Source organism: Rattus rattus, chromosome 7, assembly GCF_011064425.1.
Source record: "Rattus rattus isolate New Zealand chromosome 7, Rrattus_CSIRO_v1, whole genome shotgun sequence".
NCBI lineage: Eukaryota > Metazoa > Chordata > Mammalia > Rodentia > Muridae > Rattus > Rattus rattus.
The window spans coordinates 130,489,167-130,610,551 of record NC_046160.1 but is presented as its reverse complement, the minus strand read 5'-3'; the positions used below and the strand labels follow the sequence as shown (position 1 = coordinate 130,610,551).

At 53.3% G+C, this 121,385-nt stretch overlaps 4 protein-coding genes across 6 annotated transcripts; 3 read left to right on the top strand and 1 right to left on the bottom strand.

The window, feature by feature from the left end:
* Positions 1-5,614: 5,614 nt before the first annotated feature.
* Positions 5,615-49,118, top strand: Brf1 (BRF1 RNA polymerase III transcription initiation factor subunit). The gene is made up of 18 exons (XM_032908552.1): positions 5,615-6,084; positions 11,911-11,991; positions 16,925-17,098; positions 22,317-22,348; positions 25,669-25,741; positions 32,396-32,545; positions 33,794-33,887; positions 35,550-35,676; positions 36,262-36,301; positions 36,388-36,480; positions 39,882-40,145; positions 41,424-41,485; positions 42,104-42,185; positions 42,263-42,318; positions 43,082-43,338; positions 47,623-47,674; positions 48,109-48,280; positions 48,805-49,118. The coding sequence occupies exons 1-18, from the start codon at positions 5,901-5,903 to the stop codon at positions 48,840-48,842; spliced, it is 2,031 nt and encodes a 676-aa protein (XP_032764443.1). The 5' UTR covers positions 5,615-5,900; the 3' UTR covers positions 48,843-49,118.
* Positions 26,493-29,159, bottom strand: Btbd6 (BTB domain containing 6). 3 transcript variants are annotated; one of them, XM_032908550.1, is made up of 5 exons: positions 29,105-29,159; positions 28,635-28,941; positions 28,468-28,558; positions 28,246-28,364; positions 26,493-28,097 (listed from the first exon to the last, which is right to left on the bottom strand). In XM_032908550.1, the coding sequence occupies exons 2-5, from the start codon at positions 28,856-28,858 to the stop codon at positions 27,065-27,067; spliced, it is 1,467 nt and encodes a 488-aa protein (XP_032764441.1). In that variant the 5' UTR covers positions 28,859-28,941; positions 29,105-29,159; the 3' UTR covers positions 26,493-27,064. The 3 variants fall into 3 exon arrangements, with proteins under 3 accessions (XP_032764441.1, XP_032764440.1, XP_032764442.1); XM_032908549.1 differs by lacking the exon at positions 29,105-29,159 and having other exon boundaries at positions 28,635-29,093; XM_032908551.1 differs by lacking the exons at positions 28,468-28,558; positions 29,105-29,159 and having other exon boundaries at positions 28,635-28,700.
* Positions 49,119-68,656: 19,538 nt separating the features above from the next.
* Nudt14 (nudix hydrolase 14) lies at positions 68,657-76,994 on the top strand. Its single transcript, XM_032908548.1, is given in 6 exon segments — positions 68,657-68,793; positions 71,487-71,530; positions 71,952-72,016; positions 72,228-72,465; positions 76,674-76,711; positions 76,714-76,994. Coding segments are annotated over 6 exon segments (666 nt in total). The 5' UTR covers positions 68,657-68,712; the 3' UTR covers positions 76,914-76,994.
* A 4,925-nt stretch (positions 76,995-81,919) lies between these two features.
* Jag2 (jagged canonical Notch ligand 2) lies at positions 81,920-104,119 on the top strand. Its single transcript, XM_032908547.1, has 26 exons — positions 81,920-82,002; positions 82,187-82,537; positions 89,437-89,494; positions 90,971-91,222; positions 91,320-91,380; positions 94,607-94,737; positions 94,819-94,938; positions 95,094-95,207; positions 95,446-95,559; positions 95,710-95,823; positions 95,916-95,962; positions 96,075-96,248; positions 96,970-97,120; positions 97,202-97,354; positions 97,431-97,544; positions 97,750-97,863; positions 97,963-98,076; positions 98,187-98,303; positions 98,728-98,755; positions 98,834-98,919; positions 99,415-99,528; positions 99,619-99,734; positions 100,118-100,366; positions 100,919-101,050; positions 102,172-102,328; positions 102,487-104,119. The coding sequence occupies exons 1-26, from the start codon at positions 81,937-81,939 to the stop codon at positions 102,981-102,983; spliced, it is 3,744 nt and encodes a 1,247-aa protein (XP_032764438.1). The 5' UTR covers positions 81,920-81,936; the 3' UTR covers positions 102,984-104,119.
* The last annotated feature ends 17,266 nt before the right edge of the window (positions 104,120-121,385 follow it).

Genomic DNA, 121,385 nt, shown 5'->3' with positions numbered 1-121,385 from the left:
TGTGGAGTTGTGGTGGCACACGCCTTTAATCCCAGCATTCCAGAGGCAGAGGCATTCAGATCTCTGTGAGTCTGGGGCCTGCCTGGTCTATAGAGCAAGTTCCAAGACAGCCAGAAAAATAAAAATATGTCTCATGTCAGATAAGTCAAGATAGACTGTGGCTGACTAGCTGACAGGGGTGAGCCAGGTACCCTGGAAAAGCAAGCAAAGGGCAGCCTCAGCACTTCCTCCCTACCAGCTAAGCACCGGCATTACGGAAATAGACATTCATCCCTGGGAAACCGTACATGTCTGTAGGACTGTGAAAAAAATACAAGTGTCAAGAACAAAATCAGCTTTCGTTGTCTTTGTAAACCAAGAGGCCCCTTTCAATTGCCCGTTTGATACAGGCAGATGCTATCCCCACGACCTGAATTTGCTCAGAGGCGGGCGCCCCCTCCTGGGCTACTCTGCTCAAGAGTGTGGGCTCCCTCACCCTGCATGTTAGGGTGGCAGCGCTGCCCTCTTCTGGTTGGCAGCTATGTTGGGCGTTTGCATTTGGTCTGTGGCATTGCAGGGGTGTGTGTGTGTGTGTGTGTGGTATTTCAAAGGGAGAGCTTGTGGAGGGTATGTCTGATAACTGGGAAATGATGGATCAGCCACGACATAGTTACTCACTGGACATGCAAAGGAGAGGAGCTCTCAGTGTTGTTCTCCAGGAGCATCCATGATACGAAAAGCCAGGAGCTAAAGCTGGCGAGCAGCCTGGGCAGAGGCCCACCAGGCATCATTTTTAAGATTTATTTATTTATTATATAAGTACACTGTAGCTGTCTACACCAGAAGAGGGCATCGGATCCCATTACAGATGGTTGGGAGCCACCATGTGGTTGCTGGGATTTGAACTCAGGACCTCTGGAAGAGCAGTCAGTGCTCTTAACCGCTGAGCCATCTCTCCAACCCCAACCAGGCATCATCTTGTTATCTTATTATATGTCTTTTTTTTTTTTTTGAGACAGGGTTTCTGTATGTATTCCTGGCTGTTCTGGAAGTCACTGTGTATGTAGACTAGTCTAGCCTCGAACCCACAGAGATCAAACCCAACCCAAGTGCTGGGATGAGAGGTCTGAGACACCATGTTAGCTTACTGATCACGGTTAGCATAGGCTTAAGAATCAGAGGGAATGGGCTGGAGGGATGGCTGCTCTTCCAGAGGTCCTGAGTTCAATTCCCAGCAACCCCATGGTGGCTCACAACCATCTGTAATGGGATCTGATGCCCTCTTCCGGCTGTGTCTGAAAACAGCTATTTATATACATAAAATAAATAAATAAATCTTTTTCAGAAAAAAAAGAGTCAGAGGGAAGGCCAGACGTGGTGGTACACACCTTTAATTCTAACATTCAGGGGAGCCAGGGGCAGGCAGATCTCTGGGAGTTCAAGGCCAGCCTGGTCAAAAAAAAACAAAACAAAACAAAACAGAATCAGAGGAACCTTTGGGTTTACGTTGTAATGCTGCACGATCCTCTGTGTTGATCACAATAGAAATAATGATGCTATGAGCAAGTGCATAGGTAAAATATGCGAAAATACCAGGGTCTTAATACCATACAGGGGGCAGCCAATGGCAGTCATAAAGGACACAATAGCACTGACAACACATAGGTATTCAATCCTGTTTCCTCAGAGTAAGTGAAAGAATAGCTTTTCTGTGGGGTTATTGTACTTTTCCAAAGTTTTATTGTTAACGAAAATGATCTCCCCATTCTGAAAGCAACGATTTAATGGTTCCTGAAACAGGGTCATAAGTACCGTAGGTCTCAAACTCTGTATGTAGTGGAGGCAGGCTTTAAGCCCATGATCCTCTCAGTTGCTGGGATTACAGTTCTGAGCCAGTATCTCTGCTTGATACTCTTACACTGAGCACTGGGATTTAACAGAAATTGGGGACTTTCAGATTATCACAGGCCAGATGGAGTGGACTTTCAATGCCAGGCTGTAACCTGGAGCAAGCAGAAATGTGGGAGAGGCTCTGGAGTAAAAGAGAATCCAAGCCTTTAAAAGGGGGGGGGTGCGGGGAGCTTGGAAGAGCCGCCAGCCACAGAGGCAAAGGTGGGCAAGAGCCACTGGGAAGAGCTATTTGGCAGGGGTATGGTAAACTGGGGAGGGACAGGTGAGAGCGGTAAAAAACCAGTTCAGGTTTGGAAACTGAGAGACACCAAGTGAAAAAGACGGAAGGAACACAAAACGCGGCCAACAAAGTCGTCTGTGCATTTGGGATGCAGGAAAAGTCATTTTAATTATGCTGTCGCCGGGACGCCTGAGGCACACCATGTATAGTCTTCCCCAGCTCACTCTGACAGGTTACTGTAGTAGCAGGGCATGTACTGGAGACACCTGAGGGGCAGGCAGCTTCCCTCTCTCACTGAAAACCTCAGGGAAGGGCTCAGGTGCGGTCACCCAGGGTGACCACTCCATCTACAGGAACCTGGTGTTTCTGTCTGATTTAAATCCCGAAGTCGGCTGGATGTTTGAAGAAGAGGCTCACCTGGTGCGTCGATGGCCACAGAATCACTGGGGCACCAAGCACATCACCTCGGGCTGATTTGTCAATGCTCACTGGGCTCCTGGAAGACCTGAGCTTTCCACTGTGGATTGCCCCCGCCCCTGTTCATGTTCAAAGAGGTGGCCTTGGACTGGAGAGATGGCTCAGCGGTTAAGAGCACTGACTGCTCTTTCAGAGGTCCTGACTTCAATTCCCAGCAACCACATGGCGGCTCATGACCATCTGTAATGGGATCTGATGCCCTCTTCTGGTGTGTCTGAGGACAGCTACAGTGGAGTCATATAAATAAATCTTAAAAAAAAATAAAAGGAGGACTCTTTCTCTCTCCTATAAAGAGGTGGCCTTTAAAGAGGTGGTTATGGTAGCATGGAGTCATTAGGAAAGGCACTAAATCTTCTATACTATGGTTGTGTCCTTAAAAGAACCAGAGATGACGACGCACACAGAGTACCCTTTGAGGCAGAAGGCATGGGGCCTCAAGAGCAACGACCTTGCTCACACCTTGACTCCCAGCCTTTAGATCACAAAAGAACTTTTTCTATAAGGTTTATTTCATGTATACTGTATTCTGCCTGCACATACACCCGCACGCCAGAAGAGGGCACCAGATCTCACTATAGATGCTTGTAGCTGGAAATTGAACTCAAGACCTGTGGAAAAACGGCCGCGCTCTTAACCCCTAAGCCATCTCTCTTATCCCAAGAAGCAGGAAATTTTAAGCCACCGAGTCTGGGGCACTTTGCTTTGGTAGCCCTAGCAAACAAATATACTCTGTACAAATTGTATTGGGACAGAAGAATTGGATTTAAGGAAACGTGTATGCTGGACTGCTTTGTGGGAAGGGCTTGACTACGCCACACAAACTTGGAGATAGAAGGGTCGGAGGACAGAGTGTGGGGTGGGGGTGGGTAAAGCAGTGTATAGGTCCCCAAGGCAGAATCTGTGCGGGGGCGGGGAGAAGGGGTTTCACAGAAGCACTCTCTCCCTTTGTCGTATGTCTGATACTCCGTAATGAAGCACTTGGGGGTACTTCCTGCTGAGGTACAGCAACCCCAGCTCTGAGCTGTTTCCTCCCTGCACGGCAGCATTCGAGAGTCACACACTCACTTTCTCACGTTTATTCCCTGTGCAGCAAGATAGCTGTGCTCTTTAAGACCCAGACAGGGTGAGCCTTATAAATGCCAAGATAAAGGGGTTGGGAAGCATCCCCCAGCCCCTCCAAAGAAGGTAGTGCTCAACCTGGTTCTTGTGTAGGGGCTGAAGGACTGGCACTGCTCCCTTCTTAGCCTTTGCCTTATTGGAATGTATGTTGGGCTCACTGAGAAAAGACAAGGCTCAGGGGCATCTGTGCCCTACATCTGTGAGGAGGACTGGAGGACCCTAGTCCTCCACCTTGGGATTCCTGCCTGTGGTTATCTCCTAAAGAGGCCAACTGTATGGGGGGCCAGGTGCTCCTGTGGGTGCCTCTCTCTGGCCTTCTGGAGTATTGCTTTGTCTGTGTTTGTCTTCCCCGAGACAGGGTCTCTCTGCTTTTTAATATTTAATGTATATGAGTACACTGCAGCTGTCCTCATGCACACCAGAAGAGGGCATCGGATCCCATTACAGATGGTTGTGAGCCACCATGTGGGAACTGAACTCAGGAATCTCTGGAAGAGTAGTCAGGGCTTAACTCAGCTCTTAACCGCTGAGCCATGTCTGAAGCATTCAGTGAGGAGCTCGTTTGGGATCCCTGTGGTGGCTCCAGAGCACAGGAACTGTGCAGCACTCCAGAGTCTTTCAAATCCTTCATATGCCATTTTGACTTTATTTATTATTAAGATTTATTGTGTGTGTGATGTTGAAAGGTAAAGGATAACTTTGTAATTTGAGAGTAAATTCTCTCAGTCCACCTTTGCCTGAGTTCTTGGGATCGAGCTCAAGACAGATTTGTCTGGCATGGGCATTTACTTGCCAAGCAATCTCGCTAACCCTTCCTTTTCTATGTTTTGAGGAGATCTCTTCCACGTTCTGTGTTCGTTTGTTTGTGATAGGGTTATCCCTGTGTTTAACAGAGCCCTGGATGCCCTTTGTAGGTTAGGCTGGCCTCAAACTCACAAGAGATCCACCTGCTCCTGCCTCTTGAGTGTTGGGACGAAAGCTGTGCACCAACACAATTGGCTTTTTCCAAGTTTTTTTTTTTTTTTTAAAGCATGTTGATATTTCACTTGGGATTACACTGGTTTTGCAAGCTGATCAGAATTTTGCGTATTTACAATGCTTCCTCTTACTCGAGAAAGGATGCTTTCTAATTCAGTTTGAGCTCCTGTGGCATCCTGCAGTCTAATTTTGGAGTTTCTTACCTGCAGTAGTGCGCAAGATTGGCTAAACTTCGCAAGGACTGACGGGTATGGCTAAGAATGAGAGCCGTGCCTGCAGATGCAGGGGGTTCTGTGTATGCTCCACTTTACCCAGAGCTCTCCACCATGAAATAGGGAGTCCTGCTGAGAACCCAGCGTTGAGAGGGACCAAGTGTTCATCCCGGGCGGAGGGCACGGGGATGGCTGCAGCGGAATCTGGAAGAACATCCCAGGTCCCTCTCAAACCTCGGCCAGGCGGGCAGTCCTTGATCCTGCGCCAGGCGTGCTTTCTCCCCAGGTTCCTCCCACTACGTCCAGCCTCCAGGCCTCTACCAAAGCCTATTGTGCCAATCAATGCAGGCTTCACAGTAACCCTGGGCCCGGCCTTGGTCGCACTCAAGTTACCGCCCACAAGCACATCCCACTACTTTTGTTTCTAGATTCCTCTCACAGACAATCGGCTCTCCTTATGCTCTGCGCACCGCTTGTTTCTCCGCCTCGGCCCCGCCTCCAGGCTCCTCCCATACCTCTTGGGACTCTTCCCCGGCTCCGCCCATCGGCCAAGCCCTGCCCCTCCCCAGGCTCCTCCCACGGCCCCGTTCTCTTCCCAGGCTCCTCCCACGGCTCTGGTCCCGTCCCGGGCTGCGCTCCTTGCCTCGCCCCGCCCTTCTCGCCCGCCCGCAAGCCCCGCCCCGTTCCTGGCGTGTGGCCCGCGAGGCCTACGGGCTCCTGGTTTGGAGCTTCGCTTCCGGCCGCCCGGAAGGTCGGCGGTTCGGTCCCAGCGTCCCAGTGATTCTGGAGTTCCTTTATTGGTCCCGCGGGCGCGGCCGTTGGAGGCAGCGCGGTCCGCACGCGCGTGGCGAATCTGCCGCTACGAATCGGCGGGCGTGGCGCCGGCGGCCTCGCGAGAGTGCGGCACAGACGGAGGCGGTGCGACGGGCCTTGCGGGCTGAGGGCCGCGGGCGGAGAGCGGGTTGGTGAGCGGCAGGGGGCCGGTGGGGCCCCGCGGCTCCAACATGACGGGCCGCGTCTGCCGCGGTTGCGGCGGCACGGACATCGAGTTGGATGCGGCGCGCGGCGACGCGGTGTGCACGGGCTGCGGTTCGGTGCTCGAGGACAACATCATCGTGTCCGAGGTGCAGTTCGTGGAGAACAGCGGCGGCGGCTCGTCGGCAGTCGGCCAGTTCGTGTCGCTGGACGGTGTGTTCTGCAGCTCGGGGGAGGGGGACGGGCAGGTCTGAGTGTGCAAGATGGGTAGGAAGTCGAAGCTAGCGGGGAAACGGAAGCAGATCGCCCTGCGACGGACCGTGGGTAGTCGGACAGGGAAACTGAGGCAGGGCCCGGCCGCGAATTTGCAGCCAGGTCCCCTCCGTGTCCTGTACGCTGACATGAGCTTCGCGATCCGCCGGGTCCAAGCGTCGCGGTCTGGTCCAACGGAGGTCGTCCGGCTGGGTCCTGAAATCTGGCAGGCACAGCTTTCAAGCTCGCGCCTGATGCAGGTTCCGTTTATCCGGTTGGTCACTCTGACAGGTGTCATTTGCCCTAAGGGCTAGAAGAAGGGTTTGTTTCCTAACGGTTGAGTGTCGAGTCTTTAGTGAGTTATACTTCCAAGTCTTTCTTTGTATATATGATTCACGAAACAAAAGTTACTCATTTGAGCGAAGGTTTTACATTTTGAAGCATTCCAGTTTGTCGCCTTTTCTTTCTTGAGTGTTTCTTTTGTCAGTAATCTAAAATGTCTTCGTTTGAATTACCACATTTGTCTTCTAAAAGTTAACGTTTACCCTTTTATGTAGTTTTGTTTTTATTTTCTGAGTAATGGAGATCTAACCCAGGGGACTCTGGCACACTAAAGAGTTCCCAAATCCGTATGCCGATGGAAGCCTAGTCCTTCCGTATTTTGAGTTGAGCCTGTGGGAAGTGCGATGTGCAGGTTTAGGCTCCTTTCTTGCCCGTGGAGGTACCATTTTCCCACACAATTTGCTGAAAGGATTCTTTTTTTTTTTTTTTTTTTTTTTTGGCGTGGAGTTACCATTGTTCCTCAGCAGAGATCCTTGTGTGCCCCGCCCCCTGTGCGAGTCTGCTCCCTGGTTCTGTCTTGCATTCATCCTTACCTTTTGTTTACATTTAATGTTTCGAGATCAGACTTGTGAGCCAACCAGCCTTTGCCTTCCTTTTTAGAATTGTCTGTAATTTCTTTCCCTTGGGTTGTAGAGTAACTGCATTTGCATATTTGTATTGTGTGTGTGGCTCTGGAGCAGGTTTTGCTCACACTGAGCAAGTGCTCTCTCTGCCAGTGAGCTAAATGCCTGGCTCTTTACATTTTAATTTGAGTTAGGGTTTTTGACAAGTTGTCCAGGCTGACTTTGAACTTAGTAACCCAGGCAAGCATTGAACTTGAAGTCCTTCTGCCTCGGCCTCCTAAGTAGTTCCATTATGAGCCTGTACTACCAAACCCAACTTTTGTTTGTTTGTTTGTTTGCTTGCTTGCTTTTGAGACAATGGGTTTTGTTTGTTTGTTTGTTTGTTTTTGTTTTTGTTTTTTGAGATAAGGTGTCCCTGTGTAAATTGGCTGGCCTTGAACTTTTAGCAGTTTCCCCTGCCTCGGTCTCCTAAGTGCTGGGATTACAAGCATGCACCACCATGCCCTGTGTGTGTGTGTGTGTGTGTGTGTGTGTGTGTGTGTGTGTGTGTGTGTGTACATGGATGCACATGTGTGTAGGCATACATGTATGTATGTGTGGGCACATGGTAAGGAGACCCAAAGTAGTTGGCATCAGGTACCCTCCTTGATAATCTACACTTCACCAAGTCAGGGTCTCTTGCTGAACTTGGAGCTCCTGATTCCTGGCCACTCTAGCTAGCCAGTTTGCCCAAGGGATTCCCACTTCAGCCTCCCAATTGCTGTGGTTATGTGGCTAACACACCTGACCTGCTTTTCTGTGGGTTCTGGGAATCTGAGCTTTAGTCATGCCTCCACAGCAAACATTTAACCCAGGGGACCGTCCACCTTCCCAGCCCGTGTGGCAGGCTCTTGAATCTGCTGTGGGTTCCAGAAGTAAGCTTATCTGGGGTATTGTCCTTCGGACATGCTTGTGGGTTTTCATCTCTGTTTACATGGGGTGTTGGTCTGTAACCCAACATCTGTCAGCCTTGGATGTCGAGGTAACGCACTCCTGAAACAAGTGAGCCATGTCCCCTGCCCACCCCAGCCCCCTGACTTTCTGGAAGGGACTATGTACAAACAATGCACGCTGCTCTTTCTCTTTCCTAGTTTCACTGTGTAACCTAAGCTGGCCTTAAACACATGATGCTCTGACTTCAGTCTTCTTCCCAGCAGGAGTGTAGGTGTGTGCCTGCCACTTCTTCCTTAAATATTAGGTAGACACCTCTAGCGCAGCCAGCTGGACTTAGGTTTTCTTTTCCCGCCTCTGTCATAGTAATGGCTGTAGTTACATTTCAGATAGTTTCTGACTTGTTCTTGGAATGGGTCATCTAGTTGTGGGACTCATGTGTTAAGCAAATTGTCTGCAGCTGAGCTTTACCCCTATGTTCTATATGTCTGCAAGGGACTGTAGTGAAGTCCCTTTTCTCTTTGGATGTTGGTGTCTTGTGTTTTTGCCTTTCAGGCTGCTTCACCAGTTTTGTTGATATTTCCAAAAATTTGACTTTGGGTTGACTTTTCCCTTCTGCATTTCTGTTCCTGTGGTGTGTTTCACATGTCACGTAAATTCTTATTCTCTGTAGGTGACTTCCCAAGGGTGTTTGCAGGACTGCTATGACGGTGGTTCTACCACACATTGTCATAACCTCCTAAAGAGTTGCCAAGATGCCGATGCCTGCCGGAGTGATTAGAGCAGTAACAGCAGGTCATTGCTGGGGCAGATGTCTAGGGCTTTCCATGGGAAGCCTTTTCCTAGGTGCACCCAGGGCTTGGCGACAGTGCACTGTGCTCACTGTGCCCTCCTAACGTCAGGGAGAACAGTGTGAGCCATGGTGGAGTGAGGCCTCACCATGTATCCTGGGAACTCATGCTCAGAGGCACTGAGCAGAAGCTCAGATGGCATCACTCCAGAGAGAAGCACTCCAGCAACCAGCCCTCGGTGCCCTGGGGAATACATCGTGAAGCCATGAATTGTTAACCTCGGTAGAAAGCATGGGTTATACAGGAGGGAGGTGTCAGTTGCTTTGAACAGCCATCTCTCAGAAGGTGGCTACCTGCCTACCCTCCACTGCAGTCAGCATGTCCACATGGACTGGAGACAGATGGTTTGTCCCAAGACTGTCATAGGTCTTCTCGTCCTTCCTCCAGCTTCACTGTAAGGCTCTGTTTTCTTGTTAGTGCTGTCTTTTTTCCAAGGTGTCTTTGCTTATAGCAACCTAAGCTGGACACTTAACAGTACTCTAGAGTATGTGCCTAATACACCAAGGTGAGTGATGGGGGTCCTGTGGCAGAGCTTCCTGGCTATGGAAACTTACAACCTTATACCTGTGATCAGTCAGGTTTTAGAGGTCTTTTCAAGTAGTTTGTGCCAAGGGAAGTAGCGGGCATGAGGACCCCAGGCTTAGATTCCAAATGCAAGGCAAGGTAGCTGGGGAAGTGGGATCTGAGCCCCACCATGAGAGTCTGGGCTTTCCTTCTGAACACGGATGGCAGGGACAGAGCAGAGTCCCCCGCAGTGCACTCTCCACCACAGCACGTGCCATTGTTCTGAGGCCTCCCTCCCTTTGTCAGTGCATGGTGACCTCTGTGCCTCTGCATCCTTCTCAAGACTACCCTTAAAACTACTCTTAAAATGCTTCTCAAGACTTGGAACTACGCTGAGAATTGCAGAGAGAGAGCAAACACCATGCAACTTGTGGCACCTGCCTTCTCAGTGTTCATTCTCAATCCTGGGAGCAGCAAACCTCATTGATAGGTTGGGAACCTCCCTGAGGTTCCAATAATCAGAATTGCTTATGGTTTTGATGGTGGAATCCAGGGCCTGCTGGGTAGGTACTCCTAGCCTGCTTGATCAGAACCTAAATTTTTTATTACATTTATTTATATGTGTATGTACATGCCATTCTGCACGTATAGAATTCAGAGGACAACTTTTGGAAGTTGGTTCTCTCCTTCCACCATGTAGGTTCTTGGGGATCAAACTCAGGTGGTCAGGCTTCATAGCAAGTTTCTTTAGCTATTAAGCCATCTCACCTGCTCTAGAATTTTTCTTTTAAGGATGGGTGTTGCTATCTAGCCCAGGCTGGCCTTAGAATCTCTAGCCTTCTATGTCAAACCAACACAGTTATAAAGACTATCTATTCTGGATACTCTGTGAGAAAAATGAAGGACAGTGCTCTGGGGAGGCCTTTCTGGGCACTCAGGTCTCTTGGCCCTCTTAGGTCTGGTTCAGCAAGTGAGTGAGGGTGGCATTACCTGTCCCAAAGCATTTTTAGTCCATTTATACTCTGCTGTCTTGGGCTCGTCTCCCCTGCCCTTTGCTAACTCAGGCTCTGCCCCAAGTGGCCTGTGCTTGTATAATCCTTCTCCATTGTCCTTGAGGGGGTGGACTCTTCAAAGCCCTTCTGCGCTATACTTCCAGCTTGTGTTTTTTTTGTTATAGAAACTTGTAGAAAATACCAAATGTCTTCTGGGCATGGTGGCACACATCTGTAATCCCAGCACTTGGAAGGCAAAGTTGTAAGTCAGCTGGTGATACATAGTAAAACCTTATCTGGAAGGAATGGAAGAAAAGCAAAATGCCCACTGTTTTTACAAGCAGAGCACATCTTTGAAGTTTGAAGGTCTAGGTGAATCTGAGATTGGCAGTCCTATCTAGAGGTCGTATTTGGCCTTTCTTCTTTCACACTTGAGGGATGCCTGAGTAAGCTAGCACCTTAACCTGGCGTGACATTTGTTGATTAAGCACTTTGTTTGTACAGGGGTGGCAGGAGCAGAGTCAGAAGGCAGCTCCCAGGGCTCATGCAGGTGGAACTGTCCAAGCAAAAGTGCGGGGCTCCCAGCATGGGAAGTGGGCTGTGTCTGTGGATGTGGCAGTGATTGGTGACTTTGCAGTGTGCTCTGTGGATGGACCTGGAGCGGAGGAGTGCAAAGGTGGCAGCCAGGTTTCAACGGAAGAGGAAGTCTTCGCTCTTGGGGGTTGGGGTAGGAGTAAGAGAGTGAGACAAAGTCCTGCTCTGTCTCACATTGGCTTGCAGCTCCTGATCATGTCCACCTAGCTACAGACCTGCTCCACTGCGCTCAGCATGGCTGATGCCACATGGTTTTTAATGTAGTGGATTCATATGTCTTTAAGATCTTACTTTTCTTATTCTAAATTATGTGTGCATCTGTGTGTGGCCATGTGCACATTAGTACATGTGCCACAGTGGCCAGAGGTGTCGGCTGTCCTTCCACCTGGACTCAAGTGGCTGAGGACTATCTGACTGGGACCAACCTTGGGTCCTCTTTAAGAGCCATACCTTCTCTTAACTGTTGACACATCTCTCCAGATGCTATGGTTGACTTGTACTAAAAGCACAGATCTACTTCAATTAGAGCAGCAGGATAACTTGTCCATTTTTTATTACATTTATTTATGGGGTGGGGTGAGGGTCCTGGTGCATGTGTGGAGTTGACAGTTGTAGAATCAGTTCGTCCCTTCTGTATGGGTCCCAGTCATCAGGCACGAAGACAAGAGCTCCTAGGTACTCACTCATTTCATCAGCCCCTATTGTTTATTTATTTATTTATTTATTTATTTTGGTTCTTTTTTTGGAGCTGAGGACCGAACCCAGGGCCTTGCGCTTCCTAGGCAAGCGCTCTACCACTGAGCTAAATCCCCAACCCCTATTGTTTATTTTTTAAAGGTTTGGGATACCTCTGGTCATGGCCACATCTGTTGGCTAGGCAGAGCAAAGTTAGCTGCTACTTAGCTGCTACTCTTCCCCGTGGGAATGCTGGGTCCAGCTTTGCTCAGTCAGTGGAAGGGGCTGTGGGCTTCTCTCCAGCCTCTGGCTAACCTCTCTTTTTTATATTTCCAGGTGCGGGGAAAACCCCAACCCTAGGCGGCGGCTTTCATGTGAACTTGGGAAAGGAATCAAGAGCACAGACCCTACAGAATGGTATTCTCTACTTCATCCTTGCTGACCATGGGGTGGGACAGGATGCTGGGGTGGGGTAAGAGCCGACCAGTCCTCACTTGCTACCTCTGCTTTGCAAAACCCATGGCCCTGCCCTGTGTCTTACCTTGTGACCTGTACTTTTTGCCACCCTTACAACCGAGGGCCAGTAGGACTCTGGGAGGAATGGATCCTGAATGTGCCCCTTCTTCCAGCCATCCTACAGATCCTGGTAGGGTCCCTTAGTGAAGGGCCCTCAGACGGTGCCAGCCGATAGCTCCTCATTCCTGCTGTCTTGGAAATAGGCATAGAACCAGCAAGCGTGACATGCAAAAGTGACATTGGCATTTCGTTGTTTTACAAAAGCATCAGAGTAGAGAATATCTGTTCTGATCCTTTGTTTGTTCTTAACTAGGTCATGTGCCTTTACTGAACTGAAAAGGTTCCATATGTATTTTATACAAGGGGGTTTTGTTGTGGTTGTTTTTGTTTGTTTTGTTTCTGCTTCCCAAGTTTTGAGATTAAGGGTGTACACCAACACACCTCATTTTAGCTATAAGTTTTTAAGAGTGTGTATATATATGTATACACACACACACATATATATACATACACATATACATGTATATATACCACACACATATACAGATAAAATGTATACATATTATACACACACATTTATTTATATGTGTGTATGTGCTTACCATGCCACATTTGTGGACAACTTGCAGGAGATGGTTCTCTCCTTCCTCTGTGTGAGTTCTGGGGATTGAACTTGGAATTTGTCTTGGCAGTAAGTGTCTTTAACCACTGAGCTATCTTGCCACCCTCTGAATTTTTTTTAACCAGATATATGATACAGAAAAAATTTTCCTGTTTCATGAGCTGACCTTTAACTATTTTCTCATGACTTGATGTTATAAAATAGAAAAAAATTATTCTAGAATGTATATGGGTGTTTTATCTACATGTATGTATGTGTACCGTGCATGTGTCTAGTGTTGGGAGCATGAACAGAGGGTTTCAGATCTAGAACTGGCATTACAGATGGTTGTGGGCTGCCATGTAGGCACTAGATAGGAACTGAACCTAGGTCCTCTGCGAGAGCACTAAGCAGCTACACCATCGCTCCAGCGCCATGGTGCTGTTGTTTGAGGCACATTTTTTCATTCAGACAGTGCCTAGCTTATCTTATGCTTTATCTGGTCAGTCACTGATGCTCAAGGGGCTGGAGGGATAAAGTGCCCGCTGTGTATACGACTGAGTTAGGGTCCCCAGTTGAGATTGTAAAAGGCTGAGCATGGGGCCGTGAACCTGTTGTAACCCTAGCACTGGAGAGGCAGAGACACAGATTCTAGGACCTCAGTGCATAACCACTCTGACAAAGATTGGAATATCCAGGATTAGTGAGATACTGTCTCAGAAAGATAAAGTGCAGATCAATAGAGGTCACCAGTTTCTATCTAATACTGCCTCCACAGGTGTGATCATAGATGTGCATGGGCATGCACCACACACACACACACACACACACACACACCCTCCCACCCCACCCCCCATGCACCACACACACACACACACACACACCATCACACACATACACCACACACAACACACACACACACACACACACACCACACACACACACATGTACCCACACACCCTGCTCCCCAAATACCCTGCTCCCCAAATTGTTGCTTATATCTTCTGATCTTCTGTTCTCTGGGGTTGATCATCTGAGTTTCCTGTTAAAGAATTATCACTCTCTGGGTTCGGTCCCCAGCTCCGGGGGAAAAAAAAAAAGAATTATCACTCTCCCTCCCTCCCTTCCTCCCTCCCTCCCTCCGTGTGTGTGTGTGTGTGTGTGTGTGTGTGTATACATATATATGTGTGTGCGTGTGTATGTATGTATATGTATATACTGTAGCTGTCTTCAGACACACCAGAAGAGAGCATCAGATCCATTACAGATGGCTGTGAGCCACCATGTGGTTGCTGGGATTTGAACTCAGGACCTCTGGAAGAGCAGTCAGTGCTCTTAACCACTGAGCCATCTCTCCAGCTCCCCAGCTTCATCTCATGTACATTTCCAGTGTTTGTGTGGACAAGATTGGATTTTCCCAGTTGGCACCCTCCCTTGTTGAGAATCATTTCCAGACCCTCTGTTCTGTTCTGCTGGTCTGTGTATGCTGTGCTTTTGTTTGATTCCTAGCCATGTGGTAAGTTTGAGATTAGGAAGTGTGTATCCTTTCTTAGAATTCTTTCTTTGGAGTGCTGTGCTGAATCTTCTACATCTTCCGACTTGATCTGTGTTGCTTGCTTCCATTTTTTGAGCAGTCTTGCTTTGTGTAGTCCAGGCTAGCCTAAAGCTCACGATCCCCTTTGCCTTACCCAATGCTGGGCTTACAAGGCCTACATCACCATATTCCATAATTTCAGTATGAACTTAGAGTCTGTTTGTCTCCAATTTCTGCCAGGCGATCAGCTGGGATTTTTGAGGGGATTGTCGTAACCTGTAGCTCATTGTGGGGTTATGGTTACTTGAATGCACCGAGTCTTCTGGGGTTATTTTTTCATTGATTTGAGTCTTTAGAGTTTCATTTTGGAGTTATTTTGTTAATTTTTCTAAGGGAAACCTGCCCAGATTCTGGTTAGGATTACATTGAATCTGTAGATCAAATTATAGGAACTTAATATGTTGACCTAAAAACTGTGAACTTGTATTGAGTTTCTTATTGTAGCAACCACACATGCTATGAGCAGACGTTACTGGTCCTCGTTTCCCACTGTTCTTTGCACTTATTCTCAAAGCTGGGCTTCATCTTTGGTCATATGTTCCTAGGCTCCCAGAATTGCTGAGACTGGGGAAGCTTGGTTCATTGCTCACCTGTGTGAAAGGATCAGTGTTTGCTCTTAGGAATGCTGTCATTAAGTGTGTCACTTGCTGCTTAGTACCAACTACAGTGATCATATGGATTCTGTTTGTGGGATGCTGGCAAACCCTAGCCTGGGGGTAGGGCTTTAGAATTGGTCTAGCCTTGAGCAGGGGACCCTAAAGAAGACCCTATCTTGCCTTAATTATGGAATTTTCCAAACACTAATTGGTCACAGGTTCCAGCTCAGTGTAGTCTGCTATCTGCAGGTTGTTGGTGTCAGTTTCTGGGCCCAGAGCTGCCTTTGCTGCCTCTGGTGTGTTACTGTGCTGATGAGAAAGAGGGGGTTGGGGATTTAGCTCAGTGGTAGAGGGCTTGCCTAGGAAGCGCAAGGCCCTGGGTTCGGTCCCCAGCTCCGAAAAAAAGAACCAAAAAAAAAAAAAAAAAAGAAAGAGGAGCTGAGTCTTGTGCAGTTGGTCAGGCATGCCGATCATGCCCTGAAACGTGTCATTGTTACTGTTGGCCATGAGTAGTGTGCTAGCCTTCAGTTCTTATCAGAGAATCAGAGAAACCAGTATTTAACATTTATGGATGAGGTGGAGGTTGCCTACAGTGTCAGAGGAGTGCATTGAGGTCCTGAAGATGCTAGTAGGACTAGACATGTTTGTGACAGTCCTTACCATCTACATGTCCTATGCATGTCCTAGGGTATATCTCGTATCTCTCAATCTCTGGTGCCTACCCATTGGTCTGCCCTGAGAGTTGGTATCAGCAGCTCTCTCTTAGATCTACACCGCTGGGCTTTGGGGTGGCTGCTCTGTATTTGCACATGTAGGCAGAGACCTGGAGTCTCCCAGTGACTACAGACACAGCCTCCTGGCAGCAGGAGCTTCCGCAGTCCCTAGAAGGCCTGGGACTCTCAGATCCCCTGGTGGTGTGTGCTTGACTTTGCCATTGCTGCTCCTTCTGCAGGTGTGCAGGAACAGTTCGTTACACTGTCCACTTGTCTAGCCAAGAAGCTGGCTCTTGAGGGAAGCTTGGCTAGGGGTTATCCAGGCCTGGACTAGGTAGAGAAGCCTTTCTGTAAAGTATGAGTCTTGTGCTGTGGGAGACCCATTCCTGCCAGACACCCCAGGCCTCAGAATCTCTAGAAGAGCCGCCACCACTGTGGATTGCTCTAAGCCAAAATGCAGTGATTCAGGAACAGGGTTTTATGGTGTAAGAAACCAGGAAACTAAGATTTTGGCATTCATAATGAAAATTGATTGGAATGTACAGACTAAATTAAAAGCTTAGGGTAAAGATAATCTATCACTTCTGTCTATTTGTCTGTCTGATTTTTGGATTACTGAGTATTAAACCTAATACCCCATTATGTTCTTTTTTTTTTTTTTTTGGAGCTGGGGACTGAACCCAGGGCCTTGTGCTTCCTAGGCAAGCGCTCTACCACTGAGCTAAATCCCCAACCCCTTACCTCGTATGTTCTAAGCAAGTCCTCTACCATTGAGCTCCATCTCCAAACTTCATTTTACTTAAAAAAAGATCCTTACTTTATATGTGTAATTTTTTTTTTTTTTTTTTTTTTTTTTTTTTTTTTTTGCTTCTGTGTATGTCTGTGTACTGTGTGGGTGCTGGAAATCGAATCCAAGTTGTAGGGAAGAACAGCCAGTACTCTTAGCCTCTGAGACATCTCTCTGGTCCCTAGTTTGACTTTTTAAACTCAACAAGTTTTCCAGGCTGGCTTTGAACTCATTCTGTAGCCCAGGGTTTGTTCCTTTGAAACAGAGTCGCTAAGTAACACTGGTTGTCCTAGAACTCACTTGCAGACCAAGCTGACTTGCACTCACAGAGATCTGCCTGCCTCTGCTGGGTTTAAGGCATTTGTCATGCCTGGCCCAGGCTAGTCTTGAAATAGTGGTCCTTCTGCCTCAGTCTCTAAACTGAGTGAAGTTATATGTTTGCACTAACAGACTTTGCTCAAGTCTTACTTTGTAAGGTAGACCTGTGATACTTAATTTTAAATTGAAAGTTGCGACCAAGAGTCATTTTGTATTTTGTCACAGGGCGGCGCCACATCCACCACCTGGGGAGCCAGTTGCAGCTGAACCAGCACTGCCTGGACACAGCCTTCAACTTCTTTAAGATGGCTGTAAGCAAGCATCTTACCCGAGGACGGAAAATGGCCCATGTGATTGCTGCCTGCCTCTACTTGGTTTGCCGAACGGAAGGCACACCTCGTATCCTTTGTTGGGTGATTCTCAAATGCTGACATAGGAGTTGTAGGAATCAGTGTTGATGCTGCCAACAGGTCCCTATTGGATGTCTCATCCCAGCTGATGCAGGGCTCTGTCTCTAAGCTGCTGTTTCAGTTGGAGAAGAGACACCATGACCAAGCCCCCCTTTTTTTTTTTTTCTTTTTTTTTTTTTTTTGTGGAGCTGGGGACCGAACCCAGGGCCTTGCGCTTCCTAGGCAAGCGCTCTACCACTGAGCTAAATCCACAACCCCCAAGCAACTCTTATAAGGGAAAACATTTAATTGGGCCTGGGTTATGGTTTAAAGGTTTGATCCACTATCATCATGGTGGGGAGCATGGCAGCATTCGGGCAGACATGGTGCTAGAGAAGGAACTGAGACTGGATCAGTTGTCACCAGGAAGAGAGTGACACTGGGTCTAGTTGGAGCTGCTGAAACTGCCCCTAGTGACAAACTTCCTTCAAAAAGGCCACACCTCTAATAATACCACTCCCTGTGAGTCTGTGGAGCCATTTTTATTCAAACTAGCAGTGCTGCCAAAGTGGGTAGTGGGGCTAGACTCTTAGGTCCCTGTCACTTTTGGCAGCAGCAGCAGAAGAGGAGGATAGTGCATGACTTCTGGATTTGCCTCTTTCCTTTGAGCTCTGTTTCAGGTCTGCTTCTCCCATGCACTCCCCAGGCAGACTAGCGCTAAGCTCTACAGGCGTGCTCATACACCTGGTGCTCATACACCTGGTGCTCATACACCTGGTGCTCATACACCTGGTGCTCATACACCTGGTGCTCATACTCCTGGTGCTCATACACCTGGTGCTCATACACCTGGTGCTCATACACCTGGTGCTCATACACCTGGTGCTCAGACACCTGGTGCTCAGACACCTGGTGCTCATACACCAGGGATCCATCCCTCACCCTTCAGTACTGCCTGGCTTCTCTGGCACCACCAGCCATCGTTCCTATTACACACATACTGCTTACCGTTACTCTCTCCTTATTCCAGCAACCTTGGTCTGTCTGTAAACACCAGGCGTCTTCTCTCTAGTAGGTCCCTCCTTCTGGCCACTTCCCACCTTGAACCTGCCTTAGGTCACCTTTTCCTCTGCCTGTCCCACCTGTTTGTTAGGTAATCTTTGCTTCTTTCCTATCCATCTACTCACCCTTTTGACTTGAGATAGTTCCCAGACTTTTATTTTTCAACATAGTCCTTTTATTTTTGATTGGGGTGTGTGGCACACACATGCTACACATATAGCTACATGTCAGGTTAAGAGAGTCAGTTCTCCTCTTGTACTGTTTAAGCCCCAGGGACCAAATTCAGGTTGTCCGGTTTGGTGGAGCACCTTTAGTCAGAGTCGTCGCCCTGGCCTCTCCACTTCATTTTTGAGTCAGGGTATTTGACTGAAGTTTGTCATTTTGTCTGGATAGCTGTTGAGCAGGCCCAGGATGTGCTCTCCACTCATGCCCTCCAGTGCTGGGGCTGCAGATGTTCACGTCCACACCCTGCTTCTATGTAAGTACTGGGGTTCTGAACTTGGGTCCTCACGCTTGTGTAGCAACCACTTTACATACTGAGAATCTCCCCAAGCCCAGAGTTGTCTAACTTTTCTCTCCTGTTTCTTCTTAGTGCACTTTATGTGCTTCATGTGTTTCTGTGCAGATGTCATCTCCCGGCTTCCTGGGAAGTGGTGCTGTGGTGCTTGGGCTCTTAGGTCAGTTCCCTCTGTTGGCCTGTTGTGGCCTAGTGGTCCTGACATTCTTTTCTTATGTGGCAATGCAGTTATGACAGGCATCTATGCTTGTAGGCGTTTATCTCCTGTCTCATCCATGCTGCCTGTGGGATGCCTGGCATTCCCCCATCCCAGCCCTTAGCGATTTCCTTAGGTGGTACTTGGAAGAGTCCTGTGCTGGGTCATGATGCTGAGGCCCCTTTGGGATTCTCTTGTCATTCTGTTAACCCACTACAAAAGTGGAATCCTGGGTGTGGGACCAATCACAAGATGTCCCACGAAGAAGGACAGGGTTTATTATATACTCAAACTCATTTTCGCCATCTTGCCCATCTCAAAATTGTGTCTTCTATGACCCAGAAAGCAAGTTATGCTGGGGCCTTTCACTCAGGAACCTTGTTTCAGGCCTGCCAGCCTGCACCTCTAATCCCTGACCCCTAGGGGGACTGAGACCTACTGAGTCTGTGTAGGACCCAGGGCTAAATTCTCTTCATAGGGTAGAGGAAGGTTGTGGGGGTAGCAGGGCTGGGAAGGGCCTGACCTATTTCAGGCAGCAGCTAGATGTAATGGTAGAATTGTCAGATACAAGGAGAACTGTTTTTGTCAGGAGATTTGAGTTATATGTCCAGATTTGATACTGTAGGATTTGTGTGAGACACATTCATGGAAGAGGATGATCTTGCTTGCAGCTGTCTTTATGTGGAAAACTCAAGCTGTTACAGTAGATTTACATGTGACCAGTGACCTCAGAGGGGTCCCAGGCCGTGGATCTAAACCAGGAACCCACACTTACAGCTGATACCCAGGGGGAGAAGGCCAAGGAGCCTACATGGTTCTGTGTGGCAGTACTGACCTGCCCAGGGTCTATTCCAGAGCTGAATGGCTTCTGCGTGCATCCTCAACTACACTGGAGAGGCCTCTTAGCCATGTGCTATGGATAGATCTTGTGCAGTTATGTCAGCAGCAAGATCTGTAGGCCTGAAGCAGTGTTCAGGTTTCCTCCTCCCTCCTCCCTCCTCCCTCCCTCCTCCCCCCCCTCCCTCCCCTCCCACCTTAAAAAGTTCTGGGTGTCCAATTATATGGTTTGCTGAAAATGATGGACAAACTCTCCTAGACTCCCTGATCCAAGTCTGCCTGGGCATCAACCACTACCCATCACTCCTCAGGACAATGGGCTTAAGCAGTTTGCCAAAAGATACCTATTGTCTATCTGTTTTTTTTTTTTTTTTTTTTTTTTTTTCATGATACAATATCTCTGTGTAGCTCTGGAACACACTTTGTAGACCAGGCTGGCCTCAAACTCAGAGATCCTCCTGCATCCTGAGTGTTGAATTAAAGGCACGTGCCACAATGCCTCGCTTGTCTGATTATTGTGAGACAGGGTCTTAACTCTGTAGCTCTAGCTGTCCTGGAGCTCACTATGTAGATCATGCCCTTTTTGGGGATTTAATTTAAACCAGGGTTGGTGGCAGAAGTAGGTAGCTATGTGAGTTTTTTTTTTTTGTTTTTTGTTTTTTTTTTCCGAAGCTGGGGACCGAACCCAGGGCCTTGCGCTTGCTAGGCAAGTGCTCTACCACTGAGCTAAATCCCCAACCCCGCTATGTGAGTTTTTATTTAGCCTTGTCTTCATAATGAGTTCCAGGACAGCCAGGTTATAGAGGAAATTTATGTGTATGTGTGCTGTCTGTGTGAGTGAAGTCCAGGAGAAGTCAGAAGAGGGCATCAGATTCCCTGCAACAGAAGTTACACAGTTGTTAGCAACCACGCCATGTGTGCTAGGAATAGAACTCAGATCCTCTGCAAGAGCAGCGCGTGCTTTTAACTGCTAAGCTGTCTCTCCAGCCCCTTCCCTCCCCTAAGGGTTTCTCTAAAAAGATCACTGAAGGACTGGAGAGATGGCTCAGCGGTTAAGAGCACTGACTGCTCTTCCAGAGGTCCTGAGTTCAAATCCCAGCAACCACATGGTGGCTCACAACCATCTGTAATGCCCTCTTCTGGTGCGTCTGAAGACAGTGACAGAGTGCTCATCACATACATTTAAAAAAAAAAATCACTAAAGCTTAATGAATATAATTTTTAGCTGAGCATTTAACTGTATAGTAAAAGAAAGGTTACTATTAAAGGTTACGTTAACTTACTTTATGAGACCTCAGATGCTGTTTTCAGAACCATTCTGAATATTTTTCAAAATTAAACCAAGTTTTATCTATCTAAGTATAAATCATCTCCTTCTTTTCCAAAAAGTAACAATGACAATTTTTAAAGTTATTACTACTTTCATGTGCTTGTGAGCATGGGCATGCACATGGGTGCCGCGGCTCGTGTGTGGAAATCAGTAGGTTTCCTCCCCTTTGTGGAGTTCCTTCTCTTGGTGCAATTCCTCATCGCATCCTAGATGCATATGAGTCTCTCAAGCCCAGTAGTTTGGTCTCTTCTGGCTGTTTCTCCCCCTCCTTCATTTTCACACTTGGGTGTTTATTTTGTTTTGTTGAGTGTTTATCGGGAAATCAAAGACACATTAAGTGTTTTTCCCTGCCTGAGGCAGGCAAGGCTAGTTGTGCAGCGGCCTGGGCACAGGCGTCCTGGTCTCTAAGGACTCTAGAGTGCTTAGCTGCTTGCTTCACGGTGCTTTTCCATCACAAGGACTTAGCTCTCTGCCAGTGTTCCTATTGGCAGCCTTGTGGCCCACAGCCTCAGCACTGGGGCTGCGCAGGTTGGCTGCTGCCTTAAAGGATCCTGTGCACACTGGGTAGACTCACTTCAAGTGGCTGCCTTTTCTTTGGGCAACTTGATACCTCAATCTGGTTGTTGAAAGATCATTGACTTTCAAATTCTGTACTCCTGGTTAGGTGTGTAAGCACTGGACTGCTGTGTTCCTGCCTTTGCTCTGCAGAGCACCTGATGCCCTTGGGAGTAGAAGGGCAGTGATACCAGCTTTCCTACCTCAGCTGACAGCTGACCTTGGCAGCAGATGAACCAGTATCGACTGAACAGATGACTGATGAGAGGAGGCTCAATCCTCAAGGCCGAGCTTTTGAGGCAGCATGTTGGCAGTGCCGTGCTGTATTGATATTCTGTTGATGTGTCAGTTGTCTGAGGTGTATGGTGTTGCAGGAGCAGTGAGGACCAGCCCAGTGGAGATGGACAACAGGACAGCAGCAGTTCCCTGAGTCATTAGAAACTGCCCACAACATCTGCTCTGTTTGGCTTTGAGGCCAGTTAGTGTCTGTAGATAGTATCCTGAGGAGGACATTGTGCAGTAGACATCTAAAGATCCATTTCTCATTTCCTGACCCTGTTCTCCCTCCTTCTTATAGCTTTCTGTCCTTGAAGTAGATTCTGAGAGGTCTCCCTCTGCCTTTCAATGAGGGACTGGGCACGTGATGAGCTTGGACTGGACAGATGAGGTCCTGCACTTGGGTGTGCAGCCCTGGTGGCCTCCATGCAAACACTCCTTAACTCCAGCTGCAGACATGCTCCTCGACCTCAGCGACCTGCTCCAGGTAGATCTCTCTCCTTCTTAAGTCTTTCCTGGCCGGAGGGCATTACAGAGGCATAGCCTATGCTTCCACACACCCGGAAGTCAGTCTGTGCTGCCTGCCGTACAGCAGGCAGCCTTCGTGTTGAGGGTGATGAGTTTTGTGTGGCAGAGCTTGGGACCCAGCAGGAGAGGACCGCTCACAAGCACAGCATTGTCTAGAGCCTGGTGTCTCAGCCTTAGAACTGCTTGGGGAAACTCTTGGAAAACTTAGTCCAAGGTAAAGGGAATTCTTTTTAAAAAGGGAGTATTGGGCCCATGCATGCATTTCAGACTATGGAGAACCCTTATAAGCGCTGTCTGTAGGGTCATGACTTTTCTGGATCCAGATAACGTGGGTTTTTGTTGCACTGCTTGTGTTTGTGCAGTACCAGGTCTCATGTAGCCCTGGTTGGCTGGGAACAGAGAGATGTGCTTGCCTCTGAAGCACGGGGCTAAGTGACGGTGCACTGCTCACTTCTGAATAACTGAACATCATGGCAGGCTGCAGCGAGGGACCTCCTAGGCGGTGAAGGAGGGCGGGCAAGACATCAAGAGTGCACTGTCACCCACTGCTGGTGCTGTGCCAGATGGCAGTCTCCAGGCCACACCCTGAGAGTGAGGCTGTGAGGTTCACTCAGACACTATGGAGTAGGAAGTAGAATGCCTGAAAGTTTTGCCCTGAAGGGAAATCCTGATCTGGGTGCCTGCCAGGGGTCTGAGAGCCGATAGGCCTGATTCTTGCTTCTGTTTGCTTATGCATCAGTGCCCACAAAGGGACTAAGTTTAGATTCCAGTCAGAGGGTGCCTTGTATTTCTGTCCTTCCAGCTGTCTTTATGAATGGCATCTCTCAGCAGCTATTACAGAAAAAAATTTTTTTTTGTTCAAGCTAAAAATAACCTGTTGGAATTGTGATAATCCACTGACTCCACCTTAGAATGTGTTGTGCTCAGTTCAAAGCATGCTCACATGACTATGTCCAGCCTCCCAGGAAAGATGGGGGCCGGAGCTGGGACTGGAGCTGGGGCCAGCAGTTCCAGCAGTAGCTTGGACACCTCTTAGAGGAAAACAGAGGTGACTAGTCAGTCTGCTTTGGCTTCACAGCTTTGGAAATGGGAAAAGAGTCTAGTCTGTCAGGACAGAGGATGGCATGCCACCAGGAAGGGCTGAGGTCTGGCCAGCTGTGCAGCCGAGGGTGACTACAGACTACTCTCTACTGGCAAAATGGGGTCTGAGGGAGACTGCAGGGGAGGACCATGCAAGGTTGTCCCTGCCCTGGTGCCAGGCCTTGCCTGACCTAAAGACAGACAGACAGTTTTGCTCTGATGTGTGTGCGGTGCACACCCAGGTCCATGAAGGCTCTAATGGGGCTGGCTGCTTTGAAGAAGTAAGTGAAAGCAGAGGTGGCAAAGACCCTGTATGTAAACCCTCCCTTTGGCTGGTTCCACCTCAGCAAGGGCAGGCGGCTTTCACCCACAGCCCAGAATGTGCTGCCAGTGTGGCACTGTGTAAAGTAATGTCAGTGCCTGGAAGCCAGGTCAGGGCGCACCAAGCCCTCTCGAGAAAGCATTTCTAAATGTTGTTATTTGTATGAGCATCTGCCCATGTATGTGTGTGGAGCTCCTGCGTACCTGGTACCCACAGAGGACAGAAGAGCGTGTTGGACCCTATGGAGCTGGAGGTACAAACGGTTGTGAGCCAGCATGGGAGTGCAGGGAACCAAACCCAAGGCCTTTGCAAGAGAAGCAAGTGCTCTTTGCCATTGAGCACTCGCTCTGACCCCTGGAAGTGCTGTTAAATTTGAATTTATACCTGAAGTGTACTGAGAGAACTCTTGTAGTATTCAGGTCGCACTGTCAACCATGTCTGTCGGTACCTGGATATCTAGAGGAGCCTGAGAGGATGCTCAGGAAAAGTGGGAGCACACTTTACTTGCATACTTGAACACAGACTACATACCACATGCTTAACATCACACGCATGTACTTACATCACTCATTCCTGCATGCTTACATGCCATTTATATGTATATTCACATAGGCCATATTGTCACGCATACCATAGTTTTGTAGACAACCCTTGAGTCTTCAGGAAGGTAACTTTAGAAAGTGCTCTGTAAGCCACCAGTCCTTGTGACGACCTCAGGAAGACAGTACCTGTGTCCAGCCAGGGTGGAAGGTGACCAACCCGCTGCTGACTGGCGATGGTGGCTAAACCAGGCCTTCTCAGCTGGGTTGACTCATTAAGCTGACAGGTCACAAACCCTCCCCTTTAGTCCTGCATGTAAATGAAGACACCGTTGTATATCATCCCTTAGACTGTGTCTTGCAAACATCTATTGGGTATCACCATCATTCTAGGAAACGAGGCTTAGCAAAGGCCCACGGGCTGGGACTGATCAGGTAAGGAACTTCTTTCAGGAGGCCAGAGGCAGAAGGCTAGACCAGTCACATCTATAAGGCCCAGGAATCCCAGGAGTGGTCTAGCCTGAGTGTAGTGGGGTTTTCAGGGAGCTGAGGATGGGAGAGGCCTCTTAGGGTTGGGGCAAGCCTGACTGTCCCAGGTCAATCTAGTATTGCATTGATATACTGAACTGCATGTCAGGGGTTCTGTACACTGGATAAACCTTTGATTCCCTGACAACCGATGGCGCTCCTACCACTGCAACCCTTGCGACATCCCTTCTAGGATGGACTTACTGCCACTACTTACCTCCTGTGGCAGAGAAGAGAGCTATGGCAGGTGGCCCAATCTGGGCAGGAGGCTTCATGGCAGATAAGGACTTGAGGTGAGGGTACTGGAGGAAACAATTGGGATTCCAGCCAGAAACAGACCCCTGGGACCATAAGGTAGAGGAACAGTGGCCATTGTGTTGTGCACCAGTCTTGTACTGGTTCAGAATTAAGTATAACTTTACTGCATTACCTACCATACTCTAGTGGATGCCCACGACTTTCCTAAGCAACATTGAAAAGATTAGGGGAGCCTGGGCAGCCATATAGGAAGGAGGTAGGCCCTAGCCTAGCGGGGGTCTGTGGCAATGGGTTCTGTGAAGACTGAATAGTGAAACAGGCACTTTGAGAAAACAGCAGCTGAGTTGGCTGTGGTGGTGCTCGAGAGTGTTTACCCAGCAGACAGGAGGTGTAGAGGCAGACGGATCTCTGGGTTAGAGGCCAGCTGATCCAGGGCAGCCAGGGCTACCCAGAGAAATCCTGTCTTGAACAAACAACAGAAGTTATTTAAAAAGAAAGGAAAAAGCAGCAAATGTTTTCTTGAATCCTGATCCCCGTGTTCTCTTGCCATAGGTTAACGTGTACGTGCTGGGGAAGACCTTCCTGCTCTTGGCGAGGGAGCTTTGCATCAACGCACCAGCTATAGGTAGGTTGGGCTCAGGTAGGAAACTAACATGCTAAGGTTCTCAAAGTAGAGGACATGAGGTCAAAGTACAGAACACCAGAGGTAAAGAGGAGTCTCCTAAACTTTGTGGTAAATACAGCCAGTAGGGCTTTACTTCTGGTACAGACTCAGAAGGCCTACTACCAATGGCTGTCACATGTGGCCCAGTACACAGAGAAAAAGAGCATAGATAGTGCTTCATGTTAGGAACCTGTACTGTCTGAAGCAGGAGCTTTGAGAAAGGCAGGGCCTCCTCACAACTGAGGGAAGCTCCAAGAACAGGTGCCTTCTAGCTATGGTCCTTGCCATATACAAAGATGGGGTTTATGGTTTCTGAACCATCAACTCATGGTAAAGAGGTACTGCATAGGGCTAGAGCAGAGTCTGGGAGTAAAGGTTTGAGTCCTAACGGGCACAAGGTTCTGGTGTTTGGCACACTGGGCTAAGGTGCATACAGTCTCCTCAGAGTACATTGCCCTGCCTTTGAAGGTCAGCTGCTTTTCCAGGACAAAACAACGGCAAGGGAGGATAGAGGCTTGGGTCCTAGAGATCCTGCTTTATCCACACAGAGCAGCTCACAGCAAGCAGGCAGCAGAGCACACAGCCCACTCTTTAAATCTGACTCCTGTAATAGACCTGAGGCACTTTTAATGAATGAAATGCCCTTCTGCAGAGTTCTACAGCCCTTGAGAAGACAGCCCAGAAGCCACAGGCATCTTGGGAATAAAGGAGCTCCCCTAAGATACAGTTTAATTTTAACAGCTCTGCACTGGAAACTCATACAGACTAGATGTTCTTTTCAGCAGAATTGAGAGGGAGAGGGAGAGAGGAAGAAAGAGCACCCCAGTTAACTCCTACAGTCACGTATCTACATGTGGTTCTTGTTCTGTGAAACCTTTATTACGAAAATTCACTTAAATAGGATGCAACTATTTTAAGTGACTTTTCAGCAATCTGTGGCTTGAATGGGAGACCTCAATATAGGCTGGAACCACTTAGAATCCAAAAGAGGGAGGAAAATCCAAGGGTCCTGAAGCTTGGGTATCACTGGGCAGGGATCTGGGACTACCTTGGACCCAAGTCTGTCTTCCACCTGTGGAATGCCATCTAGGGTCAGCGGACATTGGCAGTTCAGTTCCCAGGCTCTGGCTGGGAAAAGTCAAGTTTCACACTGTGGCTGATATAGTAAGCCAAACCTTTAATGGTAGCAGTAAAGCAGTTGACAGGGTCCTGCACCTCCACTGCACTTACTGGGTGGACTCCATGGAAGAAGAGCCTGGTGGCAGCCACGCCAATCCTTAGGCCTCAGGCATAGAAGATGAGCTCTGGAATCTGTCCACCCTGAACTCCAGTTCCATTGGTACTGTCCGAGGAGCACTGGAACTGGAAGGCCACCTTTCCACACTGCACCTCTGTCATTCCTTCTTGCCCAAAGTAGCTGAGCTCACTGCCATCCAGGACAGCACTGGCAGTGTAGAAGGTGTCCTGCTCCACCTGGACTGGGTGCTCAAACCAGACAGGGAATGTGTTGCTGGATCCATCTGAAACAAACTTGGTGAGGTTCTGAGCCAGGACCATCCCTAGCCGCTTGAGTTCAATCTTCACGCTGTACTCAGCCTTCCCAGAACTGGACCCATATAAGCCCAGCCCAGCAATGAACACCCTTCTGTCCACTGCAAACTGGATGCTGTCACAGCGCCCACGGTACCTCCACTGGTTACTTCGGTAGGCAGAAGACTGGAAGCGGTGGCACCTCTGTGGAACAAGGCCCTTCCTCTTGGTCAGGGGGAAGTCAAGGGGGGGTTTTTTGGCAGCAGTGTACCAAAGGAAGATGTTGTGGGTCTCTTCTAAAGTCAGGATATCTGACTGGGCAGGACCATTAGCAAACTCCTCTAGCGTCATAGTTGGAATTCGGACCAAGTAGAGGGCTCGTCCCAAAACATGCCTCTTGTTATGAGGAGTGACTGGGAGGCCCTGTCTCTTGCACTCTGCTTCAGCCCAGTTCAGGACAGCCTCGAAGACCACAGCCTCCTTGGTATTGAGGGCCTCCCTGGTCACAATGATCTCCAGTGTCTGCCGGTCAATTTCACAGAAGCCTTCAGACCTCAGGGCCATTTCAGCCTGTGCATCAATGACTTCCCAGCATCGCTGGGTCAGTTCAGGCTCCTCAAACAGTCGGCTCTGGGACAGCAGGACACAGGCATTTTTGGCTTCCAGACTTGTTTCCAGAAAGTTGACGCAGGCCTTGGCTAGGGCAGGCACAATGTACTTCTTAGCAGCATACAGAGTGGCAAGCACTGTGTCCGCCTCCAGATCGATCTCATCGCTGTACATGTACCTGGGTAAGGCAGGGACTCTCCTGGGGAGCTGCAAGGGCTGAGGAGCTCATGGGCTCCCCTGCACAACCTCTTGGGTTGTAGCAAACATGAAGGGGAACATTGGAAGGTAACCACCCCATCCTTCCAGACCCAGAGCACAGCACTTACTTTAACAAGACCAGGAAGGCAGCAGGCTCCACATCAGGAATGTGGATTTCTGACTTGACTTCTGCAAGATCCCCGTAGAACATAGCATAGAAGACCGAGCTGCCGACAGCTAAGACATACTGTGGATGAAAGAAAACCACCTGAGCAACAGGGCAATAAAGAAGGCCCAGGGAGACGCGCCTAGCCAGGCTCACCAGGGGACAGGGCTGCGCCCCTACCCACCTTGTGGGCGGGCACACGCCTGGCTGCCCCCAGGGCCCCCACGATGAAGTGGACGTCGGCCATCAGCTCGTTGTTGAACATGAGCGCATTCCTGCAAAGGGCAGAGGCACACGGGCTGGAACGGCGCGCGCCCAGGCTCCAAAGCCCGGGGGCGGGCGGCGGCTCACCTCTCGCGCAGCGTAGGGTGGAATGACTGCCAGTTGGGGCTCTCGGGATTGTTGTTGTCTGGCAAGGGCGGCGCGGGCAAGGGTGGCAGCGGGGCGGGCGCTAGGCAGGGTGGGCAGCAAGGGCCAACCTTCGTGCTTTCGGCCGCGCCCGCCGCGTTGCTGTTGGCGATGTCGGTGGCAGTAGCTGCAGAGGCACCGGCAGGCGGGTACAGTTCCGCGGCCATCTTCGCTCCTACCGGGGCGGCCTCCGCACTGGTCAGTGCTGCGCCGCGCGCCTTCGCCCCGCGACGGGGCCTGGGAAGCGGCTCTGCGAGCACCAGCAGGGAGGTTAGGCACTGCGCCACCCGCCCATGCAGGCAGGCGAGCGGCAGCAGCATGGGGCCGCGCTGGCCCTGCCCGCCGCCCACCCGCACCCCACACCCCGCACCGAGCCCGCGGCCCGGCCGCAGGGGGCGCCGTCCCGCCCGTACCCTCTGCTGCGGCGCCGGCGTCTCTCGTCACTGTGCGTCGAGACGCGGCTCCTCGTTCCAGGGCCCCGCCCCCCGGGGGAGGGGAGGGAGTGCTGAAGCCCCGCCCGGGTGCCTAGGTTTAAGGGTGGATTGTGTAGTAGCATGTTCTGACTCTGAAATGAGATTTAGCCAACTGCTCAGGTTTTGAAAAAGAGCTTGACCCAGCCAGCTTTTCTCCGTGGACGAAATGAGTCTTAGACGCAAAGCTTAATCTTTCCCTTTTGTGTCTAGCTTCTTTAACGGAGCATAAAGTCAAGGGCAGTAGACATTTTAGTATGTCAGAATTTTTTTCTTTCACGAATCCGGACCTCATGTGCCTCTGTGTGGCTTCAAACTCTGTATGTAGACCTTCCTTTTTAAGTTGATTATTCCAATGCGTTACGTTTTGTTTGCCAGTTTATCCAGCCAGTGGGTGAACTGACTCCAGAGTGGGCTCCATATCCCAGCTGTGATGACCATAGAAAGGCAACTTATCCTTTCCAGACCCTAATTACAATTCTTTGGGTTTTACCTAGAAGTAAAGGTAATACAGGCTGGGAAAACAAGGTTTACTGTTACATGTAGAACTATGACCAAACAGACTAAAGGTGTACACATTAAAAAGACAACAGCGGGGCCGGAGAGATGGCTCAGCGGAGGTCCTGAGTTCAATTCCCAGCAACCACATGGTGGCTCACAACCATCTGTAATGAAGTCTGGTGTGTCTGAAGACAGCGACAGTGTACTCGTATACATTCAATAAATAAAAAGACAACAACGAAAATAATAGCAAAACCATGGGGCACACAGAGCAATGATTCAACACAGGTGGAAGCAGACACGATAACTTCAGACTTCAGAGAATCAGCGCAGCAAAGGAGCTTGTCCACAGACAAGGCCGCCACAAAGAAGGGAGAAAACATCTAAAGAGCGCACTGTAGAAAAGCAAGTGGATCAGACAGTGGACAAGTGACTTGAGCAGATGCTTCTTCCAAGAAGACATACAGATGACCAAGAAACATGGCAAGCTGCTTGATATCAACAATCAAGATCCCACCTCAGCCACTAGCATAACCTCTACAGAACCCAGAATGTTATAAGGTTTAGCCATGATAGAGAAGAGAGTCTGCACACTGTGAAAGATTGAAAAAATAATGCAACCATTAAAAAAGGCCATTGCAAAGTTTGCTCAGAAAAGTAAATGGAGCTGGGCAGTGATGGTGCACACATTTAATCCCAGAACTCAGGAGACACAGGCAGACAGATCTCTGAGTCTGAGTTCCAGGACAGCCAGGGCTACACTAAAAAACCCTGTCTCCAAAAAAGCTTTAAAAGGGGGTGTGGGGGACCCACCTCTGTGGTTAAGATTGCTTACTGCTCTTGCAGAAGACCCAGTACACATGTACACACAGCTCACGTTTTAGAGCCATTGTATCTCCAGTCCCAGGAGATCCAACACCCTCCCTCTTCTGGCCTTCGCAAACACCAGGCACATGTGGTATACAGAGACGTGTGTAAGCAAAACATATATATAAAATAAAAACACAAAATAAAAATGGTAAATGAAGAAGGACCATTTTATCCAATCATCTCCCTTTTGGGTAAAACCCAAAAAGTTACAGTTAGGGTCAGGAAGGGATAAGTTGCCTTCCTATGGTCATCACAGCTGGGATATGGAGCCCCCTCTGGAGTCAGTCCCCCCACCGGCTGGATAAACTGGCAAACAAAACCTAACAATTGGACCAGTGGTGAAGACATCACACTCACACTTGTACTTGTTCCTTTGTGTCTTCCTTTGTTTGTTTTGTTTTTTCAAGACAGGGTCTCCCTCTGTAGCCCTGGCTGTCCTGGAAGACCAGCTGTCCCTCTGCAGACCAGGCTGGCCTTGAGCTCACAGATCTGTGTGCCTCTGCCTCCCCAGTGCTGGGATTACAAGCAGGAGTCATCAGGCCTGTGCCGTTTCTTTGTTCTTTGATACATGTGCCGTTTTCATAACTCCCACAGACCCTGTGAAAGGATTAGTTTGCAAGGCAGAGAATTTAAAGTAGGTATTTAGTAAATGTAGTCTGGTGATGTGTCTCCACCTTAGTCTTTTCCAGATTTCATCTTCTTCCCTTCTTTTGGTTTAGACGTGCATTTCCAGTGTTTCCTGATGGTAGGACTCCAGCTCTGCTCCATGTGCAGACAGACCAGACCCCACTACTTACAGAAGATAGAGCAGGCTGCTTCAGGACCTTCGTCTTCTTTGTCCTCTTAAATCTTCCTAAGTCCTTCTGTAGTTCTTTGCCTTTTTAAGATGTGGGCTCTCTGCTGTCTAGGCTGGCCTCAAATTCCAGAACCTGAGGGTCCTTCCTATTCATCTTCCCAGTGGCTTAGGTACAATTATAAGCCAGAGTGTCAGCTTTCTTCTCTTGAGTCTTTGTGTGAGCTGAAGTGGGTCCTTGTGTAAATGGTCTCATGGAGTCACTTTGTAAAGGTCAGCTGACCCCCTTCCCTTCCCTTCCCTTCCCTTCCCTTCCCTTCCCTTCCCTTCCCTTCCCTTCCCTTCCCCTTCCCTTCCCACTGTCTGGAACGACAAGATGAACTCACTGACTCCTTCCCTCGGTTTCTCCAAGACTCTGTGAGCTAACCCAACCCCCCTTTGTTGTTAGCTGCTAGTGTTCTCCAAGCGGCTGCTTCTCAGGCCTGAGCATAAGTGGCTTTTCTTAGATAAGCCCCGAGATCTCCTCTGTCCCCTAGTTAGTGACTGCTGTCAGTGCACTAATGGCATGGAAATGATGGACTGAATTCCTCAAGTGTCTTGGTTGTTCTTGCTGCCCCATTTGGGAGCTCAAAAAGCTTTGACTGAAATGTCAGTGCTCCGCAGAGTGCCAGGCACTCAGAAGAAACAATGGTGAGCACACACATGTGCGCACCTGTGTGCCACTGTGGGCATTCTGTAAGATGCTGAGCTGACATGCCAGGACATTGAGGGAATTCAGAGGGCGCTGTGTGTAAGGAGCTCACATCTGTCCTGTTCTCCGACCGCTCATCGCCCTCCGAGAGAATGTGGAAGTTGCCCCCGCCCGCCCCTTTGTCCTACATGCTCAGAACTGCGCTATGTGAAGGCAGCAGTTTTCCAAGTACCGTAAACACAGCTGCACTGCTAAGGGGAGGCGACCCCAACGAGCCAGTGTACATGGAGAAGTGGGTAAAGCCACCCAACTGCAGGTGTTACTTAGTGCTGTGTGTACACACATGCACAGACACTGTTGTGTTGTATCTACTGTGCAGACCCATGCTTGTACATTCCACGCTTTGCGCATCTACTGGAATTTGGGGAGAAGAACCATGAGGTATCCATGACGGCCCTGAGGCTTCTGCAGAGAATGAAAAGGGATTGGATGCACACAGGCCGGCGCCCCTCTGGCCTCTGTGGAGCAGGTACAGTGTGGGACATATGGCACTCGGGTAGCGTCTTCTATGCTGATACTTCATAAGTTCGTTCACACATATGTGTGGGAGGGTAATTGCAGTCAAATTTAGGGCTCCGTGCATAGTAGGTAAGTTGAACTGTAGTCATGTCTTGAGCCTTTAAGCAGTCGAGCCCATGAGTTATTGGTTGTAGTTTGAGTCTACCTGAGTCTATCTGAATTCAATTCCCAGCAACCACACAGTGACTCACAACCCTCTGTGATGGGATCTGGTGCCCTCTTCAGGCAGGTGGATGTATATGCAGCAGGGCACTCATATTAAATAAAAAAATGGGGGAAAAAAAAAAAAGAGCTGTGTCTTAAACCCCAGGACTGGCCTGGCCTTCTTGGTCTTACTCCTTATAGACTCTGGTACTTCCTCCTTTGTTGGCCTCTGCAGGTTCTGAAATAAAACACCTCAAGGGCGAGATGACAGTGGTAGCCCTAGTTCCACCCCAGGCTGTTCACTCGTGGCAAATTGCCTCTTTCAGCCTGGTTAGTAATGTGGCCTCTCACCGAGACACTGAGCGTTTGCTAGCTCAGCAGCATAGCTGTTCTGGAGGTATATGTAAGGTCCAGATGCTGAGTGTGGCCCAGAGAGACTAAGTCCCCACTGAGGAAGAGCCCTAGGACAGCGGGGGACAGCGGGGGTGGGGTGGGGTGGGGTGGGAGCGGGGGACAGCGGGGGGGACAGCGGGGGCCTGTTCCTCCATAGCATCCATCTGCCTATCTCTCTGCACTCAAGCCAGCAGAGTGTGATGCCACCTGGGACTGCTTGCATCTGAAACCTGATTTCCACATTTACACTGCAGATTCTAGGGCCTTCACTCACTATTACCGTAATTCACACTTGTCAGACAGTAGCTCTGGCCAGCCTTTCTCAGCTTTACTACATTCTCAGAACCCTCTGCTCTCATAACTGGGAGGTTTCATGTATTAACACAGCTCAAAGTTAATTCATGTGCTTTGAGAAGTTTTAAGAAATTCTTGAGTTTCCTGTTTCAATCTCCCTTATGTTTAAAAGTAGAATGCAGTATAGCCTCAACCCAAAATAAGAAGGGGACTATCATTGCCCAGGACTGCACCGTCGGTCTGTTTAGGGAGGGCAGACGCCTCCTGCACACACTTGTTCGGCTGTCACTAGCCAGGTTCAGGCAGCACAGTGCTTGCTTTCATTTCCAGTTGAGTTTTCTGATGATCTTTCGTGTTTCTTCCCTAGCACTTCTGGTTGCAGCCAGAATGCATGACTTCCGGAGAACGGTCAAAGAAGTCATCAGCGTGGTCAAAGTATGTGAGTCCACACTGCGGAAGAGGTGAGCGAGCATTCCGGTTCACACTGCCAGTCTGTGCTGGAGCTACTTCTGCCCCGGGTACCCTGCCCTTTGCAGTCCTTAGCGTCCTACCCTAGTACCTCTTGAGTTTAGTAGATGTCACTTGTAGAGACTTCCCACCTTACAGACTAGAACAGGCAGAAAAGCTGCTTTGGAACAGCACCAGAGTTCATCCCATTTGGTGTGGTCCGTTCTGGGCTTGCAGGTCCAACTGACTTCTTGCTAGAGTTGATTAAACCTCCCCATGTCTCTCACAGGCCATAGGCTCTATGCCTACCTTTCAGCAGGTTGTTCCCAGCTCATCTGGATAACCTGGGCAGCATGAACATGCTGAGGACTTGTTGGGAACCCATTGCTGCCCTTGCTGACATATCCCAAGTTTTAGTGCTTCCTGACCATTTCTGCTGACAGAATCTGCTATAATACCTTCTAGAAGCAATTGGAAAATTGTTTTAAGTATTTTGCCTCTCGTGTCTTTAAACGTACTTTCAAAAGTTTCTATTACATTTATTTTTTTGCGTGCATGTATGCACATGTGCACACAAGCCACGGCACACACGAGAGGCGATCAGGACGGTGTGGCAGTGGCAGAGGTCAGTTCTTTCCTTCTGCTCGGCGTTCTCGGGTCTTCAGGCTGGCAGCCTGCAGGTCCTTTACATTGTTAATCCAATCTCACAACCTCCTCTTTATGTAGCCCTAGCCAACCTAGAGCTTTCTATGTGGATGAGGCTGCCCTTGAATTCACAGAGATCCTTCTGCCTTTGCCTCCCAAGTGCTACTACACAGCCTTTAATTTTTTTAATTTTTATTTTATGTGCATTGGTGTTTTGACTGCATATATGTCTGTGTCTGGGCATCAGACTGCTGGAACTGGAGTTATAGGCAGTTGGGAGCTGTCCTGTGGTGCTGAGAATTGAACTCAGGTCTTCTGGAAGAGCAGCCAGTGTTCTTAACTATTAAGCCATCTCTCTAGCACCTCTCTCTCTTTTTTAAATTAATACATTTAAAAAAAAAATAGTGTATGCAGGTATGGTGTGGGGGTCAGAGGCAACCTGCCAGTGTCGCTCCCCTTCACTGACTGTGGGGCCAGGGTTCAAACTCAGCTGGCAGGTGGCAGCTAGCACTCTTACCTGCTGGTCTGTCTTGTTAAACTTAAACTTCCATTTTATTATTTTATTACAAATTGCAGCCAAGCACTTTCGTAACTCCAGCTCTAGGGACTTTAAGGCAGGAGGATCAAGAGTTCAAGTCATCCTCAGCTACATGGTGACTTCAAAGCCAGCCTGGGCTACATGAGACTCCAAAAGAAAAAAACCCAAAGCAAACATGTTATCCACTAGTATGCGCTCATATTCATGGTGATTGTGAAGGTGAGAATCCAAGGCTAGGCCATGAGAATGCTCAGCAGGTCAACGCTCTCACCTTTACTGCCAGGCCTGAGTTCAATCTGCACTAAACTTTTTAAAGAAAACACAGACAAGTTGATAAGATTTAAATGTGTTGGCTGTCACAGAAGTACCTCTTGCTCAAGTTGTTGGTCAGGTAGAGCTGGACCTTCCTGTAGGATCTCCTGAGACTCTTCCACTAGGACCCCGAGTTGTGCAAGCAGTGAGGGCGTCAGGCTCTTCTGCTTTTCTGTCTTAGGCTCACAGAATTTGAAGACACTCCAACCAGTCAGCTCACTATTGACGAGTTTATGAAGATTGACCTGGAGGAGGAGTGTGACCCGCCCTCATACACCGCTGGACAGAGGAAGCTGCGCATGAAGCAGGTGACTGAGTACCTCCATTAGCACTCTGGTTTCTAGGAGCATTTGCTCTCGAACCCCTCACATTGTGAGCTCTCTGGGCTGCTAGCTTGGTCTTCCTTGGGCCTTGAGGATGAGACTTGGGGATGTGCTACAGGTGGAACCCCCTAGTACTGTCCACATGAGGCTCACTGCCCATTGAGCCATCCCACAGCCAGGCTTTGTTCCTTACCATCTGAGGTGGCTGCCACCGCAGCCAGCCAGCCTTTCATCATCATGACTTTGCTCTCATATGGGGACTGCACTCAGCAGGGGAAGGCAGAGGGCCAGAGGGGGGTTGCAGCTGAGTTTTGGGGACTTCAGGGGGTATGTTCTGCAGATAGGACAAACTTGACCCTGCCCAGTCAAGTCGGCTTGGTCGGGAGGGTTAGTTTTTAAGGTCTTGGGCCTTTAGAAAGGCTTGCTTCTGTCCAGAGCAACATTCATGTTGTTTGGAAGGAGAGAGCCAGGCCTACAACTCTATTCTGATGAGCTCTGGCATCCCCCAGCCTTGTCAACAATGAGACATTGAACATTTGACTCCTTACCAAGGACCCCTTTGTCTTTCAGCTGGAACAGGTCCTGTCCAAAAAGCTAGAAGAAGTAGAAGGTAAGTAACCAGTCCTCACACACACGCTTCCTTCTTGGTCAGAAAAGGAAGGGCTCACTCACTGCTGCTTTCATGTGTTGCTGTAGGTGAGATATCCACTTACCAGGATGCCATTGAAATTGAGCTAGAAAACAGTCGGCCAAAGGCTAAAGGGGCTCTCGCCAACTTGTCAAAGGATGGTAAGTCCTCCCTGTCATTCTGGCTGTAAGGGCTCTAGGCCAGCACCCCTGACCTTCCCTACTCACCGGTCCATGGCCTCACCCCTGGCTGCTGTCACTCCTTACACTGAAGCACTGACTTGCATATGGAGTTACTCCTGGGACACCTTTCCCCGCCTAGCCATTCGCTGACTGTGGAGGAGCTTCAGCCTCGCATGAGCCGCACAGGGAACCCTGCTGTCCATTCAAGCTGTTCAAGGTGCAAGGCCATGGCTGTAGGGAAGCTCTTACCGTGCCCTGTGCTGTTTGCTGTGGGCTTTTCAGAGGTGCTATAACCGTTTGTGCTGCCACATAGCTCTCCTCTGGACTGTGCAGAATGAAGGCTTAAGTGCCTGCCTCCTTCCTTGGCACCTTGCGTCCCTATGATTGTTCTCCTGTGCTCTCTGCCCATCACACTGGCATTGTGCTAACGTCCTGAGCCACGCCAGGCAAATGCGAATGTCCTTTTTGTGTCCCTTCAGTGTTTGCAGACATGTGCTTATGTTCCATGTCTACATTAGGATCACCTTGTCTACACCACTCCAGCCCACACGCTGCCTCACTTGCCAGCGTGGGGGAAGCTATGGGACTTGTCTTTCTGTCCTTCTCTAGTTTCTGTTCTGCCTAGGCTTTGCTCCTGTGCTAGTACCATGCTGCTGCCTTCCATGTGGCTGTTGTAAGTAGCATCTTTCCTCCCATGGTTCCCATGGCAACTTAGAGCTTGACAATGGTGTTGACTTCTGTGTACTGACTGCTCCTGTGCAGTGTGAACTCTCTCGTCACCTGTGCTAGTTTTCCGTCATTTTGCCATTGGGTTTTCCATGTACTCAATTCTGTCATCTACACATAGTGATCCTACTGCTCTTCTCTACCTGCTCTTAATTCCTCTCTTAAGTCTGCCTGACCCCACAGCGTCTTGCTGATCTGGGGCAGTAGTTTATCCTCCCTTGAGCTCCCATGGACTAGGATGCAGGCGCTGGGCACATTGTTCCTTCATCTGCTCATCTGCCATGGTGAGTTAATGCCCACCCACACATTGCTGTCAAGAGTTTGTTTTTATCTCTGTGAAAATGAGGGTTTCAGAGGGCCATGGTATCTCTGGACACCACAGGAGATCCTGCAATGGGTGAATATGAGCCATTGTCCTGACAGTCACACCATTGGGTTCTCCCTCATTCCTGGAAGGCATCATCTGGGCTCGGTAGCTGCCACACGCACACCCATCCAGGGCTTTGGTTCTGTTGCAGAGTTGGTTACTACTTTGAATTTCTCTGTGTACTGTTCCCTTTGTGATCTTCTCCTGACTTACTGTAGTCTTGTTGTGTACCTAGACTGTTGATTGTTAAGTAGCATCTTTTGCATGTCCATTCCTTCTGTTTACTTGGCTTCACTTCTGCCTGGCTTCATCCTTCCAATCTTACTCCACCTTCCAGGTCACCTGCCTGACTTCTCTGTTCTGAGTCTGCTGGGAACTGTCCTGCTTACAGTTTCTTAGTCTCTCTTCCGCACGTAGGGAGCTGGAAATTGTTGGGGTAAGGTGTGTTCCGATTCGGTTACTCACTGCTGCCCGTGTTGTGCAGTGATCAGGCACTGTTACTGATCTGTGGACACTGCACAGGGCTACCTTGTGTTACGGGCCCAGAGGTGAGGCTGGCCCACTATCACTATTGATAGATTTAGAGAACCTGTCACATAGTGGCTCTCCCTCAGAGCTCTGGTCCTCCCTCACTTCCTCCAGTGGCCCCCTCACATAGAGAGATAGCCACTGCCTTGTTATGATTCCTAAGGCTTATCTTTCACTATCCCTCGGGGCACCCACAGGCCGGGTGTCACCACGTCTCTGCTTGTCCTTCTCTTTCACTTTATGTCCACTGGGGGACTTCTCCAACACCATAGAGAACGTGCTTGGTGTCTTGACTCGATCCGAAGTATTCTTTTTCTTTAGTGATTTGAAGTAAGCTCCTCTACTCAATAAGCCTTTCGAGCGGCGTTCTCTTGGTCTTAGCCATCTGTTCTAACATCCTTCGTATAATTTTTTTTATCCCTCTTTTTCTTGAACCATACTGTGTTCCTCTTGCACACATCATGGTTTTGGAGCACACCATAAAACAACTAGCTGGGCATTCTGGGTCAGGTTACACAGGCTGGGGGCAGCTGTGCCTTTCAGAGCAAATCCCAGAAGGCAGGAGGTACATGCTGTGGGCTGTGTATGGGTCTAAAGCACCTTTGGCTTTTGAGCATTGACCGTGGACATCCCTGGTGTCAGGTGAGACCAGCACCACAGTGACTGTGTTGCAGATCTGTCCCTGCCACTGTCTTTGTGTAATGACACTCCCTTTTCCTCCCCACTCCAGGCTGCCACTGGCTGCTTTCTGTCACTGAATTAGTGGTCTTTTCTAGACTCTGTGTGTGCAGAAATCTTTTGTAGACACACAGTGTATTCCCTTGGCTTTCCCTGGCATGATTTTTATGCTGTCCGTTGGCAGCGTGGCCCTTTGTTTTGGCAGTTGCTGTAAGCGTGGTGAGGAGCATAGCACTCCTGTTACCTCATCTGCATCAGTCCCAGATAATCCTCCATACCTCTCATTGGAGACATATTCCTAGGTATTGGGCAGATGGAATTGTGGGGTCTGGGTGGAGGTGATGTCGGCAAATAGTCTGCACGTATGCAGCCAGTCCCTGTTTTCTCTCCTTCCTCTCTGATGATGTCACCAGTATGTGTGGTGTAAGTTCCCAGCAGCCTGACACAGTAGAAGCAGCGCTCGTGCTCTGACTTGGTCTACTTGGAGCATGGCTGTGCCCACTCTCGCTCTTCTGCCCTTTAGATGTTCTCTGTGTTAGTTTTTTTTTTTTTTTTTTTTTGCTCCTGTTTTATTTGGGCTCTGGGTTTGCTGAGCGTAGGCACTTTTCCGTGTCACACTGTCCTCTCAGACATTACCTGTAGCTCAGAAGCTGTGGCTCATCTTTGTCTTTCACAAGGCGGGCATTGTAATTTTTTTTTTTTTTTAAAAATCATGATTCTTTCAAAATCTATTTATCTGTGCTTTATGGGTCCTGTTTTAGTGTTGTTGAGCTGTTTTTTGCCTAACTCTGGATCACAAACATTTTATTTGTCTTTCCTGAATATTCTTACACTCTCAGATACCACGTTTAAGCCAGCTTTTGCACAGAGCACGAGGAATAAGCCAGGCTATTCTTGCACGTGGGCAGCCAACACTGTTTGCTGGCAGGACCCTGCTTTCTCCGCTGCATAAAAAGGCTTTTTGGTGGTTTTTGTGTTCTTGGTTATTTTGCAGCTTTGCAGAAATGTTTCTGTTACAAAAGTGGGTTCTCTCTGGCTTTCTGCCTGGTTGACAGGTGGTGTGCGAATCGTGTGTCCCTAGGCTCCGGTGAGGACGCCACATCCAGCCCGTTCTGTGAGGAAGACACTGAGGATGAGGAGCTCGAGGCTGCTGCCAGCCACATGAACAAGGACTTTTACCGAGAGCTCCTGGGGGCTGATGGCGGCTCGGAGGCAGCAGAAGACCCTGATGGGGGCAGCAGACCCCTTGCCCTGGAGTCCCTGCTTGGCCCCCTGCCCACAGCAGCCAGCCTGGGCATCTCAGACTCCATCCGAGAGTGCATCTCCTCCCCGAGTGGAGACCCCAGTGAGTGCCCGGGACGAGGGACGTTTACAGTCTGAATGGTTTCTGTTGTGGATTGGACCAGAAGTACGATGGGCTGGGGTGAGGCACTGCTAGGCCTCTGTACAGGAGTCCAGGGCCCCGGGCCTAAGTTTCCGTTATCTTACTGTGGTAAAGCCTCTGTCAGAGGCAGCTGTGGGTAAAGCTCTGGCTCTCAGTCCCAGGTCACGGTCCCTCATTTCAGGGAGCCGAGGTGGGACATAGAGGAGTAAAATCACTCACATGCAGACAGAAGCCACAAGGAAAGGAGCACATCACTGCTCGCTTGCTCCCACGTAGCTTCATCCCGTCTTACCTAGTGCATGACTGACTCCCTATAGGGCACCATGCCACCACGATGAGCTGGGTCTGTCTGTATCAATTAGTATTCAACCTGGCACCCGACATACTTGCCCTCAGGCAAACCTGAGAAAGATACTTACTCCATGGAGACCCTTCCCAGGTGACTGTAAATGGTGGCAAGTTGAGTCTAAAAGTCACATCACACAGGGTGGAGAGTTGGGTGTACGCCAGCATACTGAGGTGCCGCTGGCCTGTTACCATTGTGAGCTCTCTCTAGTCCAGCTGAATGACTAAGAAGGAGTCTGGCATAGGCTGGAGCCATGGTTTCAAACCATGAATTTGATATCCAGCACCCACATGATGACTCTAATTCCAGATCTGATGCTCTTTTCTGGCTTCTGGGGGCACTGCACACATGTGTTGCACAGGCATACATACAAAATTAAATAAATAAGTAAAATAAGTCATTTTGAAGAAGGACTAGGACACCAATGGTTCTGGAAGGGTAACTGGTCCCATCTCTGTAATGTGTTTCTGGCCAGGTAAGGATTTGGCCTTCTCAAGAGGGTGAGAACTGTTGAAAGTTGGGGCCTTGTATGAGGTTAGACCTCTCAGTTGGGGAAGCAGAATGGGCCAAGTACACAGAAGGCAGTTGGGTATCTGCTTTTGAGGGAGCAGCTGCCTCAAAGCAATACAAAGGAACTTGGCCTCTGAGCCCAGGCAGCCCAGGGCAGAAAGCAAGGAGAGTGGGGCAGACTTCAGAGAGCCTTGAGGGCTGGTCTGACCACCCGAGGGCTCAGCCTTAAGACCTGAAAAAGACACCTCAGACATCCTAGCTGTGTGGGCTGCCCCTTTGCTCCCGCCTGTGGTGAGCAGTATCCGCTAGGTAGCCTCAGTGACACTGATTGCAGTGTCTGCTGGGGCAGCCTCGGTGACATTGATTGGGATTCTTCTCTCTAGAAGACTCTTCAGGGGATGGGGAGCTGGACCTCAGCGGCATCGATGACCTTGAGATTGACAGAGTAAGCCTGGGCTCCCTTGTCCCCAGTGGCGGTTGGGATTTAAGGAGGCTAAAGTGGGGCTGGACTGATAGCTTCAAGCCTGTCACTCACCTTCGGCCTCTCTGAGCCTTGTGCTCCCTTAGACATCCCTGAGGAATGAGTGGTCTCCAGGCATAGTGCCTGTAGTTCAGACATCCACTGGGCTTCCTCCTCCAAACTCCACTCCAAGGTAGCCTCAGCGTTGAGGGGCCTTTCTTCTGGAACCCCAAGCAACCCCACCAGGACCATGTTGGAAAGGCCCTGAGTTTTGCACCTGGCCTTGGTTCCCATTGTATCACAGGTATGTGGTACATCTCTAATTGCCAAATGTCAGGGGTACCAAACTGTACTCTAACACCTGCCTGTGTATCTCAGGGCTCTGCCTGCCAAGGCCCAGGACCTATCAATACTGGCTCAGGCTGCAGAGGGAAGTTGGCAGAGAGGGACGAAGGAGTGACAGGTTACTATGCTGAAGGGAGGCCTCCCACATCCTTTCTTTAGCAGTTTAAGCTTATAAATAGGAAGCTAGTTGCTGAGAGATCTTGGAATACTTGAGAGCTCAACCTCAGAGCTAAAGTCACCTCACTGTGCTTCCCACAGTACATCCTGAACGAGTCAGAAGCCCGGGTAAAGGCTGAGTTGTGGATGCGGGAGAATGCTGAGTACCTGCGGGAACAGAAAGGTAAGGACCATCCATCCACCTGCCCAGGTCCCAGGACATGGCCCTTGCTAAGACCAGCCATTTTGTTCACCTTACAGAGAAAGAAGCAAGAATAGCGAAGGAGAAGGAGCTTGGCATCTATAAGGAGCACAAGGTGGGTACTTCTTGACAGCCTATAGGAGAAAGAATTGTGGGAACACCTCTCCCCTGTGTCCATAGGAGCCTGCCTGGGACAGGCAGTGGAAGCCATGGGACCCCTATCCCAGACTGCAGCTTGCTATGTTGGTTTCATGCTCCCTCACTGATAGTTTGTGCCACCCGGCTTTGGAGTGAGGTATCCAGCACAGGTGTTAAGGCAGATGGAAATGAGATACAGAGCTGGACTCGGGACCTTGCACTTGAGGTCCTTGTTGAACACAGGAAAGCCCTTATCCTGTGCCTGTATTCTATGATAACAGGCACGTCGACTTGGTAACTTGGCTCCGTTGCTCCCTTTGGGGTTTCATCCTCCAAGTGTTATCCTATTAGGAAGGGGCTAAACCTTTTAGGAGCCAATGAGAAAAAGGCATGATGCTAGCAAAACTTCTTGGGGTCCAGGATGGAGGCCCAGAGAATAAGTGGTATCTGCCTCAAAGGAGGACCAGAAACTTGGGCAGGGAAGTGGGTCCCCAAAGTCCATGCAACCAGGCATCATGTTCTGTGCTGTGTGAGACACTTTCCTTTTCTCTCCACAAAAAAGGCTTAGCTGGAAAGGTACATACACAGAAAGTGAGGTTAGCAGGTGCCATGGCTGTTGCTGCCAAGGTGACCAAGCTAGCTTCCTGTGCCCCTCAATGGGTCACAGCTGTGGCTCAAGAATTGACTATAGTTGTGAAGCTAGCACATGACAGGAGAAGTTACTTTTGTGTTTCATTCAGCCCAAGAAGTCTTGCAAACGCCGGGAGCCAATCCTAGCCAGCACAGCCGGGGAGGCTATTGAGAAGATGCTGGAGCAGAAGAAAATCTCCAGCAAGATCAACTACAGTGTGCTGCGGGACCTTAACAGCAAGGGTGGGGGCAGCCCGCCCAGGGACGACGCGCAGCCTCCAGAGCACACCAGCACCAAGAAGCTGTCACGGAGGAAAAGAGCAGCTACCAGGAACAGTGCTGATCCTGGGACAAGCATAGGGAAGAGGTACTGTCCTGCCCCTTGGACTACGAGGTGTCTGCTGTCAACACTAGGCTCCCATCTGGGCTGTTGTTTTCCAGCCAGAGCTTCAAGAGCCACACTTGGCCCACTGTATGCTGAAGGCTAACAAGCCGTCTCCGGATGTGGGTGTCTGGACTCCCTCAGCCCCCAATACTGGGCGCCAGTGTTGCCAGGCTTTTGGTAGCTGCAGGGCCTCCTCCATCCCCAGAGAGCAGTTGGACACTGAGTGGAATGGCTTTTACACCCTACATGCTGCACATTGTCTCTGCTGGGAGGGAAGAAGCAGCCACAGTGACCCCTCTGGTGGGGCCAGCATAGAGCAGCCTCAGTGGGCTGGGTCAGTGTTGCTCTGTAGCTTGACCAGGGGGTGTTTGGGGCTGTTCATCTGCGTGTTCAGCTCCTTATGACTTAATCTTGGGTGGAAGCTGCCAGCTTTCCCTATAAAGTCCCAGGACAGTTCATCTCCTGAGCTCCAGAGATGGGCTACATACCCAGTGTGGTTAGCATCTCCCTGCCCTGAGCCTGCTGTGAGGTGCTACCTGCTCCATGCCTTCATGTTTGAATTCGCCATAGTTTGTCCAAGGAGGAAAGCCTAAAAGCTTTCATGTATCCTGGTGGAGCAAATATCTGTCTGTCTCTGTACTGTCACTTCCCTTTTGCTGTTGGTAGGATCCTGTTTACTTAGTGATATGGTCATTGCAGGAAGATGGTGGAGTCAAGACCAACCGTAGCTACATAGTGAGACATACCCAGTTCCAAGATCATCAAAAGCTGGCTCAGTGGTTAAGAGATACCCAAGTTCTCCACATGTCAGTCAGCTCCTGCAACACTAGGGGATCTGATGTTCTCTTGGGCTTCACAAGCACCCATACATGCTTGGCATAACTTCCCCTCCCAACCTCATCCCCCCCACACACACAAATAAAAGTAAGTATGGGGGGGGGGGGCAAGAGAGCACCAGGGAATGGTGGCTCACACCTTTAATCTTCACACATGGAGGGCAGAGGCAGATGGATCTGTGAGTTCAAGACCAGCCTTGTTTACATAGTGAATTCTAGGCCAGTTAGGCCATGTGATGAGACCATGTCTTAAGAAGAGGATGAAATGGGGCTTTTAAGCCTAACATCCACCCCAAAAAAAAGAGGAGGAGAAGGGGAAGGGAGGGAGAGGAGGAAGAAGAAGAGGAGCCACTCTAAGTGATATGCGCACACATGTGTGTTGGCCCCTCCCCTCGTGAGTGCTAGAATTATAGGCATGCCCCATCACTCCAGCTCTGACATTTTTACATCATGAGTCTGATCCAGCTGGAACTTACTTTGGCAAAGGAGTAAAATGAAGGCCACTCTCAAGTTCCTAACAGTGTCTGTCCCTAACGCTGATCTACAGTTGACTCAGGTGACCTCAGCCATCACCAGGCACTTATTTGCTGTACTCTGTGTAGCCCAGTGATGTTTGCTGGGGCCAACTTGTGAGAACATTTTTGTATGAGGCCTGCTTTTTTTCCATGAACCAAGAATGAGATATCTGCCACTCTCACCACTTTTTTTTTTTTTTTTTTTTTTTTTCGGAGCTGGGGACCGAACCCAGGGCCTTGCGCTTGGTAGGCAAGCGCTCACTCTCACCACTTTATGGGTGCAGGGATGTCCTTGCACTTCTTCCCAGCTGTCCTCGGGTGCTGGGGACAGTTGTCATCGTCTTGTCCTCTGTAGGGTCTCTCTCTGACTCCCTCAGCTGTTTCCGTATATGGGTAGGCTCTTAATTTCCCTCTGTCCGCTGTGTTCCCAGAACCCGCGGGGTGCCTCCTCTTGTTTACAAGGCCTTCCCTTGACCTCCTGGTGCCCTAGGTTGGCTATTCTATCATCAGCAGCACTGGCTTATACTACGTACTAGGAGAGTCAGCATGAGGTAGCTTCCTCAGAAGGGAGTTGACTTTTTCAGCTGCCCTTGGTCCCTGTGAGGTCATAGAACCTCTCTTTTTGAGATTACTAAGTAGAGAGATGTGGGGAGAATCCCACTGTAGCTCTTCCTTGCACATATGGTAGACCAGATGGAGCAGAAACCAGGGCTTGGCCCTCCCTAACCTCCTGTCCTGCCTTGGTTGCCCAGAAGGCATTCTCAGTTCTGCTTATTATCCTGCTTACTGTATCCCCATCTTTATCTGTCTAACTGCAGCCAGAAGCAGACACTGATGGCTCTGAGCACTCATGGGTTCAAGTTGAAGCTCAACTAGGCCACTGCTGTCAGTTCTGGAGTATCATGTCCTAGTGAGTGACTCAGGATCAATCCTTAGTAGTCATGTGGCCAGCTAGATGGGACGCCTGATGGAGTTGGAGTTTGTAAATCTCTAATGTCCTGACAGGGTTATGAAGGCCTCAGGGCTGGAGGCCTCTGTTCCATGCAGTCGTGTTTACATCCTTACTCACAATGGCCAGCTCGGGCAACTCCAGGGACAGGAGAAAGACCATGTGGCTCTAGGATCTGAGATGGCGTGCACTGCCTGAGGCAGCCCCTTCTAGCACAGTGCGGCTGTGGAGGGTGCCGTAGCGCTCAGCATCTCCCTCTGGGAGGATGTTACTCTAGTGGACCCCGTGTCTCCAGGTATGCTCAAAGGCTCCTGGGTTCCCCAGGGCAGGCTCAGACTGTTCAGGTTAGTAGAGGCAGTGCCCAGACCCCACATGGATCCCCCACCTGCCATGTGGCTGTCCTTCAGGAAGTGTCCTGGTTAGAGATCAGCAGCCATGGCATATCTGTAAAAATGTAGCACTTACGGTCGCGGCTGGGAGATTGGCATCAGTGAGCTTCCCTGGGCCTGTGGCTGGTAGGGACTAGCCTGAAAACTGTGATCTGAGTGCCATGGTGCTGAACGTATTCTCCCGGCAGTCACAGACCTTCGGTGAGGCCTGGCCAACTGGCTGTGGGTCTGCATGGTCCTAGAAAGGCCATGAGCACCTGCATGAAGGCTTCAGCTTCCTAGCTGAGGTGTTCTGTACTGTCTGCCCGCTCTGAGATTCCCATCCTCGTGTCTTCAGAGGCTACCTAGTACTTCACAGCTGGGCAGGACTGGGCCTCAGAGGACCCAGCAGCAGAACATGATTCGAGGCCATTGCCTACCTCCATCGTTTGTGCCCTAGAAGGAAGGAGTCTTGACCCTCACCATGCCTAGAGCCTACTTAAACCGGCCTGGATGACACTGTGCCTCTTTCCTCTGGTGTGGGTGACTTGTCTTCCTTTCTGTTTCTTGTTAACATAGATGTCAAAGATGGTTTTGTGTTCAGAAAGCCTAGAAGATGTGGACGGCAGGCTCAGGGTGGAGTTCCTGCTGGTCAAAGTAATAAGGTGGCCGTGTGGAGTAGGTGGGGGCAGGTGTGGGTTTGTCCACCGCTTTTCTCCTTTTCATAACTGTCTATGCCTTGTCCTCAGTTTTCTCAGGGGCTACAGGTTGACCAGTAAGAGGTGCCATGGAGTTCTGCTCAAGGGCACATCCCATGGCCTCACATGTCTGTCTAAAGAGGGAGGGAAGGCAGTCCAGAGCCCTGACCTTGGGGTACCTGTCATATGGCCTGGTAGAGCTTGCCTTTTTATATTGTTTATATAGCTCCCACCCATGACAGAATGATGGCAGGCACTGATGAATGCAAATACAGCAGGGTAGGTCAGGATGGACACAGCAGTAATGGGGTTCCAGGTCGCAAACTGAGAAACAGGGGAGACCCAAGGCCAGCAGGAGGCCTGAGGGTAGGAAGAGAGACTGGGGTAAGGTGCCATGGTAGATGTGTTAAGAGTGGACAAAGACCCAGTCAGGAGAGATGAGCCGTGCTCCTCGGGGCTCCTCGGGGCTCCTCGGGGCTCCTCGGGGCTCCTCAGGGCACACTGCACGAAGCTGCACTGTTAGGTACGTGGATAGTAAGTACACTGAGGTCTTCTTTGTGCGCCCTGAATAGATGCCAAGCTACCATGGTGAGAGGCTAGCAGAACATGAGACTTCTGTGTCTCTGGGAAGGTATTCCTCTAGAGTGGCAGGGTGATTCCCATTGTGTAGCTGCCTGGTCAAGGCCCTCAGTCCTGCCAGTCAGCGATGGTCAGGAAGCAGGCATGAACTGAGGCTATAGACTATGAGCTTGCCTGGACAGCTCCTCAGTCCCCTGTGGTATGTACACGCGTGCACACGCACATACACACACATATACACACACACATACACACACAGAGACACAGTCTCTCACTTCCATACCAGACTGACCTGAAGCTGCTTCTATACTTTTCTCTCAGGTTGAGGCCTCTGGTGTCTGCTCAGCCCGCTAAGAAGGCAGCCGTGGGCGAGGTATGTTGTCCTGCACACCTAGGGCAGGGTCTCAAGATCACAGGCTGCCATCAAGCTTGGCAGGGAGAGAGGCCCATCTGGTTGTTGCTCCAGTGCTGGCCAGGCTCCAGGACAGAATCCCGAAGGTCAGAGGGTGAGGGCTTCTGGGTCACAGAAATGGAACAGGAAGATGGTAAAGGCCAGTTATACACTGCTGTTCTGGGGCTGATCCCCACTGTGGACTAGAGTGGGCAAAGGCTAGATTCCATACCACAGCTCACTCCCTCTGTTGATAACTTTGGGGAAAGGAGGGTGGGGACTTCATAGCCTAGCTCTGATGTGGTCAGGTACTTTGAAGAGTACCCATGCCCAGACTGAGAGAACCTGAGATCCTTTATAGTCAGGAGGGTGGCACCTACTCTGCTTTTATCCCAGAGTCCTGCCCTCTCTCTCAGGCCTTGCTCTTAAATTCCCCTGCCTTGGGAGCTGAGCCTGTCAAGCCATCGGCAGTCTTGGTGGAGAGTGGCCCTGTGTCGTACCATCCTGAGGAGGATGCAGATGAGGAGGACGCCGAGGAAGAGGATGGAGAGCCCTGCGTCAGTGCTCTGCAGATGATGGGAGGCAATGGTGGGTAGGGCCCACATGGTTTGGGCCCGGTAGAGGAACTTTGAAGGGGTATCTGAGACAAAAAGACATAGCCATTTACCTGAGTAATTTCTAAATATGAGCCTATTGGCTACAAACTTAAGTTTCTCTCTGCAAAAGAAGGAATTTGATTAACTAGGAACTGCAAATTGGCCACCCTGATTCCGAGGCCCTTGAATATGCTAGGAGGAACTAGGCAAAGGCCAGGGACCAGCTCACAGGGAAGTGAGGCATCAGCTGTGAATCAGGCCATGCTTTCTGGGCTTGTTGGGAGTCAGCAGGGAGCTGCTCAGCCAGTAGAGAAGTGTTATGGTTAGCCATGCTATTTGTAGTGCCCAGCAAGGAGCCAAGGCCTCCCCACAGGGCACACGTCAGTCCACCATCCCTAAAGGCATCTGGGATAGATTGAATGAAGTGTTTTCAGTTGGTGGGGCTTGTGAGGTGAGCAGTGGGGTTGGAGCTGGGAGCTGGTGGCTGAACAACCACCACTGTCCTCTGTTTTGCAGATTATGGCTGTGATGGTGACGAGGATGATGGCTACTGAGTGGAACTCATGACCAGGCAGCATCCCGGTGCTGGACTCCAAGTGTATCTGTTTATAGGTGTCAGATGGGCTCTGGGCCACGGCTCACAGGCATGATTTCTGAGACTCGACCAGTCAAGCACTGCCCCACTTATTTGAAGCTCTCTTCCCATGGCCGCACTGTGGACCATTGTACTTACTATTGGGAATCATGTTTTGAGCAATGCAAGGGATATTTTTTGCCCAGCAAGGGAAACGAGCTGTGTGTTATGTGTAATGAAACATGGTCAGAGAGTAGCCGGGTCTGAAACCACGTCATGGCCTCACCTACTAGTCACTGTTTACCAGGGATCCTCAGGCAGACCCTGTGCCCTCTAGTCATAGGGAGATTGAAGCACAAGAGCCTCAGTGTAGAAGAGCTCTGCTCTGAACCTGCTGTTTGTTCTCTGCCCTGTCCTTGCCTGAGACGTGTCAGTCATTGCTCTATACTAGGCCACCACAGTCTGCAGTCTCTGCCTTTAACCTCAACACCAGCTTCCTGCGGGCAGGATGCTCCCCACCATTCCAGTGTCCACTCCCTGTCTTGGACCACCAGGAGCATCGTAGGCCTCAGCCTCCTGCCTAGGACTCGTCCTTGAGGCACCCAGTAGCTTGTTAGTCAGATTTATCTGCAGCACCCAGAAAGCGAAGACCAGCAGACCATGTGCTCCATCACTTAAAATGGACCTTTCGTACTCCTGAACAGAACCCTCTGCCAAGAAGCCTGCAAGCTATCTCCTGGCCTCTTCATGAGAGGGCCCACAGAGTTCCCTCGGTTCATTTAACTCCAGCCTCCCTGGATGCAACCCTGGATGCAGACTACTTGGCTTTCAGATCAAGAGGTGGGGGCCAGGCCTGGGGTGATGAGTTGGGGCAGCTACAGATGAGGGAATGAGTTGGACAGGTAGGAAGTGATTTGATGAAAGACTGCACGATGCTTTGGGACTCTATGTGGGAGTGTGGAACCATGGTCAGAGCATATAAGGCAAAGTATTTTAGGATGTTTTTATACAGCAAGACTTGCCTGTGTCATGGAGAGAGTACAGAGTGAGGGTTGGGAGGAGGAAGACTGTGACCTGCTCCCTAGCTGTGTGCCTTGTCTGCCCAGGAGGAGAGCCCAGTGCTGGGGAATGAGCAGGGGCCAGGAAGGCTGGAGTGCTCCTGAGGTAATTGAGTTAGTTGCTCACTACCGTGGATAGCGGGTAGCGATAGGATAGCAGGATAGGATGGCTGTAGAAAGCGGGGGTGGAGGGCGGTGGACAGTACTGAGTGAGGATGATCCCTAGATGATAGGAAAGTAGCCAAGTCAGGGTGAGGGGTTGTCCTGAAATGTGGGACCTCGGTCACATGGTTGGAGACCCAGGTGCTGAGGAGGATGGTCCCAGTAGGGGGCAGCCGTGAAGTGGGCAAGATGCTCCTGAGCTGAGCTCACAGCCTTGTGTCTGAGCTACCAGCAGCACTAGTGTGAGGCTCAAAGAGGCACTGGGTCTGTATGACCCCACTGTGCTTGTAATTAGTCCGTTTCTGTGCGCTTTTTTCTGACTGGGATTATCACAGCAGAATCTGCCTGCCTGGGGTCTTCTCAGAGGGTAGAGCAGCAGAACCAGCCCTCACCACACTGGATCTTAGGAAAGGGAAGGAGGGGACGAGGGAGTCCACTGGATCCTGCATTTTAGACTGAGACCCTGTGTGGTATGCACACTTGCATGCTGAGCAGACAGGATAGCACACTTCAGTCTCCTCTGCCTTCTGTCTTCCTGCCAGGGGGAGGGAGGTCCAGGGACACTACATGCAGGATGCACCATCCAAGTTTCTTGCCAGCCATCTAAACTGAGGAACCTAATACTTATGGTTGCCACCATCCTCTGCAAACTGGGTGATCACTGGGGAATACAGTAGCAGTCAGCAGCAAGGTTCCTGATAAACCTAGACATTTGAGGCTTGGCAGAGTGTGTGCCTGGCTTTAGAGGTAACCAGGGGATGCTTTCAGGAGCTGGGCCACAGAATGAGGTTATAGCCATGCAAGGCTGTAAGGCACTGTTTCCGCTTTAGCTGTTCCTCCTGAGCAATTGTGCCCATTGAGAAGCTTCTCCAGCCAACCCTGGGCCCCGGTTTTCTGATTCAGGTGCTCTCTCCTGCCGTATACTACGGGTGAAGTAAGCCCTTCCCTATGCCTAGTTAGACTGCGGAGACCAAGGTTTGGCCATGTCCTTCGCTCAGTACCTGTCAGGGGATGGATACACCTTGGCAGTGGGAGAGGATACATGGGATGGGCATGGGTCCAGCTGGGTAGATGTTTGCCTGTTTGAAGTACCTGTCGCCATGTTTAGCTAGATGGCAGGTACCCTACAAGAAACTCCAGAGACCAAAGAAGCAGGGCCTCGATGGGTGTTAATGAGGGAGTAGAGTAGTGGGGTATGTGCATCTTAGAATACCTGTTAGACCCAGCATTTCTCTCTGGCCTCCCTTCTAAGAGGTATAGAACAGGAGTTAAGTAAAGAACGGGGAATGGAGGAGACTGGTCGGTACCCCCTGGAGATTGCTTCTGCATGATGGATAACCTGGGTTCTGATTGCTCTCTTCTCAGCAGAGAGCAGTAGATCTCTGAGTGCTCAGGTGTGCACGCCAGACAGGGTGCCAGTCTAGAATGCAGGATCCAAGGGTTTTAGACAGTAGCTGGACCTGGGTCTAGGGTGGTTTTGTGGGAGTCCTTCCAGTCTAGGGAGCCAAGCCTGGGCCAGCCCCTGGAAAGCCTGACTTCAGTGAAGAGATGCATCAGCTCCTAGACCCCACTGGATTGCTGCAGTCAGAACTTGCTGCAGGCTACCACCCTGCAGGCCCGCAGCCCCTCCACAGTCCTTATAAGCTCTGGGCCTACCCCAGCATCTTATCTCAGTCAGTGTAGAGGGGAGTTTCTGACTTCATTTGCCCAAGCCTTGGGGTGGAACCCAAATCTTGGGCCTTTTTTGGGCCCACAGAGGAAGCTTTATGATTCCTGGCACCAAACCCCTGCCTGGCTTTCCCCAGCCCAGCCAGTTTCTGTGGCTGCTGGGTTGGATGGCACCAAGGAAGTCTGTACCCCAGGAGTGAGGGTGGCTGCACCCGAGTGTGGCGGCATACATGCAGTACAGGTTAGTGTTGCATATGCCTGTTGTGTTGTCTGTTGAGGGTGTCCCCACTTTTACCTGTTGGGGCTTCCTCCCTGTCCTACTCTTCTGCACCTGATACAAGCCTCCTCTGAAGCTTTTGTGGCCCTCAGCACCCATATCCGCATCCTCCACGAGTGCAGGGGCCCAGCCAAGGGCAACAGGCTTACTCAAAAAAGCCCTGGATAACCCTGCTGGGAGCACATTGGAGGAGGTAGCCTGCTGCCTGAGGTCCTGGAAATCTGCTTATCCCTGTCAGGGCTGGGTTTTCACATGACCTATAAGGTTGTGTGCCCTGGAGGCAGGCAAGCATGAGTTTAGTCACTCGTGAGAGAGTGTACACTCAAGACAGTGGCTGCCGGAGCCTCCCCTGGTGGTCTTGACCTAGGTGGAGTTTAATATTCAATACCATTGCTCTGTGAGTCATAGACCAGAGCCCACAGCTAACAAGCCTTTAGCTTATACTGCCTCAGGCCAGTAAACCCCACTGGAGGTGGGAGTGGCAGCTGGGCTGAAGTGGGTGGGGCACAGAGAAGTGGAGGAGAAGCCAGACACTGGGACTGAACCTCAGCAGTACAGGACTTACCGATAGATACATCAGTTACATGCAGCAAATTGGTGTGCTTGGCACAAGCCTGAGTGGTTGGCTTGGGCTGCACCCTCTGGTGGCTGCATGCAGCACTGCTTTCTGAAGGACCTTGCTGGACATACCTCGGGTGCTTCACTGCTTGGGTGGTACAGCAAATTGGCCCCATCACTGGCCCCACCCCTACCCTGCAGTCTCATAAATAGGGAGTGCCCCTGAGCCAGCCAAGCTTAGTGAGAGGACTGGCAGAGATGTGGGCTGGTACACAACTCCTGGAGCAACACATCTTCAAGGCTCCTCTAGTCCTAGGTTCTTTTTTTTCTTTTTTTTCGGAGCTGAGGATCGAACCCAGGGCCTTGCGCTTTCTAGGCAAGCGCTCTACCACTGAGCTAAATCCCCAACCCCTAGTCCTAGGTTCTTACCCTGCAGTCAGCATCCTCTAACCCAGTGGTTCTCAGTCTGTGGGTCAGAACTATGGGGTGAAAGAAATGAACCTTTCACACAGGTCTCCTAAAACCATCGGAAAATGGAGATGTTTACAATTCATAATTATAAAATTTCCATTTACAAAATTACATCATTACAAAGTTACAGCTATGTAGTATCAATGAGTGTAATTTATGTCTGGGGGTCACCAGAACATGAGCTGTATTAAAGGGTTGCAGCATGAGGAGGGTTGAGAACCAGTTCTCTAACCCTAACCCTTATCTACCCTATTCACAGGACTCAGCCACTCTGCAGAGTGTCCTTGCCTCTCAGGGGACCTGAGGTATCAAGTCAGCTTTAGGTACAATGGTTGTGGGGGGGGTCTCCATTCATTGGAGAGTAAGCTCTGCAGATAAGGGTCTCCAGTCCATTGTGGGTTTTTGGAAGGATTCTTGGACAGGGGGCTAAGCCCTCTACATGTTTCTGAGCTCTACCTAGTAAGCTGGGCCACATTTCCCTGGCGGTCAGAACCTGTGTCTACACCCTGAGCTGCATGCCTGAAGGCCTAACTAGTCCCTAGGGTGCCTGGGCTTGGGGAGGTTGGCAAATGGTTGGGGCCAGGTTCCAAGCTGCACTTGGCACCTGAGGCCTGCTCAGGCCTTCAAAGTGGCCGTGGGCAGTGCTAATGGGCAGATTTTTATGGTTTTCCTGTTGGGAGAGGAACCTAGTTAAGGGGAGCTATTGTCCCCAAACAATGGGCCTGGCTAAGACCCCTGGGGGCAGTGGCCCCAAAGGGTGAGACCCAAACCAACTCAAGCATCACCCGCTTTTTAAGTCCTCAACCTGACCTTGGAGCTAGCCTGTCCTGAGCCTCATCCTGCCATACTCTCCTCCCTGCTGACCCTGGCCAGGGAGGAGCATAGAGGAACTCCCAGGCCTCTCCAAGGACTGCAGTGCACAATGCACCTTGTGTGCCCAGCAGAGCGGAGAGTGTCACTGGCCCCTGAACAGCAAAGCTGAGCTCCCAGCCTGGCCCTGCTGCTTAGGTTGAGGCCTGGCAGGCCCAGGAGGCCTGGTTGAAGTCTGGAGAGAAGGCCTAGTTAAGCCTGGTGAGCTGAGGGCAGGTAGAACTTCTGTCCCCCAGTATGAAAGTTGAGGCTAGCTATCTGCCAGGTGCCTGCCTCAGCAGAGCCTGGGGGCGTCATCACGGCCTGATCATACAGCATGTCTTGGGGAATGAGCTGAGCAGACCCTTGCAGAAACGCCCTAGCGTTGGTAGGAGCAAGGGTCATACTTCAGTGGATGGAGTGCAGGCCATGAGGTAGAGGTTAAGCAGGGTCAGCCCTCTCTTCAGGGGGAGTGTTGAGAAGTGGCTTAGGCTCCTTTCATCACCAATAAGCAGTCATCTAAGGAGTGCTTGCTGATGATTCCAGAAACTGATCTGAGCTACCTTCCAATTCCCGGGAAGCAAGTCACCACTACCCTCAGTACCCACAGAGAAGTGCCCTACACAGCAGGGCATGTACTCCCACTAGAGGTAAATGGGCAGTGGGCTAGCAGTTGGGAGACAAAGGCAGGTGGATCTCTGTGTTTGAGCCCATCCTAGTCTACAGTGAGATCTGGGAAGGCCGGGGCTACAACAGAGAAATCCTGTCTCAAAAACAAACCAAAAACAATAATAGGTTCCTCAGAGGGTTTTCTCCAGTCTCCCTGTCAGCATACACAGAGGCTTCAGTGACAGTGACAGAAAAGCCGAAGTCCTCCCACTCCCTTCAGCTGAGAGGCTGGATTGGCTACTCAGATCACCTGAGGCCCCAATCACCTCCATCTCCCACTCGCCACAAAAAAGACTCAAAGATGTGTGTTTCTCAACCATTCCTGAGTGATGCACACACTGGCAATGCCTCAGAGTAAAGCCAGGGATACAGCAGAAGACAGCCTTCTCTTCCAGGCTGCTCATGGAAGAGATTCGCACAAGATGTATCCATTGACACAGAGAAATCTAGCAAGCAAGCTGGTGTGGTGGCATATGTCTGTGGTGCCAGCACGGTGCTAGAAGCAGAGGTAGGAGGATCAGATTCAAGGCCAGTGTAGGCTATAGAGAGAGACTGAAACAGAGCTAAAAGGGGGGAGTTCTGCAGAGGCCAGCGGGGGAGAAATGAGGCCATGTTAGACAGCCAGGCAGCACCCGAGTGCCAGCATGCTGGCCTTCCTCTGGGAATAACTGAATAGACCAGAGAGCTGGGAGGTACCCTGCACAAGCACAGGATGTGGGGTGGAGAAAGCAAGGACTGCTCCCACGTAAGGATCTGGACAGAGGCTCATGGGGACGTGGAGAAATGGGTTCTGCTAGGTTTATGTTTAGGGGCCTGCAAGGTGGACAGGGGTCTCTGAACAGAAAAGCCCAGGATAGAGCCCTGTGCCTCTAATTCTAGCACTCGGGAGGCAGAGGCAGATGGATTTCTGAGTTCAAGACCAGCCTGGTCTACACACCAAGTTCCAGAACAGCCAAGGCTACACAGAAAAGCCATCTTGAAAAACCAAATATTTAGGCTGATGAGGTGGAATGGGGCTTACAGACTATGGAAGGAGGCTTCTGGGGGGATATTCCTGGCAAATGTGCCTGGTCCTGGACAATTTGCTGTTCAAGAACAGGATTTGCCAGCCCACTGACAGTGACTCTTGAGAACGTGGAGAATTGCCACAAGCTCATGCAGTATAGAGCCATGCTCAGGCAGGGTGGGACATGGGTGTCATACATGCCCCGTCTGCCGCAGTTTGCTCTCGCGTGACTTAATTTTTAGATTTATTAACTTTTATGTGTTTTGCCTGCATACATGAGTACTACGTGTGTACTCGGTGCCGGTGCCTGCAGAGGTTAGAAGAGGGCATTAGGTCCCTGGAACAAGAGTTGCAGATCACTGTGAACCACCATGTGGGTTCAGGGGAGTGAACCTGGGTCCTCTGCAAGAGCAACAAGTGATCTCAGCCTTAAGCCATCTCTCCAGCCTGTGGCTGTGATTCTAAAATGCTGAGCAAACCAACCTTGGGGGAGAAAAAGGTTCTTTTGGCTTACATGTCCAGTCCATCACTGAAGGAGATTAGGGCAGGGACCATGGAGGACCCATGCTCACCATTGTGCTCTCCAAGGCATGTTCAGCTTCTTCCTTAGATAATCCAGTACTGCTTTCCCATGATGGCATGGCCTGCCATGGGCTGGGCCCTCCCACATTAAACACCAATCAGGAAGATGCCCAGTAGACATGCCAACAGGCCAAACCCAAGGAGACAATTCCTCAGTTAACACTGCTTCTTCCTAGGTGACTGGTTGTGTCAGGTTAGCAACCAGCCATCACACCTTCTTCACTCCAGCTCAGCAGGCAGAGGCAGGAAGCCCCGAGAGCTGGATTGTGGCTCTTAAAAACAAGGAGCTTTATGGTGAATGTAAGTCCTGTGCAAAGGAGAGAGATGTTTCTTTCCCTTGTAGGCAAAAGCCCACTCAAACATCCTGTCCTTCCCCACTTTGCCAACAGCCTTCTTCTAGATGTAGGGGCCAAGGACATCTGTCTTCTTCCCAACTCCAGCTCCCATCTTTACACACGGTCCTTACAATCCTGAGCTATTCTGAGCAAAGGGTGTACCTCAGTGAAGGGGGAGGATCAGTTTTCCCAGGGGCAGCATACCTCAGGGTACTGCTAACAGTCCACTAATGCTCAGAGACAAGCCCATAGAATGGGAGCACACAGGGTGGAAAAGGGTTCAGAGAGACTCCCTGAGGCCCTAGAGTGGAATATATGTAGGAGTTACATTGAGCCAAGGCAAAACAGGGCACAGAGGTCTTACCCAGAAGAGACAGGTCTCCACATACTAGGACTCAGGTATGGTAGAAAGCGCGTGAGGATATGGCTGATGGAGCTGTAGGGTGTGTGGGCAGGACCCCATGACAAGGGGTGGTAAGGGTCTCTGTGGGTAGGAGGTGCAGAATGGGACAGACTAGCAGAGGCAAGCTCATGGCCCAGAATCAGAGGTGTACCCTGCTATGAGGGCCTTGGAGAAGCCAGGCTGATGTGAGACCTGATGGTCAGGCACAAGTGCTGTGAAGGTAGGCAGGAGGACGTGGGGCCAAGGCGTCCTCATGCTGGGCAGTGGCTGAGTCACCACTGACCCGACGTCCTGGCGCCAAGGTGGGGGAGCAGGCCACTTTTATGGCAGGAAGCCACGAAGGCTGATAAAGGGCAGGGGTGGAAGCCAAGGGCTTCCCACTTCCTGCAGACTGAGCAGTAGGGCCAGGAGACCTGTGGGCATCTGCCTTTGCAGATCCAGGTGTTTACAGCCTGGCCTAGAGGTCTCACAGAACAGGACACATTTGTTCTATGACTTGCCTGGCTATACCTTTGAATAGTGTGACGAGAGGAACTCATGGGTGCGAGGTATCTCAGGCAGCTGCCAGGAGAAGGGTCCTAGTCGGGGGCAGCATTGAAGTAGCTAATGCTGGGCCAAGGAAACAAAGACTATAGCAGGTGTGTTCAACTACCCAGGCTACTTCAGGCACCCAGGAGATGGGGCACTCCCAAGAAGGGTACAGTAACCCAGTCTTTGGTGTGACTCCAGACGAGGCCTCCTGAGCCCCACCCAAAGTCCTATCTATTCTGATTTCTCAGAGCTGCCCAATGAGTGTAACCCCTGAATTCTCAGCACTCTGACATGCCCACAGACAGAACCACAGAGGGACTGCTTAGCCTGATCCTTAAATCACCAGGGCCACACATCCAGCAACTGTCTGATAGGCAGCATATCTTAAGTCACTCCTACCCAGCTCCTGGGGCCCCTCGCAGGTGGTCACATGGGCATGTGACTGGGCTGGCCTTCTCCCAGGGTTGCCAACATAGTGGCTTCAAACAATACAAAAAGTAGAGCGGATGGGCTAAGAGTGTCTCGTCAGACCCCTAGACTCCAACACCCTCGTGCCATTCCTGTGTGCTGCCCTTTCCCCAGCACTGGCTCTTCCGTGACCCCAGTCTCTGCTGCTGCTGCTGCTGCTACTGCTGTGTGTGTGTGTGTGTGTGTGTGTAGGGGTAAAGCAGCCAGAGGCCTGAACTTGTTAGGGGAGGGGCTGCTTACTCTCGGAGGGGAAGCAGGAAATGCTGTGGGCTGGACAGTGCCAAGGGAAGCAGCCCCTTCTCTGTCCCATCTGCCCGAGGTCTGCCAAGACTGAAAATTATCCCATCTCATTCTACTCAGAAATGGAGGTCTGTCTCAGTTTCCCCAGATTTCCAGCCTTTGCCCCTACAGCTGCCATCTCTGTCCCTCCCCCATGGTTCTGTCAAGTCTGGGACAGCTGAGCTCTTCCTGACAACTACAACAGATGCCTGCCACTTATACTAATCACAGCTCTCTGGGCTCATTCAGAGCCACCTTAGGTTAGGATGGGGATTTGGGGGCTTGGACAAACGCAGTTTCAACCGAGCCTCCCCTCTGGAGTTGGCTCCAGTGTGAGCTGTCGAGGCCTCCGAAGCAGAAGGACTAAGGAGGTGAGATTTCCAGATACGGTCACTTAGTTCACAGCATCTGTGTTGGATAGTCCTCAATGTCACTGGGAACAGGAATCTGGCCTGGCTTCTGATGGTCCTGCTTTCACGTTAAGGGTAAAAGGTGGCAAGGAAAGGAAGTGTCTGTCTGGGGCCGATGCTGTTCAAGCATAGCGCCTGCTGTGCGTATATCCCTGGAGTCTCTGCAGCCAGCATGGCTCCTCAACCTTTGAGGAAAACCAGATGATACTGCCTGCCACGCAGGCACCCATACCACCCAAAACAATGCGAGAGGAGCGCAGCCCTGAGAGGACGTTTCCCAGCATCATCACTGATGATGTCTGCGACTTTGGGAGAAAAAAAAATTTCAAAACATCACACCAGCTATTAAGAACCACACAGGAGCCAGGGGTTGGTCAGCGGTAACAGGCAGCACCGGAGGGTTCTGTCACTACGGGCCCTAGGGGCGGAGCGAGCAGAGGTGGTACCGAAGCTGCGAGCCAGGCCAGGCTTTGGGCGGGGCAGCTCCTCGGTACGCTCCCGAGATTGGTCCGAAAGCGGGGCGCGCCGACTCCCCATTGGTCCCCAACCACCCACGCTCAGGCCTCGGTGAGCCTTGGTCTTCCCGCCGCACCGCGTTTCTGTGGGCTATCGTGGAAGCGCATGGTGGGAAGAGACGCGCGCACGGTTCCGTGTCGTACTGGGCCCGGCCCGTAGGCTCTTATCAGCGTGGGCATCTGGCGGCCTGTCCCCGCACGAGCGCCCCAGCCCAATTCAATGGCCATTGTCCGCCGGCCCCTTTGTTCAGGAGGCGGCCACTTCCTGCAGGACCGAGAAGGGGGCGGGCAGCAGGAAACCGAAATGCGGAGGCCAGCCTTGCCTGGGGTCCTGTCTTGGGGGCTCGGCTCCGTCCGCAGCCTGTTAGGTGGATGGGAGAGCCGGAATGTCTCCTCCTGGAGAAGCGGTAGTGGGGGATGGGTTCGTGAGATCAGAGCCTATAGAGCTGGGGGAGGGGCCGAGGAAGGTCCCCAGACGGGGTGCCCCTTCCAAGTCTGCTGCCTCCTGCTCTTTCAGGGCACAGGGTCACCGGCTCAGAGAAGTTAAGAACCGCTGTTTCGGATGGAACTCAGATATCCAGGCGTGGAAGCTCCACTTCCACTGCCTTCCCTGCAAGAAGACACCACTGGGACTCAACTAGAAAAGGGACTGTGACATGGACTGTGAGTCCTCTTGTCGCTCCCTCTACTGGGCCTTGTGGGGATCCTTAGGCTGGCTTGGTCCTGCCTGCCAGACAAGAGGGCCCACACCTGGACTATGAGTCAGGTGGAAGAGGGGCATCCGCTCTCTGGTCCACAGTCCACTGTGGTCCTGACTCAGCTGCCCATGACCACCTACTACAGAGCAAGACAGTTCTCACCCTCCCCTCCAAGCATTTCTCTTCTCAGTCCCCAGTCGGAAGTCAGGATCTCACACGAATATACAAGGAGTTGGCATCAACCGGCTGAGGCAAGTGGGCGGAGCCCTACTGTCCAGAAAGCCAGAATACCTGCCTTGTCCTGGAGTCTTCTGGACACCAGGATATCAAGAGACGACGGCATATGGCTGGGGATGGCGGGCTTCCCAGGGATGAGAAGAGACTCCCTACTTACCTCAGTGCAGAGACTGCGAATGCTCAAGGGGAGCTGACAATTATCCAAACAGCTCCTCGCCACACCCAACCATCTCTTTACCCCTCGGGCGTGTCTCGTCTACATCTCTGAATCTCTAGCCTTGATATGAAGTTTGCACTGACAGAAGGCACAGTACCCCCACAGAACAGTGTCTGGTGGTCCCAAAGGCCTGGACCCTCTGGGAATGGAAGCCCTGCCTGTAAATAGAGCGCAGAAACTTTTTTTTTTTCTTTTTTTTCCGGAGCTGGGGACCGAACCCAGGGCCTTTCGCTTTCTAGGCAAGCGCTCTACCACTGAGCTAAATCCCCAACCCCCAAGCACAGAAACTTGTAATGTGAACATCTGGGGGTCACAAGGTCAGAGAGAGAGGGGGTGAGGGGGAAGAAGAGGAGAGCCAGGGACCTTGGAAATGAGAGGAAAAGCAGCATGACATAGGATCACTGTCAGCCCAGGAAAGAATGGAGTCGTCGATTCTGAGCACCATGGTGCCCCTAGGAGAGGGGCAAGAAGAAAGGGAAGGCTAAGGTGATGTTTCAGAGAACCTGGGAGATAGGTGGTCAAGGAGAACTGGCCAGACAGTGGGCTAGAGGTGGGTAGCATGAGCCCCTTGCTCTCCCACAGACTACACTAAACTAGAAATAGACCTGGTAAGGCAGCCTGATGGGTTGAGGACTGAACCAGAGCTAGTGGTCTCCTAGAGCACATGGTATGCCAGGAGAGGAAGCCTGCTGCCCACGTGACAGCTGTGGGCCAGAAGAGCCAGGTATTTGGTCTGGAAAGACTCCCCTGTGTCACCCTAAACTAGAGTAGCTGTCAGCCCTTCTCAAGCTGCCCACACTACTCCAGAAAACCATCTCAGGGCTATAGTGCCACTCAGGGTGACTCGACCTGATCCTTCATGAAGTCTTAATTGGCTGCCACTGCTCACCCTTCTCACGTCAAGGGGTGTCCCCTAGAGCCCTGTTCTCTTCCATGCAGACCACAGCCAGTCCTCATCCCAGGGCCCTGTCCAAAAACCAGTGGCCTTATCAGAACCAGGAGCGGGAGTCACTGGCCTCTCTCCCTAAACCAACCCTCACCCAGCTCTTGGCACTTGAAGCTAGGCTTCCACTAGGAAGCCCCTATGTCATCTGCTAGCCTGGCCCATTCATGGTGCTGAGGTGGGAGTCAAAGTCCAAGAAGGAAGGGACTACAGGGGGAGGGGGGAAATGAGCCCTAGCTTTGCCTAGGAGCTGGGGGTGGGGAGGGGCTCTGGGGCCATCTCTTTCTGGGAGGCCTCAGCATGAGTCACCCCTTCAGGCCCAGGCACAAATGCAGGAAACTGCCATTCTATGGAACTATTTTCTCTCACAGAGGGAAAGCCCGTCTCAGACAGGCATTGTTCACGACCAGTGCTTTCCGGGTGGGCTCCTGCAGAACCCAGCAGGCCAGCGCTCAGGGCTGAACTGCTTCCCTTTGAGACCCAGGGGCGCCTTGAGGTTAGGAATGTGGGGCCCTGGTCCAGCCACTAGTCTGAGGTAACAGGAGCACATCCACAAGGAGGGTGCCCTGTGGGATGGGGGCTAGATCACCTAGGTCTCTTTGCTGTCTACACACAGGAGTGGAGCTCAGGATTGAAGGAGAAGCAGGAGCTGTTCCCCACACTGTGCGGTTTGTCCAGTAGCTGCAGGAAGTCTTGCAGACCCCGGCCCTCTGTTCACTTGGGCTCTGAGTCTGTCCCTGTGGCAAGGGGTAACCCTGAAACAGCTGTGGGATGGGGGGTGGGAACTTAACGTGGAGAGGGGCAGAGTAGAGTAGCTGTCACCTGGCCCTCGGGTGCTCACCTGTGACTGAGATAACTTACAGACGGCAGAAGACTCAAGGCCTCAAAGGAAGTTGGGGATGCTGGCGCCCCCTGTCAACACCCATAGAGCAGTGCAGGGTAGAAGTAAGTAGTGATCCAGGTGGGCTGGTCCCTTGCCCCCAGCACCTCTACTCTGGCTGGGTATGCCCCAGGCTGTCTGGGCATCCCAGCAGGGAAAGGGACACCCCTGTTTTCACCTCTCCGAGCTCTATCCTCCAAGCTTCATGTAAAGTCCAGATCCTGGCCACCTGTCTACAATATCCACACCACCGAGGTCCACCCGGACACTCTCCGAAGCTGGCCAGGGAGAACCTGGGCCTGCTTCAGCCGCAGGTTAAAGCTGTCAGTAGCGGGCTGGAGAGATGGCTCAGCGGTTAAGAGCACCCAACTGGGGCTGGAGAGATGGCTCAGTGGTTAAGACCCACTGCTCTTCCAGAGGTCCTGAGTTCAATTCCAGCAACATGGTGGCTCAACCTTCAGAGGTCTTCTGGTGTATCTGAGTTCTTATATATAATAAATGAATAAATCCACTCTTGGTGAGTTCAATTCCCAGCAACCACATCTGTAATGAGATCTGGTGCCCTCTTCTGGTATATGTGAAGACAGTTACAGTGTACTTATATATAATAATACTTATATATAATAAATGAATAAATCTTTAAAAAAAAAAAAAGCTGTCAGTAGCACACTCAGTAGCACACCCAGGTCTCATGTTCATTTGCACCACCACACACACAGGCTTGGCCCAGCCGGTGTATGCGACATGGGTGCACCCATGCACTCTCAGGCCCCTCTGGTGTTACCAGACTTCCTTAGACAGCGTCAATGAGGACAGGTGAGAGCACGCAGAGAGACCTGGGGCTCCTGGTTCCAGAGTCCACAACACAGCTGTCTCCTGGAGACCCAGAGTCTACTGTGACATGTGGGGGATCAGCTCACGGAAACAGGTGGCCAGCTGGAGGGAGCCAGGGCCAAGTGCCGAAAGCAGGACCGTGCCCTGTGTGCTGGAGGGGGGCCTGAAAGGGACCCTGGGGCAGCAGCATGGGTTAGAAGACTAGACATTTTGGGAAAGATTCACCAAGAGAGGTGGCTCTAAGGAGGAGACCAGAGCTGGGCACTTGCTCAACGAGAGCCTTCTAGAACACACTAGGAGGGGTGAGAGCAGCTACGATGCCCCGGGGGATATGATGGGGAGGCCTCATCTTACCTCTTAGGAGTGGAGGGCACAGCTAAGGTGTCCGGGGTCCAACATGTTGCTCCGTCCCTTCCCTGCTACCTCGCTCCTAGGTCTCCCTGGGATCCCCGCCACCTGCCATCTTCTGCTTCACCTCTGACACAAAATCCACCCTGCCACACAATAGCCACGGACCTCTCACGGCCTCACAATGTCTCCATGGCCGTACGCCGCACCAGTCAGCGCTCGTCGTCTTAGTGTTTCAGAATGATTCTTCCTAATCGAGAAAGTAATACATGCCACGGCAAAACTAAAAGCAGTGCTTTATGTCTGCAATAAAAAAACACAGCTGGCGACTTCTTCCGTGGCTCATTCATTCACCGTTGATGGATGGCGCCTGTGTGACACACGTCTGTTACCCCAGCACTTTAACCTGGGACTCAGAGGGAGGAGGACTGCTGAAAATTCAACGGTCTGAGTTTTCTTGGGACTGTAGACTATTTTTTTCTTTTAAAGCACACCCAACATCGATTACAGTCACTTTTTAAGTTTGTTTTAAGACAGTGTCTCATGTAGCAGGTGTTGGCTTTGAACTGCTGCATCTCCTGGGTGGGACTACAGGTTCCACCCTAAATCCCCCTTTTGGGGGTGGGGTGGTTCAAGATGGGGCTTCTCTGTGTAGTCCTGGCTGTCCTGGAACTCGGTATGAAGAGCAGGCTGGCCTTGAACTCCTTCCTGTAGACTTGCCTGCCTCTGCCTCCAAGGGCTGGGATGAAAGGGGTGTGCCACCCCACCTGGGCATTGTGAACACTTCTAAGTGTGCAGTTCAGTGGCAGTAAGCTCGGTGTCATCGTGTTCGCTTCCAGAACCCTGCAATCATCCCAAACTAAAATACCGTCCCAATCTGTGACTTCCCAGCCACCTCCCCCAGGCACCTCCCCTCCCCCATTCTGTCTCCTGCATCTACCAAGCTACTACTCCAGGGACCTCCCATGGATGGAAGCCATGGCTCTGCTGCCTGCTTATTTCGTTCTCCTCCTACATGGCACTGCCTCTGTTGCCATCCCAGTGAGGCCTAGCGATAGACCGTGGCACACAGCACTCGTCTGTCTACCCACTCGTCCACTCACGGTCACATCCCGGTGCACCAACAGTTTACATTTTCATGAAGTCCAGTCCGCCTGGTTTCCTTTCGGTTGCCACTGACAAGTTAAACGTCATGAATTTCTGTCCTTCCCTGCCACCCTCCCCCCACCCCTGAGTTTTAAACCTTGGCTCTTTTGTCCAAGCCTCTGATCCATTTGAATCGATTTTGTGTTTGGTGCCTGGGAAGGCTCCAACTCCATTCTTTTTGCCGTAGACACCCATGTCCCTTGAGATGCCTCACAGTCAGAAGAGGCCAAAGCGCCAGGCTCCACCCCAGAGTAGAAGGGCACAACCTGCTTTTGCTCCGCTGGCCTCCGACCAGCTGTTTGGGCCAGAAAACCTGTGTAATATCCTGATTCTCCGTCCTCCACTCTTAACTCTCGGAAGCTTGCTGCAAGTCTTCATAGAGCCTGTCTGAGAGTATGCACGCATACCCGAGACGTGCTCAGGGAGGCTGAGACCAAGGCTGGTACTAAGGGGCCTGTCTATTCCCCCTTGAAAACCTGTCTGAGGGGTTAAAGAGATGGCTCAGTGGGTAAAGTGCTCCCTACACGAGCGTGAGTTCAGATCCCAGCACCCACACAGCAGCCAGGTGCACATCTATAATCTCAGCAGCTCTTGGGGTGGGAGGAAGATTAAAAAAAAAAAAAAAAAAAAAAAGGTAGACAGACCATAGGAAGACCCTGGCAACTATGAGGGCATGCGTGTCCATACACACAGGAATGTGTGTGATGGTGGGGTGAGGTGGTGTCATACAGCCTGTGGAGGTCACAGAGCAACTTTTTTTTTCTTTTCTTTTTTTCGGAGCTGGGGACCGAACCCAGGGCCTTGCGCTTGCTAGGCAAGCGCTCTACCACTGAGCTAAATCCCCAACCCCGAGAGCAACTTTTAAGATTTATTTATTTATTTTTCATTTATTTTATGTCTGTGAGTACTGTAGCTGTCTTCAGACACACCAGAACAGGGCATCGGATCCCATTACAGATGGTTGTGAGCCACCATGTGGTTGCTGGGAATTGAACTCAGGACCTCTGGAAGAGCAGTCAGTGCTCTTAACCACTGAGCCATCTCTCCAGCCCTTCTCTCCTACTTCTATGTGGGCCCAAAGATTGAACGCAGGTCCTCGGGCTTGCACCACCAAACAGCAAACACTTTTATCTGTCCTGCGTCCAGGACGGTGGCTCAGAACTCTAATGCTTGCACTCGAGAGGCTGGCGATGGATTAGGAGTTCCAGACCCTTCAAAAGACCAAGAGGAGGTCGGGCGAGTGGAATCTGCTTTGTAAAACATCCAAATGCTGGAAAAGACAGACGTGGAGAGCTGCACCAGCCTTAGCCCCACCCACCCACTGGGGCCAGCACCTTCACCTCTCTCCATTCTGGAAGTCATTTTGACTTTGGCCTTGCATCCCTTGTTCCTTAGCAACTCTAGCCCAGCCACCCACGAGCAAACACACAGGTACTTGAAAGGTCCAGCCAACACAGTACTCAGGCCCTTGTCCAGCACAGGGAGGCGGACCGAAGTGAGGTTCCATAAAGGCTTCAGTGACCTTCAGGTTGGTGGAGGTGGCCCCTGGAGACGGTCAGCAAAGCAACCTGCTGGTGCTGGAGGAAGCTGATCCAGCCGGTCACCTTTGTCCGTGCACACTCCAGCAAGTGACTGCTGTTTGGAATGGGGACTGTTGGGTGGCACGGAGAGAGCTGAGGGTAGCTGTGTCTCACAGATGTGTCTGCTCTGCCACAGCTGACACAGGAGGGTAGGGGCAGGGCCTCAGCTCTCCCAGTTTACAAACACTAAGAAGCCTTTGTGTTCCAGTTACCTAGTCTCCTAGTCTTGACCCCGTCCTTCCTGCCAGCCACCCCGCGTCTTGGGATCCTCGTGTTGTACAGCATCCTTAAGACTTCAGACCTACAGGCTTCCTATAACCCCACTAGACGAACACTGAACCTTGGCAGAGCCCAGCACCCATCTAGACACGCCCAGACCCTGAGCAGTGCCCAAGAGCATCTTCCATCCCTGAGCCAGCAGAGGTCAGACCATCCGTGCCCAACAGCTCCATGGGTATAGGACCTGCCCTATTGTGTGCTTGCTTTGTGTTCCCATGGGGCCTAAAGAGGCAGAGAGGATGTTATAGCTGTGAATGCTTGAGGAGCCTGAGGTGAGGGTGGGCCCCAGAGGTGATCATTTTGTCCTGAGAGGACGGAGGCAGAGCCCAGAGACCAGCAGCAGAATGGTTAGAGGGCAGGGAGCCAACGATGCTGGTTTTGAAGGTAGGGGATAGACCACACACCAGAGTGGGCCTTTCTAGGATCTGAGGGGCAAGTCTGGAGACTCCTGAACTCCAGCCAGGGACATTGTGTGGGAGCCCCAGCATCCTGAACTGACTCTGTAGAAGTTTTTCTTGCTGAAAGTCAACAGATGGAAGGGCATAATGCTGACTTGCGGCCTCTTGTCTTGTGCTGCCTGCACTGTGCTGGACATGAGTTCAGTGGGGTGGGGGCAGGCTTTGGAACTCCGGGAAGCAGCTTGCCAAGCACAGAGGTGGCTTCTCTTGTCTTGGGCACTGGCCACATGGTGCCTTCCCACCCCACCCACCCCCTTCTGACAAACCCCTCTCCATTCATGCTCCTGCATTGCTTCCATGGTGACCATGACCAACTATCGAGCAGCCACTCTGGACCCTGGCCAAAGCCCCCTGGACAGACATATTTCTTGCTCCTGTACACAGGTAGCCCTTTGCTGTGACCCAGGATACACAGAAACTCCAGAAACTCTAGCCACCTCAGTTTATACTAACAGTCAAACGTGACTTTCCCCTACAAGGCTCTGTAAAGTTGTGGGGGCTTCCTGTTTTCCTCCTAGGCAGGCCGGGTGAGCGCAGGTAGCCCCTGGCTGAGTGATACTGGGCCCTTGAGTCTCTACCTTTGTCTGAACTGCTGGTTATGGCAGTGAGAACTCTGTGACTGGTCCCTATTGTCTGCACACACTCTAGGGAGACAGGGTCTACTAGGAGGCCTCTGAGATAGAGGAAGACGCCTATGAGGGCTTTGGCTGTGGGGACTAAAGGAGCTCTTGGTTGGTAGTCACTCTGACCTCCAGGACACTAGGTGGCCAGGCCAAAGCTGGAAAGAACAGTACTTTAGGAGGGGTGTGTGTGCGTGAATGTGGGGTGTGTATGTGTGTGAGTGTGTGTGGTGTGTGTGTGTGGAGTGTGTGTGTGTGAATGTGTGTGTGGTGTGTGAGTGTATGTGTGTGTGAATGTGGAGTGTGTGTGTGTGGTGTGTGTGTGGGGTGGTTGTGTGTGTGTGTGTGTGTGTGTGTGTGGGTTGTGTGGTGGGGGGTGTGGTGTGTGTGTGGTGTGTGGGTGTGTGTGTGTGGTTTGGTTGTTTGGTGTGTGTGTGGTGTGTGTTTTTGTGGGGTGGGGGGTGTGTGTGTTTTTTTTTTTGGTGTTGTGGTGTTGCTTGTGTGTTTTGTGTTGTGGGTGTGTGTGTGTGTGGGGTGTGGGGTGGTGTGTGTGGGGTGGTGTGTGTGGTGTGTGGTGGTGTGTGTGTGTGTGTGTGTGTGGGGGGTGTGTGTGTGTGGGTGTGTGTGTGTGTGGTGTGTGTGTGTGTGTGGTGTGTGTTTGGTGTGTATGGAGGGGGACATGTGGGGGGTTCTGTGGTGTGTGTCTGTGTGTGGTGTAGTCTTTAAGAATGGCTCTGTGAACCATGTGGAATTTGGAGTGGCCTGGAACTTTAGATGCATCTGGATTGGCACTGTGATGGAGCAGGTATGGGGCCCTGACTAGCTGCTGTAAATGTGTGCAGTGCGCTAAGGAGCAACATGGCCTCTGTGAAGAACAGTCAGAGACAGGAAGTCGCACTTTCTCTCAGACAGGGTCAGGTCAGCTCTATATGGGCTGGGGCTTTCCTGGAGTCTCCCTTCACCAGCCTTTTCTCTTAAGATTTGTCTGAGAGACGTCTTCTTCCTATTCTCCCCTTCGGTATGCTCCAGTGGTCACCCTGACTCCCCAGACTTGGGGAGGAAGTGGGGTTGTTACTAACCCGGGCCAAGCAGACACCTGCTCAAATCACCTACCCCGGCGATCCCCTCTGATTCCTACCCGTTGGAGGCTTCATGTACCTCGAAGCCCTCCTCCACCCTACCCAGTTCGTGTCCACTTTATGTAGGGCACTTATCTGAAAGCACCTCCCTCGCGTGCAGCACTCTGCAGGTGCTACCTGGACTCTGTGGCCCGCCTTCCGGCCCGCCCCGCGCGTGAACTGGGCATGCCCAGAAGTGCGTAGACACGCCCGCCTGCTTCGATCCGCGGAAGACACTGCTCCGCGCCACCATGGAGCGCATCGAGGGGGTGGCCGTGGGCCTCTGTGCCCATTCGCCCTACCTGCGGCCTCTCACGCTGCACTACCGCCAGGTGATCCGCCCCGCCCGCATGTCTCCGCGTGCTCACCCCCAAACCCCCGCGTTGCAGGCCCCGCCCCGCCCCCGAGCTCAAGCCTCCGCCCTGAGCGGATTCTCAGAGCTTGAGCTCCGCCTTCCTGCAGTCCTGACCGCGGGTCAGTCCACTCGGAATGGCCTGGGAAGGACATGCGAGGAGAATCTCTCTTTCCTCCAAGATTTGACTGGCCCTCCATTTCTGACCGCCTATCGATACTTTCATGCAGTTAGACCCCTTGATCTTTGGGTATCGGGGCAGGAAGAACTCTTGGGAAACCCCACATTTGCAGAAACCCTCCTTTGCGCCTTCCTTCAAGCTCCTCCTTCAAGCCTTAACAGAAAGTATGCTTTCTGGAGGAAGCCTCCTCAGCCTTTCGCAGTTCCCAGGTGTCTCCCAGAACAACAGGGCCATACACAACTATCTCACATGGCACCGTGGGGGTACATAGTAGGTACACAGAAAAAATTTGTTGAACCTACTTGCTATCTCTTCTCTTTCCTCTTACCGTGTGGTCTTCTCTCTTCCCTACCCTGTGTAGCCCTGCCTAGCAGGCCCCTGGCATATTACCTATTTCCACTCTCTATGCGGTCTGATATACACTGTTTTCCTGACCTCATCAATGTAGCCCTGACTGGGTTTCAGCTTAGATCAAGCCACCCAGGGCTTGGCATTTGTCCAGCTCTCCCACTCTCCGAGTGACATCCATCCCTCGACAGTATCGTGGCCCCCAGCCTGAAAATCCCCTTGGCTCTGGTGTGTTTGCTGTGTGGAGGTCTTTTCCCCCTACCCCCTAGGTGCAGCGAGGTAGTACAGGCTTGGGGGAGCAATTGGGTTCAGTGGAGGAACAAAGGGTAGACACGAGACATGGAGGTCAGGATCCTTTTCCCTTTCACTGGCTGGTGACATGGGGTGGCCACTGTGGCTCTTACATACCCAGCACCTGGAGTTCTGATGGGCAGTGGATGGCCCAGGCTAGTTTGCTCTCCCCCCACTTCCTGGGAAGTGCCGTGGGGTGGCTTTGCAGACTTGGCTGGCAGTCCGCCAGCACACTTAGACTGATGGCATTGGTAACCAGAGCCCCGTTGAGCAGGCAGTGGCCCCGCCATAGTCATAGCTGAGTGGGCCAGGCAGCATTTCCTTGGGAGCTGAGGGACACGGGGCTGGGCTGTGTTTGCCCTGGGTAGGGATCTGCAGCCTTTAACTGACCAAGAGCAGCAATGGCCTGCCCTATACAGCATGAGTATACTGCCACATTCTAGAACTGTCTTTCCCTTCCAAGGCCAATGTCAGCTTCTCTGGCCCTTCCCACAGTTCTGACAAAGTGTTTGACCCTGAGTCAAGAGGGTCCTTGGAAGTCACCTAGGGTAACACCTGAAGGGAAGCCGTGGGGGCAGGCAAGACAGGCAGGCTCACTGCAGCCTGGGCAGGTAGCTTTCTTTGGAGCCTGCCTGGGTGGCTGGAGATCGGGCAGGCCTGGGCTCGCCTCTTGAGGTGGTGCTTCAGCGGCCTCCTGGGCAGCCTGACCTACCCGGGACATTGGCTCTTGTCTCCCCCTGGAAACCAGACTGCTGCTGGCCTCTCAGGATCTCTATCCCTGCAGGCTCAAGAATACCTCTCTGATTTGAGATCTTTACCTGTGAGACTCTCTCGTCTACCCTTCTCCACCTGTAGACCAACAGGAGGAAGCCCTGTGGCTGTCTTCAGTCTCTGTTTGTCTGTCCTCTCAAACTGTTGCCTGGCAACATACTGTCTCTAGAACCCAGGCCTCTGTCTTTTTATGCAGATTGGATGGAGCTCCGGCATCTGTGGTGGGCTAGGCAGGGCTCATGAATGACCCAGAGGTGGACTAAGCAAGTCCATCCCCACCAGCAGAGATCCTTCAGGGAGGAATGCTGACTCCAGCCCTAGGAGACAAACTGTCTTTCCAAGTGGCATTTTGATGCTGGGGATTGTGGGGATGGTGGGATCTTCCTAACCTTGTATACAAAGTACCCTGGCTGCCTGCCTTATCTATTTTTTTTTTTTTTTTTTTTTTTTTTTTTTTTTCCGGAGCTGAGGACCAACCCAGGGCCTTGCGCTTGCTAGGCAAGTGCTCTACCACTGAGCTAAATCCCCAACCCCTTATCTGTTTCTTGAGTGCTACCCCTACATGCAGGGGCAGCAGGACTATGGGATGTGTAAGAGATAACGCGAGCCTGAAAGAGGGCGGGGCAAGTATTTACCATCCATCTGACATGCGCAGATCCGCCGCTGCAGCGTAAGCAGTCCGGTGGCGCACAGGAGCTTCGGCAATGAGTGCGTGACTACTACTCTGCCCACCTGGAATCCTCCCTGCCCTGCCTAAGGGTATCTCATCTGCTCTTCCTGTGTCCTCCGAGCTCCTCCCCACACTTGGTGGCGGCACAGGTCTCTGTCCTTTGTCCTCATGAAATGCCTTTCCTGCCCTTTGCCAAAGTTTTCTGGAAGTTACCCTTCCCAGAACATCAGGCTATTCTGACCTCCCGGGCAATCTCCTCCACCTGCTCCAAGTCCCCATTCCTGAAGGGTGCAGGCAGGCAGTAGGCCTCCCTGCTGGGAGCTGCTACAATGGGTCTGTCTGGCCCCCCCTGCACCTCCATCTGTTGGTGGCAGCTACTCACCCTTCCTGATTGCTACCCTGTCTCTTTCAGGATGGTGTCCAGAAGTCCTGGGACTTTATGAAGACACATGACAGGTGAGAGGGGCTGGCCTGGCCACCGAGGAACTCCCCAGTTCCTGCTCTTTTTGGTGTCTTCTGACACTCAGTCTCTGACTCTCAGGTCCCTGACTTGGCCTGCTGGCTAAGTCACGTAGTGGCTGGGAACACCAGGCCCTTAGTAAGTAAGATCTACTGATCTTCCTCAGGACCCAGAGCATGAGGGTGTGACAGTTGGGAAACTGGCCAGCAGGGGCCTCCACTTTCCCAGCTGCCCAATATGTTGTCTCCCCTGCCCCTCTCCCGTGAGCTGGAACATAACAGGTCAGGGCCCTAGCCTGACTGTGTGGTCTTCCCATCTGAGCAAGGCCTGTCATGGGAAGAGAGAATAGCAGGTTGGAAACCAGGGCTCTGAGGAGAGGGGGATGTGTCTTTATTGAGTTCTGTTTCCCCCACTCAGTGTGACGATTCTCATGTTCAACTCTTCTCAGAGAAGCCTGGTGTTGGTGAAGCAATTCCGCCCAGGTGAGGCCAGCTGGGTGGACAGGAATCAGGAACAGGGGAATTATAGCATGCTTGAAAGGGATGAGGCCCTTCCTTGATCCTGAGGGTCTGGATGCTGATGCTGTGGTGGCTACAGGGGAAACTGAGGTCCAGCAAGAGATGCCTGGCCCAGAGTAGACTACTCTGAGGTAACCACCATGTGGCTGTGTCTCCCCCCACCCCCCCATACCAGCTGCCTACGCAGGCGAGGTAGAGCGTCACTTCCCAGGGTCTCTGACATCTGTGGACCAGGACCAGCCCCAAGAACTTCAGCAAATACTGCCTGGCTCAGCGGGAGTGATGGTGGAACTGTGTGCCGGTATTGTGGACCAGCCTGAGCTCTCACTGGAAGAAGTGGCCTGCAAGGAGGCTTGGGAAGAGTGTGGCTATCACCTGGACCCCACCGATCTACGCAGAGTTGCCACGTACATGTAAGGAGGCTCGGCAGGGTGGAATGCTATCAAGTGTGGTCCAAGGGATAAGAGGGGCCGCCAGGGAGTGGATGAGAACCCTGTCCCCGAGGGCGTACAAGCATGGAACTAGAAGAGGGTTGGTGGACCATGCCTCAGATCCTAGGCTGGGCCAGACCTGAGGCTGGTTCTGGAGCTTGCTAACCCCGTGCCCCTACCCTTCAGCCCCAGCCATGTGGGGTTGGGCTCCGGGTGGCAGCTGCTGTCGACAGATGCCCCACTTCCTGTGGGATTAAGCACCGGGCGCTGGGGGTGGGGTGAGTCACAGCTCTGTTCTCAGCCGGTGGCTCAGGAATGAGGGAAGGACAAGTCCTGGGGAGGAGAAGGAGGAGGGACTACCCCTACTGAAGCCCAGGTGCCAGCCACTCATGCCTCCCTCAGGCGGCCAACCAGGGCTTCCTTCCTCAAATGGGAAGCTACCCCTTGCCTTAGGATGTTGTGTGCATTCCTGACCCCTGCTGAGATCTCAGGGCAGAAAGAAGGTCGCATGGTGCCCGTCACCCCCCAACAAGGCTGTGTACTTCTAACCACCTCCAACCAAGAGGGACCGGAGTCCCTGCCACCTCTCTCCTGGCACACTTAACGGAGCCAGGGCCCTCCTGCCTCCATCCCTGCTGACCTCACCCTGTAGCACCAAGCGGTGGGTCCAGAGTGTTCATTATCTTACTTCTGAAGAGCTGGCCTGTGTCCTCTGCGATATCCTCCGTGTGGACAGCCAGTAATGCCTGAACCCTTCAACTTCCAACATGGCAGTGTTTAGGTCAGGGGGAACCTAAGGAGCCTGACCGTGATAGGAGTCTGGCCTGTGTGTGGGACAGACAGGGATAGACGGCAGGAGGGAAGTTTGTGTGCGTGCATGCATGCGTGCGTATGTGTGTGTGTCTGTGTGTGTGTCTGTGTGTGTGTCTGTGTGTGTCTGTCTGTCTGTGTCTGTGTAGATGTCCTGGTAGACAGTTCAGAGGTTTCATAGGCAGGAAGGACCTCTCTCTGGCTGTGTCCTGACTGAAGAAGTGTGCATGTGTCTGTGTGTCTGTCTGTGTGTGTCTGTCTATATGTGTGTGTGTGTCTGTCTGTGTCTGTGTGTGTGTTTGTCTGTGTCTGTCTGTCTGTGTGTCTGTGTCTGTCTGTCTGTCTGTGTCTGTGTAGATGTCCTGGTAGACAGTTCAGAGGTTTCATAGGCAGGAAGGACCTCTCTCTGGCTGTGTCCTGACTGAAGAAGTGTGCATGTGTCTGTGTGTCTGTCTGTGTGTGTCTGTCTATATGTCTGTGTGTGTGTCTGTCTGTGTGTGTATGTGTGTCTGTCTGTCTGTGTCTGTCTGTCTGTCTGTCTGTGTCTGTCTGTCTGTCTGTGTCTGTGTAGATGTCCTGGTAGACAGTTCAGAGGTTTCATAGGCAGGAAGGACCTCTCTCTGGCTGTGTCCTGACTGAAGAAGTGTGCATGTGTCTGTGTGTCTATCTCTGTGTGTGTATGTGTGTGTGTCTGTCTGTGTGTGTGCTTGTGTGTCTGTGTGTATGTCTGTCTATGTGTCTGTGTGTGTGTGTCTGTGTGTGTGTGTGTGTGTCTCTGTGTGTGTGTGTGTGTGTGTGTGTCTCTGTGTGTGCATGTGTGTCTGTCTGTGTGTGCCTGTGTGTCTATCTGTGTGTGTGTGTCTATGTTTCTGTGTGTGTGCCTGTGTGTCTATCTGTGTGTGTGTGTGTATGTGTCTGTGTGTCTGTCTGTCTGTGTGTCTGTCTGTGTGTGTGCCTGTGTGTCTATCTGTGTGTATGTCTGTCTATGTGTCTGTGTATGTGTGTCTGTCTGTGTGTGTGTGTGTCTGTGTGTGTGTATGTGTGTGTGTGTGTGTGTGTGTGTCTGTGTGTGTGTGTGTGTGTGTGTGTGTCTGTCTGTGTGTGTGTGTGTGTGTGTGTGTCTGTCTGTGTGTGTATGTGTGTCTGTGTGTGTGTGTGTGTCTGTCTGTGTGTGTGTGTGTGTCTGTCTGTGTGTGTGTCTCTGTGTGTCTGTGTGTGTGTGTCTATGTGCCTGTGTGTCTGTGTGTGTGTCTGTCTGTGTGTGTGCCTGTGTGTGTGTGTGTGTGTGTGTGTGTGTGTGTGTGTGTCTGTCTGTCTGTGTGTGTGTGTGTCTGTCTGTGTGTGTGTGTCTGTCTGTCTGTGTGTGTGTGTCTGTCTGTCTGTGTGTGTCTGTCTGTGTGTCTGTCTGTGTGTGCCTGTGTAGATGTCCTGGTAGACAGTTCAGAGGTTTCACAGGCAGGAAGGACCTCTCTCTGGCCGTGTCCTGACTGAAGAAGTGTGCATGTGTCTGTGTGTCTGTGTGTGTGTGTCTGTCTGTCTGTGTGTCTATGTGTCTGTATGTCTGTGTGTCTGTCTCTGTGTGTGTGTCTGTGTCTGTCTGTCTGTCTGTGTGTGTCTGTCTGTGTGTGTGCCTGTGTAGATGTCCTGGTAGACAGTTCAGAGGTTTCAGAGGCAGGAAGGACCTCTCTCTGGCCGTGTCCTGACTGAAGACGATACTGGGCAGCCGGTGAGTGTTCTGGACAGTGAACACCCTATCCATTTATACTTGGAAGAGGAGGGTATGTCTGTGAGGAAGCGTGACTGAGAGTGAGGCTGAATGACATCAGAGTAGCTGTCCCTGTGGCCCGCATGGGGACCAACAGCCCAGAGCCCACCCACTTACTGCTTCCCTGCCTACTAGCCCAGAGGTAAGCCAGTCCACTCCCTTGATAGTCCAAGATGGCCAGGCCCAGGGGGGTCCAGGGCCTCCCTTATTGTTACATTGTAAATGAGATTAGAACCAGCCTAGGCTAGGGCCGGCTCCCTCATTAGCTAGGGAAAGTGAGACCCGAGGCTGCACAGACTGGCTGATTTCAGTCACAGGTACAGCCATGACTACCAGAAAAGTGGGTTCTCACTTAGGGGTGTGTGGGGATAAAGTGGCTGGGCCTGGTCAGTCTCGGGTGGGGGTCCTCCTCTTGGGTACTGGGAGGATTTGAGTTCTTCCAGCTCGTTCCATGAACTGTCCTGCTGCGAGATTCCCTACCTCCACCCCCACATCCCGTCCATGGCTCCCCAGCCAGTCAGAAAGCTCTGATATGGATAGGGCTGGCTTGGGCCTTAGCAGTTATGGAAGTCAGAGGCTCTGCTTGAATACAGCAGGAGTCCTGGGTAGGGTCCTCACAGATTCTAAGGACCTATCACAGGTTCTAACACCACTTGCTTCTGACCTCATGGCTTCTGTATATGCGCAGTCCGTGTCCAAAGTCCCTGATCCCCCACTCATAATCTGCATTCAGAGATGCCTGCCGCTTCCACCATCCACCCAGGTGCAAAGGTAGCAGATCCTTGTGGCTATGGGATAGAGGCCGTTTCCTGACTAGCTGCTAACTGGGAGCCACTTTCAGATCTTAGTGATGCCTGCAGGTCCTTGCTGTGTGTCTTCTTAGAACACGACAGCTTGTCTGGTCTCTGTGCCAGCAGAGAGTTAGCAGACCTCTTCGAAGTTTGAGCATGAAGCTCTCTTGTGAGCTCGCCTGATCAGACCAGGCCTATATTGCACGCATCTCCCTCAGGCTGAATTCAGTCAGCTAGTCAGACAAGTCCTGGTTCCATGACATAAGGTGCCTCTGACATTTTTTGTGTTCCGCTAAATGTCAGATGTCATCATATTCATCTTGACAGTTTGACGGCGAGCCTAGCCACTGGTAGCTCAGCCATCTCTCCAGCCCGGTTATCAAATCCATCTTAAAAATCATTTCCGTGCCCTCGATGGCTACCTCTGTCACACGATAGCCGGCATACCCAACATGCACGAGGTTCCCCCACTGTAGGAAGGAGACACACAGACACATAGACAGACACACAGACACACGTATGCACACACACACACACTTCTTCAGTCAGGACACAGCCAGAGAGAGGTCCTTCCTGCCTGTGAAACCTCTGAAATGTCTACCAGGACATCCACACAGACAGACAGACAGACAGACAGACAGACACACACACACACACACACACACACACACACACACACACGGACATACCCACGGGGGGTGGTATTTGGGAAGGGTGAAGCCACATAGAGTTCTGACCACCAGGAAGCCAGAGTGGGAAACACGGGAGCAGGGCATCTGGCAGGGCCAGCATGGTGTCTTAGCGTCCCCTGTCCTACCTGACAGGTCTGGAGTAGGGCTGACTGGCTCCAGGCAGACCATGTTCTCGCGGAGGTGACAGATGCCCAGCGAGGTGGGCCTGGCGGAGGCCTGGCTGAGGAGGGAGAACTCATCGAAGTGGTCTACCTGAATGTGGATGACGCCCAGGCCTTTGCAGACAACCCTGACATCCCCAAGACTCTGGGTGTTATCTTCGCTATCTCCTGGTTCTTTAATCAGGTGGTTCCCCATCTGAGCCTCCAGTGAGACCCTGGGGCTGGACAGCCCTATCCCATCCACCCATTCGTGCCCTGCACACTCAATAAAGCATGTGTAATTTTTACTGATGTCCGCTGGCTTTGAGCACTGTGTCCTTGGTGAGGAACAGTGCCTTGGAGGGTAGCAGGGTCTCCATGTAAGTCCTCTGTTCCTCTACTGATGGTGCAAGTGGGAGGCAGATGGTTGTCTGTGGGCTGGCACGAGCCTAGGGTATTCTTAGGCAGAATAGCCAGCTCATGAGGGTACCAGGCTAGGTGTTCAACCTTGGATGGGGCCGCTATTTACGTGCATAACATGAACCGTGTCCACAGGAGTAGAGACAGACCTCGGTTGAGAGGAAATGGCCACAGTACTGCCAATTCCAGAGAGCGTGTACTCCCTGATCTGGACAGAACACAGGGTCCTTGCCATGCCTGGGGCTGGACTAGAACCACACTCCCATTGCCCAGGAACTCCAATCTGGTGGTGTTCTGTATCTGCTGTCTCCAGTACCCTCTCCACGTCTTCTGAGCCATAGGAAGTCGGGAGGGGACCTCTCTCGGCCTTCAGGACATGAATGTCTGTAGGCCAGGTCATCATGGGGATTCAGGGCAGTCATCTTGGTGTGTGTAGCCTGATTCTTACGCAGAACTGCCTTGGGAGTGTGACAGCTCACAATGCTGCTGGCCTAAGGCTCTCTGGCTTGAGGGTAGGGCTACATGCGCAGCTTAGAGCCACTCTACAGGTCCCTGGAGTGCCTAGCACAAGATAAAAGAGCACTCTGTCCCACCTAGCCAGCTGCATGAGCCACAGGCGCGTATTTAGGACCCGTCTGTGAAAGGTGTGCTCAGGCAACATCCGAGGGACCTGTTGTTTGGTCTGTCTCAGGAGAAGGTCAGGTTCAGAACAGAGGAACAGCTTCAAACCCTCCAGCCAGCACCTTGTATGACCTCCTTGGGTCATGGACCACTGATCCTCCCCCCCTCCCCACCGGTCAGTACAGTGGAGCGCTCAGATGATGAGCGCATGTCCTGGAGCTCTGGGTCCCAGCAAACCCTTGGAGGAGACGAGGAGCTGAATGAAGTGTTGGGAGTCCTAATTGTCGTCACTGAGACAGGCGTGCTGAGGTGGAATGGGTGCTCTCTTTCCTCTCATAGTCCCCCGCCCTGCCCTGGAAGGTGAGGGACACCGGCTTCACCCCCTCCCTGTGCCCCAGGTGGGTGTGACACTGAGGCACCACCCTGCGGAGGCTGTGACATGTAGACTGCTCACACAGCACCACCTGTATGCAAATCTTTGCAGCTTTAGGTGAGGCCCAGTCAGACAAGCTTTTAGTGAAGGGTCCTTAGGTGTATAGTGTGTGACCAGGAGCTAAATACGGGGGGGGGGGGTGACCCAGCTTCACCCTGATGTTCCCGGGACAGGAATCGACCCAGTCCCTACCATGTATGCCCTTCCCTGACTTTCTGCAGCTGCCCAACGCCCACCATCAGAATCCTGTGGCCCAGGGTTGCACTTGGGTGTTGGCTGTCGGAGGGGCTTCTAGTGGGCACTGGGCGAGGGAGGGCTCTGGCGGCCTGAAGGATGGGTTAGGAGTCAGGGCACCTGGGTTTGGGTAGAGTCCAGTCCCTCACTCAGATCTGCAGCCTGACGGGCAGGTCAGCAGGCACCACTCCTTGGCCTAATGGAGCTGGCATCGATTTCCCGGCTTGGGGTGGGGGGGCTGTAACCGGAAACTCCCCTCCCTGGACGCTATATTTAGCATCACAGGACATGGGCGGAAGCATAGCTCACTCCAGAGCCCAGCCAGCTCCGTCCAAATCCTGGGCTGCCTCATCCTTTAGCCCTGTCTCCAGGCCCCTCTGTGCCCACCCAACTCAACCCAAGCACCCATTCAGAAAAGGTCCAGACCCCCTAGTGCTAGGAATCTTAAGAGCCGCCAGGTGGGAGCCCAGAGGGTGTTGTGCCCAGTAGGTGATGCAGGCCTTCCTGAAAAGGACCCCCCACAGAGTCAGGTTAGGGGTCCTGAGCCCCCAAGTACACTGGGAGCAGCATCAAAAAAACAAAACAAAACAAACAAACGAACAAACAAAAGAACAAAAAACCAACCCACAAGGTTAGGAGGGTGCCCGTGGCAGTTCTTCCCAAGGGCTGCAGAACTCTGTGCAGAGGGGATCTTCATGGGAGGGACCCTCTCAATGCAAGTGACCGCCTTTCACACCTTAAGCGTTTCCTGGTCACCATCAGGCAAGGTTGTGGCTCCCTGAAGACAGGAGGAGGTCATTACCACTGTGGGGATAACATCTGGACTCGGCAGGTGTCGCCCAGATATTGAATATTCTGCCATAATATCCACCAGCTGTTCTGGCCAAGGGGACCCAGGTCTCACTCACAAAGTGCCTGGATGGATAGGAGAGGCTGACTACATCTCCCTGCTTTCCAAGGTGTGCTGGTGGCATATCTGCCTTGGACCAGCGTGTAAGGTGAATCCCGTGTTTTGGCCAGAGGGAAGAACCCCTTCCCTGGGCCACTGCACCCACAGCTCTGAGCTCAGGGTGGGGGTGGGGGCAGGTAGGCTGAGTCAGGCAACCACGCAGAAGCCCTTGTCAGCACACCATGGCTCTGCCTGCCGGCCTGTCCTCCTACAGCTGGCTGACAGCAGGAAACACAGAGGTACCCGCAGGGAGGGGCTGCAGCTCCATGCTAAACTCCCTCTCCTCAGCCCCTGCACCGACAGTCACTGTCCTGACTATGCCCGTGCCTCTCATCAGCACTGGAGCATCACCCTGACCTCCCCTCGCACCCCTCCATGCCACAGCCAGGGACCTCGTGAAAATGTAAGTCACGGTGTGGCCCATCCCAGCCCTGGTCTTCATGACTTCTCATTGATGGTCAGCAGGAAGACTGCAAGATCACCACCCGCTCTGGTTGGACTGTCTTGTCCTCACAAGCCCTTGTCAGGTTCCCTCAGCCCCAGAACTCTGGCATATTGCTCCTTCTCCTCCCCTTGCTGGCCCTACATGCGGGTCTCATAGGGAGCCCTGGCCTGGTTTGGACTCTCACGGTTTGCTGGTCTACAGTACATGTCTAAGCCATCATTCCTCTGTAGACAGAGGCCCCTGCAGGTAGACCAGGGCTGTGGTTGCCTAGTTCACAGCTTGACTGAACACAGGCAAGCTGGATGCTAAGAAGGCTGTCTGTCTTCTGTGACCTCCTATCTCTGGGCAAGAGGGAAGGTGATGCTGAATTTGCTAAGGGAATGTCTGTTGAAGGATGCAAACAGGAAGACTCTTAATACACACCAATTCCCTTATTCGGTGTCGGGGAGGGGGCCTTATTCTGGGTGTAGCCAGGCCTGGCTCTTGTCTGTTCTGTCATCTACCCTGCCTGCCTGTGGGCTCCCCGGGCTCAGGTTGGAGTGGGAGCACTCTGAGTAGACAGAGGTAGGAATGCTCCAAGGGTGGGGGATGCTGGCTCAGTTTTTCAGGCCTACTGTTTCTGTGGGAGATCCTGGATGGCCATTACACAGCGGTAGGTCAGGTAGGTGAACTGGATCAAGGCTTTTCCATGGCTTGGTTCACTGTGTAGGCTGCCTGGCACTGCCCAGGAGAATGGGCAGTACCCCTGATCCACTTTCCATCTACTGTGCCTCTGATTCACCAGCATCAGAACTTCTCCCTCTTCCAGGAAGCCCTGCCTGGCTGGCAGTGACTTGGTCCAGTCAGAGAAGCTAGGGAGAGGAGCCTTGGGGGACATGACAACCTAGCTATTGTGGGGTTTTTGAAGGGCAGAGTAACACATCACCAATCACTGAGGCTAACCGCTGTCGTTGGAAAGGGCCCTGCTGAGTGCAGGAGAGGCAGCTTACAGACAAAGAACCCTTGGCACTGACATGTGGAAGAGGAAATGGTCACCTAGGAACAGGGTCAAGAAATGGTAGTGGAGGGTTGGGTCCCCCAGACTCTGTGACCTAGACTTCCAGACTTGGAAAGTAGCTGTCTTGACATGGTCCTCTATTCTTTATTTCTTTCCCCTAAATCTGGACTTCTGGCCGGCACATTCCTTGACGATAAAAGGGTCTGGCGATGGCCACCAACCACCTCAGCTTGGAACTGGGGACAGCCTGCAGGAAGGCGCATTAGTTGACCGGCTACTCAACCTGTGCGCTTGGAGGAAGGGAGGGCTGAGCGCCGGAGGGGAGCAGCGCCCCCTGTAGCCGGCGTGAAAGTGGCAGGAGGCTGCGGAGCTGGGGGGAAACTCCTCGGGGAAAGGGGGCGCACCAGGAGTTGGGCTCGCTAGGGTCCCGGGCCCCACCCACTGTGCGTGGGAGCAAAATCCTAATGTGTGCAGCAGGCAGCATCTCCCTTGGGACCAAGAGCAGCGCGAGAGTGGCTGCGCTCTGATGGGAGGGGACCAAGGCAGTGACCTCAGGGGGCGCCCCACTCACTCCCAGGCTGTTAAGCCGGGCGAGAATTCTGTAGCAGAAAAGGCCCCACCTCAGCGAGCCTGGGCGCAGGAGAAGCCACAGCCCGGTGGCCTGCGCCCCGCCGCCCCGCGCATAGACCGCACCCTCGCCTCCTTTAAAGCTCGGGGTGCCCCCAGCACCCCCCCACGGCCCCACCCCACCGCGAGGCCCCGCCCCCTCATGCATATGCAGGTGCGCGGGTGACGAATGGGCGAGCGAGCTGTCAGTCTCGTCCCGAACTTGTTGGCTGCGGTGCCGGGAGCGCGGGCGCGCAGAGCCGAGGCCAGGACCTGCCGCCGCCGTCGCCGCCGCCGCCGCCGCCGCCGGGTGGGAGCCGGGCCGGCCGCCGGAGAGCGGCTGCAGTAAGCCAGAGCCGCCGCCTCCCCTGCACGCCCGCCGCGCAGCCCGCGCGCACTGCTCGACCCGCCTGCGCCGCCTGTGCGGCTGCCGCCTGCCCGTGCGCCGCCGGGCTCGGAGGGCGGGCGGGCGCTGGAGGCCGGCGCGGCGGCTATAGCGGGCGCGGGCGGCGGCGGCGGCGGCGGGGCCGCGGGCGGGGTCGAGGCGGCGATGCGGGCACGCGGCTGGGGACGCCTGCCTCGGCGGCTGCTGCTGCTGCTGGTTCTATGCGTGCAGGTGAGCGGGGCGCGCGGCGGCGACGGGCGCGGACGGGGCGCACCGGGCCGGGCCGCTCCTCCGGGCCAGGCGGCGCACAAGCGGCCGCGGTCCGGAGCCTTAGGAACGGTGCGAGGGTGGGGGCGGGGTGGAGTCGGCGACCCCGGCCCGCGCCTCCCTGCACTCTGAGCTGCCTTATTTTTAGGCGACGCGGCCCATGGGCTATTTCGAGCTGCAGCTGAGCGCGCTGCGGAACGTGAACGGGGAGCTGCTGAGCGGCGCCTGCTGTGACGGCGACGGCCGGACGACGCGCGCGGGGGGCTGCGGCCGCGACGAGTGCGACACGTACGTGCGCGTGTGCCTTAAGGAGTACCAGGCCAAGGTGACGCCCACGGGGCCCTGCAGCTACGGCTACGGCGCCACGCCCGTGCTGGGTGGCAACTCCTTCTACCTGCCGCCGGCGGGCGCTGCGGGAGACCGAGCGCGCGCGCGGTCTCGGACCGGCGGCCACCAGGACCCGGGCCTCGTCGTCATTCCCTTTCAGTTCGCCTGGCCGGTACGTGCGCCCTCCCCCCCGCACTCAGCTTCCCTACGCGCCTCGGCGCCCGCCGCGGTCCCTTCAGCACCTGCGGCCGCGCGGGTGCGGGCTGCGCGCGCCCAGACGGGGCGGGGCCGGCGGGCGCCGCGCCGCGGGCGGGCCTGGGGCGCGTGCTCTGGCGACCAGGTTCGCGCCTGGCCACGTGGGCGCGCGGGGTTCCCGGGGGCCCGATAGGCTTGGGGTCGCGACGGGGTGGGGTAGCCAAGGTCCGCGTGCACGGCGGCCCTCGGAGTGTGCCTACGTCGTCCTGCGCGTGTCAATGCGTGGGGAGGTGCGAGGCGCCTGCGGCCCGGCAGGCTGTGCAGGCATGTGCGCTGCGCGTGCTGGGGCTGGTCCGGGGCAGGCCCTGGCGGAGCGGTCCGGGCCCGCGGCCAGCCTGCTCCTGCCCTGCAGTTTCCTGGATGCCCGGGGGCACGGACAGGCGCCTGGGACCTGCACAGGGATGGCCTGATTGTGTGTGTTGGCAGAAGCTGCTATAGATGGAAAGACCCCCCCCCCCCCGAAAGGGAAGAGACAGTAACAAGGCTCCCAGTCGTAACCCTCTGTGGCACCGCTGTTTGCGGATGTTTTATTTTGCTTGTTTCTGGAATTGGGAAGCATCCTGTCTGTTTAGGGGTGGTCAGGTCAGGCAGGAACCCAAGCCTGGGCATGCTAGGAAGAAAGGTGGTGGGGATCCAGCTTTGGGAGAGACAGGTCCGGTGCCTGTGGTGGAAAGGCCTGGGAGTGGGGAGCCTTGTGCTGCTTGCTTTTATTCACTTCCTGGACCCGGCTGGTACCCATATCTGATTGTCTGCAGGTGTGAAATTAGGTAGGCGAAGATGTGAATGTGAATACGGTTAAAAGCAGCTGGTAAGGGTGGCTCTGGAGGCCTGGGACTAGGGAGTAGAGTGGGGTATCAGGTAAATGACCCAAGAGCTTCCCTGACTGAGGATTTGCGTGGGGTTGGTCCACCTACGAAGAGCCATGGGAGTGGGTCTACCTGGTGCCTTGGTCCGGAAAGAGACTTCCGTTGGGGGCCAGGCATGGATGGGCAGGTTTGCCCTGCTCTGCTCTTGCTCTGAGCTCTGGACAACTCTCTCTCTTGAGGCCACCCAGCCTGTGCCTCCATCGGTATCTCTCCCCTAGGCTCCTGCCCCATATGTAGGTTCCCCTTGCTTAGCCAGGTATCCTGGACCCTGGGGGCTTGTGATAGGAAGTTTACCCTTGAGCTGGAAAAAGGCAGGGGCAGGCATGGGAGGGGCCCTAGGCAGTTACTATTGGCCCTGCCCCCCTCGCCCCCACAGCAGCACAGCAGGCAGGTCTGAGCAGGGCCGACAGCCTGTCATCTGCACTTGGGCCCAAGCCAGCGTGGCTCCAAATCGCTACCTGAGGATGTGTTTTCTGCTCGAGTTGGCAGCAGTGGGTGTGGGGGCAGGGAGGGCCTGGAGGAATGTGGCGGGCCAACGCGTGTCCCTCGTGGCTCTTTGCCCCGCTGGCCAGCCGGTTGGTGTGGAACGGGATGGGACAGGCCCTTGCCTTCCTTCGTGTCTTGGTACTTGGTCTTGGGGACATTTTAACTTTCTGTTCCCATCTGCCTTCCTCAGGTGCCTCAGGAGCAGGCAGGTTTCTAGCCTGGATACCAGTTTGGAGGTTGAAGGGTATCTTGTGTTTGGGGGAGCAGTCCTGGTTCCCCTTCTCCCGTCTTGCCGCATGACCTGGCTGCCAGGCACGGAGCTGGTGCCGTGATGCCAATACCTTGGTATTTCCGCTCTTTGGCAACAGCCCTGCGGCCATACTGCTTGATTTGCCACAAGTTCGTCTCTGTCCCATAGGCCAGGGTACATTTGGAATCCAGGTGCCCACTGGAGCATTTGGTACCCAGGGACAGCAAGAACCAGCTGGGACTTGGGTTCCTTGGGGTTGGTGGAGGGCCCTGTGGAAAGACTGGGCAGTGTGGAAGGCAAGCAGGCACAGCCTTCTCACAGTTATGCCCGCACCGAGGTAGCTGTGGCTTCGCGTGTGTCTCAGAGCCTCTTTGAGTGGATTCTTCGATGTGGAAAGCCGCAGCAACCCCCATCAGTTGTGCATGTTGCAGATGGCCTCAGGAGATGTATGTTTTCCCTGGAGTGGCTCTGGTGCCTGCCTATACCTAGCAGCGGGGAGGCCACGTTCAGCACGCGTGCTTGAGCTCTGTGGGTTGAGCAGGTAGTTGATGGAGAGTTCTGAGAAGAGCGGAAGCTTTCCTTTGGGGTCTGGTGGCTGGCATACGCGTGAGGTCCCCATTGGCTAAACGAGGAGCAAGGTGGTTGCTGGCCCATCTAGTGGGCTGTGCTAGGGATAGGCTGCCAAAGGAGAAGAGGTCTCACCTGCAGGCCTGCCTGGACCGGCTTGCCTTTTGAGCCCAGGGTGCAGCCCTGCTCCAGTCTGCTTCCTTGGGGACAGGCCGATGATTATGCACTGTCAGAGCCGGAAGACTGGTGGCACAGTAGAGTGTGGGCTCCGTGGTGCTTCTGGGGTCGTGAGTGGGAGGGAGGTGGGTCTGAGGCGGCCCTGGTTTCTGAGGCAGGAAGAGCCAAACCTGGCAGCCCTTCCCTGAGACAGAGGCAGTGCCTTTTACACTGGGACTCCTGAAGCTAGCTGAGGATGCCCAGTCTGCCCTCTCCTGAAGTCCCCAATGTAGCTTTGTGCTGCGTAAGCCCTTCCTCTCCCCCTACTGGCTGTCTAGCACGCGGCCATGTGTGTGCTTGAGGAAGGAGGCAGGGCAAGGTGGTCAGTAGGACAGAGGGCCGAAGGTAGCTGTAGGTAGTGGCAGCCGCGGGTGCTGGAACAGATCTAAGAGCACAGACAAAGGGCCCGGCCCTACCTGACCAAGGTGGGCTATTCTAGAATGTGTGCCTTTCGTGTACACCGAAGGACCACCCTGCCCTCTGTGCCTTTTGGGACTGGGAAGGACAACGGCCTCTTCAGTATAGCCTACACTAAGGCACGTGTCTCTCACACCATCCCCATAAGACCAAGAGTCCTCCTTGGTTGCACCTAGGGGCAGGTGCTCCCTTGTTCTGTACCTGACGGTCCATCTCCCTTACACGTTGGGCGTCTTGATCAAGGCCACGTAGCATGAGGCCTGGTAAGACTTTCCATAGCCAGCAACGTGGGGGGGGCTCCATGAAGCAGAAAGTGCTAACCTGGCCAGTGGAGGATTCAGACATAGAAGTGGACTGGGCCTAAGTCCCTGGCCCACAGGAGTGAATGGAAGAAGCAGCTGTAGTGTAACGGGCGAGGGGTGATTGCTGTACGTGTGGGTTGGAGTGGGAAATGAGCTGGGCCACCAGGAGATCCTGGGGAGCCAGGCCAGAGTTCAGGCTAGAGGACATTGGCAGCAAGGAAGTAAGGGACCGTAATCACCCCCAAACCCAGAAGGAATCATTATTAGCAGACCGAGGCCTGAACTAGTAGTCCCTGTCCATACACCCCATCCTGAGCTGGGTGTCCCATATCCATCCTGATCCCAGGCTAGCTGCTTCCCTCACAGCAGGAGCCTGGGAACCAGCAGCGGGTGAACCAGGGCACCGAGGCTAGGCCTCGGCTGGTCTCGGATGTGGGGTGCACCTGTCCAAGCTCGGGCATGGGTTGGCCTACTGTCTCTTCCCATACTCCAGAGACCCGGAGCCTAAGAGGGTGGGTTATCCCTTGGGTGACAAAGGTAACAGAGGCCTAGGCCTCTTCAAAGCTCTGGTTTCAGGAAATGTGTCTGTGCTTACGGCTCTGTACATTGGCAGCAAGCGTTGAGCTCTCTCAGGAGCCAAGACAGACGGCCAGAGCAGAACAAGCCTTGTACCTGAGGCCGGGCCACTGAGTACCCTGGCCACAGGGCCAAGTGGCACACCTGGCCCTCAGTCTGCCTTTCCTGTGTTTGTCTGTTGTCCCTTTAGCCCTGTGCAAGCGCTGGGCGAGGGGATTACAGTTAGACTTGGCGTTTGAGCAGTGATGGACTTGGCTGGGGGTGTGTCCTTTGGGAAGAGGCTCTACTGTATAGAACTCCAGAAGCTGTCAGGCAGGTGACCCAGGAGGGCTGCCCTAGGAGGAGGGACCAGGATTTTCTGTCTGCTTTCTGGTGAGCCCGGGCAGGTGGTAGCTCTCTGTCTCTCCCACAGTCCTCCAGTCTTCCCAGCCCACCCACCCACTCAAGAGCCCCCAAGATCCTACAGGCTTCCAGCCCAGTCCAGTCGCCTTTATCCTTCTGTCAGTTGGTAGGATGTGGGTTCCCAGGCAGGGATGCACACAGCCATTTGTAGTAAGGGATGTGGGACTGGAAGCTGGGGGAAGGGAGGAGCTGGGGGGCCACTGCGGCAGGTGGGGTGAAGCCACAGGTGCCGCCTGCCTGCTGGCTCAGGTTCTCTCTGGATGACTTCCTGCCATCCAGGTGTAGGGAGCCCAGCTGGCGGGCGACAGGCCCTCTCGGGCGGCGGGCGGGCCACGTCCCCTCGGGAGCAGGTAACCGGAGCCGTGGGCTCAGGCTGAGGTGCTGGTAACCCTACCTGTGTGGCTGGCGTGGGTTTCCTGGGAGTGTTCCCTGGATCATCCGAAGCGCAGGTGTGTGCAGGGAATCGTACGCCTGCCCTGTGGCTGTTGCCTCTGAACCTAGCTGGTGGGCTTGCCCCATAGCAGCAGCAGCAGCAGCAGCAGCAGCAATGGCAGTGATCTCAGGCCCAGTCTGGCCTTGTCCTCTGACCACAGCACATCAGCTCCTTGCTCCTATGCAACAGCTGAGGGAGTGTGAAACCAGATGGCCTCAAATCTTACTGGCCACTTGTTCTGATGGGATCCAGTGAGGGTCTCTGGAACCCTGTGCTATGGCCTTCTCTGTTCCACATTCTTCGCTCTCTTGGCCCTGCCTCCTCCCCTTCTTCCTCCTCCCCTTCTTCCTCCTCCCCTTCTTCCTCCTCCCCTTCTTCCTCCTCCTCTTCTTCCTCCTCCTTCTCCCCTTCTTTCTCTTCTCATCTTCTTCCTCTTCTTTCTCTTCTCCTCCTCTTCTTCATCCTCTTCTTCCTCCTCTTCTTTTTCTCCTTCTTCTTTCTCTTCTTCCTCTTCCTCCTCTTTTTCCTCTTCTTTCTCTTTCTCCTCTTCATCCTCTTCTTTCTCTTCTCTTCTTCTTCCTCATCCTCTTCATCCTCTTCTTCCTCTTCCTCTTCCCCCTCTTTTTCCTCTTCTTCCTCTTTCTCCTCTTCCTCTCTCTTCCTCCTCTTCTTCTGTCTTCCTCTTTTTCCTCCTCTTCCACCTCTCTCTTCCTCCTCTTATCGCTCCTCTTCCTCCCTTGGGCTATGGCCTATTTCTCCTGGGGCTCTATGACCTGGGCCTGTCCCTCACTTTCTCTGCCTCCATCTGTTGGTCCAGGGGCTGTAGGCAATCTGAACTCTGCTCTGCACTCTAATGAGTAGGCGGGTAAAGGACTGAAGGGGCAGGGAAGGCCTGGGAAGAGACTGAGGACCCCGTTTATCTCCAGGGAGCTAGCCTTGGCCAAACAGAGGCCCTGAGGATGGCTTTCCAGGTGGTTAGGGCGGCATGTAGAGAGCCCTGGAGAGCCTGCACCCAGTCAGAAGAGGAGAGCCCAGTAGGGATTCCTTAAGGCTTCTGTGCATAGGGCTAGGAGGCTTGCTGAGAAACCAGGGAAAGGAGCAGGTTAGGGTGGGAGTGGGAAACGGGGAACAGGGAAGAGGATTTAAGGAGGACTCAGATGGTATTAAGGAACCTGGTAGTGGCTTCTTGGAAGCAGGGGTCTAGTGGCTCTCTGCTTTTGGCCTTGTTCACATGGCACAGGCCCTATGTCTGATGACAGACGCTTAGAGGAGGTACCAGAGTAGGAGGTGAGAGTGTTCGTGCTGAGGTGCCAACAGATAGGGGAAGGACAGAGTCTTCTAACACAGAGGCCCTGTGAGGCTGGCTATGACAGACTGAGTGGGGAATAAGTTCTAGAAAGCCAGCCTAGAGCTTAGCCCAGGTTAGATGGGGCTCCAGTGAGTCTTGGGGAGGGGAGGGTTCTGAGGGCTGAGGAATGGCCAGTGACTCTCAACCATTTAGGAAAGCACGAGGTTTCCTCAGCATAGGCAAGCTGCAGAGGAAGGGGTGCCTAAGGTCAGGGTGGGCTCAGACTACCTTCTCACAAGGGCAGTCTTCTGTTGCCAAGGTAACGGATCACAGCAGTACTCATCACCATAGCCTGGGGCAGGAGGGACAGATGGCGAGGGCCAGCCATGATTACGGACTGAGGCTGTGCCCAGCACGAGGCCTCTTGAGCCTCAGTATCCCCCACCTGTACAGCAAGAGCCCTTCCTAACCCTTGCCCTGGGGTGACAGTTATGAGACTGACTGTGTAGTCTCTGCGGTTGTTTCTCTTGGGTAGCCCCTCCACGAGACTGGTAGAGTGACTGCCGTGTAGCCAGGGGACCGCCCTCTCAAGTGGGCTTAAAGCGTATAGCACCATGTGATTTTTCAACCTCAGCTCAGACCTCAGGGAGGTGCAGGGATATATTCCCAACGGAAGTGCTCTGCCCACAAATGCCTGAGCCCCTTCCTCCCTTCACCCTTTGCTGACTTCAGGAGCTTGCACTGGGTGGAGCTGAACTGGGCCTTAGGGACCCCAAGAGCAAGGAGCCAAAGCTTCCAGAGAGGTGCAGCCAGGGATAATCTGCGGGGTCTGTAGAGGAGATAGGCCAGTGGATGGGGATGGGAGGGTACCGCAGAACCTCAGGACAGTTCTCTGCTAGGCCTGAGCAGCCCAGAGTCACAATGGCCAGGGTCCTGCTCCCTGCCCCCATCCTGAATAGCAGCAGGTGGAAGGGAGCCTCAGGCACCTGACCAGCTCCCCTCTGCATCTGCAGCGTTCTTTCACCCTCATCGTGGAGGCCTGGGATTGGGACAATGACACCACGCCAGATGGTGAGTATGCCCTGTACTGGGGGAAGCGGCTGGGTGGGGGGAGACTGCCAGCAAGCGTTTCTGGTCCCCTGGGCCAGAGTGCTTGTGACCAGCTTCATGGCCCTCTGTCTGCTGGGGAGCAAAGACTCATAAGGCTAGAAGGTCTTATTCCTGCGAAAGGAGCTCTCCACACCTGTGGCTTTGCTCCTTCTCTCCTGGTGTCTTCAGGGCACTCTTTTGAGGCCCATGTTGGTGACCCCGGGGAATGGGACACCCTCAAGCCGCTCTCTGGCTTTGTGATGTTTTCTCTGTCTTGGAACATTAGAGCATGAAGCTTGAGGGTCACCGCTTCAAAGCTGCCTGTTCTGTGTGTGGTCTGTGTATGTGGCCGGGGGAATCATCTCAGCCTTTTAGTGGAGAGGTGGACGTTTTCTGTGGACAAATGGGGAAGCTCCTCGAGCAGAGTAGAGTACAAAGGCCCAGAGACAGGATCAAAGCGAATATTGGAGGATCTGGGTAGAGTTCTTGTGATTGGGGGATGAAGCAGTCAGTGAGGCTGGGCTCAGGTCAAGCAGGCTCCTGGAGTAGGGAGCCTCTTCCTGGGGATGTATTTGTCCTGGCTGCCCGTGCGGACAAGAGTTTGCAAGGCCAAAACAAAGGCCAACAAAGAGGGTGCTGAGTGCATCAGGACGAAGAGGCTGAAGTAGGCAGCTTGAGGGGCTAAGGTAGAGGCATGGAGTGGCTGCTGGTGTAGACCCAAGGTTATGATCACATGTAACCCTTGAGACCTTCCAGAGCAATGCACAATGATCGGGATGAAACCCAGGCCCAGTGATGTCGCCAAGGATAGGCGAACAGGGAGAGCAGGAAGCTCAGGGTAGGGGTCAGCCAAGGTCCAAGGAAGGCAGTCAGGGGTCTTAACAAAAAAGTGCAAAGCCCACTGGCAGAGGTCTAGCCCAAGGCACTGAGTGCCCAGCTAGGGCTGTAGGAGGAAAACGTGGAGCAGGAGGACTGTAGGAGCAGCCGCCATAGAAAACCTCAGACAGCAGCGGCTGGTGCTGGGCAGCCTGCTTCCGTGCAGCGGGAGGCCCAGCTGTGGAAAGTCCAACCTAGGGTCCCAGAATTTTGTCTTAGGGTGGATCAGTAGGGTGCTTCTGGGAGCCAGCAGCAGAACAGGAAGGAGGAGAGAAATGGTGACCCAGGGCTGCTGTGGTGCCCGTGAGTGTGGAAGGAAGCTTAGGGCGGACAGCCCTCCTGACCCTATCTCTGTGAGAGTGGGACGGGAGTGCTAGCTTACAGGGTCCTGGTTAGAGCTTCTGCCCAGCCTTCTCGTGGGGGCCTGGACTGTGTCCCTCTGCCCCTGGCTCCTGCAGGGGTGGCAGCCTTCCTGTGCCCGGCCACCCTGTTGTCCCTGAGGCTGCCTGGTAGGGTCTGTGTGGCATTCCTGGGGGACTGCCGGGTAGCCGCTGCTGCTGGCTAACTCGGCTGCTCCCAAAGAGGAGCTGCTGATTGAGCGGGTGTCCCATGCTGGCATGATCAACCCTGAGGACCGCTGGAAGAGCCTGCACTTCAGCGGCCACGTGGCACACCTGGAGCTGCAGATCCGAGTGCGCTGTGATGAGAACTACTACAGTGCCACCTGCAACAAGTTCTGCCGGCCCCGGAACGACTTCTTCGGCCACTACACCTGTGACCAGTACGGCAACAAGGCCTGCATGGATGGCTGGATGGGCAAGGAGTGCAAAGAAGGTGAGGGGTCTGTGTCCCGGGGTGGGATGGGAACGGGCACATGGCAGGGCTAGCATGGCTGGCTGCAGCTGTGCCTCTCTCTGCCCCTCTGTTCCAGCCGTGTGTAAACAAGGATGTAATTTGCTCCACGGGGGATGCACTGTGCCTGGGGAGTGCAGGTGAGCACCACGCCTGCCCTTCTCTCCTTCACCCGAGCTGCTGCTGAGCCTGCAGCAGCTGGGGCACCCTGTGGCCTTTCCCAGGCCATGGAGTATGTGCCTCTTCATGCCAGCTGCCCACCACACAGGCAGTCAGAGGCTATAGAGCTGGAATGGAGCCCTGCCCTTTCCATGGGGAAGGGGGCAGTGCTGTCCTGAGCATGTGGTGTGTCCAGTGGCATTTTCTCCATAGGACAAGGGAGGGTGGCCCCAGGTTGTCACATCACTAAGAGGCAGAGGTTAAGGGGGTGTATGTATGTGGCGTGTAAGTGGTGTGTGTGTGTGTGCATGCATTTGTACACGTGTGTGTGCGCATGCATGCATGTTCTCGTACAAGTGTGTGCACATGTGTTTGTGCATGTGTGTGCATGCACGTGTGCACACATGTTTTGCATTTGTACACAAGTGTTTGTGCATATACAAGTGTTCATGAGTGTGTGTGTGTGTGTTTGTGTGTGTGTGTGGGTGGTGAGTGTATGTGGTGTGCATGCGTGCATGTTTGCATGAATGCTACATAAATGTGAGGAGTCCGCTGCCCAGGCGAGCACAGTAGCAAGTCAAGGTGGCGTGCTAGTGGCAGAGACTGGCATGATTCTGCAGAGAGAGGCCCAGGGGGAAGAGGGGCCCTATCAAGAGAGGCTGAGGAGATCCACACAGTGTGGCAGTGAGGAGCAAGGTATATGGGAGGCTGCAAAAGGAGAGTGATGTGTCAGTGGGGTGGCGGGGCGGGCTGGACCCGCAGACATTCTCAGGAGCAGGGATTTGATGATGAGTTTGATATAGGAGTGAGAGGGTGCGGTCAAGCAGGACCTTGCAAGCCTGTTAGCTTGAGCCACTAAACTGTGGAGCGGTGGTGGCTGAGGTAGGGATGGCTACGGGAGAGGCAGGCCAGTGCGTGCAAGACAGGGTGGTTTGGATGGACCTGGCCTTAAGGCAACACAGAATGTGGCGGAGGTCAGGTGGAGAAGGGGGGCTGGGAATGGTTTTGCCTGTAGCACTTGGAGGTCCGCAGACAGACTGGTAAGGACCTAGAGGGGGTCCTGCAGCCTAGAGCAGAGTGGAAGCCATTGGGGCTCGGGAAGTATTATGGAGGTGGTGAGGTCAAGTTAGTGGGGTAGAGGAGAGAGAGAAGCAAAGGTTCTACACTCTGAGGTGTGTGCGTTGGGGAGGCCGCCCTGCGGGGTTGGAGGGTGTAGGGAAAGGGTTGAAGATGGGCTTCTCAGGCTGGTGGAGCCACAGCTGTAGGCTGTGAGGCCCTTCTGCCATCTTGGTTCTCACTGTCCCCGGGTGCCCCCTAAGCCATGGGTACACCCCTTGGATCTCTTCTGATGAGGACAACAAGGCACGTGTACTTTTTGGTCTAAAGGAGATAGCCAGGGAGTGGGGAATCAAGGTGGGCTGGGGGCTATGGTGGCATTGGCCCGGATGGTGATGCGCTCAGCTGCTGGGCTGGCCGCTGGGCAGAACGAAACGGATGTGCAGGGGAGAAGTCCCCAATGCCGCGTGCACACGGTGTGGTTTCAGGCAAGGCTTAGGAGGACTCAAGGCAGCGAGTATGAGGGGCACCTGGCTCGGGATGGGCCAGCTTCTTATACCAGGAGCCACATCCAAGGAGGGAAACGAGGGCGGGATAGGCAGCGGAAACTGTCCATGTGGATAGCTCTCTGCCCCGGGGGTAGTCTTTTACAGCCTGGCTCTGAGCAGTGTGCTGGAGCTGGGCATGGGGAGAAACACAGGAGCCTACCCTTAACCCCACACCAGAGCCCAAGGTGTATCATCTTGAGTCTGTATCAGCATCCCCGTGTGGTCGGTCCTGGAGGGAGATGAAAGATGATGAGTCAACTTCCCCACCATGCAGGAAGGCTGCGTGTGGGTAGCACACAGGCAGGAGCACGGGGAAGGGAGAAGGGGTAGGGGGGCGGTGGGCCAGAGGGTGAGGCCAAGTGGCCTCCTGCTGTCAAGAGCTCAGGTTTCATCAGAGGTCGCCCCTCCCTGACCGGATGCTTTTGCGGAGATGGCTTCGCTTTCCTGCCACCCTCCCCAGGCCCTGGAACGGCTGGCAGGAAAGCCACAAGGTGGGGTCTGGTGTGGGATGGCCCCACCCAGGGTGGAGAACCCGCCCTTGGGACTCAACGGGGTCTGGGCTCAAAGCCTTGGTGTTCCCTGGTGGACGATCCAGGGCTAGTCACAGCCCGCTCTGCCCTCAACCTCCCCATATCACCTGGAGAGAAGACTCCCAAGGAGAGCTGGGAGACCAACCGTGGGACCTGCCTTGGACATTCTGGGCTGGATCCTGGGGTCAGCCTCAGTTTCCCTATGTGAGCCTGGGTGAGCCGGGCTGATGACTGCTTGTGTGCGTGGCTCCAGGGTAGCTCAGGAAGGGCTGTGGTTTTTCCTTCTATAAAAATAACTCCTGTGTCGGGTGTCAGCGTGGAAGTGACGCGGCCTGCACGTCATTCCTGCCCCGCAGGACCTTAGCCTTTAAGGAAGGGGCCCCCAGAGTCTTGTCCAGGGCCCAGAGGGCAGCCTTACTGGAGCCCTGTACTCTTCACCTGCTGGCTCTGTGTTGGCCACTTACCTATATCTTGAGGGACTCCCCGGAGGGGACAGTAATCCACAGTGTGGTCAGAGCCAGGTCTTAAGATTATGGCTTCTGACAAGATCTTCGTTTGAGTCTACATTTTGGGCTCAGCCGCACTCAGCGTGGCCCTCCCTGGGTCGGACATTACTAGGAGTCAGAGGAACCTCTGTCTGCCCTTGAATAGCAGTGAGGGTATGGGCGGCACCCAAGGTCATAGAGCCCTTGGATCTCTCCTGATGCCTCTTCATCCTTCTCATTCTTCTTAGATCCCGGTTGCTGCTGTGGCCCCAGCAGCACCTGGTGAGCAGGACCTGGCACTATACCCCTGGGCCTCCCCCGGCTGGGCCTTCCTTCCAGGCGCCTGCTGGTGGGGCCTGGCTCAGAGCTGAGTCCTAGAATAGCTCAGGGGGGAGTGACGGGACAGCTGGGCAGACCATCTCGGCCAGTGGCCGGGAATGCCCGTGACTGAGGCCGGCCAGCGGCCCGTAACCCCTGCTTGGTTCAGAGCTGCTCTCTAGGGCCAAGACCCAATAGGGGCGGCCTGCACTCGTGTGCCCATCCCTTCCTCATCTGCCCAGCTGATAGCCTTGTTGCTCCATCCTCCAGGTGTAGCTACGGCTGGCAGGGCAAGTTCTGTGATGAATGTGTCCCCTACCCTGGCTGCGTGCATGGCAGCTGTGTGGAGCCCTGGCACTGTGACTGTGAGACCAACTGGGGTGGCCTGCTCTGTGACAAAGGTAGATGGTGGGCAGTGGGCAGGGCCAGGCCTTGAGCCCCGAAGCCAGGCCCATCCCTGAGAGCCCTGCCTTTGTGCCCAGACCTGAACTACTGTGGCAGCCACCACCCCTGTGTCAATGGAGGCACCTGTATCAACGCCGAGCCTGACCAATACCTCTGCGCCTGCCCAGATGGCTACTTGGGCAAGAACTGCGAACGGGGTACGTTGGAATGCTGTTTCTCGTGGAGCCCGGCTGAGCCTGTTTTTCATTGGGGTACAGTGGGCTGTACCCCAGTGAACTCTGGGTCTCGTGGGCTTGGGGAGGAGTGCTTGAGTCCTGTGGGGTATCACTGTATCCGTGCTCTGGTTCTGCAGCTGAGCATGCCTGCGCCTCCAACCCGTGTGCCAACGGGGGCTCTTGCCACGAAGTGCTGTCTGGCTTTGAATGCCACTGTCCGTCGGGATGGAGTGGACCCACCTGTGCGCTTGGTGAGTGTCTGGGGGCTTCACAAGGTAGGAGTGGGCAGCACTTGGGGGTGTGGTTGAATGCACGGCAGACAGACACCGTGGCCAAACAACAGTTGGCTCTTTACATGGGACTGTCCCTCCCTGCACACTGAGACCCCCGTGTACTGCGTCCCTTTACCCTCACTGACCACACCCCACGCCATTGACTTCGCCCTCCCGTTTGCTGGCCGCAACTGTCTCTCTCTCCCCACCCCTGCAGACATCGATGAGTGTGCCTCTAATCCGTGTGCGGCGGGTGGCACCTGCGTGGATCAGGTGGACGGCTTCGAGTGCATCTGCCCGGAGCAGTGGGTGGGGGCTACCTGCCAGCTGGGTAAGGGCTCCCCGGGGGCCGTCTGTGCATGGGCTGTGTGCTGTGCATGCGTCTGCTACTGCTGGCACTGCTGGGGCTGCGGGTGCCAGGTGCAGGTCACAGTGGGTGAGTGGGGCCGGAGCCCCACAGCTCCCCTTGTCTCATTCACAGACGCCAATGAGTGTGAAGGGAAACCGTGCCTTAATGCTTTTTCTTGCAAAAACCTGATTGGCGGCTATTACTGTGATTGCCTCCCGGGCTGGAAGGGCGCCAACTGCCACATCAGTCAGTATGGGTGGGCAGCGGCGCAGGTGGGTGGGGCTGGGGAACACAGAGGGCCCCCCCGTGACCCTGCGCACGTGCCCTTCTGTCTCTAGAAATCCATGACTGCCATGGGCAGTGTCAGCATGGGGGCACCTGCAAGGTGAGGAGGCTGCCCCGTGCCCTGCCAAATCTGGGAGGGTGGAGGGTGGCTGGAAGGGATCAGGGAGGGTTGTATGAGGCCCGCTCACCCACCCACCTGTCCACACGCCTAGGACCTGGTAAATGGGTACCAGTGCGTATGCCCACGGGGCTTCGGAGGTCGTCACTGCGAACTAGAGTACTACAAGTGTGCCAGCAGCCCCTGCCGTCGGGGTGGCATCTGTGAGGACCTGGTGGATGGCTTCCGCTGCCACTGCCCACGGGGCCTCTCTGGTCCGCTCTGTGAGGTAGTAACCTGGAGGGGCTTTGGTGGGAGCCGCCTCACGGTGTGCTGGGAGTGTTGCCCACTCTGTACTCCGAAGCCTGTCTGGGAGGGTGCTCACAGTATCACCAAAGTCAGGCTCATCCCTTTGTCTGGACAATCTTTTATGCTTCACCCCTCCCCGGGGGAAGCCTGCAAGAAGACCCTCTCCCCAAAGGCAGAATCACGTATTTGATGGCGTGGGGCCATCACGGGTCAAGGGTGGGCCTGGGAAGAAACAGGTGACTTTCCTCACGGCTGCTACCCCTGACCCCTGTTGGGTGACCACCCATGCCCTGAGCTATACATGGTTTTACTCTGGACTCACAGGCTTCTTAGCGGCCCATGGCACAGGCCTGGCTTCAGGTCCACGGGGCATGGTGGTACTGGCTGTAGGAAGGACCTCTCTTGGCTCTGAAGGCGGCCTGGCAACATGGGGGTCAGAAGCTGGCCTTCCTGCCGACAGGAGGAGCCAAGACCGGATGCTGTCTGTGGGAGGCAGAGGAAGCTTTGCTGCTGTGGAGGCGAGGGCGGCAGGAGGGGGCTGGTGGCCCACAGGTGTTTCCGTCCAGCTGATGGTGCTCGGACATTCTCGGGCGGGCGGGAGCTTCAAGCTCAGCTCGGCACTGCTGGGTCTGAGGCCCAGAGGCCTGGTTGTCTATGCTAAACAGTGCCTTTATCTGGAGCGGGACACCCTTTATCTGCAGGTGGACGTGGATCTCTGCGAACCAAACCCCTGCCTCAACGGTGCTCGCTGCTACAACCTTGAGGATGACTACTACTGTGCCTGCCCAGAAGACTTTGGCGGCAAGAACTGCTCTGTGCCCAGGGAGACATGCCCTGGTGGGGCATGTAGAGGTGCGGGATGCAGCCCTTCAGGCCGGGTGGGAACCCAGGTGGAGATGGGTCTGATCCATCCTGTCCATCTCTTCCCCACAGTGATCGATGGCTGCGGGTTCGAGGCAGGGTCCAGGGCGCATGGTGCTGCGCCCTCCGGCGTGTGCGGTCCTCACGGGCACTGTGTCAGCCTGCCTGGGGGAAACTTCTCCTGCATCTGTGACAGCGGCTTCACGGGCACCTACTGCCACGAGAGTGAGTGGTGCGCAGAGCGGGCGGGGTGGGGCAAGCTGGCCAGCCACGGGGACAGCTCACCTGACCTCTCCTGCAGACATCGACGACTGCATGGGTCAGCCCTGCCGCAACGGGGGCACGTGCATTGACGAAGTGGACTCCTTCCGCTGCTTCTGCCCCAGTGGCTGGGAAGGAGAGCTCTGTGACATCAGTGAGTCTGCACCCCTGCCTTACCTGGACTGCCCCCTGGCTAAGGCCTGGCTCTACCCCCTGTGTCCTACTCAGCACTGCCTGCATGGGCCTGAAGTCATGGGGTGGAATCCCAGGCTCCCATGTGCTTGGGCCCAGCTCTCGCTCTTCTCCGTGAAGCCCTCCCCAGCGCCGGTGACCCCCGCTGACCGGCGTCCTCCCCCCAGATCCCAACGACTGCCTCCCCGACCCCTGCCACAGCCGCGGCCGCTGCTATGACCTGGTCAATGACTTCTACTGTGTCTGCGACGATGGCTGGAAGGGCAAGACCTGCCACTCGCGTAAGTGCCCGGGGTTTCTGCAAACGAGCAGAGGGGCCGCTTGCCAGGACCCTGCTGTGGTCAATATGGCCTGCCCGCTGAGCGGCTGTGTGCTTGCAGGCGAGTTCCAGTGTGACGCCTACACCTGCAGCAACGGTGGCACATGCTATGACAGCGGCGACACCTTCCGCTGCGCGTGCCCCCCAGGCTGGAAGGGTAGCACCTGCACGATTGGTGAGCACCCTGCCTGGGCTGGCTGCCTCCCCCCAGCCCTTAGGCTGCCTGCTCCAGCCATGTTGGGGTCGACCCAGGCATCACAAGAAGTCCTTTCTCCCTCCTTGCAGCCAAGAACAGCAGCTGCGTGCCCAATCCCTGTGTGAATGGAGGCACCTGTGTGGGCAGTGGAGACTCTTTCTCCTGCATCTGCCGGGATGGCTGGGAGGGCCGCACCTGCACACACAGTGAGCTGGAGGGGCTTCAGGTGGGGGAGGCCTGTGGGTTCTGCTTAACTTCACTTCTTCCGACTTCCTGGAAGACCAACCCCTCCCCCTGCCCACCTCACACATCCATACTGTTGAGACCTGCCCTGCCGGTCTCTAATTCAGCCCCTGTGCAGGAGCTACATATGTCCTTCTACCTCCCCTGAGCCATCACTCTGCAGCCTGGGGCTCCTGCTAAGACACAGGTCCCATTCCAACTATAGTTCCCACTCCTGGTGGCCTGCCTTGGGGTCCTGAGCCTTCCTGAGCCATCCCACTGGCTGTGCCAGGCTGGTATGGACAGGATAGTATCTACCCATGAACCCCAGACACAAAGATCTGCTGCAGAGGTGTGCCGGGCAAATGTGTACTGAAATAACCGCCCTGTCTTTCCCCTTAAATCCAGACACCAATGACTGCAACCCTCTGCCCTGGTGAGTGGCGGCCCAGGAGGCTGGTGGGGGGCAGGGCCCATCATGGGGGTCCCCTTATGGCCACCCTCTCCCTTGCAGCTACAACGGAGGCATCTGTGTGGATGGCGTCAACTGGTTCCGCTGCGAGTGTGCACCTGGCTTTGCGGGTCCTGACTGCCGTATCAGTAAGCAGCCTAGGTGGATAGAAGGGGTTGGGATTGGGGGATTTGTCTAGGGCCCCCCCACTCCTGACAACCCCAGTGTCAAGAGCTGGGGAACATAAACACCCATGTCCCGATAGATGATGTGGCCACAGCCCTCTCTTGCTTCCCATTTCATTCTCATGTCTGCATCCTGTGGGCGCCTAGTTCCTTCCTGAAGAGCCAGTTGCATCTTGGGAAGAGGGAGATGGGCTACAGGGTGGAATGCTCCCGCTCACTCTGACTGCGGGGATGTCTCTGTGGGTGCGGCCACCTCAGAGAGAGTGGAGCACAGAGGCAGTGGAGGAGGGTGAGGGCCTGAGGGTTAGAAGGCTTCAGGCTAGCAGAGTGGCAGCCTAGGTAGCTGTGGGTTGGTCAGTTGGTTGGTCTGAGGTACAACCTTCCAGCCCCCTGCCTCGCCAACACCCTGGTCCCCGTGTGGGGTGCGCACCCCTGAGAACGCAGCCGCTCTCCTTGCAGACATCGATGAGTGCCAGTCCTCACCCTGTGCCTACGGAGCCACGTGTGTAGATGAGATCAATGGGTACCGCTGCAGCTGCCCACCAGGACGTTCCGGCCCCAGATGCCAGGAAGGTAAGCTGCCTGTGACCGTGGCCAGGGCACGCACCAGACCCACCCTCCCGCGCTTGGATACTCTGCTGAACCTCCTCCTTCTCACCACAGTGGTCATATTCACGAGGCCCTGCTGGTCCCGGGGCGTGTCCTTCCCACATGGGAGTTCCTGGGTAGAAGACTGCAACAGCTGCCGCTGCCTGGATGGCCACCGGGACTGCAGCAAGGTGGGGTCAGCCCCTCCTCCGCCCCCTCTTGCACTCTGACCCTGAGTAATCTGAACTTGTAGGCTCACTCAGCTACCAAGAGGCTGGTGCAGGAGTGGGGGGTGTAGGTTAATAAGGCTGCCCACTCCTGAGGGCCATCTTAGGGGATGAGCTGGGAGGTCTTGGGCCTACCTCTCTTCTTGGTGAACTCCTAGGTTCTGCCTAGCTCTTTCTGTTTTGACAGAAAGTCCTTTCTGGAGTAGAGTTTTGCTGGCCTCCCTAGAGCCGCCCCCTGGGTAGTAGAGCTTGAAACTTACTGACTCATTCATGCCTTGTCTCTCTGGGCTGCCTGTGCCCGTCTGTGCCTCCCGTCCCCACGTGTCTCCTGGGTGTGTCTCTTCCAGGTATGGTGTGGATGGAAGCCTTGTCTGCTGTCCCCTCAGCCCAGTGCTCTGAGTGCCCAGTGCCCACCAGGGCAGCAGTGCCGGGAGAAGGCCGTGGGTCAGTGTCTGCAGCCCCCCTGTGAGAACTGGGGGGAGTGTACAGCAGAGGATCCTCTGCCCCCCAGCACCCCCTGTCTGCCACGGACCACCCATTTGGACAACAACTGTGCTCGCCTCACACTGCGCTTTAACCGTGACCAAGTGCCTCAGGTAGGTGGTCCTGGGGCACCCAGGATTCCCACGCTTATCCCTAGAATGATAATAGTCTGCTCATGGCTCAGCTCACATTAGTCTGGAAGAAGCCCATGGATGTCCAGATAGATGGCCACCAGTGGGCTCACACGAGAAAGCACTGAGCCTAGGCGTTGTTGGACGAGAGAGGTGGGTAGTAGGGGGACGATCCAGTCAAGACTGCTAACGCGTCCAGTGTCCCAGGAGCTTAGACTACAGGGCCTAAACGGTGGGCCATTCTACTTTGGATTGCCATTCAAAGGATAGTCCCTGTTTCTGATAGTGCCCCATCCCCATCCTCTGCCTGTTCCCTAGAACAGAGGAGCTTGGTCCTCACGGTGCCCGTTCTGCCAACCCCTACTTCCTCCGAGCTCCTCCCGTTGCCTACAGACAGACTGGGTCAGGAGCAGGATAGGCTCCCACTGTCCCTCTTCTGCTTCCTGGATGGAGCCCCCTGACCCCATCAGCAGAGAGACGAGTGGTCTCAGATCTTGGCCCCAGGCCCTGCTAACATGTTGCTTACCTGCCCAGGGCACCACCGTGGGCGCCATCTGCTCTGGAATCCGAGCCCTGCCCGCCACGAGGGCGGCGGCACGAGACCGCCTCCTCCTGCTGCTCTGTGACCGCGCATCCTCAGGGGCCAGTGCCGTGGAGGTGGCTGTGGTGAGTGTGGGTGGGGACCGGCCCTGAGAAGACCTCTAGACCCTCAGTGGCTGCATGCGACGCTCTGGCATCTTGCAGGACAGTGGCAGACTTGAGGAGGGGAAGCGTTTACATGGCGGGATGGAGACTGGGGTCGGGGGCTGGGAGGGAACTGAGATAGGAGACAGATCTGGTATCCCTTCGGGCACCTCCACAGCTGAGTGGGGCTGTGTGGGAAGCTGTATGCACGTAGACAGCAGCAGGAGGGACCACCAAGGTCAGCTGCTTACTGGAAAAGAAATAAGGATGTGGGTTTGGCGTTTATCTCCAGGATGGTCTAGGGCCCAGTGATGGTAACCGGGAGCTTGTCCTTTCGAGGCAGTGCTGGCTGCGTGGTATGAAAGGCAGAGATGACAGGATGGGTACCAGGTTGGTGGGAAACAGTTTCAGACGTGACATGAGCCACTCCTTTTGGCCTGGCTTCCGGAGCCGTGGATATCAGGTCTAGAATAGATCCCTGCCTAGCGTGTGGAAGGAGGTAGGAGAGGATGCTCTGGAACTCTGAAATGAGGACCTCCGGAAGTGGTAGCCGTGAAAGCCAGGGTGAGGGCAGACCACCTAGGTCAGGCAGGGTTGGGGTTAACAAAGGGGTGGGTGGGGCAGGAGACCAAGGCATCCCTGTGACAATGTGGTGATGGTGGTGTACAGTGTTCAGAGAGAGGGGAGAAGAGAAAACTGCTTGGGCGCGGGTTGGGCGCCAGCACACATGAAGAGATAGAGTTGCGTGGCTGGTTTTGTTGGTGTAGCTTGTCAGGTGCAGATCTGGGAGCTGAGCGGACTGAGAAAGGCCTGCAGCCCACATACAGGATACAAGTGTTTGAGAGGGGTAGGGCTGGGCCACATCTGTCTGGGTTGGCGCATCTCTACATCAAGATCCAACTTCACCGACCTTCCCATTTCTTGTTCTCCAAGTCCGTTCAGGTCCTTGCCGTGTGTAGTACAGCACGGACTCAGCTCTACCCGTGGCAGCCCTCTGTACAGGCTAGGACCCGATCAGAGTTTGGGCAGTGGCTATGACAGGCTCCTGGGACGTAGGAAGGGGTACCTTTGGGCTGTCCCCCCAGTGTCATCCTCTGCCACAGTCTTTCAGCCCTGGAAGGGACCTGCCCGACAGCAGCCTGATCCAGAGCACAGCCCATGCCATTGTGGCTGCCATCACCCAGAGAGGAAACAGCTCACTGCTGCTGGCTGTCACCGAGGTCAAGGTGGAAACGGTTGTTATGGGTGGCTCTTCCACAGGTAAGCTGGGGTCGTGGGGGCTCGCAGACTCAAGACCGGTGTGAATTGCTCAGAGGGATGAGGTGTCCACTGCCACCGAGCTCCATTGTGGAAACCAGAGAGTCCCTGCTCGGTCTGTGTGGACCAATGGGATGTTTGCCTCCTCTCCTTCTCTCCAGGTCTGTTGGTACCTGTGCTGTGTAGCGTGTTCAGTGTGCTGTGGCTTGCCTGTGTGGTTATCTGCGTGTGGTGGACACGGAAGCGCAGGAAAGAACGTGAGAGGAGCCGGCTACCACGGGACGAGAGCGCCAACAACCAGTGGGCTCCGCTCAATCCCATCCGCAACCCCATTGAGCGGCCAGGCAGCAGTGGTCTGGGAACCGGGGGCCACAAGGACGTACTCTACCAGTGCAAGAACTTCACACCGCCGCCCCGCAGGGCAGGCGAGGCACTGCCTGGGCTGGCCAGCCACGGGGCTGGTGGGGAGGACGAGGAGGATGAGGAGCTGAGCCGCGGAGATGGGGACTCCCCAGAGGCAGAGAAGTTCCTCTCACACAAATTCACCAAAGACCCCAGCTGCTCCCTGGGAAGGCCAGCCTGCTGGGTTCCGGGGCCCAAAGTGGACAACCGCGCCGTCCGAAGCACCAAGGATGTGCGCTGTGCTGGCAGGGAGTAGCCGGCCTCCAGGCTGGTACCCAGAACCCTTGCCAGCACCACGCTGCCTCCCGGACCGTAGGAGGCCAAGGCCGTGTGCATAGTTTCTTTATTTTGTGTAAAAAACAAAACCAAAAACAAAAAACAAATGTTTATTTTTTACGTTTCTTTAACCTTGTATAAATTATTCAATGGCTGTCAGGCGGAAAACAACGGAGTATTCTCGGATCACTGCTATTTTTGTAAGGTTTCCGTGTCCGCACGCACTGTGGCAGGAGAGCAGGGCGGGCGTGTTTGTGTTCTCACCAAATCGTATAATGTTTGTTACCACGGGCTGTCGCTGTTTACAGAATCTTCTTTTTTATTCCTCATTTGGGTTTCTCTCTAGCTCAAGGCCCAAAAGCCCATGAGACCTGTGGGCTGGGCCGTGGCTCTCAGTGAGATCTGTGGCTTTCAGTGTGGCCCGTGGCTCTCAGTGGGACCTGTGGCTGACAGTATGGCCTGAGGCTGTCAGTGGGACTGTGGCTGTTGTCTTAGCTGTAGCTCTCAGTGGGACCTGTGGCTGTCAGTGGCACCTGTGGCAATTGGCCTGGCCTGTGGATGTCCGTGGGACCTGTGGCTGTTAGGGGGACATCTGTGGCTATTGGCTTGTGGCTTGGCTGTCAGTGACACCCATGGCCGTCAGTGGCACTGGCTGCTGGACTGGCCTGTAGCTGTCAGTGGGACCCGTGGTGGCCCGTGTGATGCTGGTTACCATAGCTGTTGGTGGCGCCTGTGGTTGTCAGTGGGGTTGGAGGTCACTGGTGTGGCCTAAGGCCGCAAGCAAACCTGGCCCATGCCTCGGCTAGCCCCTCCAGCCTGCTGTCCTTGCTTCCTCCTGCCCAGAACTCTCCAGAGATCTCCAACTGTGCTTTCAGAAGTGCCCTTCCCAACTGCTCGGTGTCCCTCCCGGGACGGCGGCAGTATTGAAGCTTGTGACAAGTGCCTTCACACAGACCCCCTCCCAGCTGTCAGCGTTTGCCGTGGGCACCAGGCCGCTGCCCACCTGCCGGCCCCGGCCACCCTCCTTGTGAAAGTGCATTTCTGTAAATATGTACACATTAAATGAATCACTCTGTATATTTGATTTAATAACTTAAACGTTTTGGCCTCCCTGTTCTTTGGGTGATGTTCCTTTTCTCTACGTGCAGCCAGGACACGGGCAGAGGTGGGACATGGCCTGGGTGTTGGGCCACGTTGATGTGGGATCCTTGAGGTCGGGTGGTTCTGTTGACCTCAGCACAGTGGGTGACTTGTCGCTCGGGCACTGCTGGAGTCCGGTTGTAGTTGACACCGGTTTAGGGGAACCCTCCTGGGGAATAGGGTATGGGGAGTGTGGTTGCCTGGCCTCCTGCCTCTAAACATCGGTAAGAGAGGGCTTTATGGGATAGGACACCATCAGGAACGATGAACTCACCAAGTCTAAGAGACCCTAGGTTTGAGAGAATGAAGCCCAAGGACGCCACAGGCTTCTGGCCAGTTCCCTATTGTCTTTAAATCTAACGTGGGAACTAAGGAATGAGCAGTGGTGGCCTCGGTTGGGGCTGGGTGTTGGGAGCCGATCCGGGGACCACCTGCCAGCTTGTATACAGTGTTTGCCTCCTGGGACAGAGGCGAGCAGAAGGTAAAGAGCAAAGCCAGCATCCTCAGCTCTGAGGAGCAGAAAGATCGCTTGGCTCTCGAGAGGAAGGGTCTCACCATACTTCTCGCTGGGTAACAAGCTGGTTTGGCTCCTGACAGGGTTTCTGGGATACCTTGTGCCGTTTCTCTACACTGCAGTGTATGTGAGGAGTCTCCACGGTACCTGCCGTCTTCCCACCAGCCTCTTTGGAGCAGTGCTAGACCAGCAATAACACTGCGCAGTCCAGACGCAAGGCTGCCGGGGAGGGTGGTCTTCATCCTGACTCGGTAAGATGTGAAACTTACGTTCCCATGGTTATACTGGCTAAAAGGGGCCCCTAGGCTTCACGTTTCTTAAATGGTAAGCTTGAGGCCCTCAAGGGCATGAAGGAAATGAGTACCAACTTCCCCCCCCCCATTCCTAGAATTCTACCCACTGGCCTCATAGATGACTTTATAAGGTCATCGAACAGTGAAGACTCTCAGACCAACAGGAAGCCTGGCCTGTGACCAGCAGCCTGAAGGACAGACTGCAGAGACACCTGTGTGCACAGTAGGGCTCTCAGTCAACAACCATGGAGCAAGGCTGCTCACTGTGCTCAACGCAGATGCCTCAGAAGAACTGACAGGCCAGAATTGAGCAGAACCCACAGAAAGGAAGAGAATATGGACCCCAATGAAAGCTTCGTGTAAGTTCAGTGGATACCGTGGAACTAGGAGATGATCCTTAGAAGATGACCAGATCCTGAAGAGAGAGGGAGAGAGTCCAGTTGGTACCGCCTTGCTGCAGAAGTGTGGGAACCGAGTCCAGTTACTGACCGAGAGACCCTGCCTCAAACTAAAGGTGGACGGCTTCTGAGAAGGTCTGCAAGGTTGACCTCAGGCTTCTATATGTCTTCACAGTGTGTGTGCACACATACCCATACATCTCTCCCCATGTGAGCACACGTACACAGCCCAGATGTAGCTGGGGGACAGAGGATGAAAATGGTATCAGCGGCCAAGAGTCCTGGGTAGAAGGCCTGTCATGGTAGTCCTAGTACCATGAGAATACAGTCGGTTTTAGGACGAGCAGGTGTGTGTGTGTGTGTGTGTGTGTGTGTGTGCGTGCGCGCGCGCACGCGCTGCTAAATCTTTCCTAAAGGGTGTGTATGCATGTTCTTGGCTGCCCGAATGGTGCCAGGGAAGGCCCCATAGATCAGGGATGGCTCATAGGATGATGTCTACTACATGCCTGCCCAAGGTAAGGTACTACTGGAAGCCAAAGTGGGAGTGGCACGCGTGTGATGTGTGTATCGAGTTCACGAGTAGAGCTGGCATCCCTAGAGGCCCACATGTGCGCAAGTTGCAGGCCCGCACCTCTGCCACATCTACTGTCTAGTGTCTCGGGTCCACTTCAGGGTCCAGGCCTTTCTGACAAACGGCTCCCTGCTCAAGCCAGGCTTAGTCAGTGGCTGAGAATTGGTCTCCACTCAGGTAACCTGCTACCCAGCTGGGATGGGAACAGACTGGCTCGTGCTCATAGCTATGCTAACAGGTCTGGCTTCCCTAGCTCACTCCACAGTTCCCTCTGTCTGGAGTCTCCACTCTCACTGTGGCCACTGACTGTAGTGGAATGTAGGCCATTCACCAGGGTTCCCGTGGGCAAGGGTTCGACCCAGGGCAATCCTGTTCCTACACTAGACCATTGCCTCTGCAGAGCTGGGCAGTCAGCTCCACAGAGGCTCATCCCTCAGGAAGGCCAACCAGAGGAAAGCTCACTTAGATGCTGAGCTGTCTTCCTGCACTGTTACCCTGAGGCTATTACTGGCCTTGGGTTTGCCCTGGCTGAGTGAAGAGAAATCCTTGCCGTCCCTGGAACACCGCAGTCTCCAAGGTGACTGTCTGACTGGAGACACTACTCCTCTTCCTCTATCTACGAATCCTGCTGCCCAGACAAAGAAGAGCAAAATTTGGGAATGAACTGTGGCCCAGCTGCAGACGTACCTGCTCCCTGCCCTAGAGCCGTCTTGTTGCCAGGAACCTACTGTGGTATGTACCACTGGGAAACTGACCACAGGCCCCTCCTCCTGTCCTACTTGTTATCCCTGGGAACCTGAGAGAGATCGCTTGAATTCATGGGCAAGTGGGAGGAAGCCGTGCTCCCCAGTCCTCACATCAAGCCAAACCTCTGGAACTGACTCAGGAGTCTGCCCTTTGCCTTTTAGATCTGCTTCCAGTTGGGGTCTGGAGGCCATGCATCCTAGCACGGTCTGACACTCTCGCCCTTAAACATCAAATGCTGTGTTGTACGAGATGACGACTGTGGTCAGAACAGCCACCAGGAAAGGACATTTGAGCCAGGCAGAGTGGAGAGATAGGTGTCGGGGCAGGCCACTGAACAGGACTGCTTTGAGGGGCTTCCTGCACCCACGGGCACTTCCTGTATCCCAGCAGGTATGGGCTGTGTGCCTCCAGAGTTGAGGGTCTGGATTCTTTGGGGTGCCTGACTAGGGTGTAGACCGCGGGTGCTTGCTCACTCCTCCAGCAAAACATACAGCCTCGTCCTTTCCCACGACCGTTTCTAGGTAAGGTGACCCATGCTCAGTGGCCAGCACTGCAGTCTAGATGGCAGGATAGAGCCTCTAGCCCAGCACGGAAACACAATCCTCCTCAGAGCTGAGGTCAAATTGCCCTTCCGCTCCCACGTATCTGGAGTCTGCATAGTCTGAGTCCTGGGAGTGCGTCCCAGCTGCCATCCTAACCCAGGGAACCAAGTCCTGGCTGGCAGTCTGATGTGGGCATAGGACAGGCCTGAGGGCATGAGTCCATGCTTCTCTTACTCTCACTGCCGTGAGCAGCAGGCGGGCCCCCCTCCTGGCTGCTTCTTTGGCACTTGGCCCAAGGGACCGCACCAGTTGATTCTGCTTGGCGACAGCTCTGACTGCAGAATCCCCGAAGAAACCAGCCTCAGGGAGCAGCGAGGAGAGTCTACATGGGAACCTGGTCCCAGGGTAGCTGGGCCCATTAACCCCTGCAGGCTAAGCTGTAAGCAAGCTGGCTTGGCCCTGTAGTGACTTCAGGATGGACGTCATCTCTCCTAAATGCAGCTGGGCTTACCTTTTTCCATCAGTTCCTGGCTTAGATCATCCAAGGAGTCCGGGTCTGTAGGGCCTGGAGATCTCAGGTTGACGGCGTCTGGGGTTTGGGTTATACCAGTGTGCAAAGGGGAAAGTGAGGTCCTGTGAGGAAGGGGTCTGCCCTACGGGGTTCTTTCTGATTCCTACCCCAGAGGACTCAGAAGCTTGTGGCAGAGGCGACTAGGGTACAGCTTGGGAAAGAGATACCCCATGGGGTACGCTCTCAGAGGAGGGCAGCAGCAGGCAGGGAGTGAGCAGTACTAAGCAGGGGGTGTTGCAGGGGGCTCTAGGCCAGAGAAACCCCAGGTTAAGCTATTTCTGTGGGAGAGGGGCACCAGGGAAGAGAACCTGCTTGGGGCTAGAAAGGTCACATGGGCCTATCTGTTCAGGTGCAGGGTTTTGGCTTTTAACTGGTGTTAAACCCAGAAGAGAAGTGTCTGCCTAGTTCTATTTCACAGAAGAGAGAACTCTGGATGGAGAGGCTAATTTCAAACAAGCCCAGAGGCTGGGCATGGCGTTTCATACCTTGAATCCCAGCTCTTGAGAAGCAGAGGCAGGTGAATTTCTGTTCAGGGGGATGGTGCCTTTCACACCTCTGCAGTCTCTGGGCTCCTCAGAGTTAGATTGGGATGACAAGGATCTTTAGAAGCTTGGCCAGAGAGTGACTGGGTGAGGAGGCACTGTGACTACTGCAGGTGACAGATCTGCAGAGGAGAGGACTGTCCAACCTAATTATCAAAGATAATTACACAGTGGACAAGCTAATGAGTGGCCTCGGTAGCTGATATCCCTCCAAGCAGGAAGGAGGAACCCATTGGCTAGGCCGAGGCCTACCTGACCTCTCTAAGATGCTCCCAGCTGGTGATCATGGCTTCTATGAAGCATGAAAAAGGGTTTGGTAAAGTGATATACACACACATAAGTCTATATCATATCTCTCTATAATATAGATAGATAGATAGATAGATAGATAGATAGATAGACAGACAGACAGACAGACAGACAGACAGACACAGGGTCTCACTATGTAGCCTTTGCTGGCCTGGAACTTACTATCTAGACCAGGCTAGTCTCGAACTCATGGAGATCCACTTGTCTCTGCCTCCAGGGGGCTGGGATTAAAGGTGTGCACCAACTGTGCCTGGTTACGAAGTGATATTTAAAAGACAAGGAAACAAAGTCTTTGGCTGATGTACACACAAGGCACACTGGGTGGCCTGGAAGAACCTAGTTAGTAATCTGTGAGGAAAATGGGTGCCTAAGTGTGCACTCCTGGTTGGTGCCAATTAAGTAAGCAGGGCCATGTCACCCGATTTCAGATGGCTCGAACCCTCTCCTCCATGGATAGTTCCTGGTACCCAGGGTCCCCTGTGGCCTGAAAATAGTAAGTGGAAAGCTCTGGAATAAACAGTTGAAAACTGGGCTTAGGGAGAGCCGCCAGGGGCCGAAGGCCACTTTGCTTGACACGAAATGAACCCACACAAACCAGAATCAGTCTCCACCAGGTTGAGGTATTGCCTCCATCAGATTGGCCCGTCTCCATCAGATTGGCCTGTCTCCATCAGATTGGCCTGTGGGGAGGTATGTGGGGTATTTTCTTGATTGAAGGCCCCAGGCCAGTGTGGACACTGTTGCCCCTGGGTAGGTTGTCTTGGGCTGTACAAGAAAGCAGGCTGAGCAAGCCATGAGGAGAACTCCTCTGTGCTCTCTGCTCCAGTTCCTGCCTCCAAGTTACTCTCTTGAGTTCTCATCCTGGCCTTCCCTGATGACGAACTACAGTCTGAAAGCCAAATAAAGCCTTTCCTCCCCAAGGCTGGTTTAGTCACCGTCTTACCACAGCAATAGAAGCAAACTGCACCATCCTTCAGGAGATGATACGTTTGGAGTGGATACGTTTGGAGTGGCTACGTAAGGACAGGAAGCAGAGAGCAGCTCGCAGGTGGCCAGGGTCCGGTCAGTAACGGAGCACAGGACTTCCTTCTCAGGCAAGGGGTGGATAGAACTACACTACAATTGAGAGCATTGCTTAACTCTCCCAGTGCATGACAAAGCGAGCAGCTTTTACTTTAAACAGGCAAAAGGCTGGCATATGCATATCCCCAAAGCTGTTACAATCACGCTCACAGCACAGCTTCCTGTGAAGTTATCTGAGCCGGGTGTTGTTGGCTCACACCTGTGATCTCAGCACTCTGGATGCGTAGGCAGGAGGATTGCTGCAAATCCAAGGCCAGCATGAGCTACTTAGTGAATTTCAGGCCCAAACAAACACCCCACCTCCAACCTGGCTCCAAACCACAATAACAAGGGATTTGATCACGGTGCTGACTTCCATAAGCTTCGTATGAAGATGAAACCTGAAATGTGGGAAACCACATTCAGACCATTAAAATTATTTTCTTTTTACAAACTACCTGCACATAATTTTCTTTTAGTTCCGGCCAACCGACCTGTATAGCAGGGCTTAAGTCATCTAGCAAAAGTAGGGGCACTTCAATCACACAGAGAGCGCCATGTCATTGCCTTCAGACAAAGAATAGGGGTACCAATGGTGGATAGCCGAGGAGGGGCCAGAGCTCTGAGGTCCCCAAGTACCACATGGCAGCCTAGAGGTGCTCGTGTGTGTGTGTGTGTGTGTGTGTGTCTGTCTGTCTGTCTGTCTGTCTGTCTGTCCCTGGAACTCTGGAGTCTGCCCCCTCCCACTGTTTGATTTTTTTTTTGTTTTTTTGGGTTTTTTTGAACAGCCTGCGGGTCCCTGAGACAGTGACACTTTACACTGTGCTGGGCAGTGAAGGATCCCTTTCTCACATCATTCAGCCTATAGAGAGTGAGCTGTGTGTAGCTGTGTAACCTGAAGTCAATCATCCCAACAATCCATGGGTCTGGGAACATAAACATCTCTGGCATGCACAGGCACACGACATGCACACAGACACACACACATACATATACATACAAACACATACACACATACATACACACATATACACATACACACATATACACACACATACATAGACATACATACACACATACACATGCACACATATACACACACAGATACAGACAAACATAGACACACAGACACACACATACACGCATATACAAACACATACATAGACATACATACACACATACACACATACACATGCACACATACACACACAGATACAGACAAACATAGACACACAGACACACACATATACACATGCACACATACACAGACAAACACACACACACACACACACACACACAAATCGCCATTACCAGTTCTTTTGTCTAGAACTATTATGTTCTTTTATATGTATGTATGTCTTGCCTGCATGTGTGTCTACGCACCAAGTGTGTGTCTGCAGAGGCCAGAAGAGGACATTGAATCCCTTGGGACTGAAGTTACAGGTAATTGGGAGCTCCCCTGTGGGTGCTGGGAGTTGAACTCAAGTCCCCCGGAAGAGCAGCCAGTGCTCCTAACCATGGAGTCCCCTCTCCAGCCCTGAATTATAATTTAAAAGTTACACTTATTTATTTAAGTATGCTCTCTCTCACACGCACACGCGCACGCACACACACACACACACACATAATCACATGCACGTGCACACGCACATGCACATACAGGCACAACAGTGTACATATACAGTGCCTAAGGAGAAGGTGAGGACAGTTGTCTCCTTCTACTGAGTATGCCCCAGGGATTGAACTCAGGTTGCCAGACTTGGTGGTCACTTTTACCCACCGAGCCACATCACTGCCCCCTTTTATTTTGTTTTGTTTATTTATTGTTTTGAGACAGGGTTTCTCTGTGTGGCTCTGGCTGTCCGGGAACTCTGACCTTGAACTCAGAGATCCCCTCCTTTTGCCTCCTTAGGTTGAGATTAAAGGCATGTGTCACCACTCCCAGCTTCCCCCTTTTTTATAATTAGATTTGGGGGGGGTCAGATTTTGGTTAATCCCTAAGTCAACTGCCCACCTGAGTTAGTTTTGTCTGTGACAAACAGCTGCTCGACTGTGACTACCACTGCACTGAAAATCCGGTTTCCTTCAAACTGACTTCACGCATCATACACTGAGGTCAAAAGAGAGTGTGGGATCCCTGGCACGGCAGATGAGCAACCTTGTGAACCACCATGTAGGTGCTGGGAATTGAACCCTGATCCTCTACAAGAGCAGGAAGTGCCCTTAACCACTGAGCCATCGCTCTGTCTCTTCCTACATGTCTTGTAAGAAGTTGCAGAAGTGCGTGTATGCCTGCCGTCCTCTGTGGGGGCGTCCTGCCCAGCTCTCAGGCCTCCTCAGGCTTCCTCAGGGCCTCACAACTTGTCTCCTGGCCTGCATTTGTGTATTTCTATGACCTTTTTTTTTTTTTTTTTTTTCGGAGCTGGGGACTGAACCCAGGGCCTTTGCGCTTGCTAGGCAAGCGCTCTACCACTGAGCTAAATTCCCAACCCGACCTTTTTTTTTTTTTAAATTGGGTACACATAAAAGGACTTTAAAAACTAGAAGACAGTGTGGCGACCAGAGCTGAAGTCCAGAATCAAATGAGTACTTTCCTAGTGGGTTTTATCCAATGAGAATGGCTAAGAAGGCTTCATTTATGCCACAGGCAAACAATTGTTTCTAGAAACCTGTTCCAGACCCTGTGCAACTTTGTGTGTCAGCCTTGGCTTTTTCCCCCTTAGAAAGAAACACAATTACAAACTACCTGTTAACATACCTCCCGTTCTCAAAATAACAGGTTTCTATGACATTTCGTCATGAGCGTGGAGTCAGTCGGACAGCCAACCCTGTGTCAGGATGTGATCACAGCCGCTGACAGGAGAACACCACTGTTGTCCCTTACAGTCACGGGTCACAATCTCCACCCCTTCACCAGGCCCTGACAACCGATAACTCATTCTTCATCTGCTATGGATTGGTCAAAAGTATCCCCCAAAGCCCCTGGCTTCATCTCTAGCAGGAGGTGAGGGTACAGCTCTGAGCCGATTGGCTCACAGGGCAGCAACTTCACCATGGAGTCAATGAAGGGGTCATAACGGGAGGAGCCATCAGGAGCTGGGGCCTGGCTGGAGGACGTGAGTCACAGGGGTGTGCATCTTAGAGACCTTCCCGCCCCCTCGGCTTCCTGGCTGACACGAGAGAGAAGTGGTTTTCCTCTGCCACATGTCCTTGCTTTGTCACAGCTTAAAAGCAACGGAACCATGACTGGGTCGAAACCTCAGGAGTCCTGAGCCAGATTCTTTCTAGAAGTCACAGCGACAGAAAGCTGACTGACTGCTTCTATAATCTTGTCACTTTAGAGATACGTTGAATTATATAGTAAATAACCTTTGAGGCTGGCTCTCTTCCTCGAGTCATTAATAATCACACAGATTACTGCACACGTGGACGGCATGTCCCTTCCCTGCTCCTGAGTATTACGCCATTATGTGGACTAACCAAGGTTTGTTCAGCTATTAAAGGGCATGAATTATTTCCTCTTGCAGACAATTACCAATAAAGCACCTGTCTATTAGACTGTGCACATGTCTGTGAGAAGGTATTTTCTCACAAATGTCCAAGAGTGTAAACACTGTAGGCCGAGTGTATTTTATACGTTTTTCTTTAAATTAGTAAAATTTATTTTGGGGATACTTTTAGGTTTACAATAAAATCAGGCTGAAAGTAGAGGTCCCCATTGACCTGTATCTTCTGTATCTTCTCCCCGGGGAGCCCCTATTTAACCCTTTGTGCTGAGCCCCCAGAAGTCACTGATCTTGGGGATGTTTTCTGTCTTTGTCAGAATATCCTAGTGTTGGGATCACACAGCGTCTAGTCTCTTCAGACTGTCTGGCTACGTAGTCACATACGTTTCAGTTCCCCCATGTTTTCCAGGAATAATGTCTCATTTCTTCCTACTAAGGAGTAGTGGTCTACCCCTGGATGGACCACACCTATTCTCCCGTTACTCTTTAAGAATACCCCAGTTGCTTCCCGGTTCCAGTAATTATAAACCCAGCAGCTACAAACATTGACGTCTCCCGGGTTTCACAGTGATGGGAGCCCAGCATCCTTCTGCTTGCTGTCTGCAATCTGTCCTCTTCATCAAGGCGTCTGTCCAGACCTTTGGACAGTTTCTTTCTCGCTCACCGTTTTTGCTGAGCGTGGGAGTCCTTTCCAGGTAACTGCTTTACCGGGCACGGCTTCTGCAGGGACCCTCCTGCAGTCGGCCTCGTCTCCCCGCACTCTGGGCGTTGTGAGCAGGAGGCTCAGAGTTGAAGGACGGTGTTTTTCTTAGCAGTGGGAGTGGGAGTGGCCCTTATAGGCTCATGGGTTTGAAGACTTGGTCTTCAGTTGGTGGAACAGTTTGGAGAGGATTAGGAGGCGTGTCCTAGGTTTCCAGGCTTCAAAAGACGCAGGCCATTCCCCGTGGGCTTCTCTCTGCCTCCTACTTACAGATCAGGATGTGACCCTTCAGTTGTTCCTGCGGGGCCTTTGCTCCGTCATCATGGACTCTGACGCCAGTTAAATGCTTCCCTCCATAAGCTGTGTTAGTTGCGGAGTTTTGTCACGGCAATAGAAACGTGACTACGACAGCACTTGTCCTGACTGGCGTTTTCTGAGCTTCTTGATGGCGTGGCTTGCTGTTTGACATGGTTAGGGAGGACACTTGGTTGCTGGTGCATTGAGATATTTCCTCCGCTCCCTTCTTTATCCCTCTGCTCTGTATCTCATGAGTGAGTGTTACCCTTTGGGAGTGGTTAAACTTCCTGGATGAACTGTTTTATTGATTCTTTTCCTCCCCTCCTCCTTCTCCCTCTCCCTCACCTCCTGCCCCTCCCTGTCCCTTCCGCCCCACCCCGTGTGTGTGTGTGTGTGTGTGTGTGTGTGTGTGTGTGTGTGTGTGTGTTTGTGTGGGTGTGGGCACAATTCCGAACACCATGGTGTGTGTGAAGTCAGAGGACAACTTGTGAAATCATTTTCTTATCTCTACTTTGTGGGTCCCAAGGATGGAACTTAGGTCATCAGAATTGGGGGTGAGCTCCTTCATTCAGCCATATCATGGGACCTCCCTCCTCTCCCCCCTCCCCTCCCCTCCCTCCCCTCCCCTCCCCTCTCCTCCCCTCCCCTTTATCTTTGCTTCTCTTCCCTTTCCCTCCTCCAGCACCACCCCCATCCTGCTGTATAGCCCTGGCTTGCCAGACCTCTGGATTCCCCCACCTCAGTGTCTCAAGCACTAGGATATCTGGCACCGCCAAACACAGTTCTTCTCAGTTCCTACTGTCACAACCCTGAGCTCAGAGAGCCTTTCCTCAGCTGGGCACAGCTGGTCACGGGTACTCACTCTTCCTTGGGTGGCCTGGGTCTTGGTGCTCCTTTGGACCCTTTCCTAGGACTCTACCCTCTCATTGCCCGCTGGGCTCATTCCCTAACGGAGAGAACCTTAGCATGTGTGTCCCAGCTGGGTTCCCACCGCAGGAGCTCCTGTCGGATTCTCCCCGGCCTCTGTCCTCCTTGGCTCTCAGGCTGCCGCTGCCTCTGCGGACTTCGTGCAAGAGAACCGCAGTTAGCAAGCCATCGGTGTTTGTGGCGGTGACACGTGGCACATGTCCTGCTGCCCAGCAAGTGGCCTTGGCCTTGGTGAGCATCACTTTAGCCTATCCATGATTGGGTGTGGGATCGGGTACTTCTCTGATTGGCAGCTCTTCCTGAGGGCAGATTCTCAGGAAGCCTCAACGCTCTGGACGTCCCTCTCCCCAGGGCGTCTCGGATGTGATGATCCCCAGCCCCTAGCATTACAAGTTGTGCTAACCTGGTGAATCTCAGGTGACAAAAGTTCATGAAAGAGGGGTATCCTCCTGACAGGCTCCAGGAGAGTCCTGGCTGAGAAGCCACCAACAACTTGCTCCCCACTCCCACACTCTGAAGCCTCTGCTCTGCGGAGTCCTGACGTTCAGGGTTCCTCTCTCCAGCTCCAGGACAGTGTTTTTGCCTCTTCCTGGTCAGTGCCTTGCTGCTGTTGGAGGAAGTTCCTGTTTGGCTTATGAGAAGTGTCTGGTTGGTTTCCTGAGTGGCTGCAGCCCCTGCTCGGATCTGGTGTTCTGCACAGATCAACTTCTGAGCTGGCACTGTTGTAACAAGCCTAGTCTTCTGAGCTGCCGGCGAGCTTTGGTCCTCCCTTCTTCACTCAGGCTCTGTGGCTTTCCCCCAAGCAGTGCAGTCCTTGTCGTCGGTTTTGAAATCAGCTCACTCATTTCCAATTATAAAGTAGCACTCGCTCGTCTGGGGAGAGTTGATAACGGACAGAAAAGTACAGAGACTGGGTTTGAGGGCAGGAATCTCATCCCACCGTGCAGAAGCAAGAGCAGTCCCCCATGCACGGTCCTCTGTCCTCCTTACGTGCTGTTTGTCACCATGCAAGGCTACACGACGTAGGTCATACAGTCTCATCCTTCGTCACGCTCAGCTCACACTTTGTGGTTTTCCGCTGACAGGCAGAGGACGTCTGTCACACTCATCCTGGGCATGTTGAGTCCCCTGCTGCTACTGGCATAGGATCTTTCCCTGATGCCACCTCTTTCCCTGCCCTTGACCCCTTCTCCCCCCACTAACCTTGTGTTCTGCAGCCTTGCTGGCGTCTCTTGCTTGTCTCTGCTTTTGAGAAACAGCCTGAGCCTCGTTGGTGGAGGTGAAGATTGAGTCATCTGCCCAATTTGCTGTTTAAATTCCTAGACACTAAATTGCTGGGTTTGCAGGTCACAAAGCATTTAGAATCCGTGCTGCCAAGTCTCTTCCAAAACTGCTTTTTGATTTATACACAGGAGAACCCGGCTCTTACGCCAACCAGTTGGAGCCTGTCACAGGAGAGTTCAGAGATGATAGAATCCTCCTCCCGCACCCCCACCCCAGCAGCCCTGGGCATCAGCAGGGCAGGGAAGTGCCAGGAGAGAGTCCCTCTATGCACGGCCTGAATGTAGCAGGTGGTAGGTGGGCACAAGAGCACCAGGATTGTCTGACTGAGAGCTTCCCACCTGTGGAAAGAAAGGAGGACCGCGGACTCCCACCCCCCTTCACACTGCTGGCCTGCCCAGCTAGGTGGCCTTTGGTTCTGTCAAGACGAACCATGCGAAACTGCTTTTTTTTTCCCCCCCTCAGTCTGAATAGCCATACAGTGGTAATTCTGTGTGACTCCTTCTACTTAGGAATAGCTGGAGTTCAGTCAGACTAGTCTGGGATGCCCCAGTTCCCCTCAGCCCCTAAGGGTACAAAGAGAGAAAGAGGTTGGCCCACCATTTAGAAGTTCACCACGGCTGAGGAATCAGCCTGGCCCTGCCTTCAGGATGTCTATTCTGATTTGATGATATCACTCCCTTCTCCTCCTCCTCCTCCCCCTCCTCCTTCTCCTCCTTCTCCTCCTCCTTCTCCTCCTCCTCTTTTTTCTTCCTTTCTTCTTTTCTTACATCCTCCTCCTCTTCCCCCTCCTCCTCCTCTTCCTCCTCTTCCTCTACCTCCTCCTCACCCTTCTTCTCCCCCTCCTCCTCCTCTTTCTCCTTCTCCTCCCCCTCCTCCTCTTCTCCCCCCTCTTCCCCCCTCCTCCCCCTTCTCCCCCCCCCTCCTCTTCCTCCCCTCCTCTTCCCCCCCCCCCCCCCCTCCCCCCTCCCCCTCCCCCCCTCCCTCCTCCCCCCCCCCTCCTCCTTCCTTCCCCCCCCCCCCCCCCTCCTCCCCTTCCTTCCCCCCCCCCCCCCCCCCCCCCCCCCCCCCCCCTCCCCCCCCCTCCCCCCCCCCCCCCCCCCTTCCCCCTCCTCTCCCCCCCTCCTCCCCTCCCCCTCTTCCCCCTTCCTCCCCCCCCCTCCCCTCCTTCTCCTCCCCTCCTCTTCCTCCTCTCCTTCCTCTTCTTCCCTTCCCCCTCTTCCTCCTCTCCCCCCTCCTCCTTCTCCTCCTCTTCTCCTCCTCCTCCCTCCTCCTCCCCTCCCTCCTCCCTCTTCTTCCCCTCTTCCTCCCTCCTCTTCCTCCCTCCTCCTCCTCTTCCCTCCTCCTCCTCCTCCCTCTTCCTCCTCTTCCCTCCTCCTCCTCCTCCTCCTCTTCCTCCTCTTCCTCCTCTGCCCCTACCCTCACCTTCTCACCTCCTCCAGAAATAATAACATTCTCCAGTGACTTTCCACTCTAAGACAAGTCCTCCAGGAGTCCTGTGTTAGCCTGAGGATCTTATCTCTGCTCTCCCTAGCTCCTGAAGCTTCTGGCACAGCCTGACCCAGGCCATGTAAAGTCGGCTCCATCCCATTCTTCACTCCCCACCCTCCCTGGCTATAGCCAAGGAGCCTCCAGGCTTGATGTTCCTTCCTGTTGGCTTCCCTTTGTCTGCAACCATGGTCCAAACTGTAGAGCCAGGCTGGGTTTGCGTGCTCTGCCCAGACGAGAAGTGGGCCCAGACTCCGGCCCAGACTCGCAAAACTTACTCTCACACATATGGGAAAGAGTAGCTGTCCAACGTAGCTTGTCAGCTCTGTTTGTGTCAGAGCAACGGGGGGTTTCCCAGAGCTTCACTCGGCTCTGCTGTTAAGTTTATGTGTAGGGCCCCCACCCCTGCTGCCAACCATAGCCTGTTTTAAAAGAGTGACGTAAGGTTCTTGCTTGGCAGCAAGCGCTTGAGCTCTGAGTATTGATCGCTGTGGAGAAGTCTGGGATCAGGTGTCCTCCCTCCTCTGCCTGTATGGCTCCCAGGTTGACTCCAGACCCGTCTCTGCTCAGCCTGCACAACTTTCTATTCAGTCACCTGCACCCAGTGTCTGGGAATCTGCAAGTTACACCTAAGCGCTCCTCACCACACAGTCCCTGTTCTCTGTTTTCCCAGCTGCAGCAGCCACCAAGCCTACAGTCCACCACCACCATCCAGCCCAGCGGGACCAGCCGGAGCGCCCCCTCTTTCCCCCTCGCCCCCCCGCCCCCCTGCTAGATCCAGCCTCGCAGGCCCCCACTCTATTCTCAACTCTTCCCTGGCATCCCAGCAGTGCCTGGATGCTCAAGAGCCTGAGAACCTGACAGCCCCAGCCTCCTTGCAGGCCTGGGGACTCGGAGCCAGCTCCAGCTGTCCGATGCCTCAGACTAAGCTCCCCCCCACCCCCCCCACGCCAGTAGTGTCCCACGGCTTCTCAAACCTCAACACCCGCCCAGCAGTGTCATGGGGTAAGCATGGTCAAACCTCCCCAGTCCAACGTCCCTTAGCAGCCCGAGCCCCGTGGCGGAGCGGACACAGGATCCCACATTAATCCTATAGCAACAGTTGAAAGTCCCTGGGCAGCATGTCCAGGCCTTCTGAGCTCTCTAACCCCTCAGAACCAGCCATTACTGATTCTCCTGCACCAGGCTGAGCAGGGAGGAGCAGGGCTGTAGATCGTATAGAACAGAATTCAGCTGCTGCAGCGGTCAGTTACTTTCACGATGCCTTTTACTGGGGAGCAGGCAGACCCAAGTCCAGGATGGCTCCCATAGAGAGGTGGATGACGTTTTTTGGGGGTGGGGTGGGGAGTTGTTTATGGAATAGGGTGAGTTCCCTCGGACTGGAGTTACTATGGCTCTAACTTCCTGCTGCAGGCCCAGCAGTTGGGAGTTTTCATTAACTTACCCAAACCAAAAGGGGAAGAGAGGGACCAGATGTGGTCAGAGACTTGGGAAGTGGAGTCAGACTCTATTCCGCTTGGGAGTGGTTCTCATCGATTAGGCTTACGTGTACGTTACAGCCTCACTACCCCATAGCGTGATGCTAACAGTCCCCAAAGCTAACATCTGCAAGTGCCGGGAGTTAAAGAGTCTCGATCAACTGTTAGTGGCCACATTGCCGTGTCACCGAATACAGCCTCACTTTGACATGGTAGTTGAGCATGTTTGCCTGAGCATTCGGCAAGGCTTGGCTCGGCGCTGCTATCTGCAGGCCTGGCTGGCCCTTGTGACCTTATGTGGGATGGCTGTGATGGTTTGTATGTGCTTGGGTCAGGGAGTGGCCCTATTAGGAAGTGTGGCCTTGTTAGAGTAGGTGTGTCACTGTGGGTGTGGGCTTTAAGCCTTGTACACATGGACAGACCCATGGCTCCAGCTGCATATGTAGCAGAGGATGGCCTTGTTGGGCACCACTGGGAGGAGAAGCCCTTGGTCTTGCCAAGGCTGGACTCCCCCCCCCCCCCAGTGCAAGGAAATGTGTACATAGTGGGGGAGGCAGGAATGGGGAGGTGGTTTGGGAGGGGGAATACCCTTATAGAAGAAGGGGAGAGGGATGGGATGGGGGTTTGTGGACGGGAAACTGGGGAAAGGGGTAACATTTGAAATGTAAATAAAAAATATCCAAAAAGAAAAAAAAGAGTTGCCTTGGTCATGGTGACTGTTCACAACAGTAAAACCCTCACTAAGACAATGACTGCACCTCAATTCAGGAAGTTGGTTGGCCTTGAGCTAGGTGCCAGGTAGGCCTTAACCACCCTCCAGGTGATTGCCTTGAGTTTGTTCTTGTGAACTGACCAAGGTAAGGAGAGGGAAGAGTTAAGGGTTGTTAGGCAGTTCTTTATCCCTCCCTCTCGTCCTCTCTCTTTTGCTTCTTCCCTTGTTTACCTCCTCAGTTTTTCTAAAGTATGTTTCACATACTGTAAAATCAATTTGTTTTAGACGTCCAATTAAATTACCTTTCACACATTGAGGGTTGTACCCGGTAACAACCGTCTGACCTCAGATCATCTCCACAAGTCAGAGGCAATGCCTGTCCATGGGCCATCACTCCTATGTCCACTTTCAGATCCAGAAGCACCAAACAGCTTTCCTGTCTCCGATGCGCCTTTTTTTGGGCATTTTGTATAAATGGAATCATTGTCTTTTCTATTTCATTTGGCATAATGATATGCAGACCCAGGACCAGAACCTTGTCGGATGCCGCTGTGGGGTGGACCAGACGTTGTCTGTCACCAGGAGAAACACGCTTGAGGACTTTCCAGTTTGGGTGATCATTGGTAACACAGTTATGAATGTTCACGAACAAGACTGTGTAGGCCTAGACGTTTCATCCCTCCTGTCTCAACATCTAGGAGTGCGACTGCTGGGTCCTGTGGGGAATCTGTGCTTCACATCGGAAGGATCTGCAAATGGCTTCAGAGTATCTTCTGTGCCATGGCTTCCTCTCCAGCAGCACACAAGCCTCTGTACGGCCTCCCTAGTCCTCACTGTCGTCTTCTTCCCAAAGCCACTCCCCCGTGCGTGATGTGGCATCTCCTGCTTTGATTTGCATTTCTCTACCAATGCAGCCATTTAAAAGTATCTGCCTGTGTGTTCAAGTCTCACTAAGTCGCCCTGGCTGGTCTAGAATCTCTCTGTAGACCAGGCTGGCCTTGAACTTACAGAGATCCACCTGCCTCTGCCTCCCAAGTGCTTAGCCATTTGGAAGCAGGATTATTTATTTTTATCTGATACATACGAATGTTTGCCTGATGTATGTGTCTGGACAGTGTGAGCGTGTGTGTGTGTGTGTGTGTGTGTGTGTGCCTGCCTGAGAGTGTAGGTGCCCAAGGAGGCCAGAAGAGGATGCTGGATCCCCTCGAACTGGGATTATACATGGTTGTGAATGTAGGCACTGAGGACTGAACTCAGATCCTCTGCAAGAACAGTATGTACTGTGCTCGGCTGCCTCTCCAGCT

Bases quoted from the DNA above. Each gene is read 5' to 3' on its own strand.
- Brf1 (XM_032908552.1), top strand. From the start codon at position 5,901: ATGACGGGCCGCGTCTGCCGCGGTTGCGGCGGCACGGACATCGAGTTG. The intron at 6,085-11,910 runs GTGTGTTCTGCA...TTATATTTCCAG, and splicing joins CCAGTTCGTGTCGCTGGACG to GTGCGGGGAAAACCCCAACC. The intron at 35,677-36,261 runs GTGACTGAGTAC...TTTGTCTTTCAG, and splicing joins GGAAGCTGCGCATGAAGCAG to CTGGAACAGGTCCTGTCCAA.
- Btbd6 (XM_032908549.1), bottom strand. From the start codon at position 29,011: ATGCTGCTGCCGCTCGCCTGCCTGCATGGGCGGGTGGCGCAGTGCCTA. The intron at 28,559-28,634 runs GTGAGCCGCCGC...TGCCCTTTGCAG, and splicing joins CACCCTACGCTGCGCGAGAG to GAATGCGCTCATGTTCAACA. The intron at 28,365-28,467 runs GTGGGTAGGGGC...TTTCATCCACAG, and splicing joins GGCGTGTGCCCGCCCACAAG to TATGTCTTAGCTGTCGGCAG.
- Jag2 (XM_032908547.1), top strand. From the start codon at position 81,937: ATGCGGGCACGCGGCTGGGGACGCCTGCCTCGGCGGCTGCTGCTGCTG. The intron at 94,738-94,818 runs GTAGATGGTGGG...CTTTGTGCCCAG, and splicing joins TGGCCTGCTCTGTGACAAAG to ACCTGAACTACTGTGGCAGC. The intron at 97,864-97,962 runs GTAAGTGCCCGG...GTGTGCTTGCAG, and splicing joins GGGCAAGACCTGCCACTCGC to GCGAGTTCCAGTGTGACGCC.